At 49.3% G+C, this 143,741-nt stretch overlaps 1 protein-coding gene across 2 annotated transcripts; it reads right to left on the reverse strand.

Annotated features, from left to right (window-relative positions):
* Positions 1–12,477: 12,477 nt before the first annotated feature.
* Positions 12,478–93,098, reverse strand: FAM222A (family with sequence similarity 222 member A). 2 transcript variants are annotated; one of them, XM_035135391.3, is made up of 3 exons: positions 92,223–93,098; positions 46,115–46,242; positions 12,478–15,686 (listed from the first exon to the last, which is right to left on the reverse strand). In XM_035135391.3, exons 2-3 carry the CDS (start codon positions 46,194–46,196, stop codon positions 14,401–14,403), a joined length of 1,368 nt encoding a protein of 455 aa, XP_034991282.3. In that variant the 5' UTR covers positions 46,197–46,242; positions 92,223–93,098; the 3' UTR covers positions 12,478–14,400. The 2 variants fall into 2 exon arrangements, with proteins under 2 accessions (XP_034991282.3, XP_088512233.1); XM_088656107.1 differs by lacking the exon at positions 46,115–46,242.
* Between the last annotated feature and the right edge of the window lie 50,643 nt (positions 93,099–143,741).

The raw sequence follows: 143,741 nt of genomic DNA on the forward strand, positions 1-143,741 counted from the left end.
CAAACTCTCATGTCTTTTCCAGAGCTGTGCCATATGCCGGGAGATGCTCTGAGAATTCTCATTGGTTGCTCCCCACTTCAAAGGGGCAGATTAATGGAGGAAGAGACTCTGTGATGAAACCGTCAGCTGGGGCTGGGACTGGGGAGAGATCAAAGAGAATTGGCATTAGACACACAGGCAGGGAGAAGTCAAGCTAGCCCAAGCTCAGGGGCTCCTCCGGCATCCGACTCCTTCCAATATCCGGTCATACCTTTCAGGCCAGGGATTCAGCTGTGTAGAAAGAGCTTGTAGCCCTGGCCTGGCCTGGCAGGAACCAGGCTGCCCTTCCCACTGCCAACCAGGCTGGAATGGTGCATATGGCAGAGCCCTAGGAAGTCACCTGCTGAATTTCCACCTGTCACTGCAAAGATAAGGCCAAACAATTTTGATTTTTGGTCAAAATAAATATACATAATAGGAGTCTCAGGAGGTGCCTCATGCCGAGTCAGACCCATTGTCCCATCTGGCTCAATATTGTCAACACTGAGTGGAACAGCTCTCCAGGGCTTCCAGTCACTCCCAGCAGGGGTTGAAAGTGGGACCTTCTGCATGCCAAGCAGGTGCTCTGCTGTTGAGCTACGGCCCTCCCCAATAAAGTTATAACCCTGCAAACCAAAGGAGAGCAGCTGTGTTCCTGATGCAGCGCCTCAGCTGCAGCCAGTGGGGGCACAATCCTTGCTCTGCCCCCCCCCCACCAGAGTGGCTCTGAGATATAGGCCAGCAGCTCTGCAAAGTTCAAAGGAGTCTGCAAAGCCAGCTTGCTTATAGCTTTCCTGCCAGTAACTCTCCTAATGCAGGTAATGAGATTTCTGCGTATGCAATGCAGCCTAAAGGCCTCAACTCTGGCAGAGGAGTAGAGTCCCATCTGTGGGGCCAAGGGCAAGGAGGGAGGGCAGCCCCCCACCCGCTGCCTTTGCCCCTGCCCTGGGTGTGCAAGAGGAGAGCACCAGCCTCTCGTGAATGCCAGGGAACGTAATGCCAGCAAAGACACACCCAGACACACTTCTCCACTGGCTGGCTGGCTGGCAAGCAGGAGAGGTAGGGCGAGTTTCAGGGCTTGGGCTGAAATGCCCCGTGAGCAGCAGGCATCTAAGCGGGGTGACGTTAGTTTAACAGGATTTGCAGCATAATGTGCTTAGGAAGGAGGGCATGTTTGCGCAGCTCGGCGGGGGGGGGGATATGTCGAATGTCATCAGAAGCTGCCTGGAAAGGTGGGAAAGGAGGCCATGGCAGCAGTAGTGGGAGAGGCAGAAAGCAGGGGGCATCTCACCCGCTCTGCCGGAAGACCAGCTTCATCCAGGCCCAGAACAGCCTCCATAACAGCTGACCATCAGCAGAGCGACTAGTTCACTTGTTAGAACTGGTGCCTGAGTTTGCTTGCTTCATCTTCCCTCCTTCTCTGCTTTTCCTTTTGTGTCTCTGAGGTTGCAGGTCTGTGGGCAGGGACTGCCTTGTGTGTGTTCATATGTAAGCCACACCAGAAGCCCTGATACCTGAAGAGCAAGCTGGCCTGTGGGATTCAAGATGCTGCTGAACTATAGTTCCCACAATTCCTGGCCACTGGCCACGCTTGCTGGGGCTGAAGGGAGCTGCAGTTCAGCAGATACCTGGAGGGCCAAACATTCTGCCTGCCTGCTGTAGGTAAAGAATTGACCAGGCAATAATAGGAAATCCTGGGATCCCAACAGAGGTGGGTTTATATGCAAGGAAGACCCTCAGATTTGAACCATTAGTTTTTTAAAAGAAAAGTAAGTCTCCAGTTATGAAGCAAAATCTGCAAACCATCTTGTACTCTGGGGGGGGGGGGCAACCCAAGGCAAGTCAAGGCAGGAGTCAAGTGCTTCTCCCGCACAGAGCACTTGACGGAGCTGGCCCACCCACTTCCGGCACTGGTTCTGCTTGTCTTGGTAGACAAAACATAATTGTCTTTGTTGTTTAGTCGTTTAGTCGTGTCCGACTCTTCATGACCCCATGGACCATAGCACGCCAGGCACTCCTGTCTTCCACTGCCTCCTGCAGTTTGGTCAGACTCATGTCCGCAGCTTCGAGAACACTGTCCAACCATCTCATCCTCTGTCGTTCCCTTCTCCTTGTGCCCTTCATCTTTCCTAACATCAGGGTCTTTTCCAAGGATTCTTCTCTTCTCATGAGGTGGCCAAAGTATTGGAGCCTCAACTTCACAATCTGTCCTTCCAGTGAGCGCTCAGGGCTGATTTCCTCCAGAATGGATAGGTTTGATCTTCTTGCAGTCCATGGGACTCTCAAGAGTCTCCTCCAGCACCATAATTCAAAAGCATCAATTCTTCGGCGATCAGCCTTCTTTATGGTCCAGCTCTCACTTCCATACATCACTACTGGGAAAACCATAGCTTTAACTATACGGACCTTTGTCGGCAAGGTGATGTCTCTGCTTTTTAAGATGCTGTTTAGGTTTGTCATTGCTTTTTTCTCAAGAAGCAGGCGTCTTTTAATTTCAGGACTGCTGTCACCATCTGCAGTGATCAAAGAGCCCAAGAAAGTAAAACCTCTCACTGCCTCCATTTCTTCCCCTTCTATTTGCCAGGAGGTGATGGGACCAGTGGCCATGATCTTGGTTTTTTTGATGTTGAGCTTCAGACCATATTTTGCGCTCTCCTCTGTCACCCTCATTAAAAGGTTCTTTAATTCCTCCTCACTTTCTGCCATCGAGGTTGTGTCATCAGCATATCTGAGGTTGTTGATATTCTTCCGGCAATTGTCTTTAAAGTTTGTAAAATACAAAACAACGACTCCTCCTCTTCTTTCCGGAGGGAAGGATTTGCCTGGTCCGTCATTGTCACTGTTATTTCTAAGAACCAAAGAAGCGTGCAGAGCATTGCAGGGAGTTGGATCCTTCCAGCTCTACTACCCGTCTAGGATTCCAGGTAGGATCAGACCAAAGGAGCCCATCTAGTCCCCAGTGGCCAACCAGAGGCTTCTTCTGGGAAGCCCGCAAGCAGGACCCAAGCACAACGGGGCACCCAGGGATTCAGAGGAGGGAAGCGTGGTTTGCATCATCAAAACATTGGGGTGGCGTAAAAAGGGCATATGGCAATTTACATGCCTCCTTTTCTTCAGGGTTCCTTATTGGGCTGGACAGCCCTTCAAAGACAGGGCTGCCCTCTGGTGGCCTTCCCAAAAAGAGGCGCGTTCCCTGCAGTCACTGTGGGGTTGGACAAGGCAAGGGGGAGTAATGTTTGGGTGCACTGAGGATGAGTGCCAAAGTGGAACCCAGCCCACAATAACATACCTTCCAAAATAGGGACATTGCTCACTCCCCCGCAACTGACCCTCCTTGACCCCCTCATTTTTGCCCCCTGGCATTTCCTATCAAAAAGAAGGGCGAGTGTCAGCACCACGGCACCAACCTGCTCTCCGCCATCCTGAGAAAACATCTTAATTCTGATTTTATTTTATTCTTTGGTAGATTTGCAAAAATAAAAACACACTCCAATAAATGCACTTTATAAAGGGATAAGATTAGATGTAGATGCACAATGCTTTTTTCTTTCTTCAGAACCAAGCCTTCTCCATTTCTTCCCATCCAGGGCAGCCCTGCCCTCTGCCTGCCCCTCAGAGCTGCCACATCATGCAGGGCTGGGTCTTGGCAGGGCAGCCTCTCCTCCTCCTCCTCGCTTGCTCTCCATTGGCTGCTATCAGCTGCCCAGGAAGGAGGCTGGCAGTGGCGACCAGGGAGAGGCACCAGGATGCTGAGGACAAGCACCAGCTCATCCTCCTCCCCAAGCTTGGCAGCGGCACTGGCAGGGGAAATAGGGACATTCCAGGATCAATTCAGAATCTGGGATGGATTTTGTAATTGCTGGACTGTCCCTGAGAAATAGGGACACTTGGAGGGTATGCAATAAAGTTGGTTAAGGTGCCACAGCAGGACTCTGCTGCTTTTGCTGCAACAGACCAATGCTGTCCCCCTTCTGGAAGTTGTTAGCATGCAAACAAGTTGCTCAGCCTGTTCCTTTGATTGCTAGCCCTGGCATGACCAGTGCAATTCGAAAAGGTACCCAAAGGTTGGGTTTTTGTTTGATTATTTTTATTTTATTTTATTGCATTTACACCCTACCTTTTCCTTCAAGGAGCTCAAGGTGGCATGTGTGGCTCCCCCCCCCCCATTTAATCCCCACAACAACCCTGTGCAAGTAACTCAGGGTGATAGGCAGTGACTGGCACCCGAGGTCACCCAGGGAGCTTCATGGCCGAGGGAGGATTTGAACCCTGGTCCCTGCCAGGTTCTAGTCTGACACTACTAACCACTACAAGCACTGGCTCATGTGCTTACAGACTGTGGTGAGGAGAGACAGGGGAGCAGGAAAGAGAGGCTAATCTGTGCAGGTGACTCTGCTCTTGTAGATTAATTAACCTAAAAGCCCAAGGCTAAGACCTTGTGCCGGCAGCATTAACCTGGATCCAGACAGGCATGCCCTCCTTCCTTCCTTCCTTCCTTCCTTCCTTCCTTCCTTCCTTCCTTCCTTCCTTCCTTCCTTCCTTCCTTCCTTCCTTCCTTCCTTCCTTCCTTCCTTCCTTCCTTCCTCCCTCCCTCCCTCCCTCCCTCCCTCCCTCCCTCCCTCCCTCCCTCCCTCCCTCCCTCCCTCCCTCCCTCCCTCTTTAGTTTTTCTTGCCAGAAGGATGAAACGCAGTGCCTGGCAGAATTTACAGTATAGGGTCAGAGGACAGTCCATCATACCTTACCTCCGTTGCCTCTTCTAAGGAGATTCATCACAGCCGTATGTCCCCAGGGCCCCCTCCAGACCAAGGCACCAAAGGAATGGACCCAGCTCAGAGGCTGATCCCACAGTAAATCAGATGTCATTCTGCAAATGTAACTGCAGAAAAGTGTTTTCTGTTTTATTTTCTGTAGGATCAGAAAAGCCCAGTCTTCCCATTGCAGGGGCAGACCTGCTTTCCTGTATGAGAAAGAGAAAAGGCCTTTCATTCACAGAGCTGGTCTCGTGGGCTGGCCAAACCCTTAAGAGCCCAGAGTCGCCTTAGAGAATGGCTGCTGCTTCCTTCTGTCTCAGAACCAGATAAACACCACTGGAAGGAAGGGCCCCTTGCAAAATCCTTTTTCTCTTAGTGTGACAGGTGGGTGTACCGAGTCTGTTCCTTTCTTGGTTTGCACCATGCAGGTTCACCGGAAGAGAGCATTTATTTGCACCCCGTGGAGTCAATCGGGGATAGTGCTTTGCTTGCAGCCTGCTGACTGGAGGAACAGTGTAATTCTGCTGCCTGTATGAGGCAAAATTGGAAGCCCCATTCTCTGCACTTGGCCATCTGTTGGGAAGCTGTGGGAAGAAGCATTTAGCAAGACCGGGGGCGGGGGGGGGGGCATTGCTAGCACCAGATATTGTTCAGAAATGCATAAGGATACAGTTTATTTTTCAACAACGTAAATAACGAAACAGCCGCCCAGAGTGGCTGGGGCAACCCAGTTAGATAGGTGGGGTACAAATAATAATAATAATAATAATAATAATAATAGAATCATAGAGTTGGAAGAGACCACAAGGGCCATCCAGTCCAACCCCCTGCCAAGCAGGAAACACCATCAAAGCATTCTTGACATATGCCTGTCAAGCCTCTGCTTAAAGACCTCCAAAGGAGACTCCACCACACTCCTTGGTAGCAAATTCCACTGCCGAACAGCTCTTACTGTCATGAAGTTCTTCCTAAAGTTTAGGTGGAATCTTCTTTCTTGTCGTTTGAATCCATTGCTCCGTGTCCGCTTCTCTGGAGCAGCAGAAAACAACCTTTCACCCTCTTCCATATGACATCCTTTTATATATTTGAACATGGCTATCATATCACCCCTCAACCTTCTCTTCTCCAGGCTAAACATACCCAGCTCCCTAAGCCGTTCCTCATAAGGCATCGTTTCCAGGCCTTTGACCATTTTGGTTGCCCTCCTCTGGACACGTTCCAGCTTGTCTGTATCCTTCTTGAACTGTGGTGCCCAGAACTGGACACAGTACTCCAGGTGAGGTCTGACCAGAGCAGAATACAGTGGTACTATTACTTCCCTTGATCTAGATGCTATACTCCTATTGATGCAGCCCAGAATTGCATTGGCTTTTTTAGCTGCTGCATCACGCTGTTGACTCAGGTCAAGTTTGTGGTCTACCAAGACTTATAGATCCTTTTCACATGTACTGCTCTCAAGCCAGGTGTCTCCCATCCTGTATTTGTGCCTTATTATTATTATTACTAGTCTCATCCAGCCCGTTAAGAAAACAGGCGCTAGAGGTGCGACGGGGATGCGGCCTTCCCTCCCTTTCTGCGCTCGGCCGCGGGGCGCGCCGGGAACGCAATTAAACAAAGCGCTCTCCCGTCGTGTCCCGCGGCCGAGCGCAGAGAGGGAGGGAAGGCCGCGGCCCTGCCGCTCCTCCCACGGGCCAGGTAGGGTTGTCAGGGGGAGATGGCGGCGGACCAAGATGGCGGCATCGGGCGCCGGGGCCGCGGCGGTGGGGGAAGCTGGACCGGGCTCCCGCTGCCGCCGCCACCCCAGAGCCCGATGCTGCCATCTTGGTCCGCCGCCGCAGGGGAACGGGAGGCAGAGGGTTGGGGGGGGAGAGTGCGCGCGTCTATGTCCCGCCTCTTCGTCCAGTCCCTGTGTCCATGGGGCACATGTGCATTAGCGCAAACCCAGGGACACAGGGAATACTGGACGCAGAGACATAGGGACTTGCTGCTGGAATGTTCTATGATGCTATATAGGGCACCAGGCGTTTGGGAGCAATGTGACACCAGGATGCCGATGTTGAGGCAGCTTTGCTTGTCCATAACATCTGAATCAGGAGAGGCTGTAAAACTTTCTTATTTCTCCGATGCAGGCTATTAAGAGTACATTCCCCACAATGGTCTACTGAAGTTTGCTTTTAACTTCTTTTTAACTTTTTGTGATTTTATTGTTTGGTTTTATGCTTTTATACTGTTGCAAATAGCTCTGCTATATTCTTATGATACAGAGGTATATAAATATTTCCATTTAAAAATGAAATTGGGAAGTTCATAGAATAACAGAATTGTAGAGCTGGAAGGGGTCCCAAGGGTCATCTAGTCCAACCTCCTGCAATGCACCATTGGTCCGTGTAGCTCAGTATTGTCTTCACTGATTGGCAGTGGCTCTCCAGGATTGCAGACAGGGGTCTCTCGCAGCGCTACCTGGAAATGCTGAGGATCGACTTCGTCGACTGGGGGACCTTCTGCATGCGAAGCAGCTGTTCCCCCAAAGGAGTTGCCTTATGCAGCTCCGCAGTGTCTTCACGGACTGGCAGCGGCTCTCCAGGACTGCAGACAAAGAGCCTTCCCCAGCTCTACTTGGAGACACCTGGGACTGAAGGGGGTGGAGGGCTCTTTGCATGCCCAGCAGCAGCCCCCCCCCGGCCAGCTGTTCTTACTGCCCGATTGTGCCGTCTTTCCAGCTTGGGCCAAGCGAGCGCGGCTTTGGCTTGCAGCGCTTGATGTGGCAACGCTGAACCGAGTGGTTGTCTCTTGCCGTGAGAAACTCCTCCAGCCTCCATTTCCTCCGTAGAATTCAGCACCTCCACGTGTCTTTTATTCGCCTTTCTCCCACTGACATTTTTTTTAAAAGATCTAAGCAAATATTTTTCCTGAAGACAATTTAATTTGAACGTGCCACGAGGCAGTCAGATCTCTTGCGCTGATTTCTCTTCCCCAGCCCCCTCCTCCCCGGTACGCAGGAGCCTCAGTGAAATTCCCTCCTTTGTGCCAATCCTTCTTTGTTCCCTTGATTGGCTGTCATGGTGGTTACAGTGCCATTGAGCGAGCGCTTCCTTCCCAGCTTGCCATAAATATCCAGAGAAACACTGGGAGCCGGAGTTACAGGAGGCGGGGGGGGGGGAAGAGAGGCAATAATCCATCTGTCTCCTGCGTCCTCCCTTGTCCCCAACAGAAGGGCTAGCCCGGGTCCCACACCTCCTCCTCCTCCTCACCTGGGGAGCATTCCCACCCGCCTTCTGCTGGGCCACCTGAACACGCCACGTCTTGCATGGAGTTGGAAGGAACCTTAAGGTCATCTGGTCCAACCCCCTGCAAGGCAGGAATCACAGCGAATAAGAAAGTAAAAGAAGCTGGGGAACTGAATGCAGAGATGTGGGAAAGTCATGGGCAAATTCTCCACTCTACAAGCAAAGTCAGAGCACGTGTGACATCAGCATGTTGCATGATGTGCGCACATGGCATGCCCATGTCGCCTGGCAGCGACCCCACAATTGCAGGGGCAAGGTGGTGCGCTTGCTTCATTGGGTGTCCTTTGCTGGATGTCCATGCTGCTTCTCAACTCAGCCACCACAGCAGGAACAAACCTTTCCCTGCCACAACTCTTGGCCTGGCATCCAAGTGCAGCAGTTAAAGGAAAGGGCTGACCTTTCTTCCATGTTTAGGCTGCAAGAGGGGGAATGGAAGGGGTCCTGTCCTGTGTCCTCCCGGTGTGAGGGAGGAAGCCTTTGGCCCCCCTATGGGCCGCATGAAAAGCAGCTGCTGAAATGAGAGACTTCCCCATTGCACCCCTGCTAGTGAGATCCGCAGGCCCTCCAACAAGGCTTAGCCATTTCCCCCAAGCTGGCCTTGAAATGTTGTTACTTAGTAAGGGGGAGGAGGAACGGGCTGCTTGATGCATCTGGGAGGAACAAGGGCAGGAAGAGAATCAGATTTCCCTGCTGAGAGATTGTCCTTGGAGGGGACCCTCTTCTAGAGGATAGGAAGTCTGGCCAAATTGCAGCCCTGGGATCCAGGGACATTTCCCATAGTGGAGGCAAGGGTTAATCACGGCAATGGAAAACCTTCCCTTAACCCTGGGATCAGAGGTGGATTTAGCAGAGTTCAGTCCACTGGGCAAAGAGCCGGGGGGGGGGTAAGGTCTGCCACTGCTGGGATGGTGTGCATGTGGACTGTACTCAGCATGCACCTAGAGCAAGTGTCACATCAGGCTTCTGGCATGCATGGTCTGTATTCTACATGCCCCAACTGCACAGTGCACGGTGCATAGAGGGTAAGACAGATTCGCAAAGGGCAAGGCTACCAATGTCAATGAGCCGTGATGGCTCTATGCCTCTAGCATCAGCCTCTGAATGCCTGTCATTGGGCATCATGATAAGACTATTGCCCAAACAAAACCTACATAAAATATACAGATTTATCAAAATAGAGTTGAAAAATCTAGTTGGCCACTGTGAAAAAGATCATATGGGACTAGATCAGCCTGTCTCAACCTTGGGTTGCCTGATGTTCTTCAACTACAGCTCCCATCATCCCTGGCCAATGGCCATGCTGGCTAAGAATGATGGGAGCTGTAGTCCAACCGCATCTGGCAAAGGTTGAGAAAGGCTGAACTAGATAGACCTTTGGCCTGAACCACTGCTAACTGGTACTTTCAGCACCCATCCTTTGTATAGTTGGGAAGGGCCACACATCTGCTCTGCATGCAAAAGGTCCCTGCCTCCACCCCCTGCAGCATCTCCAGGCAGGGCTTTCTAAAACCAGGTTCCACAGAGCCAGGGTCTGACTTGGCGCAAGGCACTTTCCTGTGCTCCTCCTGCAATTACCTCTGCCATCTCCAGTGGGGAAGTTGGCAATAGCCAGGGCAGATTATCCTGGTAGGAGAGACATGCCGTCCTGTGTGACTGTTGAAATGGACATCTTCTCTGCTGCTTTCCCCTCTCTCTCTTATCCATCGATCATCTTTTACATTTATAGCCCACCTTCCTTCTGTCATGGAACCCGAAGCAGTTCCCACCCAGGCACTGACCAGACCCCTGACAGTAAGAGCTGTTTGGCAGTGGAATTTGCTCCCAAGGAGTGTGGTGGAGTCTCCTTCTTTGGAGGTCTTTAAGCAGAGGCTTGACAGCCATATGTCAAGAATGCTTTGATGGTGTTTCCTGCTTGGCAGGGGGTTGGACTGGATGGCCCTTGTGGTCTCTTCCAACTCTATGATTCTATGGTAAGTACACATGATGCTCTTACAGCATCTAACTAGATGCCTGTGAAAAGCTGCCCTGGCAACTCCGACTGCAGCCAAGTGGCGCCCATATGCATGCACTGTTTTCCTGGGCTGTGTTCTGGCCCTCTTTCCAAGAAGTCTGAAGCTGTTTTCTGCCAGCAGAGGGACACCCAGACGCTACCTTTCTCAGGATTCCTGGCTCATCTGCCTTCCCCTCTCCATGCAGAGCATGAAATGTGAAGACAGGTCGTTGTGTGTGCAAGAAGAGACAAATGGAGGCAATTTTGAGGAGCATCCCACAGGCACAGCCGTTGCCCAGATATAGAATAACCTTCGTGTGAGCCGTCAAACTGCCAGCAGCGCCACGCCTCTTCCAAGAAAGGGGAGCGCTTGGGAATTGGGAGGCTCATGTGGGGAGAGGAGAAGACATCACACCAACCCCCCTCTCATGGGAACAAGCACATATTTTCATCCCTGCCTGGTCTCTCCCCTTCAAGGCCACGGCATAAAAACAAGTAAACAGAAATGAATAGAGTGCACCAGACCTCCTCCTCAAGGGTCAGCCACAGAAGCCCTGATTCAACAAAATTACCTCTGGGGCTTTTGTGCATCATTTCAGCCAGGGGCCCATTTTTTCAGTTTAAAAGCCCATGAAGCCCCCCTCTTTTTTTTAGGTGCTGCCACATTTCCATCTGAGGTCTTTATTTGGAAGAGGTGCCGTTTTCTTCCTCTCTGGGTAAAAAAGCGAGAGGCAGTATGGGAAAGTCCTGCCAGCCTCTTCCTGCGAGGCCAGAGGCCCACATAATGGCGCACCATCTGCCGCATCAGGGGGAAGACAAGGGCGTGAGTGATAGCAGCCCTGCACCGAAACCTCTTTGGCATTTAATACTATTATCCCCAATGCAAGGAGCTCATTGTTTGGGGCAGTAATCTGCCCCCTCGCCCACAGCGGATGGGGTCATGGCAGGGAGAAGAGAAGGCGCTGCTTCAGCTGCCTGGGAACCCCAGAGGACAGGCCCTGCAGGGATGCATGAAGGAAGGAGCCTGCTGGCCAATCCCTCCCTCCCCAAAAAGACCAAAAAAATAACATTCCTCCATCACAGCTTTTCCTGGCAGGAGATAAATTCACCTCAGAGAGAAAGTGTGGGGAGGAAGCTTGTGGTCTTTGTCTTAAGAAAAGGAGCACAAGGGTTTTTTAAGAGGACGGCATGGCTGTGTGTCTTGGGGGGGGGCATATCCAGACCACCAGCTGGATCTGAAAACCCACTTCAAGAGCCGGCATAGAGAGCCCTGCTGTTTGGCAAAAAGCTCCACTTCTTATGCATCATATAAATTATCTATTGACCTTTGCGGTTGCCAAGGAAATGCCCTGGACTCTTAATCCTTTCAGAAGATAAATAAAAGCCCCCCTATATACCAAAGTCACCGGAAAAAGGGGTTTGGGGGATCATTTTCTACAGGGAAAGAACACCACAAGGGGGGGGGGAAGCTGTTTTGTAATGATTCCGCCATTGTAAAATTTTCCTTGGTGTGGTAAAACTGTGGTAGAGAGACATCTATCATTGAAGAATTCACCATCTATTTTCTGTTTTTTTCATATAACAATGAATAGGGGTGGGAGCACTAGCAGGGGTCGCTCAGCATCCAGTGTTGACACTTTCCTCTAATTTACACATTATTCTGAGGAGTACAATGCAAGCTTATCTGGTGCAAAACATGAGGGAAATCAGTGTTTTAATTATGGGGTCAACGCTGAATCTAGCAAGGCACAGCTAAGAGAAGCAAAATCTCACAAAGAGAGAGAAGAGGATTAGCAAATGTTGAAGAAAATATGGCTTCCCAATTGTGTGGTAATATTTTGCATGCCCAGAGGGAACATGAGGGGAACAGCAAAACTAACAAATGAGGGGTGACGTCTTATGCCATGCGAATCTTCAGAATGTGAATAAAGTTATAGGAAAACCCCACAAAAGTTCAACACTTCCTTATGAAGACTCATTTCCAAATAAAATGATACACTGGGGGAAATCTGACACACCTGAAGTTTGACAGAGGACCAATCCTCAACCTCTGGGGACCCACACGTGTTTCGGTGAGGGTGTGGGGGCTCCCCAATGCTTCCCCAAGCACCAAGTGGGTCTAGGGAGACCCGGGCAGGCCTGTTTCTTCAGCTGAAATGGGTGGGAAACTTCCTTTGTGGATGGAGGAACTTCACGTGGTCCAGGGCGCTCCCACCACGGAGGGGCTATGGGGGTCCTCCCCCTATGTGTGACTGGCCCTGCTTCTCCCCCCCCCCCCCACTGAAGAACAGGAAGGGAGAGCAAAAGGTATACAAGCAAATTCCAGAACCAGACAGCCAGTGAAAGCCCAGGTTTAATTTTCTTTTTGGTGGTGGGTGGGGGTGGGGGGTAGGGGGGGTAGAGAAAAAAGAAAGACAACATCCAGAGACATCGTTTGCTGTTTTTTTTCCAACTTTTTGTTTTCTCTCATTTTTAAAACAATATAGTGCACAATGCACTTCTCACAGTAGAATATAATGGTCGCTTATTCATATAAAAACACATTCTCAGAGATTTGTAAATGCACTTAGTGCTGGAACAGGTGGTTAAGGACACAGTACCTCTATATTCAGAGCACAAACCCTTTTGTGCCACTCTTATTTTTTCCTTCTTTTAAGCAGTGGGGAGGGTGGACACTCCTCTGTGATTCCCGCAAAGCAGGTCCCTTGAATCAAACTTATTAAAACATAAATTACATGGGTTGAATGACAAGAACAGAAGGAATGTTTTTGGAGAGTTCTTTTTTTTAAAGGAAACTAAAGTATGCAAATTATAATATGCTGGAAAGAAAAACTAAACACAATACACTGGATGCATTCAATGGGATTAGTCCTACTCCTCTCAGCCGCAACCTGCCTCTCTAACAGGACACACAGCCAACAACAGAGCAGGTGGAGGCAAGGACTTGTGTAATGGACACGGCACTGGCTGGGCTGAGGGGAAATCTATGCTCGCCTCCAATTCTTCTGAAATCATTTCACGAACCCCACTTATCCCACCGCCCAGCCATGCTTCTGACCTGATTTAGACCCGGGTCCAGCCTAATGCAAAAATCACGAGCGGCAACCCAAGCTGCAGGGGGGGCAGGGGGACATATTGCATGATGTCACATGGGCCCTTGTGGGTCCAATTCCATTAACTTTTGGGGAGAAACAAAAATGGAGCAAGTCTTCTGCTCGTGACATTTTAGAGGTAAATTAGCTTCTTTTCTGCACTCTGCCCTTTCAAATTGAGCGTCCACAAGGAGGTGCAACAGAGGTGGGCTTGAAAGAGACAGAAACAGTCAAAATGAAGGGCCTACCGGGGGGGGGGCTGGGGGGCTGGGAGGAAAACCAATCCTTCCAATATGGCCTCTCATTCTTTCTAGCACAACTTCCTGGCTGAATAGGCTGGCTTCCCAGACAAAAAGAGGCAATGCAATATTACCGTTCAAAATAATATTAATATTAATAACAATAACAATAAAATGTAAGGTTTTAATTTTTAAAAATCACCTAGGGCTATGCTGACATAGGGCAGAGGGACTCCGTTGTGTAGCAGCCAAACGCAGAAATGTACAGTAGATTCAACTAAAACAAAACAAAAAAGTCGCTTCAAGTTTTTTTCAAGTGTTTTCTTCTTTCTTCCTTAAATAGGCTTCACACCTTTCCCCAATTATTAGCTTTAAATCGAAACAGTGCAAGTTACAGACTTCAACTAGAAAGTAGGCAAAGCTACACAACTAAGCCACCTGGATTCCTAGGAGCAGGCTGGGGAAGGGGGTCGATGCACTCCTGCCCACCCCCTCACCGTGATGCACGTAAAGCTCCCCACTTGAACTCAGCACGGGACAGAAACTTCTTTCTGGGAGAGGGGAAAGGGACCCCTCCACAGGCAAATCCATCTGGTCACAGACGCATACTCGCACGCCCCTTCTCTCTCTCTCTCTCTCTCTCTCTCTCTCTCTCTCTCTCTCTCTCACACACACACACACACACACACACACACACACACACACACACAACGAAGCCTTCTCTCCCTGGATTAGCAGCAAAATTGGACAGCATCTCCCTGTTCACATTCTTAAGAAATAGAAACAAAAACTTCTGAGCTATATAGACAAGCAATTTCCTCCATCCCAGGGCAGCCGGTTCTATGATCCCAGCGAGTCTCTGGGTGGTGCTGCCTGCCTCTGCCTGCGTTCCTCGGGGCCCCTGCTTGCCGCGGCCGTCTGGGCCCTGGCAGTGCCGGGGAGGGCAAAGCAGGGGGCACCGGGGGTGTGTCCGTGGTAGAAGTGGTTTGCCCTCCAGGTTCAGAGCAGAGTGCCGGCGGCTCTTATCTGTAGACGGGCAGGCGGATGTGGGCGTGCTGGTGGTCCAGGAGCCGCGGCACGGAGACCGTCTCGTACCCCTTGCCCAACATCTGCTCCTTGATGCACGGAGGGTGGATGTCGTTGATGAGATACTCCAGCGACTGCAGGCTGCTGCTGAGGACAGAGGTATTGCAGAGCGTCTTGCTGGGCAAGCTGGGCAGCCCATCCGAGGGCTGGACGCCCAGCTCGCGGTGCCCGTTGGCCAGCTCCGGGGGGTTGTAGCAGTCGCTGTTGGGGGTGACCAGGATGCTGTTCCAGGGGGGAGCAAAGTACTGCCCTACAGAGAAGTTCCCGTGCATGCCCACGCAGTTCAATGGGGATGAGCTCACCTTGTCAGCTGTGCCCGTCATGGGGTAGGCACGCAAGATCCCAGCGCACACCTCCGGAGACTTGCTGACGGCGCCCCCGCCCCCGCTGCCTGCACTGTACATGCGCAGCTGCTGCTGCTGCTGCTGCTGCGGCTTCTGCTGTTGCCAGAGCAGGTAGTCCATGCTGTCGGGGTAGAGGGTGGCCTTGGCTCCAAGGTGCCCACCACCCGGGTGGGAGCCCGCCACCAGCTCGGCCCCCTTGCGGCAGTCGGGCAGCATGGCACCCGCGTACGCCACAGCCGCGCCCACTGTCGCCATGGTGGCAAATCCGCCGGCGCTGTGCTTGGCAGGGCTGGGGTTGGCTACCACTACCCCTTGGCACAGCGGTTGGCCGGCCTGCGCCTGGCATTGCTGATTGATCTGGAAGATGATGTTCTGGATTGAGGGCAGGTTGGACTGGGGCAGCGCCAGGCTCCTGCCAGCGTGCGGGATCGTTGAGGTGGCTACCGTGACGTTGGGGGCCGCGGGGGCCTCCATCTGCTTCTGGCTGCTGTGGTAGCCCAACTGCGCTGGGCAGGAGGGGCCTGGGGCTAAAGTGCTCGTCACAGGGTAGGGGGCAACAGCCACATGGGCAGGGGACATCTTAGTCCGCTTGCCCTCCGCGCTCTTCACCACGCCTTTGCTGGAGGAGGAGGAGGAGGAAGCCTTCACGATGGCCAGCAGTCCCTGGTAGCCGCTGGCGTGGACAGGGTAGGGGCTGTAGCGCTGCCCCGTTGTGTCGTACCCGTTCACTGTCCGGTTAAGGTGCTTGTGCTGTGGGACCCTGATGTTGGCGGGGAAGATCTTGATGGTGAGGGGGCTGTTGGCCACTTTCTGCGCGTAGGCGTCCAGTTCAGCGGGGCTGGGGTATCGCGGGGAATTCAGGGGAGCCATGACTTCACCTAGGACACAAAAAGGCAGGCGGCAGTGTTAAGTGGGCATTCGCCTATTTATTTCACAAATAAATTGCTTTTTAAAAAAAACCTTCAAAATTGCTTTATTCTCTCCATAACCAACTATTGCTTTCCCATAATTAAGGTTGCCAAATATTTTCAGATGATACCAATGTCAACATATTGTCAAAAGAATCAGCTCAAATAGTTATTGCAACTCAGCTGGAAACAGCCCAAAATCTTACGCTGGATGCTTGGTGCCCCTCACTCTGGAATAATGGAGAAGATTGTGCCTAATTTGTGATTTCAGGAAGGACCGACACCTCCAGATACTTTTAAGGTGCTTTGCCCTTTTTGTATTACATATATGGAAGATCCGTCCTTCTGAAGACCACTCCAGCCTGGCTAATGGTCCAGGGGGTTGGAAGAGATGAACCTCCAGGGTCCCTTCCAACTCCACATTTCTATGAATATCTGGAATACACCAGACTGTGAAAAGGCCCACTCTTCTTAATTGGATCACAGCAACCAAAAGAAACACACAACTCCCCCCCCCCCGCTTTCCTTCATTCTCCAAGCAGCCTAAATAAACTTGGTGTGGAGAGAGGAAACATCTCCTTAGCCAAGGAGGGTGGAGGGAGGGAATCTCTCTCGGAGATTGGATTTAAACTACATTATACAAGCAATTTCATGGGTGCTTTACGCTACTATGAGAGCTCCACACACACACAAAAGGGGGGGGGATTCCATTTACCAGCTATAAATCAGCACTTCTTATAATGAGCACAAAAATGTCACTTTTATGCAATTTTACAGATGAACAAAACTGGCGAAATTAACTGTGGTAACCTACTGTAGTCAGCAAAAGGCAGCGCCAAGAAGGGGGGGGGGCGGAAGGAGAAATTACAGTATATGTATTTTGCTCTTCTCCAACTCCCTTCTTGAGCACGTTTCTGCTATTTCTGGTGCAAAAACTCATTTGTCGTTCCCATTATACTTTCATTTGGAGTTTATCTTGAGTATCCAATGAGCCACCAACTGTGAAAATGATTAAATCTACAAAATCTATCTAATAGATGGAATAAATTAGGTGTTTGAAAAGGCTGCCTCTGAGAGAGGGCGGAAAAAAGGGGAGAGCTGCTACCAAGTCATTTAAAAACAACATGCAAAGTCTTTCTAGGGGCTTAGACAGTTTTCCGCTCGCCAAGGGAGGGAGGCAGACCTGAGGGACACACCGGCCTCTTGGCTTGTGTTGCTGCTCTGCGTAGGCACCCTGCTCCCTCCCATAGGCACAAGACAAGACAATCTTCTGCAGCTGGACAATCTCAGCCTGAGGTTTTTAAAAGCAGGTTTGTATTCCGCTATCCATGTGTTCAAATCCTTGCTTGGCCTCTTCACCTAACCAACCTCACGGGGCCGTTGTGGGGATGAATTGAGGAGGGGAGAGCTCCTTGGATAAAAAGGTGCAATATATGTGCAATAAATAACAGTAGTAATAATAATAATAATGAAAATGAAAAATTGGTTCCCAAGAATGGAGAGGCGTATCTCCAAAGACGGATGTGAGACATGACACAGAAAGAAAGAAAGAAAGAAAGAAAGAAAGAAAGAAAGAAAGAAAGAAAGAAAGAAAGAAAGAAAGAGGAATTTGTCCTGAAAGTCTATTAAATGGATCTGGTATGGACAGTCAACCCTCGGCCTAATCCTGACAGAACTTCCATTGCACTCCTTTAAAGGAACAGAAATTCTGAAGATAGTGCCGTATTCGTCAGAATACTTTTTAGAATTCCACAGGGCAACAGGCTCTGCCCCCCCCTCCCCAGTACATTTTCTGTCTTCTTCGGCGGCACAGGAGCAGAAAGAAACTATTTTTGAAAACCCTTGCTCTGCTTGAAAACCCTTGACCCTCTCTGAGAGTGGAAATGGCCGACTGCTCCTTATACCATGGCAGGAAACCAAAAATACCTCTACCCCCTCCCGCCCGCCATCTCTCCCAGTGGCTACATTAAATCCAGCTCAAAGGACTGGGTTTTAATTGACTTAATAGACTCGTTAATAACAATGTCTATTTAAGACACCTGTAAAAAGCCCATAACATTAACGTAATGGGGAAATGGCCAGTGGACCCATCCGCCTTGCTTTTTAAACGACCTGCTGCGGTGGGTTTTAATGGAAGCCTGCGATTAATGGACTGGGGGAGGGGGGGGCAGCTGCTCCAGTGGAGCTCACTTGGATAAACACACATTTTGCATGCAGGGTGATGCCATGTCCTGCTGTTGTTCTGAGAACGGCAGATCCGCCCTAGCTCTGTCCTGCCGCCACAGCCAGGAAAACCAGGAAGCCCAAATAGGTGAGGTGAGGGGGGTGTGTGTGTCCATATGCTCACCCATTTTCACCTGGAGAGCTAACAATGCTAGATCCAGGGCTGCATTTGAACCAGGAGTCGTTCCCCCCCCCCGTGCTTCTGATTCCATAAACCCCTCCCCAGCATCCCCTACCCTACAAAAAGCCCCTGTTCAGAACAGTGGTCTGCACAACCCGCTAAGGATTTGCCGAAAATCCAATGGAAACTAAATCAAGAAAACTGATGAACTTGATCCAGGGACGGCAACTTTTCCAAGCCTGACAGCCATTTACACCTCCAGTGCCCTCTACCACCCTCTTGCCTTTTAGCACACAACTGGGAACAACTATCCAAAGTGGTGCCACCCATCCCTAGTTCAGAGAGTCGCTCCAGAAGGATGCCATGGTTGATGGTATCAAAAGCTCCCGAGAGGTTGAGAAGAATTAACAGGGACACATTTCCACTGTCTTTCTCCTGGCAAATGTCATCATGCAGGGCAACCCAATGCCCCTTTGCAGGATCTATTTTATTATTAAGTGTCCTGAACCTTCTGTTCATTTCCCCCCAACTTCTATAATGTGTTCCACACAGTCCTTGTCCTCTGCTTCTTTGTTATTGTTTGTTGCCATTTATTAGAAGAAAAAACTTCCAATAGAACACAACTGAACAACTGAGGGTCTGACTCAGAACCAGCGACTTCCTTTGTCTCTTGGCAGCTCTTTGCATGGAATGACAGGCTAAGGTCCTGTCTGTGTACAACAGCTGCACTCACGAGAGCTGGACTGGTTGCCAGTGTCCCCTGGGGAGAAGTTTACCTGCAAGATTGCCTTACCCCAAATATGCCCCCTTTGATACACTTTGATCTGAGGTGCCACATAACACGTATTCCGAATTTGTTAGAAACCAATCTTCTAGTGTGGCAGCAGCCACACACTTTGGAACGCCCTGCCTTCGCTGTCCTCTTTTCGGAGCCTGCTAAATAACATCCTTGTTTAGGTAAACCCACCCAGACATGTAGAATGTTGATGTATGTTTTAATCTATTTTTAGTTTATTGCTGATTCCATCTTTCAAATGTTTTGTTTTTACTGCCAATTTTCTTGTTTTATTCTCTTTGGAAATGGCTTTAAGTTTTTTTGACAATCAAGTGGTGCATTAATCTTCCGAAATAGATAAATAAATAAGAGCACCAGGTTCAGGGAGGCAATAACAAGGAAGGTTTGATGACCATACAACTTGCTTGTAAGCAGAGGCACCCAGTGGCCCCTCTCAAAAGAGGGGAGGCAGACCTCATTCTTGGGAGGAGGGGTCTGTCATTAACCGTGATAAGTGAACGTTGCCCATATTCAGAGACAGCCTTCCTCATTATCAGTGCCTTATGCTCCCTTCCAACTCCACAGGTCTATCTATGATTATATGATTTTGTGGGAGAGCTGCTGAGGGGCCCACCTTGCAGGGCTGGCGCCAAGGGTTGGCATGACCAGGCATCTGCTGCAGAGAGGAGGCTGAGCATTTTGCTCAAGGGCCCCTCCAAAGCCTGGAGCTGACACCCTGGATTTGGCCTGGCCCAGCAGCCCCTGCCTTTGGGAACGGAGCCGGTTATCCTCAGAGCCTTTGGAGGCCAAGGCAAGACCTGTCTTGGTGTCTTCACCCTGACCGCTCTCTGCGAGGATTACGGCCGCATCACATGCCAGCAAGACAAATATAGCCCAGGACATCCAGCTGCCACTTGATCCTTGGCTGCCAATATCTCATCAATAGTCTACCCCAAAGGCCCAGCTAAGCCTATCACTTAGGGAGGAAAATAGCCAGTCTGCCTGTCTAAGCTGGACAGGCTCTGTGGCTGCAGTCACAACGCAGGCCGATGGGGAAAGGAGGCCCTCCCAGAGGAGCCCCACAGAGGCAGGTCACTTTGTCCCCCCCCCCCAAAAGCAATATTTGTTTCTTAATTGCTTCCAAGAAGCTCAGGGTGCTCTATGCACATGGTTCTCCTCCCCATTTTCTCTGCACAACAACCCTCGGAGGTAGCTCAGGCTGAGGGAGGCCCAGTGGGCGCTGAGGGCGGATTTGAACCCTGGCCTTTCCCAGGACTGTACCACACCAGCCCATGTGCTTATGGACTGTGGTAGGGAGGCCCAGGGAGCAGGAAAGAGAGGCTGATCTGATCACAGAGATGATGGCTGGCCAATTCCACCTCCCTCTCATCCTCCAAAGCCACCTTTTCCTTGAAGTCTTTGGGCACACACAGGGGTGCCAACTTGAATAAAATATTGGGGGGGGGGGTGTTCAGGTAAGCCCTAACCCACATAATCACTCATATGACATAGCACACACACCATTTGAATGGCAATGCCTATTAACTGGGGGGCTGGCCCCCTCAAATATTTGTTTTGGGGGGCAAAGGGACCTCAGCCCCTAGGAGTTAGCTCCTATGGGCACATGCCAAAGTCCTCATGGTGGGAGCATGGTCAGGCTGGCTAGGGCTGACATCTGGGGGGCACCTGGTTGAAGAAGGTTGCCATCTTGCATGCCTTCTTTGCAAATAATCTTCAGCATGCACCACTGAGCTGAACTCGAACCCTCCTTCTGACCTCGTCTCCTCCCACCTCTCGACTGCTTTTCCAATGTCAAAATCCAAACACAGAAACCTCCTTGAGCTCTTCTCGTCACAATGCACATTAAGGGTGCAAAGATAATTGCAAGCAACAATTAGCAGTAGCAGGTTGCCGCTGCCTCCGCTGCCGCCATCCCATGGGAGGAGGAATGCAGGGCAGTGAAGTCTCACCCCTTGACTCAGCCTGCCTTGTCAGAGTTCAGCAGGTATTGCCCACAGGCATCCAAGCAAACCCCTAAAAGGACAAGAACTGTGTTCTCTTCAGATAAGGCAAGGGGAGATTCTCAGGCAATTGCATTCTGCACTTCCCCGACACGTACCCGGTGCTTGTTTGGATTCTTGGCTACTAGCCACAATGGCTATGTCCTGCCTCCATCGTCAGAGGCAGCAATGCCTGTGAAGATCAGTTGCCAGAAACTGCAGGAGGGGAGAGGGCTCTTGTGCTCGGGTCCTGTTTGCAGGCTTCCCTCAGGCACCTGTGAGGACAGAATGCTGGAGTTGGTGGGCCACAGGCCTGATCCAGCACAAGAACATCAGAAGAGCACCTGCTGGATGAGGCCAGCGGCCCATCCTGTTCTCTCAGTGGCTGACCAGATGCCTCCATGGGAATCCTGCAAGCAGGATGCGAGCACAAGAGCAACACTCTCCCCTCCCGTGGCTTTCAGCAACTGCCTCGGACCCTGGAAGCAAACCATGATCACCATGGCTAATAAGTCTTCCAGAGCCCCCCCCCCCTCCATGATTGTTGCCCAATCCTCTTTCAAAGCCAGCCAAGTTGGTGGCCATCCCCACTTCCTGTGGGAGGGAGTTCCATAGTCTAATGATGTGTTGTGTGAAGAAGTTGTTATACCTCAGTATCCCTGCTCTGTTGGGCAGAGGAAACAACACGAAAGAGACATTGCCTAGAGCCCCAGTAGCCCTAAACATCTTCCAGAGGAGCCAAGCTCTCTGTATGATCTCTCCCAAGAGCTCACCCTGCAGGAATGCCCTGCCACACTGTGGACTACCCAAGGGCAGTGCTTGGATGGGGGTCTGCCCTGTGGTCTGGCTGCTGCCGAGACCCAGGGCTAGCGGAGAACAAGGTCAGCTGCCACCCCAACCACCCTCCGGATGACACATCTGCATTCCCCTCCATGCTAGCGCGGCCGTCCTTGGAGGATGAAGCATGGCAAATACTCAATTAACATGACACTAATTAACTGGTGGCACTCGCAGAATCCCTAATGAAAATGGCTCCCAGTGAGAGGGCTGGCGGGAAAGGTTCCCGTCTGGCGGAAGCAGGAGGTGGGAGCAGCAGGGCAAGCGCCCGCAAGGTCAAAGCTCTGTGGTGCCCTATAGGATCCAGCTGTGCTGTTCCAGTGCTTCTGAGACCCACAGCCAGAGGAGGGCAGGCAGACCTCCCCAGCATGGAGGAGGAGAGATAAGCTGCAGCCATTGTGACCTGCCCATTGCAGGGGCAGGAATTGCACAAACTGCACTCCTGTTCCATGTCACAATGCCAGTGAGCAACAGCTCCAGAGCCACACCAGTTGCTCTGTACGGGCGATGTCCTGAACCACGGAGGTGCCTGGCCTCCCCAAACAAGCGGCTTGGCTTCATTTGGTCTGCAGGCATCATTCACTGGGGGGCACTGACTGGCTCCCTGTTTGTGGCCCAGATTGTGAAGATTATTCTGTGTGTGTTTCAGAGCAGACTAGATGGTCCCCCTCTCTCTCCTCCCTCTTAGGAGTCTGTGAACGATGCAAACTCTTCTGTGCACTTATTCCCTCTTTTCAAATCCCTGTTGACTTCAATGGGATTTCAAGCTGGGGCCGTGAGTTGCCCAGGCTAAAAGCTATTAACATTCTACTCCCAGGCTATCCAAATCCTGGGTCAAGAAGAGCTGAACTCTGTGACCCTGAATAATTATGTCTTTAATTCCTCTTATTTTGCGTAATTTATTCCATAGTTCTTTACTGATTTGCATAATTTACCTTGCTTTCCCCTAGCCTTCGGGGGGGGGGGATACAGTACTGAGAAGGGCACTGAAGGTCTGCCCCTCTGACCATCAGAAATCAATGGCTACCTGGCCTGCTCTCCCCACACATGCACAAGGGGCTCTCCACCTGCTCATGATTCCTTAAACCAGGGGTCAGCAAACTTTTTCAGCAGGGGTCCGGTCCACTGTCCCTCAGACCTTGCGGGGGGCCGGACTATATTGCCACTGCGAGTAAAGTACAGGAAAGGCACCAAGCAGCCCCTGGAAGATCCCTCCCAGATCAAGGGAGAGAGGCTGTGTCACTGCCTGAACACCAGTTGGGCTCGCTGTGACAAGCTGCAAATTCCATGTGTTGTCACATCTCAGGGTGACGCAGCGAACCCCCACTGGGAAAATTATAGAGCTACCAATTTCCGAGAGGGTTCCTGGCGCACTCCTGCACTCCACTGGCAAGTGCTTCTCCCTCCCTGCAGTAATTACTGCTTTCTAACGGGCCGTAATTACTCTCCCCAATCACCCCGTCACCCGTCATGCAAAAGCAGCCTCGCCTTGACATGCAGCCGCGGTTGCCAGCACCAACGGCCTGCCCTTTCCCTCACCCCTTCTCCCCTTGCAAGCGGAGCTGTCAGCGGCTGCGGCAGCAAAACCCTTCTCTGGCCCAGGCCCCAGGTGCTCCTCCGGTGGAGGCTGCTGCCATCTGCTCCAGCTGAGCGTTGGGTGACTAAAGCCACGGCTGCCTTCGCACAGCTCGGCTAGGGCAAGGTGCGTCCAGGCAGAGGGGCTTCAGAAATGCCATGGCAGGAGATGGCTAGGTGACTCTACAATCTTATGGCCCTGGGGGAAGAAATCTGGATTGGGCAGGGCAGGGCAGGGCTGAGCCCACTTCTGTCTTGCCAGATCCCAAAATCTACTGATCACAGACCAGTGAGAAGGGAAGAAAAGGCTGCCTCGGAGAACAATTTTGAACAGAGCAACAGGTTTGCAAGACTGGGACTGAACTGAGCTCAGAGCCCTTTCATACCAAAACCTGCACCTGGTTTGCCTTCTTTGTTTCAGCAGCCAAATTTAGGCAGAGAAGTCATTTTGCTGGTGCCATTTGTTCAGCAGTCACTGAACCTCTCTTCTGAAGCCCCCCAAGGCTGTGCTCCCTCACCCGTTTACTGGGCACCCGCTGCGTTTCCAGTGCAGGGCTCTGAACCTGAGTTCAAACGACTTTGACATGCACACAAATCCTGTTCTTTTATTTAATAAAACTCTGGTGCTGGACAGGGTCACCAGCCAAGTTGCGAAGATCTTTGTGAAAACCTTCTGTGGGGCTGAGGGTTTCGGCAGTGCGCTCCTACCTGAGTGTGTGCATAATGGGAGGCGCCCCCCCTTTCTTGCAGCCCTTCTTTCGGGGCTTGGCCTCTTCTCTCCCTTGAGCCACTCAACGTCACACTCCTCCCAGCCTGGACGTACGAGGGATCAAGAGATCTCTTGGGTGTTTGGGGAGAGGCGAAGGTGCATTTGGGCATCATGTGTTTATGATGGCGACAAACAGGCCTGGAGCAGAGTCAGCCCTGCTGATGTGAGGAGCTGTGGGGGAGCACTGTGAAATGGCCCCCAAGCCACATACAACTTCACTGTGAACACACCCAACGCTAACAGCCACCACAATATGTGGCTGCAGATTTATTCAGCAAGACATTTATATTCCGTCCTTTCTTCCAAGGAGCTCAAGGTGGCATACATAGTTCTTTTCCTTCCTTATTTTATCCTCAAAACAATCCTGTGAGGTAGGTTAATCAGAGAGGCAGTGACCGGCCCAAGGTGGCTTAGGGAGTTTCATGGCTGAGTGGGGGGTTGAACCCTGGTCTCCCTGACCCAAGTCCAGCACCCTTAACTGCTGCACCGCACGGGTCCCATGTTTTGTAGAGTTGGAATTGGAGGGTCAGAAGGGACCCAAAGGGTCGTCTAGACCAGGCGTCGGCAACGTTTTCCAGTTGTGGGCCGGAGGATTCCCATGGGCTGGACGTGCGCAGAAGCTATTTCCGGCGCCGTGCTGCCCATGTCCGGGATGCCGGAAATGGGTTCTGCGCATGTCCGCAGCGCTGGAAATCGCTTCTGCGGCTGCGAAGGTGCAGGCACTATTTTCAGCACCACTCGACGAGTCCCCGAGCTGCACTGCGCCGGTTTAGCACAGCACGCGGGGGACTTGCCGAGCGGGCGGCTCGGTGACCGGGCGGCTCGTGGGCTGGATAAACGGCCTTTGTGGGCTGTATCCGGCCCACGGGCTGGAGGTTGCTGATGTATGGTCTAGACCAACCCCCTGCAATGTTACGTGAGCCCCACAAAGGAGTCCTTCCTGTTGTCTGTCCAGAGCCCACGGCCAATCGCTGGGCGGCTCTGAATTCTAACATTCTGCAGGTGGGCAAAACCTCTCTCACTACCCACTGGCATTGGTCTGAGAGCCAGTGGTGGTGTGATAGTCAGACTAGGGCCTGGGTTCAAATCCCCACTCAGCTTTGAAGCTCACTGGGTGAACTTGGCCAGTCACTATCTCTCTCAGCCTAACCTACCTCACAGGATTGTTGTGGGGATTAAATAGAAGGAAGAGAACCATGCACGCCACCTTGAGCTCCTCAGAGAAAAAGGGTAGAAATCCAATGAATGAATGAATGAATGAATGAATGGATAAAGGAAATTGGGTGTAGAGGCCTGCAGCTCTTGTGGACTACAACTCTCATTAGCCGCAGACAGCACAACCGACGGGAGATGTAGTGCCAAAGAGCAGGAGAGCGCCATTGTTGGGGAAAGCTGTTCTTTTGTTTCTCCAGAAGAGGTTAAAGCAGGCATCCCCAAACTTCGGCCCTTCAGATGTTTTGGACTACAATTCATATCTTCCCTGACCACTGGTCCTGTTAGCTAGGGATCTTGGGAGTTGTAGGCCAAAACATCTGGAGGGCCACAGTTTGGGGATGCCAGGGTTAAAGCCTCAAAATGCTCTGACCTTTCCTTGCAGAAAAGCCAATGACACACCTTTGTGGCCTCTCCCCCGCCTCCCATGATGCTCACCTCTCATGGCTGGCTGGCTGCTGGCTCCCTGGCCTGATCTTGCTTTTTAATTGGCACAGAGGACACTGCCCAGGACAAGAAACCCCAAACCAGCAGTCCTCCCTCCTGTCTCCCAACCCCACAACCTGTTCCCTTTCCTCCATCTTTGCATTCAATAACAGCTAAATAATTGAATCATCTCAGCTGCTGAAGATTTGCTTTGAATTTTATTAGAATTTTAAATTGTTTTGTTTCTTCAGTATTTTATTACTGTAAATGGAAAACCTATCGCCTGCAGTAATAATCCGATGGCTTTTTATATTACTCTGAGCGTCTATACTGGAGGGAGAAGGGTTGCAGGCAGGCAGGAGAAGCCATTAGGAGGGCAGCAGAGGCTTATGAGATTATGCCTGCAGCAAGGCAAGGATTTTGCTCCCTGCAAATTGTCCAACAGGCTGGCTCGGAGGCAGATTTAGGCCCAGATCTGGGAATATTGCAATGGGAAATAAATCTTAGGACTTGATTAGGGGGTGAAGGAAGTTCTGGGGGTGGGGAGAGCTGATGGATGCCAAGCCAGCCCATGGCACGCCCACGACTAATTTGGTACATCTATTCTGAACTACACACGGCATGGACTGTGAGTTTATTTGATGTCACCGAGTGCAACCATCATTCGACACCCCGGGCTGTATGAAGGGTGGCAAAGTCAAGGTTAAATGTGGGAGAAGGCCAAGCCCCATTGCACACACCCAAAGCGCACCAAGGTCAACTCTACATTCACACAAGTGTACGACTGCATCTCACACCATTCTGGTAACTCTAGGAAATGGAGACCCAGCAATGGGAGAGGCCTGTGGCTGTCACGGCCCCCTCATCTGGCTGGCTCTCCGTGGAGGCCAAATGCTGGTCTGTACGCGAGATCCCTCTTTGGATCCAGCCAAGCAACTCTACATACGTTGGAATGGAGGGGCAAAATATGAAAAGCAAATGCCCCGCCCCACAAAACCTGGAACCCTCTCACACTGTACAGCGCAAGCAGCAACACAGCAGCAACACGGAGAACGTGAGAAGTGTCTGGTGGATGAGGCCCAAGGGGGCCCATTTTGCACAGCACCCTGTTTTCACAATGGCCACAATGTTTTCTTCTGTGGGAAACCAGCAAGCAAGACCTGGGCACAAGAGCAGTCTCCTGCACTATGGGTTCTGGCAACCGGCATTCAAAAGCATTGCTGCGCCCTCAATACTCCTGTGTTAAGGACTGTGGCCCAACCATCACAAGGGAAGTCGGCCATGGATTGAGCAAACAACTTGCGATGTTTCCTGGACAGGTTGACCAGCATATGCACTGCCACAGAACAGATTGGCATGGAAGTCCTGAAGCCTACAGCATCCTCCTCCCCTGGGATGAATGCTCAGGTGCCACAGAGGGATGCTTGGGAGCTCCCTGGAAAAGACCCAGCCTAGGAGGTTTGCAGCAAGAACAAGGGCTGAGCTAACAAGGACTCACTACTTTCCAGAAACATTTCCAGCAATGTCTAAAACTATTCTCCCAACCAAAAAACGTTTCAGTGATTGCTTTGGAAGTGATTCAGAAAGTGTCGCTGAGTTGACTACATCTGTCCTCAGTGACATGGACAAATACGGCCAGCTATTTATCGTTATGACCGACTGGTGGGCTTCACCCGCGTGAAGGAGAAAAGGAGCCCCATCCAGGGGAAAAGCAGCTGCTGCTGTGGGAACTAATGGCATTGAGCGGAATTGAGGGGAAACAAAATTATTGCAAGGAGAGCATCTATCAGGAGCGACCATTTACGCAGAGAAAGCACTTGGCCCAAAACAGAAAGAGGAGTCTATTTGGGCCACGTAATAAAAGGTTAACACTACACAGACCAGCAGCCAAGACGCACATTACTTGGAATCAAGAGGCTCCCGGCTCCCACCTCCAAAACCTTCCATCTCTCCACCTCCCCCCAGAGCCCTTGCCTTTGAGTAACATTCTGCAAGCTCTGCTTCCACGAGGGGCGGCCAGGAAAGCTTTGCCAACAGCAGTGAACATGCCGTGACATCACAGGAGTCAGGGCTAATGAGGACGGCTCCCAGGAGACGCACCAATTTCAGCCCATTGTATATATCAGATTAACTGGCACAGGGCTGGAGGAGAGGCATCCCGCAGGGGGCTCAACAGAAGCATTCTTACTGTCGGGAGAGAAGGGGGAAGCCCCTAATTGGGAAGCTGGCTAGGCCTGTGTGAGGCAGCAGTCGGCCTGCCCAGACTCACAACAGTTACCAATTAAAGCAGACTACACTGTGAAACCAGTTCCGGTTAAATTCAGGCACACAATGGCCTCCGCCAAGGCCCAGCTGCCAGAGCGCCTAATTAACCCTGGTTTTTAACCGTACACTTTTTTAAAAAAATGTGCCAAAAATCAGTTACAAAGTGGAGAACAAGGCAGGGTTAATAGCGGAGCCCCTTCGATTGCAGAGGCCCTTGTGGAGGGGGTGGGAATGGGTCTGTCCCCCCATTGCTCAGCTGTCTGCCTGTCTTGCGATTTGGCTCCCAAGGAGCTCAAGCTACAGCGAAGGAGCAAGGGCTCATTTGGATACTGACAGCTAAGAGCTGCGAGGCTCAAGGCAGAGATGGCAAATAGAGGGAGGTGGCAATCACCCACCCTCCCTCCTCCTCCTCCTCCTCCCAGGACCAGAGTGGGCACCAGAGCCACAAGCTGGCATGGGGGCCTCCAAAGAAGGGCTGCTTCTTCACTCTCTCCCACAACTTCCCAAACCTCCTGAGAACACACAAAGTCACATGGCTCCATCTCAGCCCAGCCTCACACTGACAACCTTGCTTTGACAGCAATTAAAACTCTGGGAGATTCTGCATGCTCAACGACCAGAGCAATTGGGTTACTGCCAGAGTAAACAGAGAAGCACCTTGCCCGTTGGGGCTCAGGGGGTTGTTAGAAGCAGGGGGCTTGTTCTCATGAGCCGAGGGAACACCAAGAGAGGAACTAGCTCCCTTCATTCTAGGGGCACCAGTCTCTGTTCCTCGACTCCTCCTCACATACCTGGCTGCTGAGTTTACCCCCATGGCTGATTGGAGCAATGGGAAAGGTGCTCCTTTTGGATTCTCGGTTCAATCTGTTCCCTGTCCTTCCTTGGTTAGGGTCTCAGGGCAGCTTACAAAACGACAGTTAATAAATTCCAAGAAGTCATCGGCTTCTTCTTTTTCTTTGTTGTTGTTATATCAAATTTGTATACCACCTTTATCCAAAGATCCCAGGGTAGTTTACAACAGAAAAACACAAAATGAGAACAGATAAAACATAATAAAACAAAACCAAAACCACACCAACAACTCCCTTCCCGCAAAAACATTTTTAAAAACCATAGAATGTTAATCAGTTGAATGCCTAAAACAGGGGTCAGCAACCTTTTCCAGCCGTGGGCCGGTCCACCATCCCTCAGACCATGTGGTGTGCCAGACTATATTTTGCAAGTGGGGGGAATGAACAAATTCCTATGCCCCACAAATACCCCAGAGATGCATTTTAAATAAAAGGACACATTCTACTCATGTAAAAACACGCTGATTCCAGGACCGTCCGCGGGCCGGATTTAGAAGGAGATGGGACCGCATCTGGCCCACGGGCCTTTGGTTGCCTACCCCTGGCCTAAAATAATGCCTATCTAGGGAAGGCACCAGGCAAACTTCCCTGGGAAGAGCATTCCACCACTGGCGAACCACTGCCAAAAAGGCCCTTTCTCATGTTGCCACCCTTTGGACCTTTCATGGAGGCGGCACATGAAGGAGGGCCTCAGATGATGGTTGCAGAGCCCGGGTTGGTTTCTATGGGGAGAGGCAGTCCTTGAGGTATTGCAGTCCTGAGCCGTTTAAGGCGTTATAGGTCAAAACCAGCATTTTGAATTGGGCCCGGAAACTAACTGGTAGCCGGTGCAGTTGGACCAAGATCAGTGTAATATGCTCAAACTGTCTTGCTCTGGTGAGCAACCTGGCCGCCAAATTTATGCACCAGCTGAAGTTTCCGAACCATCTTCAGAGGCAGCCCTACTTATAACGCATTGCAGTAATCTAACCTTGGGGTTAGCAGAACATAGACAACAGTAGTTAGGCTGTCCCTGTCCAGATAGGGGCACAGCTGGGCCACCAGCCGAAGCTGATGGAAGGCACTCTGGGCCACTGAGGCCACCTGAGCCTCGAGGATCCAGGAGGACCCCCAAGCTAGGAACCTGCTCCTTCAGAGGACGTGTAACCCCATCAAGAGCAAGCGATCTCCCACCCATTTGGTCTAGGGAACCACCCACTAACAAGTGCCTCCGTCTTGTCTGGATTGAGCTTCACTTTGTTGGCTCTCATCCAGTCCATGACTGAGGCAAGACACTCCCACTGCCTCACCTGCAGATGTAAAGGAGAAATAGAGCTGAGTGTCAGCAGTATGTTGATGACAACGTACTCCAAAACTCAGCAGTTTAATGTAGATGTCAAACAGCATGGAGGATAAAATCAAACTCTGATCTTTGATTGATGTTTTAAAATAATAATCCTTCCAACACCTTCACGGAGGCCGAAAACAGGAGCGATGCCTCTGATGCAGAAGGAGATGCCTGTGTGCGGAAAAGTATCTTATGGCCCCACACAGAACAAGGGGAAGCACAAGGCACCCTGTTGCTTTAATGCACTATTGACACCCCTTTAAATAGCCTTGGCTTCCCCTGAAGAATCCTGGGAAGTGGCTTTTGGGAGGCATCCTATACCTCTCACAGATCTGCAATTCCCAGAGTTCCATGTGCAGAGGGATTGATGGTTAAACCTCTCCGGGGTGTGGAGCTGGGCATGGAAGTCTGGGAGAGTGTAGACGGAGGCCCAAGGGGTTGCATCCAGTTACTGTTGTGGGCAGTCAGCTTTAGCCCTCAGGTTGGCCAGCTGCTGACCCCCAACCCATACAAGCTGCATAGCCCCTGTAATCGCAAAGGTGTATTTGCTTCGCAAAACCCAGCAGGGCAGAGTGAACAGGAGGTCCCCTGCTCAGGTGGAGCTAAATGCTCCCTCCCCATTTCTCTCGTGACTTTGTGTGTTGCTTGCCTGAAACAGAACAAAGGTCCTGGTGCCAAATGCCGGGGGGGGGGAGGGAGAGAGAGCAGAGGTTCTAATTAAGCTGGTCAGGCCACTGGGCCTTTGGGTGAGGCTGCCTGCTGAAATACAATCAATGCTCCCCGCATTCTCCTCCAGGCGGAAATGTTACAAATTAAGGCAAACAGAGCTTCAAGGTCCAATCTCTCAGCAGAGGAGAGGTTTTCCATTTGGGGAGAGGAAGTGTGTGTGTAGTTGTCATGATGGTGGCAAAGGGTGATGCTGGATGGGCACTGAAGCAGCAGGAGAGGGAGGGCATCTGTGCCACGACACCAGCGTCAAGAACAAACTGGCTGGCTCTCCTCACTGCCCCACCTCAGAAGGCAGCAGCACGGCAGGCCTGGGGACTATTCCTGCTGGTCTGCAGCAAAGGAGATGCCGTGCACAGCCAGCTGACTGCGTTGCCAGGGTCCTTCCATAAGGGTCTCAGCACTGCTCATTTCTGAAAGCAGCAGCAGCTACAGCAACATCTTGCCTTGGTGAAATAGGAAAGTGGTCAGGATGCAGGCTGGATGCAGGCAGGATGCAGGCTGAGGAATCATGTGCAATGGCAGCATATGCTGAAGTTAGGGGGGTGGGGCTTAAGGCCCATCTTAACCACTGAGCTCTAATGGGTGGGGCCACAGCTCTATAGCTGAGGAAGGGATTGGCAGAAAGAAAGTTTCAGGTTTGTTTGATGGCTGACCAACATTGCCTTAAAAAAAAACAAAAAACCCAGATCTTAAGACTAGGAAAGATCCACCCCCCCCCTCCCTGAAGTTCCGGAGAGCTGCTGTTGACCAGAACATACAATACTGGGTTAAGACAGAGCAAAGATCTGACTTTGTATAAGCCTGCTTGGTATATTAGGGGAGAACAGTCCCCAGTCCCCAGTGGCATCTCCAAGTAAGGCTAGCGAAGATGCCCTGTCTCAAACCCCAGAGAGCCACAACTGCTTGTTACTGTGGAGCAGACTGAGACCGAGGAGGTACAGGATGGACTAAGGAAGCACCCCATGCTGGGACGGCTGAAAGGATGAAGCGCTCCTTGCGGATGGAAGACCTTGGAAGGTGGTGGACTCTCCTTCCTGGGCGGTTGTTGAGCAGAGGTTGGGTGGCCATTCATCAGGGGTTATTTAGCTGGGACTCCTGCACTGCAAAGGGTTGGGCTAATGTCTCTTCCAGTTATGTGATTCTATGATTCTAAGTGCTTCAAAACAACAGTGTTCACAGCTCCACCCACCCAGCCCTCTTTTCTCAAGCCAAGCGATCCCAGAAACTTTCTCAGAGTTGTCCTCCCAATTTTCTCCTTGCAGAGCCCAGAAAACAAGGCCCTGCTACACTTACCCCGTGTGACGAGACACAAAGGAACAGATGAGGCGACTCCACTGCTGCCACCCCAACAAGCCCGTCCGTTAACACACTGGCTTTCTACCTCTGCCCTGTCAGAGAGGCTTTTCATGACACCAGGGCCAGATCCACTCACCTCAGGGCAAGCTCTTTATTATCTGCCGCCAAAGTGGAACCACAGATACTGCTACACACACGTGTCATGTTGCATTTGTCTCCTCATGAGGAATTGGCGCTGTTGACGCCACACACTGTGCCACTTAGGATCAGCGCGAAAACAAACTGTGTGTGTTTGTGTGTCTGGGGGGTTCAGAATAAGAGAGTGTTTTTCTCCTGGGTGGCCTTGTCGCCTTAAAACAGGCATCTCCAAACTTCGGCCCTCCAGATGTTTTGGACTGCAATTCCCATCATCCCTGACCACTGGTCCTGTTAGCTAGGGATCATGGGAGTTGTAGGCCAAAACATCTGGAGGGCTGCAGTTTGGAGATGCCTGCCTTAAAACAACCTCCAGCTGGGTGTCTCCATCAGGTCTTGAAAAGTGTTGGGGGGGGGGCAGCAGCTTCCTGGAATAAGGATGGAAGGAACCCTCTTGGGCTCAGTAATCTAGCAGGCCACAGATTGGCAGGCCCCATTAGGACAAAACCAGGTGACTGCAAGCCCAGAGGCTGTAAACTGGAGCAAACTGGCATAAATTAAGAGGTGTTTGCACCAGCTTATTCTGCGTAACCCTTGGGAACCTAAATCTCAGAGGAAGAGCAAAACCAGCACCAAGAGAGGGCCTGCAAGCCAGCTTCTCCTAGAGGCTGAGGCTGGAGAATTGCTTGAGCTCAGGAGTTGGGGGCTGCTGTGCCAGCCACAAAACAGATCACCGCCCAGGTTGCACCAGCCGGTCTTGTCAAAAGCTCCTTATGTGGCTCCTGTGCCCACAAACAGGGAGGGAAGAATTTCTCTGAGTCCCACCCAGCAGGAGAATAGGATACAAGGAACCTCTCAAGATCCTGCAACAAACAGCCACCTGGAAGTGCCCTGCCTCTTCAGTTAGCTTAAGAGTTGAAAGGTTGAGCTGGGGAGAAGAAGCTGGGTGGGCGGGGACAGAAAACGTTGGAAGCTGCCTTATACCACGATTGGTCCATCTAGCTCAGTCTTGTCTACACTGACTGGCAGCAGCTCTCTAAGGTTTCAGGCAAGAGTCTCTCCCAACCCTTCCTGGAGATGCCACTGGGGCCTTCTGCTTGCAAGAGAGAGATGCTCTTCCCTTCCCCAAGCCCTGGCATGTGGGCTGCTGTGCCTGCAGGATATCTGAGGACATCTCTCTACAGACTTTGCATGGGACAAAAGTTACTTCGGACCTTCAGCCGTCTGCTTTAAAGACCAGCACTTGTGCGTGAAATCCCTCTAAATCTATAAAAGGAAGAAGCAAAGTCTCTGTATGCAAAGGAGTTGCAAACACATTGATTGTTCCTCCATTCTTTCTCGCAGTCCTGTGAGGCAGCCCAGTCGTCACCGTGGTTCAGCTAAGGCACTGCGACAGAGAGAGAGACACCTGCCCAAGCACCTTGCAGTCCATGGCAGAGCCCATCTATTCCACCAACCAGAGGTCTCTTTTGGAAAACCCGCAAGCAGGATCCTTGCACAAGAGCAACTCTTCCCTCCTGTGGTTTCCACCAACTGGTACTCAGAAGCATTGCTGTCTCTGTGAGATCTGAACCAGGGCCTCTCTGGGAATGCCCTTCCTCCTAGGCCATGCTGCCCTACATGAGGCAGAAATCAAAATCCCCACAGAACTTTGCACAAAGAGGCAGCCCTTTTGTGGAAGGGCTTAGGGATCTAAGCAGCTGCAGAAGCAGCAACACTTTGCCCTCGTGAAACTGCTGGCCTTCTCTGCCGCCCAGTGAGGGAAGCGGGGGAAGGAAGCAGCAGGCGCAGAGATGTCAGGACGACGGGAGAGGCTGCACAGAGGATGGCGCATAAACGCAACTGAAGGGCCCTGCAGGATGCCGGAGGCGCTTCCCAGCCTCTCTGTTCTGCCATTTAAGCAACATCCTCCTTGAATGGCTGGAGATTAATATTTGATTCGTGGGAAGAGAAGGGGCTTCCTTTGCGCTGACGGACCCCACTGGTCAGGCAGAGAGACCTCTCGGAGACGCTCAACACTCCGGCACAAACGGCGGCAGCAGCGGCACCTGAGTTGGGATCACTGAAGCTTTTGACTGGAGGCTCCTTTCACTCGCGAGGGGGTGGCCATACCAAGAGCAGAGCCTTCAGCGCAGAAATGCTCTCCCTGCATTTAGACTCCCCCCCTCTTTCTCCAAGGAGCTCAGGGGTGGCAAATAGGGTTTCCCTCCTCCTCACTTAACCCCCACAACCTACCTATGAGGTAGGTTAGGCTGAGAGAGGGTGACTGGCCCAAGGTCAGCTTGTGAAACTAAGGGGAAGAGAAAGGCAAAGGGGGGCAGGGGTATTAAACATGTTTTATGGCCAAGGATATGGGCATATAAAACAGGACAGCAAAAGAGGACAGGCACATTGCAAAACAGACCTGTAACAATGCACAGTGTCTTGTTTTTTACAAGTTTACTCCCCTCCCCCACTTGTGGCTTTGGCTGCGGGTGCAGCGGGTACAGCCCCCCCCGCCTGCCACCCCCACTAAGCTTGATAAAATGAAGAATAAGGAAACCCAAAAACAGCATCTCTGATACCACCTGCCACGCAATAGTGGAGAAGGTCCATCTGCCCACCTGTTCCCGGCATGGGCAACACAACTCCTACAGGGCTGCAAGCAGAGTGAAAGGGGCCAGAATTTGCAAGCCAAAGCAAGCCAAGCTGCAGGAAAGGGAGATTAGGAAGAGAGAGGGAGAGAATGACCTATGTATTTGCTTATTTGATTTGCATCAATTACGGATTTCAAAATCTAAAGCAAAGGAAATGCTTTTAAATAAAAATTAAAATAAAATGAATTGAGATTGTAGGTTGGTTCACAACAATAAACCAGATCAACGACAATCATCAAAATGCCTATATATTTTTAATCGTTTTTTATTGAGTTTCCAACATAAAACACAACAAAAGCCAAACTAACCTACCGGTAAGAGAGATAAAGGTAAAGGGACCCCTGACCATTAGGTCCAGTTGTGACCGACTCTGGGGTTGGTCATCTCACATTATTGGCCAAGGGAGCCGGCGTATAGCTTCCAGGTCATGTGGCCAGCATGACAAAGCCGCTTCTGGCAAACCAGAGCAGCACATGGAAACACCGTTTACCTTCCTGCTGTAGCGGTTCCTATTTATCTACTTGCATTTTTGACATGCTTTCGAACTGCTAGGTTGGCAGGAGCAGGGACCGAGCAATGGGAGCTCACCCCGTCACAGGGATTCGAACTGCCGACCTTCTGATCAGCAAGCCCTAGGCTCAGTGGTTTAACCACAGCGCCACCTGGGTCCCTATAAGAGAGATAAAATGCCTAAATAAATCAAACCCCAGACAATGCATGAGTCTTCACATAAGTGAGGTAGCAGATAGACCAGCACACACAACCGCAAGCCTGGGTGGATAAAGCCAAGTACAGTGGAACCTCGGTTTATGAACACCTCGGTTTATGAATTTTCGGTTTATGAACGCCGCGGACCCATCTGGAACGGATTAATTCACTTTCCATTACTTTTAATGGGAAAGTTCGCTTCAGTTTATGAACGCTTCAGTTTATGAACAGACTTCCGGAACCAATTACACCCATGTTTCAGTTTATGAACGCTTCAGTTTAAGTACTTCGCGGACCCGTCTGGAACGGAATAATCCACTTTCCATTACTTTCAATGGAAAAGTTCGCTTCAGTTTATGAACGGTTACTCCGCAGACCGTCTGGAACGGATTAATCCACTTTCCATTACTTTCAATGGGAAAGTTCGCTTCAGTTTATGAACGCTTCAGTTTATGAACAGACTTCTGGAACCAATTGTGTTCATAAACCGAGGTACCACTGTATGAGGATGACAGTTGTACCTCCAAAGGCGCAAGGAGTTCCACAAGTGGATTGCCACCACAGAGAAAGCCCTGACCCTCTCACTGAAAAACAGCAATGCCCATCTACGATTCTATGATTCTATACAGTTAGAAGATTGGGTAAATTTTACCGCATGCAGTTCACGTAAAGAAAACATAATGAAAACGATGTATAGATGGTATCTAACACCAGTGGAATTAGCAAAAATGTATAGAACAAATCATCAATGTTGGAAATGTAAAGGGAAAAAAGGGTACTTTTTATCATATGTGGTGGAGCTGTAAGGAGGTGAAGGCCTGGAAGTGTTTACTTCCGGGTTCCGCCCCGAGCGCATGCAAAGAAGCACTCTATCGGCACTTTGTGCACGTGTGCTATCACCGCTCGAGTTGAGTACTTTTTGGGGTGCAAATGGCACCCCAGAACGGATTGGGTACTCAACCCGAGGTACCACTGTATAATGAAATTTTAAAAATGTTGACATATACATTTATAAAAAAAACCAGAAGCCTTCCTATGGTATTAGGTACAGTAGGCTGAGAAATACATAAACAGGATAAAACATTGTTTTTATATGCAACAACTGCAGTGAGAATGTTATTAGCCCAAAGATGGAAACAAGAAGATTTACCAACGAAGGAAGAGTGGCAGATGAAATTACTGTACTATGCCAAATTGGCAAAACTGACGGGAAAAATCTGGAACCAGCAGGATCAGACTTTTCTGAAAGACTGGAATAAATTTGTGTTATATTTGAAGGACAACTGTAAACAACTAACATCACTAGTAGGGCTACAAGATGTTTTGTAAGGTCAAACTTATTACAGTTAACTTATATTATATCCTATATTATGTATAAGAAAATGCAGTACATAGAGAATAGGTTTGAAAACCATCCATCGGGCAGGGGGAAAGTTGTAGGCCCATGAAGCCAAATGTTTTATTTACTTTGGTACACTATGATGTTATGTAAGAAAGTATATGTAAAAACCAATAAAAATCATTATTATAAAAAAGAAATAGTATAATATATTAATTAGGAAGCTATTAAAAGAGGTGTTGTTGCTGTTTAAAAAATGCAGATGCAATTAAAACAGTTTTTATCACTCAACAGAGGGAATTTCCACAAGCGCAACACCCTCGTGGTGCCTCTGCAGACAGACCCCCATAAAAAGAAGCCAGGCTCCATTGCTATGCAACAAACTTAAGACTGTTTCCTAGAAAGACCGTGGGAATTGTTCCCTTAATGAATCACCCACAAGCTAGGCCAGAGCAAATGAAAGAGATTAAGAATCCACAGCTCCCTGCAATTTTATGCAGAAAGAAATATTAGAGTGTTTCTAAAAAGGATGAGAGGAGATGGAAACTCTGAGGACCTGGCTGGTCTGCTACAGGTGGACAATTTGGGGCAAAATCAGATGCAAAAGGCATGGATTTTGTAAACAGGCTTGCATGTGTAAAATCACACATGAAGGTAGCACAGAAAATGCAATGCCACAAACTCCACAGGCTTGCCTCATGAACCCCCCCACACTTTGCCCCAATACGAAATGGGGTTGAAGGAGAATAAATTGCCTATTAGGGGGACTGGAGGGAAGCCCAACTCAAGCAATTGTTGGAGAGGCCCACTGTGCACAATATTTTTAAGCCAAGGCAATTACACGGGAAGGACGATCTCCCCGCACATTGTTTTTCACACAAAGAGGTGGCCCCCTTTTGCAAAAGCACCATTTCTCAGGTCACGATGGGAGAGAGGGAACACTTGCTTTGGAAAGGGGGGGTTCTGCAGAGCCTGTGTCCTGAAGCCACGCCCGGGGCTCTGAGGTGCACCAGGCACATTCCCAGATTTGCTGGGTGTTTCTCATCACACCTGGAAGCAGAGCAGAAAACAACAGAGCTCTTGAAGAGTGAGGAGGTGGGGGTTTATCACCTTATTTTCCACCTCTGGCACAGTGGAGCTTTAAACTGTTATAACCCAACAGAAAGAATTAAAAATATCCTACAATCTAACAACAGGGCAGGATTCTTTGCATGCAGCTGTTAAAATCCAGAGGGCCAAGGCAGCTTTCACCATAGAACCACAGAGCTGGAAGGGACCCTAAGGGGAACCTTGGCCAACCCCCTGCAATCCAACCTCCTCCAACTTGCCTAGGAGTGGGGGTCCTCAGGCAGAGGTCCCAATTCTCCATCCATCTGGCCCACCAGACTCTGCCCAGGTTCCCTCCCCTTGCTCCAAGCAAATGCCACTGAGCTATGCCAATTCCACTTTCTCAGCTAGAGGGTAGACAGATGGGGGGGGCATGTAGAAACTTCTGCTCTTTTGCACAGCTGTGCAAGAGTAAGAGTAGAACTGGTGGCTCCGCTTACTTTGTTCCTGGGGCATTTCTGTCTGAGCCCAAGAATTGGCCAGTTTCTGGCAGGGTGTGCCACAGGAAAATAGACTACGCAAAGCAGCAGCCGCACCCCCCCCCGCACCCCCCAACCCTCTGTATCCACAACACACACAAAATGGTTTCTGCAGATTAGGCTAACGGTATCGTTTACATGCGATAGCCTAGATTTTTGTACAGAAACCTCATTTGTTGATTTTGTTGCCTTTATATATTTAACACAACTATCTATGATTAATGAATAACTGACCCGCCCTCTCTCTTTTTACCCTGCAGAGGAGGGGACCCTGGGGAAGGGAACATGGGAGACACAGAGCATCTTGCGCTGGAACAACTTGCGAGTGCAGTGCCTGCCACATTTAGGAAAATATTCCTATTTCTGGTTGGGCACAAAATCCAATCATGCTCAAAAGCAGAGTTTTCACTGCAAGAGGTGGCATTTGAAGCGCAACGCCAAAGCCCTTTTGTTCATTGGCAGGCTCTGGTAAACAAGCAGCTCTTGTTATCTCCCCTTTCAGAGACCTGAGATGGGAGGAAACACCAGGGCAGCAGCGCACTGGAAGCACACAAAGCGAGAGGTTTGCTGCCCCCAGAGGCACCAGGAAAGAGTTTGTGAAGATCCAAGGACTTGCCAGATCTCACGGGCCATGACTGGCCCACCAAGGCACTGCCTCCTCTTCCGGCCCTTTTTAGCAGCCCCTAGATACTTCTTTTGTTGCTCTAATGCAATGGCTCCCTACTGGTGGTCCACAGAACCCAGGGGGTCCACGTGATCCACCCAGGGGGTCCGTGGCACCATTTGCATAACAAAACCTACCATGGAGATATCAACATTTTCCAAAGTAGAGGGTTCATGGCAGGCTTCCTCAAACTCGGCCCTCCAGATGTTTTGAGACTACAATCCCCATCATCCCTAACCACTGGTCCTGCTAGCTAGGGATCATGGGAGTTGTAGGCCAAAAACATCTGGAGGGCCGAGGTTGAGGAAGCCTGGTCCATGGTTTGGCTTTGGAAAAACAGGGTCTGCAGTACTTAGCTAATTGGGAACCCCTGCTCTAATTATTTTGACTTGTTAGCTCCCCCTCCCCCTAAGAGCAGCCAGTATGGCATGAATGATAGATGAAAATAAATAGAGGTAAACTCCTGAATCTTCCAACATCCGGCTTCACTCGATGTCCACAAGCTCCAGGGTTATGAGAGGAAGAAAAACTTTTCTCTTTCCTCTTTCTCCAGGCCCCACCTAATTTTATACATTTTGCAGGATTCTGAGTTTTTCTGCATAGGAATTAAGCAAAGTAGATGCAAGTTAGCCGAGATTCCTGCATTGCAGGGGGCTGGACTAGAGGACCCTTTCAGTCCCTTCCAACTCTACAATTCTATGATCCTATCCTGCCACCTCTTACTTGGCTTTTCACTAAACTGAAAAGTCTCTGCCACTTTGAGATTGAGATTGGACTCACGTCACATGACGTGGTTCAACCGAGGCAACATTTGCACAACCGCGTTCTGTAAGAAGTCTCTCGGACCCCCTTATGTCCAAGGAAGCTTTGTGTGTGCCCTGGGGAAGAACGCAGAGCACAACCCCAATTCAGAAAAGGGCACCATTCATGCACGTGCAACGAATTAGTGTGCCTCTGAATGCCCATGAGAGCTTTCGTTGGTCTTTGGTGCATAGAGGCAGGGGCCCTTAAGTTCTAGTCTTCGAAAACGGGATCTCAAAGTACCCAAAGGGTCTCTCACTCAAGAGTCGGCAGCAGCAGCAGCAGCAACAAAAGATGCCTCAAAGGCACCCCTGAACCTCCCACTTGAGCATTTCAGACAAGAGGCTGAAAACCTTTGGCAGATAAGCTGCCAAAATCCTTTCAGGCAACACAAAAGGACACTATGTAATGGGGCCTTGGAAGATGACTTCTGAAAAGACTTGTCAAGGCTACTTTTCTTTCCCTCTCATCTTTCTCTTCGTCCTCCTCCACCTCCTTTCACCCTTCTCTGCATCCATGGGGGACCATCTCTCAGCCCTGGATCAGCCTCCATCCAAGGGGGGTGGGCAAAGAGATGGAAACAGAGAAGACTGCGCAGGATAACACTCTCTGATTATATTTGGGGGAACTGGGGGGGACCAAACATCTGTGGTTGGGGGTTGCAGATTTCCCATCATGGGCATCTGGTTGGCCCCCGATGGCCTAAACCCCCTCTTCCCTCCACCTCTCATGAGCCTAGGCTGTGTCTGGGTGCCAGGTCGCCTCCTTTGCATGCATGCAGAAGCTCCCAGGTTGAAAACCTGGCATCTCCCGGCTGAAGCTCAGAAGAGCTTACAACACTCCATGTAGGGCAGGCCATACTGAGCGAGATGGACCAATGGGACAAGACAGCTTCCTGGGCTCCTGCCATTTGCTACAAAGCCCAGCACAACTGCCAGGGGCCAACCCTGCCAGCCTCCCCCAGCTCTGGAGCAGGCCATCCCTGAAACTAATAACCCCTAAAGATGATGCGTTGGAGGGGACAACTTTGGCCAGGAGGCAGCGAGGGCCACCAACTTTGTTTCACAGTTTCGTTCCAAGGAAAACTAAAGTTGAGCCTTGCCAAAGAAGAGAGCAGAGGAGCCTCATCCAAGAGTGCCTGGCACTTAATAATAATAATAATAATAATAATAATAATAATAATAATAATAATAATAATTGTACCCTGCCCATCTGGCTGGGTTTCCCCAGCCACTCTGGGCAGCTTCCAACCAAATATTAAAAACAATACAGCATCATCAAACATTAAAAACTTCCCTAAACAGGGCCACCTTCAGTTGTCTTTTAAAAGTAAAATAGCTTATTGCCTTGACATCTGCTGGGAGGGCGTTCTGCTTTGTGATCAGTGGCAGGGAGAGAGGCCGCAAGTTCGAGGAGAGGCACCAGGACCCGGGACAGGAGATGCACGTCCCAGACGCAATATGCCCCATTGAGACCCCTCCAAGAGGTATTTTTTAATTGCTCGTGGAAGAAGACGCCAGGCAGCTCAGGAGAAGAATATTGATCTCCAGCCGTTACAGCAGCAGTGCAGACTTCCTGTGTTTGTAGCAGAAACAGCAGCCGGGGTTCCAGCGGCAGCAGATACAGGCATAGACAAAGTGCAAAGGCAGAGCCATGTGGAAAGTGACATTTAATTAAAATATAAGCCAGGGCTCTGCAGCTGCAGGGAGACAGCAGAGGAGTGAGAGGGGGTTTGATTTATAATTTAAAGTAAAGCCCCATGCTCCTAAAAACGCAGAAGTGGGGGGAGAGAAATTGAAGCTAAAAAGACCATCACCTGACACAGCTAAGGAGAGGGCATAGATTCAGTCTGGTCACGATCCCTTTAGTGGTCTGCCTTGCTTTGCTGACGGCACGGAAGGATGGGCAGAGTTGTTCTGTCCAAGAAAACATTCCCAGGCTACAAATCCAGGCTGTGTCAAACCAGGATGGGCAACTAGCAGCCAAAATGGTGCAGGGGTCAGTCAGAGTGTCGGACTAGGACCCCACTCTGCCATGGAGTTCACTGGGTGACCTTGAGCCAGTCCCTGCCTCTCTGCCTAACAGGATATAACCTTGCAGGGTCGTTGTGGGGATTAAAGGAGGAGGGAAAGAACCACATAGAGAAAAGGGTGGGATATAACTTGAAGTCAAGCCATTGTGTGAGCAGCACTGAAGTGACCCCCCCTCCCCTGGGCACAAGCCTAGGCAGTGTATATAGAGGTCCTGGGCAGCCCAAGAGCCTCGCTGGTGGGGTCCAAAGGAAAGCCGAGCCAGACATTTGACACCAGCTTGGCTGCAGGAGTTGCTGGAAAGAGGCATACAAGGTGCCACCCAACCACCTTAGGGACTGCGCTCCAGATTTGTGGAGGGTTTCCTCCTGAGCCTTTTCTTCTCCTGAAGATGTCCTGCAAGGCAGTGGAGGTTTAGGATCAGAGTTTTTCTTCTCCTAGATGGGCTCCCTTCCCAGGCAGACAAGCCCCATCTACGGCATGGGCAGAAACCGCTTTCTTGACCGTTGGACTCACCCACTCTTGGTCTCATCCGCTCAATCCACTGGAGCCTGTCTTCACATGCAGGGGACGTCCCTAACTCACGAAGGGTTTGAGACCCACTGGCTACCCTCCCCTGGTTTAGCTGGCCAGTCAAGGCTGTTTCCTGGGATTGTGGCCGCTGTTGCATGCGGACAGCTTCTAGGAGTCACAGGTGAGGGCTGAGTGCAGGGTGGGGAATAAAGGTGGACAAATGACCCCACCAGAGGTACTACCCCTCCCCTAGCACCCCATACACCACAGGATATAAATACAATGACTAAAACCAAAGCACAGGCCAAATGCCGCTGGGGAATGACTTCAGCTAGGTAGGTCTACCCAACAGCACCACATTCAGGTCTCCCTTGCCTCAAGTTTCACTGCTTTGTTTGTTTTTAATTAAAAAACTCAAATATTTAATAGGATTTATGATCTGATCGCAGATTTCCCAATGTCTTGATTAACCTGGCCTGAAGGTTAACAAGAAGGAAGCTTTTCCAAAGTGAAAAGCCCCCAGAGTTTTATACAAGAACAAAATGTTTCTTCGTTTTCCTTTACTCCTTTTAAAGGGAGATATTTAAAAACCTCCTTTCGCAGGACCAGCTACGGTAGTCCCCAAATCAGAGTTGGATTAGCTCAGGGATATTGATTGCTCCTAAAACTTCTCTGCTTTGCACACTAATACTGCCTGGTATGAAAAATATATAAAACCATACATTAAAGGGGAAGGGAGAAATCCATTACTAAATTAATCAGCAGAGTGAGAGAAGCGCTTTCCCCGCAGAGACGGAGAGGGCAGGCTGCTTTCTGCCCCGATCTTTAGCAAGGTGGGAGCAGAGAGAGGAGGATCCAGCTCTGTGGAGGATGCAAGGGGGGGAGGGGGAGAGACAGGTGCAAGGCCAGCTATCTCTTTAAAAATAAACCAGGAGTCTGCAGCTGGAGAACTGGCTCTGAGCAAAACATCTTCACCACCACCACCACCACCATTGTTGTTGTTATTAGAATTCATATATCATTCTATACCCACCAGTCTCAAATGGACAATGGAGGCCCACAAACAGCCCTGGCTCCTTGGCCCTCCCTCCTTCCTTGAGGCTGCCCCCTCGCCCGGTAGCAGGGACCACAGAAGCCACAACCATGAGCAGGACCTCACTGCCAAGCTTCCAGACCCACCCGGGGCGCAGCACTGGTTGCATTGGGGCACATGTGGGGCGCATAATGATAATGATAACTTATGGAGGGCAACAAGCTCACCCTTCCTGCTGTAAACCCACCACTATGCGAGACGAAGGAAGCCCAGGAGAAAAGGCAGAAGGCGGCAAAGAGAAGGAAAACTGGGAAGAGAGAGGGGTGGTTGTCCCAGGGAAGCCAGCCAGCCAGCCAGCCAGCCAGTGTGTCCACAGCAGGAGAAGAAAGGCAGAAGAAGAGCCTCAGAAATGCCAACATCCCCTGTGCCTTCCAGCACAGCGGGAGGCCAGCATTAGCAGGCTCACCTTTGATGTGAAATTAATACAAAAATTATTCAGCAGCACAGGCAGGATAATAGGATTCTGTGGTGGTGGCAGGCCCAGCTGCTGCCACGCTGCGAAGTGGGCTCATTTAATATCGACGGAAACGACGCCAGAGGACAAGAAATAAGGCCCATAAAGATAATTGCCGAGATACTCAGGAGCAAATTAAGTAATCAGAGTCGCTTCTAAATCGTGCCTAGTTCTAAAAAGAGCCATCTTTTCCGATTACACCAACAACTGTTCATCAGAGGACGGGGAGGAAGGACTGCAAGTCCAGTTCCTCAAATGCTATGCAGAACACCATTCGATCAGCTTCTCCGCAATAATATCCTGGGGGACTTTGTCAATGCCTTAGTGAAATCAAGATACATGACATCACATCATTCCCCTGATCCACCAAGGTTGTAACTCTGTCAAAAAAAAGAAATGAGATTTGTCTGGCATGATGTGTTTTTGAGAAACCCATCCTGGGTCTTAGTGATCAAAGAAGCAGAGATGTTCATCTCCAGGCCTGGAACACTGCAAACATTGGAAGGCAGAAGAGGAGAGAGTGCTCTTGATGCAAGACAGGGGGGGGGACCCCCAACACCCAGCCCTCTGGTTTAAAAACACACATTCATCACTTGAGACTCTTAATGCACCTTTGCAGCCAGAGAGGTCACCACCGCAGCTGCCTCAACCGGGCTCATTAAATAGACCTTTAATCACAGCTTTGGATGGAGAGACAAAGACTGCAAGGAACAGGTGCTTTGATGAGTGACCTTTCGGAACCTGTTTTAATGTAACTAGTTTACAGCTTATCCGAAAGGCCAACTCATCAGGAGCCGCAGAGTCACAGCAAAACCCAGAGAAATAATTACAGGGGCCTGAGGAGGGAATAAAAAGGGGAGGCAGGAAGCAATTCCTCGGAAGCAGGTGACCAGGGCATTGGCTGCGTGGGGCCCTGGCTGGCGAGCACCCAAGTCACAGGCACGGCAGCAAAGGGTGCTCCCCAAGCCAGCCACGAGGCACTGCCCAGCCACAGTAACCCACTTTTAAAGTGTCACTTATCCAGGCTTCCTCCACCCATCCAAGCCCAGCCCCTGTCTCCGCTTCCCACCTGCCCTTCCCCTCTTCTTCTTATTTGCTAAATAAATATACTTTTCAATATGGCCAGAGAGCATCAAGGGGAAGCAGGAAGAGCCAGCTGTTCTCCCTTCTCAGAGAAAGGGGTGACCTGAGCCCAGGCGCTCTCTCCCTCCCTCTCCCCCTCTCTCTCTCTCTCCTTCTGACTACCACCCTTGCATTTGCTCTCACACCAAGGATCCTTCTCCACGCCAAACCCTGGTCAAGCTCACTCAGGGAGCAGAGTTTCTCCACGTGGAATGACTCAGAAGAGCGTGGCCCCCGCCCCACCCACCCCAGTCAAACGGTTCCCCGCTCCCAGCACCCACCAACCAGCATGGCCCTGGATCCTCGTGGGATGGAGAGCTGCTCCCATGCCACCAATGGCTGCACTTTTCCTGGGGGAGGAAACTAGGCCAATTGCCATGGCCCCCAGACTGCAGGCTACCCCTGAGCACCCACCCACTTACCACTATCCTCCGCTCTAGGCACCTAGATCTCCCCCTTTATCCCTGACCATTCCTTGGCCACACAGGCTGAGCTCCCTTCAAACCATACATTTGAAACATTACAACGCCACTTTAAGCTTCCCCCAAAGAATTCTGGAAGGTGTAGTTTGTTAAAGGTGGTGGGAGTTGTTAGGGGATAACTGTCCCAGCAATTTCCCTCCCAGAACTACAATTCCCAGAGTGGCTTCACAATCAATCTCTGTTAAGAGTGGGGGGGGGTGTTGCACACTCCTAACAACTCTTGGCACCCCCCAACAAACCACAGCTCCAAAACTCTTGGGGGGAAGCTGTAGCTGTTGGAAGTGGCCCCACAACGATTTAACCCATATGGTGCAGATGTGGCCCCAGAGTTCCCGCAATGGGAATCGTTATGACCAACACCAGCTTTGGTTTGTGTGAAGGCAGTTGTGAGTAAAGTCCGCAGAAGAACCAGCGAGGGGGTCTACTCACACTTGCGTGGTTCCAGGGCCTTGTTTGGGCAGGTGAGGTGCTGGCTGGGCGGGTTCTGTGTCCTCTGCAGGCAGGCCAACATGACTGGTGGCAGGGAAAAGGCTCCAGTGGCGTCAATCCAGAGTGCACTGTGGGGGACCCAAAAAGACGGAAGAGCGTCAGTCGGCAAAACTGGAGGGAGTCACAGCATCATGGAGTCATCTAGTCCAACCCCCTGCAATGTGGGAATCTCAACTAAAGCATCCCTGACAGATGGCCACCGACCCTCCAAGGAAGGAGAGTCCGGCACTCCCAAAGTAAGCCCATTCCACTGTTGAACGGCTTCTACCCTCAGAAAGTTTTTCCTGACGTTGAGTCAGAATCTCCTTTCTCGTAACTTGTAGTCATTGGTTCTAGTCCTGCCCTCCAGAGCAGGAGAAAACAAGCTTGCTACATCTTCCATGGGACAACCCTTTAGAGATCTCCCCTCAGTCTTTCCAGGCTAAACATACCCAGCTCCCACAACCATTCCTCCTAAGGCTTGGTTTCCAGACCCTTGATCATCCTGGTTGCCCTCCTCTGCTCACATTCCAGCTTGTCAACATCCTTCTTAAATTGTGGCACCCAGAATTGGACAACGTATTCCAGGTGTGCTTTGCCCAAGGCAGAAGAGAGTGGGACTATTACTTCCCTTGATCAGGATGCTAGACATTTGTTGATGCAGGCTAGAATTAGCTTTTTTTGCTGCTGCATCACACTACTGCCTCATGTTCAGCTTGTGGTCTACTAAGATCCCTAGAACAGGCACCCCCAAACTGCGCCCCTCCAGATGTTTTGGCCTACAACTCCATGATCCCTAGCTAACAGGACCAGTGGTCGGGGAAGATGGGAATTGTAGTCCAAAACATCTGGAGGGCTGAAGTTTGGGGGTGCCTGCCCTAGAACCTCACTAGTCATTAATAACAGACATCACAGACAGCCTAGGAAAAATGCAGATTGCATCCACACAACAGTTTATTTCCACTTTCATGTTTCCCTAGCTATTACCTTCCACGTGATATTTGAGCTTCCAAACAATGTAAAAGCTACTTTCAGAAATATAGTATAATATAGTGCAAGTTTAGCACTCATTCCCATGTAATTTGTTTCCAGTAAAAAAAATCTGTTGGAAATAACACTGAAATGAGCACTAAACTTGCACTATGTTCTGCTAAATTTATGGAAGTGGCTTTTAAGTTGCATGAAAGTTCAAATACAATGCAGAAAATAACAGGGAATGTTGTGGAATAAACTGCTGTGCGAATGCAGACTAAGTTGTGTGATTCTCCCACTTCAGAGGACCTTGCAAACTGAGTCAATAAGAAGAATGCTAAACAGAATAGCTCAGAGTCCAACACCAGGCAGCTGAATTCAAGGCAAACGAAGGACAGGTTTCTAGGTCTTATGGTGGTGAAGATGTGCTTGAAAGGACGAGGGCGAGCCTCAAAACAACATAAGTTGCTGAATGATATTTCTAGGGAATTTCTGAGGCCCTACCCATGACTAACAAAGCCAGAATAATGTATGCAGAATGGCAGAGAGGAAAATAAATTACACCAAATAAGACATATTGCGCATAGTTGCCTAATTTGCTTAATGCACACAGTTTGCAGAATCCAGCTTTATTATTGTTTTTCTTGGTGCAGAATCTGGGCAGCCTTGGCAACATTATTTAAATTACTTATGCTTAATCATCCCACCCCACTGCCTTCTGCCCTAGCCCTGAGTGACTTCCAGAATGGTCTGATCATTATAATTCAAATGTGTGCACCAAGGAGTCCTCAGATCCAAGGACATGACAGAAAGTAAACCATGGAAGTTTTCTGAAAGTGGTTTTCTATCACTTCTTTTCCTTCTGGGTGGGTAGAAACACCAAATCCCCCCCCCCAAACCCAGAAGCATCAATAAAAGCTGAAGGGGCACAAGTGTGGGCTCTTTTCTCAGCAGATGATAGAATCCTAGAACTGTCCACTTGGAAGGGACCCAAGAGTCCAACCCCTTGCAATGCAGAAATCACAACTAAAGAATCCTTGTATTTGTTTGATAGGACAGTCCTCCCAACAGGGCAAGTTTTACCAGCAACACCTGACTGGAACAAACAAAACACGAAGCTTTCCCCAAGTTTTAGAAAACACTCAGCTCACACTGGATGTCCCCCCTCCACCTGAAAAGTAGCAAATGATTACCCCCCCCCCCAGGACGCAGCACTCGCTCCACCCTCCCTCTGGCAAAAGGGGAATGTGGAAAGCCCAGCTCCATTTGGCTCAGGAGCTTCCAGCTGCCACATCTCAGGCTGCCTGATGACAAAAGTCAAGGCCAAAGCCACCGATTTGCTCCTTCGGAGCTCAGCACACAGCAGCACTATCCTTTGGGAACTGCAGCGCGTGGCATAAATTACGCTTTGTTCCTCTCCCCCCTGAGTGATGTCTGGAATGGCAGCCGGGAGCAGGAAAAGGGTTGGCTGGCAATGTACAAGGAGCAGACAGTGTCCTTCCGAGTGGAGGTTTCTGTTCCATTATGCTTCCATGTTGAAATTCACTGACAGCTGCTTGTCAGGATGCTGGAGGGAAAGACTGGCCTACCCAGGGAACAAAAAGCAAATGTGGGGAGAAGAAAGAAGAGGAGGTCGGCTTAAACCACCAGGGAGCTTGCAAGAACTCAGCATATGCCTGGAAGGACAGGTTCTCTGATCAGGTTCTCTTGGTCTCAGGAGTGCCGGAACATGGCTGTCACTGAGGAACTTCTGGATTCCAACTTCCAGATTCATACAAGTCACCCAAGAGGCATGCATACTTGTTGCTTGCTGCAAGAATTAAGACACCTGGTTTGTTGCTCCAGAAAGCCTCAATGCTATCCAGGAGCAGCCAGAGCCGGATTTTCCATGGCCCAGAAAGTAAATGCCTCGGGGGGTTAAATGGGGGGCTAAATTAGGGATTGAGCAACGTGTGACTTTCTAGACGCTCCTGGATGCACCATTTCTGACCATTTGGCATGTTGGCTCAGGGGGGTGGGATATGGGGAGCAACTGGATCTGGTTTGTGTGTCACAGGTTCCCCCATCTTGGTCTAAATATTAACCAGTGCAACAAACATACAAAATATAGATGTACAGTTAACCTCAAAAAAGTCACACTACTTCTTTTAAATGGAAAAACGGACTTTTATCTAGATAGCTTAGATAAAAATTCATGGATTTTATTTTAAGATATTATGACTGAAAATGTTTGGACTGTATCATATTCAGATTGCATTTTAAAAGGTTGTTCCTAAGGGACATTTTTGAAATATGAGGTTTTGTGTTTTTTAATTGGCCTTTGATCTAGATAGCCTTTTATCTATGTGATCTTCCCTAACACATCCCTAGTCTAAGCCCAGGCATCATAAATAGGTTTGGAGGAGATTTTCCTCTCTTTAGAACAATTGTGTGCTATTTCTTGGAACTTTACTACCATGTTTGTGGATGGCTACAGCCTTCCTCCCTTGGCTGCTTATTTCTAAATGCAGGGATGCTGTCTCTCTCCGTGCATGTTTTCTTTAAGCACCAAGAACACAAGACAGCTCAAAACATTTTAGTGCCCAACTAAAAAGACAAAATAAATGGTCCCCCCCCCCCCGCAGATAACCAAATGCTTGGGGCCATTTTACAAAAAATGCAGCCTGCTAATCTGCAAGCAGTGAAGTCCCAAATATCAGGGGGTCCTACAAGATTGCTGTGCATGTGAAGATCAGCTCTTTGTCCTGGGCTCAGATTAAACCCTGCAGCGGATCCCCACCCCTCTCTTCCTGATCCTTCAGCCTGGATTCCCACCCTTGCTGCTTTCTAGCTCCCTCAACATGGCAGGCGCAGGAGCAACTTGTGTGCAAATCCCCTTTCCTCACCATCAATTATGACTGCAGAGGGAACTGGAAGAAACCAGTCAACAAATTATTTTCCCCCTACTGTCCTGCTCTGCTCCAGGTGACTTTCAAACAATTCATGGTAACCTTTTGGGGCTGCTAATTAGAAGCAGCCTCCTGAGAAATGCTGGAGGGATGGGCGGAGCGGAATAGGGACGAAGCCAGAAGAACAGGTGCAAGACCTGCAGCTACTCCTTTCCCTCTGCCCCGCACCAAATCTCCTCCTTCGGATATGCCAAATGGAAGCAGGCACCATTTCCCCAAGGCTGCGAGCAAAACATCCCCAGGAGAAATTATACAGGTGGAACTAAGGCAGGCCCTTAAAATCTCAGAACAGTGGTAAGGGAAAGAAAAAGAAAACCTAAATTGTGTGGGATGTAACATCACAGAAAGCAGTCAAATACAACATTTCCTGTTTGTCTAGAGTCGACCCATTAGGGGATGTTACTCCAGCCAGGAGGACTTTCTGTCACACCTGTCTAGAGCATCCTCCTCCTCCATGTGACCAGGTAGATGGCCACGCAGCCATCTTCCCTTCTTCTTCGCTTTATTCCATCCTGATGCCTTTTGATGAACCCACACTCTCTTCTGTAACTACAAGCTAAAGCCTGCTTTCAGGATCCTACTGTGAACTGAATATAAGTAAACTTCTGGTTACTTTTAAAAGAAGATTGTTGTGTCTTTATTTTTAAGAGAGAACAAAGGGGATTTACCAGAAACAATCCAATCTGGACAAGCGAGACTGGAATGCTTATCTCAAAAGATTCTCAAGAATTCATCAACTACCGGTAGTTTCCTGCAATATACAGGGGAATGTGCTCTGCTACTAGCTTACTAGCGTGAGTAAGGATAATATTTAATCAATATATCCTCTCCTACTATCCACAACATTCCCACAAATTGCAAGGAGGACATCATGAAAAGAAGGGGAAAACTTCATAGAAAGTGGAAGTTTTGCCTCCTGATTGCTTTCAACAGTTTGGCTCTCAATGCTGGTTAGATGCTTTGCTTTGCATTAGAAACTTGCATTAGAAACTAACCCAAAGACATGAGCCAGTTAATTCTGTTCAACTCAATGCCATTCTCCCTGCGCTCCTTTGCTCAGCATCTGGCTGCACATGCCAGTTTCTGGCTGCATTAGTAACCAGTTAGCCAGTGATCTCCACATGGGGTGGGAACAAGGTGGGTTGGAGATGAGGAAGAGGAAGAGGAAGGAAATGGTAAAAAAAAACACAAAAGTCCCTCCCCCCCCGCAAAACTCCATATGAAAGTCTGCAGCGATATACAGCTTTGCTCCATATGACCCCATAGCTCAAGCCACACAGGGTGCAGTAAGTACTGAGCGAGATGCTTTCATTAAGATTCCTGCAAAGCAGGGGGTTGGACTAGATGACCCTCAAGATCCTGTCCAACTCTACAATTCTATGACTCTATACCTCCAAGGTCACCATCGCCCAGGCTGATGGGGAAGAACTTCACCAATAAAACCTCACCATCAACCTCACATGCAGAGAACAGAGGCCCCAAAGGGTCGTCAAACTGTTCCCCCTTTGAGGGCTCTGGTTATCTCCTCTGGTTGTTAGAAGTCTTGGTCAAGCTGGTTCCCTCATGGCCACCAATGGCTCCTAGCCCCCTGGCTGTGCTCTCCCTCCACTTGCTGGAAGGCGCAGGAGAGCAGAGATGCTCTTGCGCTCCGCTGCTGCTGCTAGCGGGCTTCCCATTGGGGGCATCCTGGTGGCCACTGTGAGAACAGGACGAGATTGGCGGCACCAGCAAGGGCTTCCATTCTGTTTTGGACTCTACCGACTCCCACCAGTCCCAATCTGCACAGCTGCATGATGCTGGGGCTGGGGGGCACTGCAACACCCAACCTGCAAGGCACCAGGTTGGCAAGGACTGAAAGTCCCTCTGAAGCTCGCCTGAGTGGAGCACCAGGCTCTGTCTTCAGGCAAACACCACCGGCCTCTTGGGACGGCCTGTCAAGCCAACCTTGTCCCATACTACTTTTGAATGGAAGGAAAAGCTTATTTTCTTAAAGAAGTTGTCCAGGCAAACAGTAGCATCCGAATCCAAAGAGCTAGGACAGGGGTCCCCAAACTACGGCCCCCGGGCCGGATGCGGCCCAATCGGCCTTCCAATCCGGCCCGCGACGACCCCCGCCGCCCGCTGCCGCCGCCCGCTCTCACGGCGCGCGGCGCAGCGGCGATCTGAAAAATCGGCAAAAAATCGCCGAAAATCCTTTGTGCGCATGCGTACGGGCCTCTCCCGACCCGGAAGAGGTCATTTCTGGTGCACTTCCGGGTCGGGGGAGGCCCATACGCATGCGCACAAGCGATTTTCGCCGATTTTTTTTCTGCCCGTGTGCGTGTGCGCATGCGCACGGGCGAGCACTCCCCCGCCCTCCGGCCCGCTGCGCGCGCACTCCCCTGCAGTCCGGCCCACCGCGCGGTCGGCGCGGCGGGCACCGGCCCGCCGCTCCGTAAGTCTGGGGACCCCTGAGCTAGGAGATAATGATTAGGAATGATTTATTAAAATTTCCTATAGTGACACCGATGCACTTTAAATTAAGTAAGAGAGAGAGAGAGAGAGAGAGAGAGAGAGAGAGAGAGAGAGAGAGCGCAACCCACTGCTCTAATTTAAATTTCAACAATAAAGAAAAACCAAGGAAGGAAGAAAAATACATTTTCAAAGCACCCCACCCACCCAGATCTCATAATGGAATGAAACAACACCTGAAGGGGTCCCTGCACACACGTTCAGAGGCAGCACTTTAAGGGCACCCACAGAGCTCATTGCCAGACAGGTCTCTGGCTTGCTGCTGTAACGGAGAGCAGCCAGCCCAGCACAGGCATGGGCTCAAATGGGTTATTATGCTGCCTGCAACCTTTGCTGCTTCTTGCTGTTTATTCTGCCCTCTGTCCCTCCTGCATTCCTCTACGGGAAGTCCAGAATGGGCCTTCTCCGTGATGGCTCCCCACTTGTGAAATGCTCTCCCTAGAGAGGCCCTCCTGGCACCATCATTACGCATCTTTCGGCACCAGGCAAAAAACGTTTCATTTTCACCAGGGCTTTGGTATTTTAACTACCTGTGGCCCCTTGAGTGGGTAGGATATTTTAATCCTGCCTTTTAAAACCATGAATACGTTTTTGATTTTTCTACACTTTTGTTTTGTGATGGTTTTAATGTATGTTATCTACATATTGTTGCCAGTTGCTTTGTATTGCAATGGCAAAAAAGGTAGCTAGTTTGTTTAAAAATTATTATAATAAAAGTATTTATTTTTAATGACTGTATATATGCAGGCTTTAAAATAGTTTTTAAAAACTCAGTTGCTGCACAGCAGTAGGCACTTAGACACTTTGCAATTTATTACAAGAACAACAGGGAGGCAAGCTTTTGTTTCTCAACACAAATCCTGCTTGTGGGTTCTTGTCCTGTGGGGAGGGAGGTTCAAGTCCCTACATCAAAACCAGGTCACCCTGATGCCACTTATAAATGTGTGCATGTGTGTATATTATATCTTGAAAAAGTAAAAAAGAATGAGTATTTAAAAACTGAAGCTAGTGGAGAAACAGCAAGATGTAGAAAACCAAATTTAAAAATATTGAAAAGCAAAACTCACAAAAAGGAGAAATCAAACCAGGTCCAAAATGTACCGTACATTTTTTTTTATTCCTAAACAGTTTTCACAAGTATACATCCCCCCCCCGCTCGTTCTTGAAAGCAATCAAGGCACACAGCACATGTGGTGTGCCAAAGTTTGCACAACTGTTCCTTGTGCGCAGGGAGACCTGACTTGATTTCTGGTATTTTTCAAAAACCACAGAAGTGTTTGCACCTTTCTGAAGCCATTCCCACAGGGCCAGTTGGGCTACAGAGGTTCCTTCCGCCGTCCCTTTCAGGACCATCTCAAAGGATCCATTTCTCCTTCAGCCAAAAAGTTCGGCAAAAACATGCTACACTTGCGAGAGAAAGGTGTGCCGAGAGAAAAGTTATTTAATCCTGAACAGGTGCCTGGAGTTGCCAAATTGGTCCACTTTCCTCCTAGTAATGAAGTATTCATGAATAAAAGCCTTTTTCACTATTTTTCTTAAGATGCTAATTTCACAACAAGAGTTCGTTACCATGTAATTATCCCAATCTTGTCTTTCCCCATCTGTAGCAGACACTCTCTAAAAGCAGAAGACAATCACACAACCACCTTTCATCACTGACTATTTTACTTTCTGCAAAGGTACCTTGAAAGAAGTGATTTTCCTCTGAAAGGGACTTTTATTCTGTTTCAAAACCAATTTTCTCCTATTACTGTCTTTAAGAAAAGGAGCGAGACACAGAGAAAGGAGCATTCGTTATATGTCCCTCGTTAATGCAGCTCGTGGTAAAAAGCAGCAATATCCATTTCCCGGCTTTGATTTCTGGTAATTTTAAAATATGATATCACAATCAGTCAGAAATTATGTAGTTGGAGAGAAGAAAATACATACACGCACACACATCTGAGAACAGAGCAGGGCTTATTTGGGAATTGAATACACTTGACTGATAAGCCAACCAGCTGCTCACCTCCACAATGCCAGGATTACAACCTTGGCCTGGTCATACAGGGAGCCAGCAAGCCGCTAGAGCGCTGGGAAGCAGCTAAACTCCACAACAACAAAAGCAACAAGGCAGGCATACAGAAAGAGGCAGGAGGTGGGGTTTTAGGGTGCAATCAGATGCAATTCATGCAAGGTGCAAAAAATCAGCCAGAGGGATGCATGTGCTGCAGATTTTGCAGGAAGGGGCCTATGTTCCTCTCACTTAAGGATCCTGACACTCCCAGTTTGCACATCACGCTAGGCCAAGTCATGGCTTAGCTCACATAAGTGAGTTCCCAGAGTGAAGACCAAGGCCACACAAGGCTCCTCATGGCTCCTGCTGCCACTACCCAGGCAGGGCTGAGCCACGGTGTGGCTGTGCCATGGGGCTGGACCTGGATTAGGTCCATAGTTTCCAATACTCAGATGGTTCCTGTGTCCTGAACACAGCCAGCCCCTCCCAGCAGAACGAGGAGCCAGTGGTCCACTGAAGCATTTCCAAGGTCCTAAATTCAATCCCTGGCTGCTCCCAAAGGATGGGGAGGCCAATGCGCTCTGTGTGGGGCTACCCTTGCAGACAACTCAGGAACTTTCATGGGTCCAAAATGCAGCCATCAGATTACTAGCTGGTGTTGTTTAGATCCACATAACCCCCGATTTAAACGAGCTGCACTGGTTGCCAGTTCATTTCTGGGCCCAATTCAAGGTGCTCATGTTAGCTTCCAAAGCCCTAAACAACTCAGGCCCCCAATATCTGAAAGACCCCCTTCTTCCCTAAAGACCCACTTGGGTGCTGCCATCGACAGAGGGGGGCCTCCTAGTACCTCCTCCACTCTGAGACATGGCAGGGAGTAGTGGCCTGGGAGTGGACAGCCTTCTCTGTGGTGGCCCCTCAGCTGAAGAACTTCTGCCCCCCCCCCCCAGAGGTGCACTGTCATTATGCAGTTCCTGGAAAATGTGCCTCTTTACCCTGGCATTGGACATTTGGAGATACAGATTTTCACAATCCAGCCTATTTCTGTGACTGTAGGCAGCTTTAAACTGCTTTTATTACTGTCTTTTAAGGTGTGTAAAAATAAAAACTTTTTAAAATATTGTTTTAATTGCTTTTTAAAAATGATTTTCCTTTTTATGTTTTTAGCTCTCCCAGTTTTCTCTCCGTTTTTGTATTTTTATCCATAAGCTTCCTGGAGTCCCAGTCTGGGGAAAAGGCAGAATGTAAATAAATAGCAATAACAGCAATAGCCCTGGAGTAGACAGATACAGCGTTCTTTATTTGCAGAGCTGAGGTGCTCCCTGAAATAAAGGCGCCTGCCCGTCCCCTTTCCGCAGCGCTTCTTCTGCATAGCCATGGCCCTGCTCCAATCCCTCGCCTGCCCTCCTTGTCCTAAGCCTCATCCCACCTGCCGTCTCCTCCAGCTCTTGATGACCAGCCAACAGGTACTCGCCATCTGGGTCTCTCGCAGGAGGGGGCTGCTGCTGGCCCTCCCTGCCCGCCTGGCGCTTTGTGTTAATCCTCCTGGTAAATCCACAGGCAGCCCTCCTCTCCTCGGAGACCAATGCTCGGCTTTGGAGGGCACGCCACCTGGAAAAGCGGCTGAGGAAGAAACCCTGGGAAGTGAAAACTCTTAGAACTGCAGCTTCCTATTTTCCTCATCACACAAAGTGACGTACATTATGACAGACCTCGAACCTGGGAGGTGACCCACTCCTGGAACCGAAGACAGGGCACAGGTGAACGCAAAAGCAGTTGCCTCTTATATCCGTATGGTAACAAGGTCAAGCTGGTTTTCCACCGGTGCCTGCCAGGCTCCCCGGCGGATTGGCTCATCTGTGATACTGACAAGCTGGAACGTGTCCAGAGGAGGGCAACCAAAATGGTCAAAGGCCTGGAAACGATGCCTTATGAGGAACGGCTTAGGGAGCTGGGTATGTTTAGCCTGGAGAAGGTTAAGGGGTGATATGATAGCCATGTTCAAATATATAAAATGATGTCATATAGAGGAGGGAGAAAGGTTGTTTTCTGCTGCTCCAGAGAAGCGGACACGGAGCAATGGATTCAAGCTACAAGAAAGAAGATTCCACCTAAACATTAGGAAGAACTTCCTGACAGTAAGAGCTGTTTGACAGTGGAATTTGCTGCCAAGGAGTGTGGTGGAGTCTCCTTCTTTGGAGGTCTTTAAGCAGAGGCTTGACAGGCATATGTCAAGAATGCTTTGATGATGTTTCCTGCTCGGCAGGGGGTTGGACTGGATGGCCCTTGTGGTCTCTTCCAACTCTTTGATTCTATGATTCTAAGGAAGCGTCAGGGTCTCTCTCCCTGGAGACCAACAGGGACCCTATTCCAGACCAAGGGTACATATGGGAAGCCTTCCAGGAGCCCCATGCCAGAGAAAAAGGGGGCAAAGCAACAAATGCAAATTTTAGCTTTGCACGGCTCTGCCCTGCCTCCCCTGCCAGAGGCAGCAACACTTCTGAATGCCAGTTCCCCCCCCCCAACCAGGACTCAAGGTGGCTTACATCGGTTAAAGCAACACAGATAAAATCCAGAAATCTAAGAACACATAAGAACACATCTTCAAATATCTGAAGTGCTGTCACATGGACCAAGCTTGTTTTCTGCCACTCCGGAGGGGAAGACGCGAAGCAATGGAGCCAAGTTATAAGAAAGGCGATTCCAGCTAAACATCAGGAAGAACTTTCTGAGGGTAAGAGCTGTTTGACAGTGGAATGGACTCCCTCGGAGGTTGAATGGCACCTGTCACATTCCTCCATTTCTGGAGGTAGGACAAGATGTCCCAAATGCACAGACATTAATTCTGCAAAACTGTAACCTTCTGCATCCCTAATTCCTACAGGAGTTCCAGCATGAGAACCCCGCCCCCCCCAAAAAAAAACCATCAGCCTAACATGGTCTGTACATGGGAGGGCTGAGATGGGGCACAGAAGCCAGCTGTCCTGATTGACTGTCATCTGAGGAGGACTGTTCGGAAGGGAAGGGGGCACCATGCAAGGCCCTGAATTAGCTGATGAGACTTTGAGGCTGAGCTGTTCAAATGCTTAACATTAGCTTAGTTAGCTTCATCTGCATCTGAACTAATTCCCAATCACCCCAGATTGCGTTCCAAGCTGGCTCTGGCCAGAGACAGCACACATTTCTCTTCCTGCCCACTTTAGCCAGTGTTTGCTGCCTGGGCTTTAGAATATGGACGCTGAAAGTGGAGGAGGGGGGTTGGAGACCCATTTGCAACCCCTCCAGCTGCTGCTGACTCCGCCTCCCACCAGTTCCCTCATCCAGCAAACCACTGGGGCACAAAACAGTCCAAGAGAGCGGAATTCGGAACAGAGAAAAGGAATTCTTTACACAGCACATAGTTAAACTAAGGAACTCCCTGCTACAGGAGGCCGGGGTGGCCACGAAGCATGGATGGCTTTAGAAGAGGACTGAACAGTTTCTTAAAGGATAAGGCTACAGATGGCCACTAGCCACAAGGGCTATGCTCTGGAGCCCCCCCCCAAGCTCCCACAACTCTTTGCACCAGGCTCCAGTTGGGTCTATTTGGGGTACTAGCAAAGAACAGTCAGCGCAGCTCAGATGGGAAAGGACTGCTGGCCTTCTGTTTTCACCTGAAATAGAGAACCGCACAACAGCAGAGGGTCACCCTTACAATGGAAGGAAGAGAGCCTGCTGGACCAGGCTGACAGGGACTCCAGCGTCCTGTTCTCACCGTGGTCGGCCACATGCTCATTCTGGGAAACCTGCAAGCAGGAGCCAATCAGAAGAGCAGCTCTCCTTTCCTGCAGTTCCCGCAATGGCTTCTCAGAAGCATTTACTGCCTCCGATGAAACTTTGAAAGCAGAGATGCAGCGAATGTGAGGGAGGTGCTCTCTAGGTGCAGAAATACAGCCTCCGTCCTCGTAGCCGCCTGGGGGTCCTCATGATCCCACAAGGCCAGGTCTCCCAGGGAGGAAGGAAGACTTCTCTCCAAGGAGCCACAAATTACAGCTGCATTGGGGAGCCACTGTTTGTTTTCACTAGTCAGAAAAAGAGCTTTCTGCTCCACACAGGCAAAGTTTAAGTGTATCGGGTGTTTTTCAAAAGCCTCCACCCTACATGACGCTGATCCTAGCACAAGACACTGCCTGGGGCCATTTTGAGAGTCTTCCCAGAAGCTTTACCAGAACAAAATTTAATTTCTAGCCATCATCATTTGTTAGCAACTGTGTTTGTGGATCCCCATTTCCTTCTCTGGGTCATTAAACTCACATGGCGAGGCAAAGAGGCAAAGGGTGCTGCGGGCGCCAACATCCTTCTCATGCCCCCCCCCAAAATAAGTTCTGCTGACAGGTTCTCCTAGAAAAGGTCACATCACTCTTAATTAGCCACAAAACCTCAAATCACCTGAACCTGGAGTGATGCTTTGGTGCCACTTGTCTCCTAGAGCGTCTTCTGCCCACCTCAAAAAGAGGCAGTTCTACAGGTACAAGATCTCCGTTGCACCCTGGCGAGGCCGGAGCCACCACTGGGCCACACTAAGGCATGCTGACCATCAGCACCAATGCCCACAGCTCCTTCTGGTTTTGTTTTAAAGAGGGAGAGAGAAGGGGGAGGCAGGCATATTGAGAAATGGGGGCCCCCTGCCCTGCAAGCTGCAGCTCAGAAAAGGCTGAGGAGGACCCCCCCTCTTGCAATGAGCCTGCAAACACGGCTCAGGAACTCCAGGAAACAAAAACAAACAAACTATGCCGTTTTGACATCAATTGTTAAAATCCATGTTGTTTTCAAAGGTTCAGCCTTGATTTAAAATGGTGTCCAATCTTATCTGAGCACAAATGAAAACCTGCCCCTTGATCTCAGGAACCACCATGCCAAATTTGATTATGGTAACTTAAGAGTTGTCCAAATGCACAGAGAACAGGCAAACAAACAGCTTCCTGAAATACAGTGGTAACTCGGGTTACAAACGCTTCAGGTTACAAACGCTTCAGATTAGACTCTGCTAACCCAGAAATAGGACCTCGGGTCAAGAACTTTGCTTCAGGATGAGAACAGAAATCGTGCTCTGGCGGCGCGGCGGCAGCGAGAGGCCCCATTAGCTAAAGTGGTGCTTCAGGTTAAGAACAGTTTCAGGTTAAGAACGGACCTCCAGAACGAATTAAGTTCATAACCAGAGGTACCACTGTATATCGGAAGTGCTGAATCTGGGCTGAATATAGCAGGTCACCTCCAGAAATGGGCAAGGTGGTGGCTGGGGAGAGAAAAACACCCTCCCAGGACTCAAGGGCAAGGGAAACTGTGCATTGCAGGAGGGCTGGATCAGGCCATGTCCTGCCTCCTCCCACAGTCATCAGCTAAGTGCCCCTAGGAAGCCACACAGGAAACGGGGCTCCTCTGGGGTTCATCCCCAGGAGCTGATATTCACAGGTATACAGATTCTGAAGGGATGCAGGTGGCGCTCTGGGTTAAACCACAGAGCCTAGGACTTGCTGATCAGAAGGTCGGCGGTTCGAATCCCCACAACGGAGTGAGCGCCCAGTGTTTGGTCCCAGCTCCTGCCCACCTAGCAGTTCAAAAGCACAAAGTGCAAGGTACTGCTCCGATGGGAAGGTAAACAGCGTTTCCGTGCGCTGCTCTGGTTTGCCAAAAGCGGCTTAGTCATGCTGGCCACATGACCCGGAAGCTGTACACCGGCTCCCTCGGCCAATAAAGCAGGATGAGCGCCCCAACCCCAGAGTTGTCTGTGACTGGACCTAATGGTCAGGGGTCCCTTTACCTTTACTGATTCTGAACATGGAGGTTCCACAAAAGGACATTAGACCAAAGGCCCCTGCTGGGCACCCTTCTAGGCCCTCGCCCTCTGGCCAGCCACTGCCGCCACTTGCTCTGGCTCCCCTCAGGTAGGGAGGCAGGGCCCAATTGTCCTCCCCGCACGGCACGCCCTCCCTGTTATGCAATTTCACTTATGTGCGCAGGGGCCCAGAATGCAACCCCTGCATAAGGGGGGGGGACACACTTGAACACGGCAAGTCCCTGCTGACAGAAGTTTCCTTCCTCCTCTTCCAGAGATCTGTGTGCTTTACAGCTCTCTGGGCAAGGCCCTGTCACCAAGCAGCTTGTGGCCCTGGATTTCATAAACTTATTATGGGATGTGAGCAAGGAGCCAAGGATCCAAGGAGGCAGAAAGGGAGGGGAGGGGAGGTCTACGCCAGGTTCTCTGGACAAGAAGAGGCATTTTCTGTTGACCATCAATGGTCAGAGGGTCTGAAGCACACCCGCCAACTCAAAACAGATCAGCTGCACCTTTTTGCCTTCAGGCTTCCCGTAATAGCAATGATACAACACAATACATTCAATATCTGCCACTCTCCGGTTTTTAAAAATAGCTGCCTTTCTAAAAGTTACCCTATGGCAACCAACTGTTTTTTTCAGCTCCCATTTCACAGTCTTTTCTCTTAACGCCTGCTAATTTTGAAAGCCTATCGTTAAAATCGAGGCTATTTATAAGTCCAAGGTCTTTGTGACTTTTTTAATAAAAGAAAAAAGCCCAGCCGACATCTAATGCGCCAATGATAGAACTCTTTGGCACTTTTTCTGACATCCGCAGGGGGTACGATGGGCCTTATCTCCAGAGCTGAAGGTCCCCGTGGCAAGATAAGGTGCCGCACAGCTGTCCATGCCCTTCTCTCCCCCCTCACCCAGCAAGGCTGAGATAAGAGGAAAAGGGGATGGAGGCCAGAGCAGAGGAGAGAGACATGTTCAGAGCCAGAGGCGCCTGCTGGAGAAACACTAACCAACCCAAACACGATTTCTGAAGATTTGGGAACTGCCACAATTTCAACAGGCCAAACAGGTGGCTCCGTGGCACAATGGATAGCGAGCCCACTGGACCTCTAGGGATCAAGGGATCAAAGTCAGGGCTGCAGAAAGAGATGTGTTCAGGACACCCACGGGCCCCTGGGCAAGTGAGCAGGGCTATCCGCCTGCCAGTCACACGAGGACAGGTGGTTTAAGACAGTGCTCCCAATTCATCTTCTCAATCCAAGATGTGCATCATGGGCAAATGTTCCGAATGTGGCGCCCTTCCCCTACGGATATGCTCAGGAGTTTCCCAAACCCCATCAAAAGCAGAGAGACATAGCAAGGTGCCCAATTCAGACAGCACCAAGTTTCTCTCAGGGCTACAACAGAACTTGGCAAACAAAAAGGAAAATGGTAGTACCAGAGCATTCACTGACACAGGAGCCAAATCCCCTCTTTGGGATGTTCTCCTGCACAACCTTCTGCACTTCTATCCTCTTGCACATCTCCTGGCAGGGCTGGTGCAGGAGAAAATCCCAAAAGGTTCTCCCAGCAGGTCAAAAGCTGGGCATCCTGCTCTGGCACAATCCATGGCAGCCCCAAGGCCAGGCCATTTGGGCTGCCTCTGTTTACCTCACAGGAAGGCAGATCTCTTTTCTCCAAGCTCTGTCCCTTTTTGGAATGATGCCTTCTCCCTCCTCAGGATCGGTCCTCAGACCATTCAAACATCTCCACCGATACTCAACATTTCCCCTGCCTGTTTTTTTCTTTTTTTAAAATTCTTAGTCATAATCTTAAATCCATCTGGCAGAAGGACCCATAAACTTCCACGGAATCACAAAATTGTAGTTGGAATGGACAGCAAAGGGCCATCCAGCCCAACCCCCTGCAATGCATAAATCACAGCTAAAGCATCCTCAAAAGATGGCCATCTAAATTCTATTTATAAACTCCAAAGGATGAGACTCCACCACCACCCGAGGGAGTCTGTCCCACTGGCAGTTCTTACTGCCAGAAATTTCTTCCTAATGTTTAGTCATAATCTCCTTTCTTGCCATTTCAATCCACTGGTTTGGGTCCTGGAGCTTGCTCCATCTTCCATGTGACAAGCTGGCGATCCTGTCACCGTTCAGTCTTCTCTCCTCTGGGCTAAATATCTCCAACTCCCTCAACCGTTCCTCATAAGACTTGGTTTCCAGATCACTGATCCTCCTGGCAGCCTTCCTCTGCACACCTTCCAGCTGGTCCGTATCCTTCTTCCAAGTTGGGAGCCCAGAAGTGGACACAGGAGTCCAGGAGGACTCTGACCGAGGCAGAAGAGAGAAGGACTATGATCTCCCCTGACCTGGACCCAAAGTTCCCTTATTTGCACAGCACTAGCACAGTGATGGTGCACAGACAGGTCATTACAAATAGCAGCCAAGAAGTTTAACACCATTTCCCATTTCCCACAATGGTTATTTCACAAGTTCCTGTTAGTCCCCAGTAACCCTGTGAGGTAGACAGGCTCCATGTCCCCTGGTAAGCAGAATGGCCAAGGGCTGAATCTGGACCCCAGACAAGAGCCAGTGTGGTGTCACAATCAGAGCATTTGTAGTGGGGCAGGGAAGTACAGGGTTCAAACCTCCACTCCACCACGGAGTGTGCTGGGGGACAGCCCCCCCCCCCTCAGAGCTTATCCTACCCAGCAAGGTTCTTGTGAGGATGCCACTTGGAGGGTAAAACCTCAACACAGAAAATAGTTCTGGTCTGTTTTAAGCCTCATCAGATCTAGCTTTTACCATCAGCCGAGTGTTAAAGCTTCACATTTGGTAGAATCCCATCTGGCAGGCTCAGCAACTCACCAAACTCGGCATGACCCGAATTCTAGGGATCTGCCCCGTCTTCTCAAAATGTTCTTTTTAGTTTGATCAGGAAAACTTTTCAAGAGCCATTTGCAAGGAAACAAATGTCAGCACAAACAAATAGTTTGTAGGCTCCTCACCCGATTGTTAAACTCGACCTGTAACAACTTCCCTAAGCCAGGCTGTTCTAGCCTTCCTAAGCAGGGGGTTGGATTAGATGACCACTGGGGTCCCTTACAGCTCTACATTGTGATGATCCTAAGGGCACCAACTGTTCAGCTCCTCACGTCCTCTTCAAAAAACCCAACAACATCCCAAGGGGCTTGAGGATTCAAGACCACATGAGGCAACTCTACCTGAGCCCACTCCAAGCTGCAGCACTGGGAAAGGATAGTAATGCACTCTGCACATGTTCAGAAGGACCCTCTGTTCCTTCCTCACATGTTCCAAGGCTAGTCACTGCTGAATTACTGTGCGTGTTTGCGGGTGTGTGTGTGTGTGTGTGTGTGTGTCTGTCTGTCTGTCTCCTCCCCCCAGGTTGCTATGCTGGAAACCATGGCGTAATTTATGCTCAACCTTGAAAAGGAAAATGAGTGGCGACTCAATTAGCAAAGCTGACAGTTTGGGTGGTGGAATGAGTTAATCTGGGGAAAGGTCACCCCTCTGTAAATTATGGGAAATATAAAATAAAAAACCCAAAAGGGAAAGTTCACTAGCACCTTGCCAACGGCTTGCAATAAAGCACGGGGGGGGGGGGGGGCAGTCGGAGGCACGGCTGACCTTCCTCCCTGCTACCCTCCTTCCCCCCCCCTTCACTTGAAAATGTCTCCATCAGACTTGCCTAACATATTTGGCAAGGGCGGGGGAGCAGCCTGCTTGGAGAGAGAGAGAGAGAGAGAGAGAGAGAGAGAGAGAGAGAGAGAGACCTGTTAATAATTAAATGTTAATCTAAAAAGCAATTTTAGCTGCCGTCTGAAGATGTGGTTCAAGATTATATTAGCATGTTAAGAGTCAAGGGTAGTTTTCCTCTAACCCCTTGTGTGATCTTTAAAAGCCTGGTGATCTTAAAGAGACAAAGACACTGCTGATTAAAATAGGGGGCTTCTCCACAGATAATGCCTGGTGGGGGGCTGGGGGCATCCTCTCCTCCCTTCCCTGCTCCGCTAAGAGGTGTTTGTTAATTTAAAGAAGCTGGGTTGTCTCCTTCACAACAATATTGGAGCGTTGGCGGCAGGGGGGGAATCACTCAACCCCTACCCTGCAAAATTTGGATTTTCCTTGAGTTTTCCTCCCCTGTGCCCCAGTGACAACTATGGGGTAGCCCTCTATCTGCTACAAGGTTAGAGATCAGCTCCCATCATCTTCCTAGGAGGCTTTTAAGCAGAGTTTGGGTGGCCATCTGCCAGTGATTCCTGCATTGCAAGGGGTTGGACTAGATGACTCCTGGGTGTGCCTTTCAACTCTACCATTCTATGGTCCCGACTTTCCTTCAAGGAGCTCAAGGCAGCCTGCACACTCCTCACAGGACTGCTAATTTTATTACTTCATGTATACAATATGGGAGGCCTCCCCAAATCCTTCCTGCTCCAACAGTGGATTTTCATAATACTGCCAGTAAATCTCTTCTTCTGCCTCATTTGCATTAAAAATGCTGCCTCAGGACCTCTTTTCTGCTGAAGGTGGGCCTGTGACTATTGTAAAGCTCAGCCCATGACAAGTGAGAGGGAGGGAGGGAGGGACAAAGTGGAACAGCAAAGGCATTAAAAGCTGCCATCTCATGTGCTTGTCCTAGGGAACTCAATGGGACTTACTTCCAAGTAGACATGCCTAAGATTGCTCTGCAAGTAAGAGAGCCCCTATGCATTTATTTATTTATTTAAGGTTTCACCTTCAAAGGTAGCCCCACATAGAGCGTGTTGCAGTAGTCCAAGCGGGAGATAACCAGAGCATGCACCACTCTGGCGAGACAGTCCGCGGGCAGGTAGGGTCTCAGCCTGCGTACCAGATGGAGCTGATAAACAGCTGCCCTGGACACAGAATTGACCTGCGCCTCCATGGACAGCTGTGAGTCCAAAATGACTCCCAGGCTGCACACCTGGACCTTCAGGGGCACAGTTATTCAGGAGCAGGGAGTCCTCCACACCTGCCCGCCTCCTGTCCCCCACGAACAGTACTTCTGTCTTGTCAGGATTCAACCTCAATCTGTTAGCCGCCATCCATCCTCCAACTGGCTTCCAGACACTCACACAGGGCCTTCACTGGTTCTGCCTGCAGACTGTCTCGCCAGAGTGGTGCATGCTCTAGTTACCTCCCACTTGGGCTACTGCAATGTGCTCTACGTGGGGCTACCTTTGAAGGCGATCCGGAAACTAGACAGCTAGACTGGTGACTGGGAGCGGCCGCCGAGACCACATAACACCAGTCTTGAAAAATCTACATTGGATCCCAGTATGTTTCCGAGCAAAATTCAAAGTGTTGGTGCTGACCTTTAAAGCCCTAAATGGCCTCGGTCCAGTATACCTGAAGGAGTGTCTCCACCCCCATCGTTCTGCCCGGACACTGAGGTCCAGCGCCGAGGGCCTTCTAGCGGTTCCCTCATTGCGAGAAGCCAAGTTGCAGGGAACCAGGCAGAGGGCCTTCTCGGTAGTGGCGCCCACCCTGTGGAACGCCCTCCCATCAGATGTCAAAGAGAAAAACAGCTACCAGATTTTTAGAAGACATCTGAAGGCAGCCCTGTTTAGGGAGGCTTTTAATGTTTAATAGATTATTTTATTTTATTTTTCTGTTGAAAGCCGCCCAGAGTGGCTGGGGAAAATTATTATTATTATTATTATTATTATTATTATTATTATTAGAAAGAGAGGTAGAGCTGGTAGAGCAATGTATTATTTATTTATTTAGGAGAGGGGGGGTAGATGTTATGTCTGAATTCTTACATTTCAATATGAAAAAGAAAAGCCGCACAAGAGGATCAGAAGGCAAAGCATGGCAAAATGAAGGAAGACCAGGCTTTGGAATGGAGAAGCCAGAGAGTGGGAAATGGTTGGCACACAGGGCCAGCAGCTGTAGATTCCTTACACTGGCATTTTCCCCAAGCAAGTGTTGTGTGTGATAGCAGGCATGGAATTCGACCTTACAAATTTCTCTTTGTCTCTCTTAAAAGGAAGTTCCTTTTTCTCATGGATTATGGGGAAAACTTGAGAAAAATGTGTGGTCTGGAGTAGAAACAAAATTAAAAAATTCCTTCCAGTAGCACCTTAAAGGTAAAGGGACCCCTGACCATTAGGTCCAGTTGTGACCGACTCTGGGGTTGCGGTGCTCATCTCAGGTTACTGGCCGAGGGAGCCGGCGTACAACTTCCAGGTCATGTGGCCAGCATGACAAAGCTGCTTCTGGTGAACCAGAGCAGCGCACGGAAACGCTGTTTACCTTCCTGCTGTAGCGGTACCTATTTATCTGCTTGCACTTTGACGTGCTTTCAAACTGCTAGGTTGGCAGGAGCTGGGACCAAGCAACGGGAGCTCACCCCGTTGCAGGGATTCAAACCACCGACCTTCTGATCAGCAAGCCCTAGGCTCTATGGTTTAACCCACAGCACCAACTAAGTTTGTCATTGGTATGAGCTTTCGTGTGCATGCACACTTCTTCAGATATGTATGTGGTCTGGAGTGTTCATGACAGTCCCCATTGGAGGAATTGGTGTGCCTCAACACTAGCAAAATTCCAGCTTAAACTGAAGAAAGTAGGAAAAACCACTGGGCCAGTAAGATACAATCTAAATCAAATCCCTTATGAATACACAGTGGAAGTGAAGAACAGGTTTAAGGATTTAGATTTGGTGGACAGAGTGCCTGAAGAACTATGGATGGAGGCTCGTAACATTATACAGGAGGCAGCAACGAAAACCATCCCAAGGAAAAGGAAATGCAAGAAAGCAAAATGGCTGTCCAACGAGGCCTTACAAATAGAGGAGGAGAGGAGGCAAGCAAAATGCAAGGGAGATAGTGGAAGATACAGGAAATTGGAGCTGAGGCTCCAATACTTTGGCCACCTCATGAGAAGAGAAGACTCCCTGGAAAAGACCTTGATGCTGGGAAAGATGGAGGGCACAAGGAGAAGGGGACGACAGAGGACAAGATGGCTGGACAGTGTTCTCGAAGCTACGAACATGAGTCTGACCAAACTGTGGGAGGCAGTGGAAGACAGGAGTGCCTGGCGTGCTCTGGTCCATGGGGTCACAAAGAGTCGGACACGACTAAACAACAACAACAATCACTGCGTCACAAACAATCACTGCGTCACAATCCTGGATTTGCATGAAGTGAAGGCAGCTTTGAATAAAGCAGGAAGCTGTGAGGATAGAGGAAGGTTGGGGGGAGCTGTGAAGGGACTTGGGGGGTTTGGGGGAGGTGTAAAGAGAAGGCTGCTGGTGGGTAGGCAAGGGGAGTGTGGAGCTGGTGGGGTTTGAGAGAAAGCCACATGAGCAGCAACAGTGGCTTCTAGTGTGTGTGTGTCTCCAACACAATCGTACACACTCAGGATTCTGAATCTGCCCATATGAACACAGAACAAAGACAGCCAAGCCAACCCCTCCATGTACTTCAGGCTCCCAACCACTCTTATCTCTTCCATCCACAAAGCATACTTTCCCCTCCATCCCCCAGCAAAAGAAAAGGGGGGGAAACCACAGTTTTAAAAAGAGAGAGAGCAAAACTAAGCAAAGTAAATCATTATCTGCAAATTGATTTAGTTTGCATACATTTAGCCCAGGCCAGCGTCCCATTCAAACCTGATCTTTATCAGCACACAAGGAAAGTCTAAAGCAGGAGAGGCACAAAAGCTGAAGGAAGCTGCAGCTGGCCTGTGCAGGATGTGACCCAAGCAAGGCAAACAACACCCACTGGCCTCATTCTGCAGCCTGCCAGAGAACAGATAAAAATCCCACTTCAAACATACTTTATTTTCATTACAGGTAGGTAGCCGTGTTGGTCTGAGTCGAAGCAAAATAAAAAAATTCCTTCAGTAGCACCTTAAAGACCAACTAAGTTTATATTTTGGTATGAGCTTTCGTGTGCATGCACACTTCTTCAGATACACTAGAAACAGAAGTTGCTACTGAAGGAATTTTTTTTATTTTATTTTCATTGTTCAAATATATTAAATGCCCCTTTAAGCCCGGTTTAAAGTAAAACAAATTCAACACAAACACCAGCAAGCTGGAACTCTGCACTTGCCCCCTAAAAACTGAATCATGACCTGCCCAACTGACTGGCCCAGGGCAGCCAAAATGCAAACCAGAGCTTGGAGCAACCCGAAGAAGCCTTATGTTTCCACATTCATGAGCTGGTGCGCTCCGGTTTATGTGTGCAGCAACTCTCTCTTTGCAGAATTGAAAAGGATTTCAAGGGTCATCTAGTCCAACCCCCTGAAATGGAGGCATCTCAGACAGTGCCGTCTTAAGCGCTCCCGGCGCTGTGGTGTGCCGGATCCTCCGGCGCCCTCCCGCCCCGTTCCGGCGCCCTCCCGCCCCGTTCCCCAGCGCGGTGGGCGGGTGGGCGCCGCGCGCAGCGCGGGATGCAACAGGCGCTGCTGCGCGGCGGGCGGGCAGGCGCAGCTGCGCGGCGGACCGGTCGGCCAGCGGGTGGGCGCAGCTCGCGGCGCCCTCCTGGTGGGCCGGCGCCATGGTGCCCTGCGCCACCCAGCCTGCATGTAGAGCCAGGCCTGATCTCAGCTGAAGAATCCTGTTGCTTCTAGTTTGAAGCAAAGCCAAGGCTAAACTCACACAGCAGTTTGCTCCATTCCCCTGATGTTTCCCCTCACTGTTAATTTCCGCATAGCACTTGAGTTTTCGCCTAACATAAAAGCCATTCTGGAAAACTAGTGGAATAGAGGACACGTTTAGTGCTCATATCTATGTTGTTTGATTCCAGCAAAGATCCGCTTAAAGTCTCTTTAACCTGGAAGATTCACTCCTTGGGGGAGCTATCTCTGCAACAGAAGCATGGCTGTGTGGAAAACAGGGGTGGGGGTGGGGGTGGGGGTGTTGTTGTTATGGGGGAAAGGTATGTATTGTCACATTCCAGCACATCACTCAAAAAGTCACAGTTCCAACACACAAGAGGTAGAAAACGGGGACGAAGAAGTGCTGGCTTCATCATCAGGAAAGCTCAGTGTTTCCTACGTCTGAATGAACCCACTGCCGCTTGCCCGTTTGTCCACATGGGCAAATCACACTTTGAATGGGAAACCTAGCGATGGTTTGCCTCAAAAAAAAGCAAGAAAAAGCAGGGAGAAGAACCATGAAGCGCTTGGGACCCAGGTATGGCTATGAGACTCGCTGTAAAAGAGGACTGGGCAAATTCCTGGAGGAGATGGCGATGGATGGCTCTGCCTTCACAGTCAGAGGCACAGACGCTTCTGAATGTCAGGAGGGGAGAGTGGCTCTCACACTCAGGTCCTGCCTACTGGTTTCCCACAGGCATCTCATGGTGGACATGTGGGCTCCGGATGCTGGACAAGGAGGGCCATTGGCCTGATCCAGCAGGCTCTGCTCATGTTCTTCTACAGCAGGGGTAGTCAACCTGTTTATACCTTCCGCCCACCAATGCATCTTTCTTGATGGTAAAATTTCCTTACTGCCCAGCAGCGCTCGATGGAAGGAGGATTCAGCTTGTGCCATAGAACCCCCTACCGCCCACCTAGAATCCTGAAATGCCCACTACTGGGCGGTAGGGACCAGGTTGACAATCCCTGTTCTACATCCTACCATCTTCCAGATCTCAGGGTGTTTTACAGGTGATCAAGGATCTCTAAATCCCCACCATGCCGTATAAAAGCAGCAGCGAAAGTCCCACCCACCCCTTTTGAAATTACAGTGTTGAAATATAGAAAGCTGTGGATAACATAGTAGTACCAAGTTCAGTTCTGGTACTCAAAAACTATTTCCTGCGCACAGAATACTTTCATTCCAAGTGTGTGCCTTTTGCCTTTTGGATCAGGCTCCAATTAATGGATCTTCCAGTTGAGGGGGGGCAACATTGAGTAGACCCTGCAAGCCTGAAGTCTCCCCCACCCCCAGCTCCCAGGCTCTGTTCTGTAGGGTCACAGAAGCTCAATCAATCAGAGCCAGAGGCTTCATTGCCCCAAGCTCAACATCATGTCAAGTTCAGGGATCTGCAAGATTGCAGAATTCTGTTCTTTTAAAGATTGTGGTCCTCCAGGGCTGGGTGGGGGCTTTTCTAAGGCACATAGTGCATACCGTTCTGGTTATAAATCAGCATTTAGGATTGGGGGAAAGTGCGTCCACCCTGATGGCGACAGACGCCAGAGATCCAGCTAAGCTACAGGGGGGGGGAGTCACCCCACACTGCTGGAACAGAGCCAGTTGGGTAAAGTTGCACAGATCTATGTTGACTTACAAGGAACCGAGACAGATGTCTGATGGAAAATTACAAATAGGATTACAAATTATGCCACTGTCAGCAGCCTATTGATTGGGCAAAGTCGCTTCCAGAGGCACTCTTGATTATTATTTTAATTAAGAAAAGCAGAATTAGCACTATATATAATCTAATCTCTAGCAAAGAGATCCAAGATCTACCGTAGACAAATAAAAAGGTCATTTGCATTTAGCCACTTCTGGAAGAAAAATGAGGCAAATCCCCCTACTGAGAACTCCTGCAAGGGACAGGAGAAAATGATGGCAAGCTTTGCCGACCTGGTGCCCTCCAGGTGTTCTGCACAACAATGCTCCTTAGTCCCAGGCAGCACAAACTGGTGGGAGTTGTATTGGAGTACCTGGCTTGAACGTCTGGAGAACAGCTGAAAAGGCTGAGTGATGCACTGATCGGGTCATAGCGGAGGAAGTGTCCTGACCTCCTGCAACAGAGACGGGCACCTTGGAAGTCTGCACCTGTGTGTCACAGCAGAAACCTGTTTTGCACCTGTGTGTTGCAGCAGAAGCAGCCAGTGCACAATTTCAGCCTCAGTCCCTTGCCTGGAGCAAGATGGGCAGCTGCCTGATAATCAGGTCAGGCCAGCAGCCCATTTCACCGAGTACTTACTCTGACAGGCAGCGACTTTCAACGATCTCAGGCAGAGAAGGGTCCTGCCCAACCTTGCTACCTAAAATCCTTGTGTGGCACCACCAGGGGCCGCCTGGGTGGTGCTGGCCTGTGCCAGGGCCTTTTCAGTGGTGGCTCCCCGGTTGTGAAGTGCCCTTCCTGGTGATCTGTGCCTGTCTCTCCATCATTATTCACTTTCAGGAGGGAATTGGGGGGGGGGGAGACGACGACCACAGGCCAATCTGGTTCAGCATTCTCAGAGGCTGACAAGGGGCAGTTGATAAGCAGGATGTGAGCACAATTGCATCACTCACTCCGCTTCTGATTCTCAGGAATGTGGCTCACAGCCATGATGCATGAAGGGGCATTCCTGCCGGGTGCACAGTTCAGTGGCGGGGGGTGAAACTCCATGCAAGTGGAGAAGGCACCTCGTATCCCATCTGCCCCCCCCTTTTGCCTGGAAACCACTGCGGTTTCTCCTGGCCCTCCTTCCCACTGGCTGCACCTCTTCCCGGCGGCTTCATGCTTGGGCTTCCTTGCCTCGCCTTTGTGCCCGCAGCCCGACTTCCTGACCTTTTGCCCCTGGAGCCACCTGCAAAAAGGAGCTGTCGTGGCTGAATGGAAGGGCCCATTATTCACTCCCTCCCACTGTCTGGGGTGTTTAGGACTCGCCCCATCTCCCTGGTGCAGGGCAAACACACACAATAGGATCTCTGCAACGCACCCACCACTCGCGCTCTCCCCTCCTGGGACGGGCCTGCCAGCGCGGCTTCAGGAAGCATCCAACTCTTGCATGGGAGGAGAGGGGCTCTTTTGAAGGCAGCCCCCATTATCAGAGGCACACAGCAGGAGCAGAGAAAGGATTTACCAGTCGACAGATGGGGTTCCCATTCAGGGGCTCCTGGGGAAGAATGTCCTTAAGCACCATTGGCTCCCAACCTCTGCTGTGGCCCTCCCCTGCCTAATCGGGTTACGGTTTGATGGGACGTCCATCACCCCCAACACTGTTTTGCAACACAAAGCTCTAGGACGGCCGGATCCCTAACCCTTCTACAATGGATGCAATTCTTTAAATGAGACAGTTCAGCTGGAGGTGGGGGGGGGGTGGGGGCGAGAGAGATTCAAGGGGTTGCTGTAGGGTTTTCTGGAGCAAATAAAATGGTAGCTTTTGCCAGGAACAATGAAATATTAAAAAACATCAGAACAGAGAGAGCCATGCTGAACTCTTTTGCCCAGACTCGAAACGGGAACCCTACTTGCAAGATTGGTGTGGTTCGTTTCTGTCGGGAAATATTCAATCATTAAATCATTACTTGCTGCAAAAGAAAGACCAAAGGATGCCAAGAAATGAACTTGTAGGACAGGTTCACTGGACACCAACATAAAGTCATTGTCCAAGGCAACCACTGCAGTCACTGGGCACTGCAGACTTATGTGTTTGCAAGGTTGGAAAGAGGAGTCGGGGGGGGGGGAGTACAAGGAGGTTAGAATACAATTGTTTGCAGATAAACAAGAAAGAGGAATTCCCCCTACCCCGTCTCTCACAATACTAGAACTTAGGGGTCACCCAATGGAAATCAGAAGGCAGCAGATTCAGAACGGACAATACTAATCTGATAATTCACACAACATCTCATGTGCCACAAGATGCATGGCCAACAGCTTCCAAAGGCAATCGAGTCCAGGGTATGTGTGTGCGGGGGTGCACTTCAAGACCCCTTGAGGGACCTGGGTTTTCTTTCTTACTCTAGATCCCCGAGGCCCATGGATGACTACTGCAAGCAAAGCAGGATTCAGAAATCCTTGGTAATCTACTGAAAGTCCTGATCTACCACCCACCTATTAGGGCTGGGCAATACTGTATTGGCTTTTCAACATCGTGGTGTATTGCCAGCCAAACATAGCAGCTTGGCAATATACCATGATGTTGAAAAAATCAAGCTGCATTGGCCTCTGCCTGTGAGACACCAGGTGAAACTGCCCAGCTCTCACCTGGGGAACTCACCAGCTTGTTTGTGCAGCTCAGCTTGGAATCGGGAAGGTTCCCTCTCCCCAGGCGAGACAGCCCCAACTGGGCTGGGCAGAGCGGGGAGCTCCTTTGACTGCTCAGCTGAGGCAAGGGCAGCGGCACACGGAGTGGGGTGGCAGTTTCACTCCGCCGACATCATGGTCTGCTCCTCATACTGGTCCTGGGTGATATATCAGTACTGCTTGAGAAAATCTACTTTGGGTGTCCCTTTAACATATTTCCTCACTTTTTTTAAAAAAAAGACTAAAATTGCTAGGATGAAGTGAGATTAAATTTCAGGGTGCTTTTGTTAGGACTGTGAAGTTTGAACTATTCTTTGGTCAGATCAAGCCATTTTCGCTGGCTGCAAAGCTGGCAGCCTGGTGCTGAAACGGGTCAATCTGGGAGGTGGGGAGGGGTCTATGAGCCCCTTCTAGATAAAGGCAGGAGCAGCCTGCGCCCAAGTTCCATGGGGCTGGCTATGAAGAGGGACTGAGGGTAGCTGTGGGAAACAGGACACTCTTCCTACAGAGCTGCCCCAGAAGCTGCGTGGAATCCGGGACTCCAAGACCAGGGAGCCCTCATCACAGAAGCACAGAAGGGACCCCAAGGGTCATACAACCCCTGCCGTGCAGGATTCACAGTGCACTGTCCAGGAGTGTGGCTGGTTTGCAAAGCGGCATCAAGACACGCCTAGGCCAACCTGGTGCCCGCCAGGTATTCTGGGCTCCATCCCCCATTAGCCCCAGCACACAAACACCTGGAGGCACCAGGCTGGTGAAGGTGGGTCGTGGGGGAGGGCTAGCCAGGTGTCTCCTGAGAAGCCTTTTCCTTCAACTATGTGGAAGCTGCACCGAACCAACGCTTAAAGGTAACGGGACCCCTGACCATTAGGTCCAGTCGTGACCAACTCTGGGGTTGCGGTGCTCATCTCGTGTTATTGGCCGAGGGAGCCAGCGTACAGCTTCCAGGTCATGTGGCAAACCCACTTCTGGCAAACCAGAGCAGCGCACGGAAACGCTGTTTACCTTCCCACTGTAGCGGTACCTATTTATCTACTTGCACTTTGACGTTCTTTCAAACTGCTAGGTGGGCAGGAGCTGGGACCGAGCAACGGGAGCTCACCCCATTGCGGGGATTTGAACTGCCGACCTTCTGATCAGCAAGCCCTAGGCTCAGTGGTTAACCCACAGCGATCCAACGCTTAAGCAGGTCCAATCAACCCCCCCAAAATAAAAAATCCACTTCTTCTTTTGCTAACCTCATGCAATTTATTATTATTTTTAGGTTAACAGAGCAGTGCCGCGACCCTGTCAAACCGTCTCTGATTTTGCACTTCTCTCCTCACACATAAACAACTTCCTTTAAAACATTAAAAGAAAAATATATGCAGACTGAGCCCCACCCCACCCACCCCTAAGCTTTAGTAAAACATCTGCTACATTCAGAGCAAAGCGAGTGGCTCGTTGCAGAAAAGAGGAATTTAAACAAGCCTTTCCTATTTAGCTGCAGATAATCTTGCACAGCCACCAGATCAGAAAATGAGGCGTCTATCAAGATCTATGTATTTGTTTTACAAAGGCCCACTTTCTTCTTCTCCCACTCGAGGACCAGATGACAGGCAGAGAAATACAAAATGATTAAAATGAACATACAGAACAATGGTGAATGCTCACTTGGAAAGGGGGGTGGAGAAGAGAGAGAATGAGGCACTCCCCCCCCCAGCTCCCCTTCTATGTTTATAGCAATTGTATGAAAATGTACAACACAGAACGGCAACAGCTGACAAATGAGATCAAACAGACGCGATTTCAAGTTGGCTCCTTCCTGGCTCCTGATTGGCATTAATTGTGAGCGTTTGCAAAGCAGAACAGAGAGAGGCTGACATTAGCTTCAAGCGAACATTTCCCTTCTAATAGTTTTAATGATTACAACGGGAGCCCATGATCAGCGTCGTGCATTAATAACCCAGGAACAGCTGGGCGGGCAAGGAAGCGGGCAGGCCTGTGGCGGGGAGCAGGGGCCCCCTCCACCGGGGTGGGGGTGGGGGGTGGGGTAGAGGGTGCATGCATGTGCAAAGGGGGTGCACATTTTACATATCTCCACACACAGAGACAAGGTAAATCGGCTGCACTGAGTCCACCTCCTGCTGGACAGGGGACCTTTCTGTTCCTGTTCCTTTTTTTTGCAAACCCAGAGAAGTTGGGCAGAGGGGACCTCACCCAGGCCCCCAATTTTTTTTAAAAATATATACTGATATTTATAGTCTGCCTCTGTTTCACAATTAGCACACATAATTGAGGGGGCTGTCTGGGACTGCACGGACTTCTCATGACAAAAGCACCTTGCTTTTTCATTGCATACATCTCCCACCTTTCCTTCAAGGAGCTCAAGGCAGTAGGCAGCAGTCTCCTGCCCCATGAGGTAGGTTAGGCAGAAGGGATGTGACACTCAGCCTGGCAGCCTCACGCCCAAGTGAGGATTCAAACCCTGGTCTCCCAGGCCCTAGTCTGACACTGACCACTGGCTCTCAAGCAAGCAAAGAGTCCTTCACTGAAGAACCAGTGACTTGTCCCCCTGTTGCATTAAAAGAGGGACAGAAAGCCCTTTTCGTCGGAAGGGCCACATTTCCTTGTGGGCAGCTTCCAGCAGCCATGTGGCACAAGTGGCACCAGGCACTAAATGTGCCCCTTCCTTTTGCAAAGACTTCACTCCAGAAAGCTACATTCCAGCTACATTCCAGTTGCATAAAAAGTCAGAGGCTTCAACATCCTCCAAGGGCATCACTGCCGCCCAAGGACACATCCCAGCAGGCAAAAATACTCCTGGGGGCCTGATAAGGTGGTGGCGCCCAGACTGCCACCCCCCCCCCCACAGCAGTGGGGCTGTTTCATCCAGGTCTCAAACTTCAAAAAACACCCCTTTTCCCCGCTGCCTACTTAGGGTGGGAAGAGGAAGAGAAAGGGAGGCAGGGAGGTGGCATATGCTCTGGTGATGGCTGCCAGAGGAAAAAACTGGGAGAGCCAAGAAAAGGGTGCCAGCCAACCCGGGGAGTTTTCTGCCAAGAAACCAGTCAGAGACTCCCACTGCTTGTGGGTAGGAACAAAACCAGCAGAGACAACACTTCCCCGCCCCCCAATCTTACAAGCAACAGATCTTGCCATAGAAAAGAAGTGCAAAGACTTGCAGGAAAAGGCATCTCTCCCCCACCCCAGGCTCCTGAAACCCCAGAAAGCATTGCACACAGGCACTTTCCAAGCATGCTTTCACAGTCATGAGGACTAGAGACTTGGCCTTTTTTGACAAGTAAAACAGCAAACAAGAAAGCGGGAGTTTCTTAGGAAGCAGAAGTCTGCAGCTGACAGCCTAATTTTCTACGTTCCCTTGGACTCCTGGCCCATGTTGGTTTGAGCTGGTGTGTACATGTGACTCTTCTTCTCTGGGGGGCAGTTGATGTTTTGAGTAAAGGACAAAAGAGTGGGAGGAAGAAAACCGGAACACACACAAAATAAAGAGTTACTGAGTAAGCTGCATAAATCCAGCAAAGAGGCAATTAAACCAAGATTTCGTACAATCTAAAGCTTCGACAGGGAACTTTTAGTATGCAGTTTATATCCCTGACATCCTTTAACAACCTCTCGGCTTTATTGCAGTAACAAATTTTGGAGCAGGAACAGGATGAGGGTCAGTGCCTCCCTAAAAGCAGCAACAACGGACATTGTAAGGGGGGGGGGTGAGGTGGGAGGTGGACATATGTTCAGCCAGGAGGGGAAAGAGGAAAGAGTCCAGAACGAAAGAAAACCAAAAGACACAATTTCACGTAGCATCCTTGTGTTGCCTTGAGTGGCTCTGATTTTCAGAGAAGGATCAATTGACCATCGATCAGAGATTTTAAGTGGGAGCTGAAACACTGTCAGGTTGGCAGCCAGCCAGCTCCACTCATAGTGTCATAAGAACAGGCTGCTGGATCAGGCCAATGGCCCATCTAATCTAGGATCCTGTTCTTACAGTGGCCAGCCAGGTGCCCCAATCCCAAATGAGAAGCCCGCAAGCAGGACCTGAGCACAAGAGTCCACCCCTCCGACTGTGGAGGCAGGAAAGAGCCATCGTGGCCAGGATCCACAAAGAGCTTTGTCCTCCACAAATTGGTTTGATGATCCAAAGAGGAGGCCTGGCTTTTATGAGCCAGAGTGGGCAAGGGTCAAGAAGACAGGGGGGCCGTTTCACTAGTCCAGGCAGCCTGTCCACATCCTCAAAGGTAACAAGCTGAAACTGACCCCATACAACTTGACTAGACAGAGCTCTGGGAATCTCCCGCCCTGGCCCTGCTCTCATGGTAGAGTCTATCTCCTTCCAAATTCGAGTCATTTTATCCACAAAAAACTTGTTGCAGGAGATCTTGGGAGTTCTTACTGGACCCCGATGGTGAAGGTGTTTCTATCACCCTACGGACCACCTGAAAGAGTCCCTGCAACTGTTTTCTGCAGATGCAATAGAGGCGGCAAAGAACATCTTCAGCATCACCACTTGGTAGGCTCAATGTTGAGCTCTAATCCATGTTTAGCCCAATTTGGAATGATTTTTTTGGCCACCGACGTTCTAGCCATTTCAACGCCCTCAGCACCAGGGAAAACCATGGAGCCATCTGAACTCCAAGCAATCGGAGAGGGCACTTCAGAGCCAGACAGTCGATAGCCCTGGTTAACTCTGCAAGTTGGACCTGAGCACCAGAACCCTCTCCCCTGGTAGCTGGAAACATTACTGGAGGCAGAGCCTAACGATTGTGGCTAGTAGTCCTTGTGGCTAGTAGCCCTGATAGCTCCCTCCTCCATGAATGTGTCTAATTCTCTTTTAAAGCCACCCAAGTTGGTGGCCCTCCCAGAGCCAGGCCAAACTTTCCTTCCCTGATACAGAAAGAGGTGCTATCTTTAGAGTCGAGACACTCTTTCAGAGCTGGGGGCTGGGGGCTGGCAGGGGCTGACCCATCCACTGCCTCCAGTGGGAGTCATAGTTTAACTTACATAATTTCATGCACTGCCATCATGTTTCCCCTTGAAAGAAGTGTGAAACCTGGTATGGTTGTGCTGTGAAGATGGACAAAGAAGACAAGAAGAAGAAGACACCAATGACAAGAAGAGCTTCTTTGGGCAGCAAATCCATTCCCAGGGGCAACATGTACCAATGGCTGACAACTTCATGGGCCTTCAATGGGGTTTGTACAAACTCATGGAGGATGGGGTCATCAATGGCTCCTAGCTCCACTGTCAGAGGCAGGATGGTTGGTGATCACAAGGAATCATAGAGTTGAAAAACACTGAGGGTCATCTAGTCCAACCCCCTGCGTTGCAGGCATCGCAGCTGAAGTATCCCTGCCAAGATGGCCACCCAACCTCTGCTTGGAAGCCTCCAATGAAGCCCACCATCTTCCAAGGGAGTCCATTCCCCTGTGCAATGGCTCTTACCCTCAGAAAGGTCTTCCCATTGGTTTGGGTCCCACCCTGAGGGAGAAGAGGGTGCTGCTTCTGCACTCAGCTTCCACTGCTGGAAGCAGGATGAACATGGCAGGCTTGAGTCGGACCCAGCAGCAGCAGCACTGCTTTGACAGGATGCTGAACCCAAGGCGCCAGGGGCAACTCACCTGCTTCCTTGCTGGGGGTTCCCCCAAAACAACTGGCCATTCAGTATGGCAAGCAAAACTTCCAGTCCAAACCAGGAGGGCCCTCATTGGTCTGGGGTGACTCCCTGAGGCCAGAAGCAGTTTTACTGATTTACAACAAATTGTAAACAAATTGTCACCTTTTCAGTTAACAATTTTTATCTTGTTCATAGGAAACCACACAGATCTCTCCAACTCTGAGGAATAAAGACCCCTAAACAATTCATCTTTTCCTCCTCCCACTCTTTTACCCCCCCCCTATTTCTGGACCAGAGAAACAGCCTCTTATCTGCTGGGATGTACCCACTAATTGGGTCGAGCAGCCTTGTCTTGTTCAGCTCGAGGAAGCTAAATCAAGGAAGTACAGTGGCTGCAAACTAATTATATCTCCGGACTGCAGACTCCGTCTTGTCTTGCCAGTTACTGAGTTAGAAAAATGGTCCCCAGCCTCAATCTTCTCTATCCCTCTCTCCCAGCACCCAACTGCCCAGGCAACTGGAGGTGCAGAAAGCCAGCAGCTTCTGGTCCGCCCCCCCCCCTCCGGAGCCGGGGCTTGGGGCACACCCATCAAGGGTGCAGAGGGCACAGTTAGGGAGGGGTCCATGCAAGAATCCAGCAAAGCAATCAGCTCACCCCGCCACCCCCAGCTGATTACTCCAGCCACATTTCACAGAACTGGAAGGGGCCCCTGAGAGTCCTCTAGTCCAACCCCCTGCAATGACAAACATCAGGCTGCAGCCTAAATGCACAACTAATTCTACCGAATGAATGCTTTTCTACCCTGGTTCCATGGGGGATCATTGAGTCATGATGGACAGGCAAACCAATCTATCATTTGTTGTGGGAAGAGCTGCTTTGTAATATATTCATGGCAATTCAACCTAATCCAGTCAGGTGCACCAGACATCAAAAGCTACAGACCACTCTCACCACCTCTGCAGTGTGTTCAACTCGTTATTCGCAACATGTGAATGGAGTTTAGCTACAGTTGCTGCAAATATAATTCTTTCTAAGCCACTGATTTGTTAGCATCATTCAGCAAGAGGCTTACAGACCTTGCTGGTCGCCTGGCTATTCCACTCACTGCACTGGACTGGACTGGGGGCAGGCTTCATACCTGGGGCAGAAGAAGCAATCGTTCCTTCTTTGGGATGGAACTGTTCCGCCATGGACAGAACTCTCCGTTTTGTATACCATCAGCAGGGCCTCAATATTTAAAATGATCCGGATTCTTAATCAACATTCCGCGTCCAAGAGAACGCATGAAAAAATTAACTGGCAATACATATTTCGGCTTTCTTTGCCTATTTTACTCTAGCAGTGGTGGAACAGGGCAAAGAGCCGTCTAGGCTGCCTGGAGCACACACACCCCATCCCAACATTTCTCAGATACCTGATATTTCACCTGCAATTGCCGACATCTTGTTCTGTAATATCTCTGGTCCCATGTGGTCTAGAAGCATGCTTTTGTTTAATTGGTCTTCTAAAACATAAAGTCACTCTCGGATGAGTAACTGCACACTCAATAACCTGTCTGGGGTCATAGATTAAAGAAGGGCACTGACACAGCTGACAATTTTGGCATAAGAGTAGGAGGGCCACATCTTGCTCGTCCTGTCAGGTCCTGGGTATCCTGCAAATTGCAACAGGGCCTGGATGTGTGGGGCAGATGAAGCCCCTGATGTGTAAGGTTTACGGCTCTATTGGGGTTTGCTTACCAACGACAAAGGCAGCTTTGCTCCCAGCTCCCTCCCCCCCCCTGCACCCCATGGCATTCTCCTCCTGCTGCTAAAAGAAAAATGGCCTGCAGAAGTCAACAAGGTGCAACAAAAGGCTTCTTTTTTAAAAGGAGAAGCAGCTGGAAGGCAGAGCAGCGCAAGGACGGAAGGCCTTTCCCAGGCAACACCTAGAGGGGCAGGGATATCTTATGGAAAGTTTTTATCCTCACATACTTCACTGCGACCGACCTCATATGAAAGACCTATTCAGATATTTCAAGGGCTGCTGCATGGAGGGTGGAGCCACCTTGTTTTCTTCTGCTCTGGAGAATAGAACCCAAACCAATGGATTCAAGTTGCAAGAAAGGAGATCCCAATTAAGTATCAGGAAGAACTTTCTGATGGTAAAAGCTGTTTGATAGTAGAACAGACTCCATCCTTGGAGGTTTCTAAGCAGAGGCCAGATGGCCCTCTGTCATGGCCGCTTTAGTAGAGATCCCTGCATTGCAGGGGGTTGGACTAGATGACCCTCAGGGTCCCTTCCAACTCTACCATTTTATGATGCTATGAGTCCACAAGACAGTCTAGTGGCTAGTAGACATGGACCAGACCCACTTTTACCCCCACTAACATATATACACAATGGGACAGTGAACTGCCACCAAGTGACATTGGGCAAGTTTAAGAACGCAAGAAGAGACCTGTGCTCTGCTGGATCAGGCTGGGGGGGGAGGGGGAGGGCATCTACCCCAGCATCCTGGTCCCACAGTTGCTCTTGCTCACCAGGTGCCTGCAGGAAACTGGCAAGCAGAACCCAGGCTCACTCGCTCCCGTCACTTGGGATCCCTTCCAACTCTACCATTCTATTACTCTATGAACCTGTGTTTAAAAAACTCCAAGGAAGGAGAGTCCAGCACCTTCCAAAGGCGTCCGTTCCATTGTCGAACAGCTCTTACTGCCTGGAAGTTCCTCCTGATATTTAGTCGGACTCCCACCCTCCAGAGCAGGAGGTGGGGTCACCATGGCGGCTGGTGGCCACTGACGGTCCCCTCCTCCGCCATGGATTTGTCTCATCCCTGTTCCAAGCTGTCCAAGTTGGTGGCCGTCACTGTATCTCACGTGGCTGAAATCCCATCCCTTATCTTTGCACCGCCTGTGTGACAACAGACACCCTTCCTTCTGCCTACCCTGAATCTTCCAGGATTCAGTTTCATTAGTTGATCCCAAGAGAGAAATGTGTCTCTCTGCGCCACATGGTTTTATACCTCCTCCATGTCTCACCCTTGCTTGTCTTTTCTCTCCGCTAAAAATCCCCAAAAGTTGCTCCGGCCCCTCAGTTACTTTGGTTGCCCTTTTCTGCAGCTTTTATTGAACTACAATGCCCAAGGAAGGCCAGAATCAGCCTTCCCCGGGGCAGGCAAAACACTTGAGGTGGCCCCTGCAGAGATCACCAGAAATCACCTGGCCTTTCTGTGGGGGTGGGAGGAGGCTGGGGCGCCAGGTGGGGGTGGCATGACAGCCCTGCTGCTCCCGTCTCCTCGTTGGCAAGAGGAGTCTCCAGGGCAATAAAATATCCCCAGCAGGCTCTTGTCGGTTTCAGGTCATTAACTTGTTTTTATTGGAAGCTTGTTTACAGCCAGCCATAAAGAGATGCGTTTGTGCGCCTCTCCAGGAAAAAGCCACCATGAGACCCTGAAATGGAGGGAGGGGGGGGAGAAGAAAGAAGCAGGCAGAGGGGGGGGGCAGGATGGGACTGAGCTGCTGCATTCATGGCTTCCGGAGCCCAGCCCAAGGCTGTGTTTTCCCCTCCACACGGATTCCCCACAGACCCCACAAGCCCTGGTTTTGCATTTGCATTAAACGCAAAGGGAAGCAAAGGGGGGCACAAAGGCACCTGCCCATTGAAGACAAGGCAGAAGAAGAGGGTTAAATAAAAGCCCCAGGGAACAGTCAGAATCACCTCCAGGTGACAAATAGGGGCAGGTATTTGCAAGGCTTGTTTTAGGGACACCCACCAGCTCACAGAACTGGAGTTGTGCTGCAATCCTCCCACAGCATTTACTGCAAGGGGGCGGTTAAGTGCTGGGGCTCAAAACCTCTAGGAGGAAGGGAGCATTTCCATTACAGTTACAAAATCAATGCAATGCACAAAACAGCAAAAACCCACAGCTCTAGAATCAGGGCAGGACAACAGCACATGTACAGAGACACCCTTTTAATCTTCCCATGTGTCCCACCACAGCCCTCTAGGACAGGCGTAACAGGAGGAGATAATGGAAGCAACCAAGCTAAGAGGATGGGCGAAAGCTGGGCAAATGTGCCCCTGGCTTAATTCCAGCAGTCGATGTGGACCAAGGACTTTCAAACTGGGGCTCCTGATGCTCATTATTTGGCTGCTTCTTACCAGAAATGGCTCCCGGGCAGTTCAGTGGCCCCTGGGGTTCTGCGTCCTTCCCCCGCAGGAGCCAGGCACCCTCTGGGCAGCTCCCAGAGAATCCAATCTGGCCTCCCAACCAGAGGCTTCTGCAAACTTCTGGCAGCTGGAGGAAGCTTTCATTCCAGATCCAAAGAAGGAACCTGTAACTTGCTCTCAAGGACAGAGGCTGCTGCAACGGCCTCCCAGCGCCTTCCTTGGACCCTTAAAAGGAGGATCTGCTGCTTCAAGTCCTCCCTGTGGCTCTCTCTTTCTTTTCATGTTTTTGTGGCGGACAATCTGCTGTCTTTTTGGCAGGAAATTGAATGCCCTCAAATACTTTGGGTGCTGCATTTGCACAGCTCCGTGTCTATCTGCATTTGCATTGCTTGTGAGGCGCCTTGGGGTCTCTCCTTTGGGCAGAAAGACAGCATATCAAGAAATCATAACTTAACTATGGCACAGCAGAAAAAGGAAAAGGAAAGGTAGCCCTTCTGGGTTGTGGGGGCTCCTTGCACATGGAGTTGACACCCCACCTGACCTGCCCCATTGGCTGGCTGCATGCTTAGGGAGTGTCCAAGTGGCTCCATGGCATGGCGTCGTGAGGATGCACAAGGCAGGATTTTCCACCTGCTTTGGGAGGAGGTGAGGACATTCACTCAGACAGGGTCACAACAGGCACTCACCCTGGGTGGAGCCTTCAAAATTATTCAGGCCCCCACAGTACTGAAAGTCAGGAGACACATCCAGCAAGTTAAACGGGTTTTTTTTTGTGTGTGTATTTTTGTATTTTGAAATGTTTGAAAATCAATAAATATTATTTGAAAACAAGAAAGGCATTTGATAACAGAGCTCCGACTGAATGCAGCCCGCCCCCCCCCCAGCTATTAACAGTGGGGGTAGGGCTGCCCCAAGGTGGTGCCTAGGCTTTGCAACAGCCCCCCCCAAACCACATTACACCTGTCCCATGCACTTTCCCCCTTTACCTGGAGACTCCTGGGACGCGTGAATCAAAAAGACCACCGGATCTTTCATACTTTCTTTTTTAAGGGCTTTTGTGGAAGGCCTTCTCGGTGGTGGCGCCCTCCCTTCAGATGTCAAGGAGATACATAACTTTTAGAAGACACCTTAAGGAAGCCCTGTATTGGGAAGTTTTTTATGCTTGATATTTTAATGTTTTATATATGCTGGAAGTCACCCAGAGTGACTGGAGAATCCCACCCAGATGGGCAGGGTATAAATAATAAAAAGTATGTATGTATATATGTATTAATTCTCAGTCAAAACAACAAGCGCTTTCTTCAGCCTGGAGTACTGTACTTTCAACCCAACATCTTCCTTCATTTTCTCCAAACTGGAGGTCTATCTAAGCGCAGCATCATTTTACTTAAATCCCCAGAGAATCAGCTGAGGGGAAAGGAACCACCATGATTTTTACATTTTGGGGGTTCAGTTATTTAACATCCAGCTCGTGTGGCAAAGGGATTAAATGTTGCACAGGACACAGGACAGCTCAGATCCTGGGCCAGGTACTTGCTCGCACACTGGATGGCCCACCTCAGAGGGCTGTTGTGAGGATACACCAGAAAAGCATCAGGCTCACTGTCCTGAGCTTTTTCAACAAGAAATGAGGGCAGGAGGGACACATCCAACTGGAGGCCCTCAACTCAGCAAACATCTGCTTTGCACACATAAGGTCTCTGGGTGGGCACATCCAGCTAAAAATATTTTCAGACAGCAAAGGCAAGAAGAATTGGGGGGGGGGGATTCCTCTCTGTCCAAGAACTTAAGACACTCCAGCTCCGACTGGACTCGGTTAATAATAATAATAATAATAATAATGTTATTTTATTTATTTTTTGATTTTTATTTATGCATTTTCAGAGACTTATATTACACATCTTACATTTTCATTCTCTATTTTCTTATCAAAAGACTTCCACCTCCACCCCTCCATGGTTCCTTTTTGTTTGTTTGTTTGTTTGTTTCTGCATATCTTTTATACCACCCACTTCATTTTATATGTTTGGAAATTTTATTATTTATACCCCATCCATTTGACTGGGTTTCCCCAGCTAGGCTAATGATCTGAGAAAGGGCGTAACTCAGTGATAAGCAGTTGCCTTGCATGCAGAAGTTTCCCCATCTGAAACTCTGGGGAGCTGCTGCCAATCAGTGTAGGCAATACTGAGCTAGAAGGACCATTGGTCTGACTCTGTGTCAGACACTACAAAACCAGAGGGGGGGGGAGAGGGAGAGAGACAGAGACTTAGATGCAGTTAGGGATGCAGCCTCCAGCAGCCTTGGTAGCATCTACAGTAGCTGCAGGCTAAAACATTTAGGGGCACCAGGTGAGCAAAGGTTGCACAACCAAAGTAGAAATAGCATCCCTGCCGCAAACACTACAAAAACTCAAAGAGATGCACTTTTTAGGAGACACCATTAGGCAGCAGGTTGATCATTATTGCGGACCCCTCTTTGGGGTTTGAGCAATTATAGGAGACGCAAGCAAGTGGAGCTCTCCCCCCCCCCCCCCCAGTGCCAGGCACTGACCAGCTGGCCATTTCTCCTCCTCTTCTCCCCTTCCCTCGCCCTTTTCTTTGCAGTGCCAAGCAAACACAAACAGAGATACTGAGTGGCACAATAGCTCTTGACACACAAATAGGTTAACATAATAAAGCCAGCTTTAGCCAGCTCACTCGAGGGAGAAAAGCAATTCTCGAGCAAGCAGGAGATAATAAAAGCAGGGGCTTTTGTAAGCCTGCCTCTCTGCTGCATTTGCAGACAGGAATCGTTGTTTGATTGAATTACCTTGCAGGAATATTAGCCTTTTCCAAAGAATGCACCAGCCAAGAGAAAAAGGAGAGAAATGTCCTTCCTTTCTCACTCCTTCACTTGCCTGGAAAGTCCTGAATACAATTTGTCATTTATATTTGTCATAGCAGCTTGTCCAGAGAGTCACATATTTTCTCAAGGCATTAGCAGCAGGCCAGCTCTTTCCCCCTTTACAGGGATCAAAGCAGAGTTTTTGACCTAATCAGGACCTGCCCCTTAAGTACTACTGCAGTTGCTACGAGAAAGAAGGCCAACTGGAGGAAGAAGGCACTCTGCGTGTGGGCAGGAGGACAGAGGGGAGGCAGAGAGCCTCACACACCACCTTTTGCTCCTCAAAGGGAAGCTGGGAGAAGCATAATAAAATAAATGTCAGAATGGCAGGTTCAATCCAAGAGGCCATTGGGGGAATTAGCAAACTTTGGGACATGATCACTTTTGCAAGACGTCCAAGCAAGAACAAATGTGTTTGCCTGATGTAAACAGATGCAGGAAGGGCCCCAACTCAGAGGTTATGCCCAGTAAAGCAACTTCCACATACAAAGGACTCAGGAAAGTCTCCAGCAGGCACAGCTCAGTCCCAATTGCAACAGAGTCTAAGTCTATGCAACTGAAAGAGCCCCATATAAAGAATCTCTGTTTACAGACCTCCACTTTCTCCCCTTTCTCCATTTTAGACTGTTAAGTATCGCCCTGTACCCTAAAGTGCTGTAATAAGCTCAAGATAATTATTTTCAAATAAAACAAACAAACCCATATATGCAACCTGGAGAAATATGCAAAAATGGGCTGCAACCAATTGTAACACGTTTTAAATTATTCTTAAAATGACATTAGCTGTGTTTTCTTTTCAATACAGAAAAAAGTTAAGCATGTTTTCATGGTGGATGGCAAAAATCTAGCTTCTCCACTTACTCAGGGGCTTAGTAAGGGCAGCTGCCAAGGCAGGCAGCAGTTAATGGCCCCCACCCCTGCAGCCTTTACACACAGCAAAGGACACGACTCTCTGAAATGGCCCTCCGCTGCCTCTCCACTCCAGGGAGGAGTAGCAGGTTCAGAGCAGGGGGCCCCATACTTTTTCCAGCCACACCCCCCCCAGCGCCCCTCCCCTGCCCTATAAAAAGCATTATTCAGAATAGTGGTCTGCAGGACCCATCAAGGAAGATAAAGGTAAAGGTAAAGGGACCCCTGACCATCAAGGAAGATAATAACACAATAAAATTCAAAACTGCAACAAGGCATTACACCTTTATTGCAAAATCTAATTAAAACTACTTAGTTTAATTAATACAATGAAACTGATGAATGTGATCTGGTGATACCAGCTTTTCAAAGTTGGAAAGCCATTTATGCTGTCAGCAGCCCCCTCCCCCAAGGGCCAGGAGTAGTCACTTTGGCAGCCACTGTCTTAGCAACTGGGTGCAGGATCAGGACTCTTCCAAAGTGAAAGGCCGTCAAATTCCCAACAAGTTGTGAGTGGCACTCTCAACTGAAATCCACTTTGTAAAGAAATATTTCCTTATCCTCACACATGGAAAGAGGAGGTGGTCCCAGGGAACAAGGAAGGTGGGCCACTGAAGTGCAATTTCACTACTTAAGCACCCAGTCAACATCTTTTTAAAAACTATATATTTTTATTAAAGATTTTTTGGTTTACAAAGGTATGTGCATCAAGTTACATTTTCTACAGATCAGTTTCATCTGTTGAGACCATTAGTGGTGCATTAGGAAGAAAAGGGGGAAAGGTGGGGTTTTGCCTTCCTGCAGCCCCAGATCACTAACCAGGGCTCAGAGCCTTGCATTTTTAATGGCCCCCCCTCTTCAGCCTCGAAATATCTTGCAGCATGAAACTGAGAGGTGGGACTTGGAAGCGGAGATTGATGGATGCAGAGATTGATGGATGCAGCACAGTGAGAGAAAACAGTCTGTAGTAAAAAGGTAAAATGCACATTTGTTGCTGTGCCCACTTTTGCATGTGGCCCTGGAAGGCCACCCAGGAGGGAATGTGGCCCTCAGACCACAGGTTCCTCACCCCACAGCTACCATCTTTCACTCAAGTGACTTAAGTCGGATTAAAAAGTACGCAAGCTTTAAAAGTTCACAAGGGCTGGGCTATTTGGAAAGCAGGTTTTTCCTTGCGAAAATGTATTCAGCCACTAGCGACTCGAGCCAACCTGTTCCATCTGCGCCAGAAATGTTGCTCCCTTCACATTTCACCTAGCAAAGCACCCTACAAAGCCTGAAAGCTTACATACTTTTGTTCCAACCTAAGTTTCTAAAAAAATGAACAATAATTACGGTACTTTACATATGGTTTATATCTGCCAACTAAGGTCTGCAATTAGCCCATGGTGGAAAATTCCAGACACCAGCTTAAAAAATAAAATTTTAAATCTGGCTTTGGCATCCAAGAACCATAGACGCCAATAGAACAAGGTGGTGGTCTTTCCCATCCCTCAATTTAGCTAGTCTTAAACTACAAAGCAAGGAGCATGGGTCTGCACAAAGGCCAGAATATTTGCAAACCACAGCTTCCTACTCTGCTGCCACACCACATCCATGTGGATCCACAGCATGGGAGCACATTGCAGAAAATGATCGTGGCAGGATCATTTAATTTAATCCAGGCTTCGCCAACCTGGTGCCCTCCAGACGTTTTGAAGTGCAGCTCCCAACAGCGCCCCAGCCAGCCCAGAAAAGCACCCTGGCCTTGTGTAGCAGGCATAAGTCCATCTCCTAGAACCTGCAACTGGGCAGGTGCTTCTCCCTGGGAGCTCCAAAGTTCCTCACTGCAACAGACATCATCTCAAGACCAGCTGGGGGATGCAGGAAGCCGCCTTGGCCCACCTGGCTCAGTGCTCCAGGGTTCCAGGCAGGGTAGCTCTCTTACTGAGCCATGGGGAGAGGAGGCGGCTGGGGTCACAGTTTGCTACTAAGGGAACCAGCAGCCAGGAACGCTGCTCTCCAGTGAAAACCACTTTACTGGCATCTGATCTGATCCCAGGCACAATTCCAAGTGCTGATGATGACCAGTAAATCTACGGCCTGACCCTGCCTGGGTGCAAAGATCTTCAGGGGAGCCCCTTCTCTCGGTCCCATCAGCACCAGACGCTGGTGGGGATGCAAGAGCAAGCCTTTTCTACGGCTGCTCCCAGAAGGTGGGATTCCCTCCCAAGAGAGGCCAGACGGGCTCCCTCTTTCGTGCCTTCCTGGAGCAGGCCTCTGGAAACGGAGGTGCAGGCAGTGCTGACCACTGGGCAGCTGTCAGGGCAAACTGCTGGCTCTAAACGGGGTCTGGTGTATTACAACTGTTGGTTTTTTGAACTAGTTTCCCCCCACTACTTTGTATTTTATAAGGTAAGAATGTACTGGCCACAGGCCACTAACTTTGCTGACATTGGGTGGGTAATTAGACCCTTGGAAGGAGACCCTTGCTCTCTGCAGGAACCTGGAGAAGGGCTTTTAGTGTGGCTGCCCCTGTTCTGTGGAAGAGCTTCTCTGCCCACTGACACCCCCTGGAAAAGGGGTCTTTGCCACTGGTCAGGGCACCAGTCTTGTTTTTAAAGGTATTGGTTGTTTTTATGCTTTTAACTGTTTGTAATTATTTTATGGGTAAATCGCCTCGAGACAATGGCATAGAAGGTGATTAATAAATACAGCAAGTGCCACTAATAATAAATAACAATAATAATAATAATAATGGTGCTGTTTTTAAACGTTGGAAGCCACCTTGAATGACAATTTGGGGGAAAGGAAGGGATATAAATAAATTAAATACAAACAACAGTCACATCTGACACAGCTCCCCTTAGCTCCATTCACAGGCACCCCTCTCCGGCTTCGGCCCCTTTAAGACCCCTTGTCTAAGTTTCTGCCCTTAATTCGCCAGATGCCTCCGATCTCGGGATTACGAGATGCTCTTTGGCTGAACAGCCTCTTTGTAAGAGACACTAAAGGGAGCTCTTCTGCTCCTGCTCAGCCAGAGAGAAGGAGGTTAGTGCGCTCATCCATCGCTGGTCATGTGAAAGGAAGGAAGGAGATCAGCTTAAAAGGGATGGGGGGGGCAGAGACACACAGCCTCACTGCAATTTAACTCTTGCACAGCCTCTGCCTCTTCAGACCCACAACTATTGTGTGCAGTCCAACCCATCAGGCAGTATGCAGAGACTGCACTTTTTTAAAAAAAAATAGGGGGTGGGGAAATACACACATTTTCTGTAAGCTCCTTTCATGGAAAGATAAGGGCCAGCTGGAAGGTGAGCTGTATTGCAAGAGGAGGGGGGAGATAATGTTTGCTGCATTTGTTTGTGCCTCTCACAACACAGCCAAGCAAACTCCTACTTCTCAGAGCTTGTTCTTTCTTAAAAGATTCTGGATTCAAGGACAGGCATGATCTTAGCCGGAAATTAGCTATTGTTTCCTGATGTGGGCACAACAAATGAAAAGGCAAGTTCTGGAAAGCCTTCACCTTCTCCAGCAAAATGGGATTTCTCTTAATCTACAGACTTAATAAACAGAGGGACATCAAGAAGATCATCTCCAGCCGACTCAGTTCGCAGGACTTGCCAGCCAGGTGCCCCCAAGCTCTGCCTCTACCTCCTCGCCACCTCCCCACCATCAAACACCTGCTCTGCATGGCAGACTGCCCCTGCACATGGAGGTTTCCTTCTCAGCAGCCAAGGGAACTGCCCCCCAAGGGCATTTTATCTAAGGTTCCAAAGACAGAATTGCTTTGGTGGACCAGACCTGCAACCAGCTGCAAGCCAGGCAAAAGCCTTTTGCCCACCCACCCCCTCTGCTCACAAGAGGCTCAGGCAAACCATCTTTGTACATGGTGGTTCCACAGCAGGGGTGGGCAAATGTGTGGCCCTCCAGAGGCCGCTGAAGCATCAGCTCCAGCCTATGCGCCCAATAGTTAGGGGAATAGGCATTCAGGAACACAGCGGCATGCAAGTTTGTGAAGCGTTTCATAATTTAATTTTAATGGGGGTCCAGCTACATCTGCAGCCCCCCCCCAGGTTACACATGTCCATGAAGGAGGCCAACAGTCTACTTGTCAACCCTCCACTCAGTTCAAAAAAATATTGTATTATTCAAGACAGCAGATTTCCTCTCGCTACCAAAACCCCCCCTCCATTTACATGTAATGCCAAGAATTCCAAACAGCAGCCTAAAAAGAAAAACAATGTACTGCGGAGGTGGGTTGGTTGAGATCCCCCTTGCTCTCCATCCCACTGTTGCCATGAGGGTGTGTGTCAGCAATATTTACCCTTTTCATTAAAAGCCCCCCTGTGCTCCTTTAGAAATTAAAAACCACAGATACAGGCCCACCTCCTGCTCCTGTCCCAAGGAGGACGCAGGGGGGTGAGGCACCTTCCTCTATTCATGGGTAGACCAACCTATCCATATAGATCACAGACTTGTGGAGTTGGAAGCTACATCCAATACACACACCCCCACCCCCCACAGATGTTCCCAGAGCAGGTGATTTCAAACACACACAAGCCTTGCCAGGTAATCAAACGAAAACACCCCTCTCTTGTCAGTTCCGAGAAAGCTTCACTACACTTTCACGGGCCTAAGCAGAAGCAATTCTGCAGCTCATTCCAATTTTAGGGGGAGGGGAGCAGATTAATCATCCAAAGGAAAGATTTCCAGCCATTTACCCCAAAGTGAGAGATTCCCTAGCATGCAATAAGAGGCCACCTGGGTAGTCTCAGGAAAAATAAGTAGCCGAATTGCAGAGCCTCTTTGGGAGATTCCCACGGTACAGTACCTTGGCCAAAGCACCCTTCTCAGGCGCCCACAGAGGCACCCAGACCTTGTTGGACTCCAGTCGTTGGGCTGGCAGGGCGACAGGTGCCTTTTCGCTGGGGTGACCTTGGGCCAGTCACTTAACATTTCTTAGCTCAACCCACCTCGCAGGGCTGTCGTGAGCACAAAAAATGTATGTAAACTAACAGGCTGCTTGATGGCAAAAATAGAACAAGACAAAACGCTCAAAGTGGTGAACAAAAGGAGAGAGGGAAACCCACACGTCCCACCGGGAGCAGCTTGGGAGACGGGAGAGCGCCATGAAGGAGACGAGCAAGGAAGAGAGGAGGGTGTCAGGGTGAGTCCCCCCCTCCCGCCCAGCTTTGCCAGGAGAGCCGACTGACTGCTCGCCTCCGGGAAGGATCGGCCAGCAGCAGCCTCCGGAGGCAGGCAGGCAGGCAGGCGCCCGCCTCTCTCCCGGACCGAGGCCGGAGCCCCGCGTCGCCCCGCGTCGCCCCGCGGCCCTTACCCGGCAAGCGCTGCCGCTCCTCGCGCGCTCCTCTTCAGGCCGCCCCCGGCGGGAGCAGCCGGCGCGTCCTTGGAGCCATGGAGCCGCGGCGGAGAGAAGGTGGTCCTGGCCGGAGAAAGAGCGAGAGGCGGAGATCCAGGGCGGCCGAGGCGCCCGCCGAGCCGAGTCCGCGCGGGGTCAGGCGACGCGCAGCAGCCGCCACAGGCGCCGCGGGCCGGGCCGCCGCCCCCGGGTTCGCCGCGGGCCGGGCATGGGCCGCTTCACGGGCAGCGAGGGCCGGGCCGCGGCACGGCGGGCCGGGGGAGCCAGCAGCCCGCCGCACTCCTCTCCCGCCGGGGCCGCGCGCCGCCGAGCCGAGGCGACATGGAGGGCGAGCAAGCGAGCGAGCGAGGACGAGCGGCGGCGGCAGCAGCAGCAGCGGGGGACGCCGCCGGGCGGCTGCTCCCTTTGTGTGCGCCCGACGACCCCCGCCCGCCCGCCCGCCCGCCCGCCGGGGCGCAGGAAGGGCGCCGAGGAGACGAGTCGGGTTGTCGCGCCCCAAAGGCGGCCAAGGGCGCTCCGAGGCTCCGCCGGCAGAAGAAGGGGCGGCGGCGGCCAAGGGCTTCTCCGGCGCCCAGGAAGGCTCGCCCTGTCTCCCACGGAAGAGGCGAGCGGCGCCCCAGCTGCCCCGGCGCGGAGCAAACGGAGGACGAGGCGGCGGCGGCGGCTTCGCGTTCCCTAGAAGCGGCGAGAGCGAGAGGGAGCCCAAATCCGGTTTTCGGCGAGGCTACGCAGCAGCCGGGTCCTGGCGGCTCCGCATCCTCGGAGGCGGCTCCACGGCCCGGGCCTCCGGCCTCCGGCTGGCGGCCTCGGCGGCGCTGCTGCTGCTGCGGCTTATTCCTAGCCCGCTCCGTCCGCGGCGGTGGCTCCGGCGACACTGAGCGCAGCCAAGCCCGGCGAAGGCGGCCAGGCGCAGGGCGCGCGCGCTCCTCCCCGGCGCAAGGCGCACGCGGCTCGGCCACGCCCCCGTCTCCCCGGGCAGCCGTTGCCCCGGCGACGCCACGAAGCGTCTGTCGCGCTCTGTTCCGCCCCCCGCCGGCAATGCACGTGGCCTCTTTCGCGGGAAAATTCGAGAGCGGGACCCGCCGAGGCAGGAGGCGAATCAGAGGATCCAGGACTACGGGGTATATACTGATGCGCCTATTATACAGACGCATGAAGGGCACATATACGTGCATTAGGTATGAGATAGAACAGGAGATAGAAATGTTCACAGGGCTTTTGATTTATTTCAAAACATTTACACACTGCTTGATTGACTTTTTAAAAAAAGAACTCTCAAAGCGGTTTACAAAAAAGATTAGGAGAGGCTTTGGAACAGGCATCCCCAAACTTTGGCCCTCCAGATGTTTTGGACTACAATTCCCATCATCCCTGACCTCTGGTCCTGTTAGCTAGGGATCATGGGAGTTGTAGGCCAAAACATCTGGAGGGTTGCAGTTAGGGGATGCCTGCTTTCGAGTGTTAAAACAGCAACTGCAAACTAAAAACCCGCATCTTCCTTCTAAACACACACACATATTTCTGTTTTACAATTTAGAATATTCATTTAAGCAACCTTAAAATATCAATGACTTCTCTTTCCATGGTTCATTTTGCATATAATAAATCCCTGCATATTTTACATAAACTAAACCATTCAGTATTCCCTTATTACATCCATCAAGACTTATTTACACTGTTGAATTTATCTTAATGCTGGCAACGTTTTCAAGTGTACACAAAATAAAACATTACAAAGGAGGTCAACTACAGAATACACGTTTAACATGGGTTGAGTCTGGGCCCCATCCCCTAGGCCAGGTGGAAAGGGCCTTGTAGGGTGAATTTTAGATTGTACATTTTAGATAAAAGTTTTTCTTTGTTTTGTAGAAGTTCTTTTTCAATACGTGAGCTTTGGTCTGAAAAACCATTTCCCCTGTCTATTTTAAACATTTCATGTAACATGATATTGTAACCAGTCTAACATGGCTCCTTACACTTTCCATTTTCAGTTTAGGTTCCCTCTCTGTAAAGGGCAGCAATTCCCTGTAAGATGCCCACTGTCTATCCATATTGACTCTCTTAATTGTAATAGCCTCGATAGGAGATAGCCATAAAGGTGTTTTTCTTTCCAGCAGATTTTTATATTTCTCCCAAACTCTATACAAATTCTTCCTTAGAATATGATTCATAAAACTTTTTTAAATTTTCACCTTCCCATACCAGAGGTATGCATGACAGTCGAATTTTAAATAATGACCTTCTAAATCCAGGATGTCTGCATTACCCAATGTAATCCATTGTTTTAACCCACACAGGCAGACGGCATCATAGTACATTTGCAGGTCTGGCAGGGCAAAGCCTCCTCTTTCTTTTATATCTATCATAATTTTATGTTTAATTCTTGGCTTTCCCCCCTGCCAGATGAATTTAGAAATATCCTTCTTCCATTCTTTGAAGCAGCCTGAATTATTTACAATTTAAATTGATTGGAATAAAAACAGCATCCTGGGCAGTAGATTCATTTTGATAGCTGAGATTCTGCCAAACAGGGAGAGCTTCACTCTCTCCCACATCTAAATCTAATTGGAGATCTAAAGACCTTTTTAACACCAAATATCATTGCTTTTAATTGAACCTGACATGCCATTAGAGATTGCTGCAGTGCAAAAGAAGACTGGGCAAATTTGCAGATGAGAAGGCTGCCCGTCTGCAGCTCTTAGCTCTGCCTCTGTGTCCTGAGGCAGCAATGCTTCTGAGTTCCAGCTCCTGCGAATCACAAGTGAGGAAAATCCATGTTGCGCTCAAGTTCTGCTTGTAGGCTCTGCAGGCATCTGGTTAACCACTGTTAGAAGAGGATGCTGGACTCTTTTTCAGAGTGGTTCTTTCTGACTGAATGCTTCTTATTTTGGCTGCATTGGGAATTTCATCCAGTTTCACATGTGCTCAATCACAAGTCCATTTCTTTGTAAATTAAAAAAAAACTCATGTAAATTCGACACACATTTTTTCATTTTGAAAAATTAATCCCTAAAAATCTGCATTCTGTATGCAGAAAAATACTACATTTCCCAATAAAATACATGTATTTTGCACACAATTTTGAAACTAAAACTGCATCACAAAATTCCCATTCAATGGTTTGCTGTCTTTCAATCTGCATGTAAATCTGGGACCAGCGAATGAGGCTGAGTTACTTTAAAATGTGGATGGAACAAATTTCACTTTCATCCTTACTAAGCAAATATGTATATTTACTTTATTGTAGGTATAGGATCAGAGGAAGCTGCTGTATACAAGTCAGATGGTGTGACTTTGTACAGTAGTTCAGTATTGGCTACACTGATTGGCAGAAGCTCTCCAGACTCCATTTGAAGATCTCTCCCTCATCACAGTTGATCAGGAATATGAAGACGAGCAGCAAAGTCAGTCCTCTGGGAAAATGCAGGTAACCTTGGAAGGGACAGCACATGGAAGAATCCCGACCAAGCCTACGAAGAGGCGTGTAGTGGTGATAGGGGATTCCCTACTGAGGGTTGCAGAAGCAGTGATCTGTGGGCCTGACAAGATGTCTCGAGAGGTGTGCTGTCTCCCCAGGGCCAAGATCAAAGAACGGCTGCAAGGAATCATAAAACCCACCGACAAATACCCCTTCCTTTTGGTGCATGTGGGAACCAATGACACTGCAAGCCATAGCCTACAGAAGATCAAAAGTGATTATAAGGCTCTGGGCAGGAAGTTGAAGCAATTAAATACACAAATTGTCATCTCATCTGTCCTCCCAGTTGAACGATGTGGCCCAGGGAGAGAGGGAAAAATAGGGGAAGTGAACAACTGGCTTTGCAAATGGTGCAAACAGGAACGGTTTGGATTCTTAGATCACGGTCTGCAGTTTCTTGAAGATGGACTTCTGGCAAGTGATGGGATGCACCTCACAAGGGTTGGGAGGAATGTTTTTGCCATGAATCTCAAAAACTTCATCAGGAGGGCTTTAAACTGACTTATGTGGGGGAGGGAGACAGTGGTCCTGAAGGTAGGAGTCTATCAAGTTCTGAAGATGATCATCCAAATGTCAAGGACCAAATGGAGCAAACAGCACGCAGACTCAGTGGTGGGAGGAAAATATCCTTAAATAAGAGACATGGGGAAATGATCAATGGTCTTCGATGTCTTTATACTAAAGCACAGAGCATGGGAAATAAACAAGATGAACTTGAGTTCTTGGTACAGCAAACTAAATACGACATAATAGGCATCACTGAAACCTGGTGGGACGAGTCTCATGATTGGAATGTAGTAATAGAAGGATACAATCTATTTCAGAGAAATAGACCAAGCAGGAAAGGAGGAGGAGTAGCGTTATATGTCAGGGATGTGTATACCTGTGAAGAGATCCAGGATTTAAAACTTCAAAGCCAAATTGAGAGTATCTGGGTCAAAATTAAGGGAGAGAAAAATAACAGTGATCTCATTGTGTGAGTTTACTGTAGATCCCCAAGCTAAACTGAGGACACAGATTATCCCTTCCTGGAACAGATGACCAGGCATTCAAAAGGAAGTGAGATAGTAGTAATGGGGGGTTTCAACTATCCTGATATTTGTTGGATGTCAAACTCAGCCAAGAGCATAAGGTCAAACAGATTCCTCACTGGCCTTGCAGACAATTTCATTGTCCAGAAAGTGGGAGAAGCAACAAGAGGATCAGCCATTTTAGATCTGGTCCTATCCAATAGTGATGACCCGGTTAGTGGGGTAGAAGTGGCAGGATCATTAGGTGGGAGTGATCATGCTCTTCTGGAGTTTATTATTCAGCAGAAAGGAGCAACCAAGCATACTAAGACTCAAATCCTAGAATTTAAGAAAGCTGACTTCAGAAAACTTAGGGAAACACTGGGTGAGATCCCATGGACAGAATTACTAAAAGGGAAGGGAGTTCATGGTGGTTGGGAGTTTGTTAAAAGGGAGATATTAAAAGCACAACTTCAGACAATACCAATGAGACGGAAACATGGAAGGTGCCTAAAGAAGCCAGGGTGGCTATCTAAAGAACTTTTGACTGAGTTAAGATTTAAAAGGGATATGTACAAAAAATGGAAAAAGGGGGAAACCACCAGAGAGGAATTCAAACAAATAGCCAGCATGTGTAGAGACAAAGTCAGATCCAGCAGGCTCTTTTTCTTCTCTTATCCCCAGCTTGCCTGGAATTGACTCTGTGACCTTCTGCATAGCAAGCATGTAATCTGCCCCAAAGCTATAGAGGACAGTTACTTACTTATAGGACATTTCTATACCACTTAATATAGAAAATATCTCTGAAGTGTGCCGCAAATTAAAACAACAACATAAATATAAAAAACTCAACACTAAAAGCATCAATGCAAACACAAATCAATACAATACTAATTAATAGATACTGCTAGTGGTCCCATCACTGAGTACTGATGGTAGTCCTTCCCCCCCCCTCTTTCTTGCACAGCTCCCATCAGCCTCCTGGCTCTCACCCAGGGCCCAGACTAATTCACGGGTGGTTCCCAAATCTCCCACAACCTGATCACCTCACCCTCATGTCTCCCTTTCCACTCCCTCTGGCTGCCTACCGTGGGTCCCCTGCCACAGCCCCTCAGACTGTTCATGGGACAATAACAGGCAAGCACAACCTGTTCTCTCCTGCCAGGGCCCTCTTTGCTTTTGGCAAAGGTCAATCCTCCTGCCACTGATGCCGTTTGGGGCCATAGCTGTCAACTTTCGGATTTGAAAATAAGGGATCAGCAGCCTCACCTGTCCCGGGGACAGTCTACGGTATATCTAACAATCCAAGAAAGCAGCGGGAAACGGCGCTGGAATAAGGGAATTTTCAGCAAAAAAGGGGAGGGTTGGCAGCTATGCTTGGGGCCTCTGTCCTCCCTCCACCCTTGTCTCCCTCTGCTGCAGTTGGAAAACGGAGAGTGGAGGCCTCTTCCTCCAACGCTCCACCCCACACATCTGCCTCCATCACTCTCCAGCTTTACTGCCTTTCATACCAAGCAGGAAAGATATAAAATAAACTAAAACCCCGCATCCTTTGTGGATTCAAAAACAGGCCGCGTCTTGGTGTTCAAAATGTCAGCCTTTTTTCATTTCAAATGGCTTTCAGTGGTCTGAGGACGGAGTGATTTCCTGGGAATTAAAAAGGGGGGTAGGGGGTGGGAAGCTTTCAATGCATTCAAAGCCCTATCAGCTTCTACTCCCTTTTGTACAAAGTTATTGACTTATCAAGGTTAAAATACATTCAGTGCAGTCCAAGGAAAGAGGGAGAACTCGGCATTACGCTGTCATCCAGAGATCTGTTTTCATGGCAACAGGCCTCCTTTTCTGCACATTAAACGGTTGAGTTGTGCAAAGTTCAGACATTACATAAACAGAGAGGTACCAGCAACAACAAAAATCAATGGGCACCTAGGCATGGAACAGGGAGATAGCATTGATTGGCTTGGCCATCAATACATGGGGATCATTGCTTCTTACCCTCTGCAAAACCCTCCCCATATCGGCAGAGAAGACAATAGGCTGAAGGACGTGCCAAGAGGAACCACATCCCTGCATCGCAACCTGCCCTTCCAGCACTCAGGTTTTAATTAATAGCAGTTCCTCACCCAGAACAGCATCTGGGAAGGATTCAGCAGCCTCATGATATTTTAACCATTTCACCCACAACCCCAGCCATCTCCATGCTTGCAAGCTAAAGAAGCACAAAAAGAAAGGGAGAGGAGTGGGTGGCTTGCTCTTTGTAAAACCTTAAAGACTACAAAACCCATGGTGCAATGCAATGACCTACACATGTTAAAGAACACCATAGGCCTTCCACTGAAATGAGAACTGGCAGTACTGACAAAATAAAGACAATACAAAAGAAAAATAGCCCCAGATTTGGAAAGGCGGTCAATTTTTCTGGAGAAATCTACTGAAATTCTGGTTACAGTCTGTGCAGCTCTGCACACTGTCAACATTTCTTCAGGGCAGAGAACCTTTGCTTGCATCGCCCTCTAAAATGCTGTGAACACTGAGCACCCTGCAGTAATGCTATTCATGCCCCTTTCCACCCAGATACCTGAATGTAGGCGATTTTTCCTTATCCTGGAAAAGAAGGGACCTTGCCTGCTGGTTCTAGCCCAAAACGGTCAAAGGCTTGGAAACTATGCCTTATATGAGGAACAGCTTAGGGAGCTGGGTATGTTTAGCCTGGTGAATAGAAGGTTAAGGGGTGATATGATAGCCATGTTCAAATATATAAAAGGATGTCATATAGAGGAGGGAGAAAGGTTGTTTTCTGCTGCTCCAGAGAAACGGACACGGAGCAATGGATTCAAACTACAAGAAAGAAGATTCCACCTAAATATTAGGAAGAATTTCCTGACAGTAAGAGCTGTTCGACAGTGGAATTTGCTGCCAAGGAGTGTGGTGGAGTCTCCTTCTTTGGAGGTCTTTAAGCAGAGGCTTGACAGGCATATGTCAGGAATGCTTTGATGGTGTTTCCTGCTTGGCAGGGGGTTGGACTGGATGGCCCTTGTGGTCTCTTTCACAGGGGCAGAGCAAGCAGGGGGCGGGAGGGCGTCCCGCCCCGGGCACCGCCCTGGAGGGGGTGTCACCCAGGGCTGCACCCCCGCCCCTTGCCTCTACATGGCAGCCTCGGGGGGGGGACAAAAAGCTGCAGGCGCACTGGCCGAGCCTTTGGGCGCCACACGGGTACTTGCTGGAGGGGGGTGGCACTCGGGGGCCGCACCCCCGCCCCGCGATCGGCGCCTGAGCCTGGATGCTCCGTTTAGGCTCCGTTTAGAAGTCGCGGGGGCGCGATCCCCCTCTACCTAGCATGCATGTGCAGCGGGATGCGTACAACGTAGAGGGGATTGCACCCCCCGCGACTTCTAAACGGAGCCCAAAGGGAGCGCACAGGCTCCAGGCAGATAGCCCACTGGTGCGGCGGGCGTGCCACGCCAGTGGGCTATCTACCTGGAGCCTGGACGCTCCGTTTAGGCTCCATTTAGAAGTCGTGGGGGGCACGACCCCCCTCTACCTAGCACGCATGCGCAGCATCCCGCTGTACATGCGTGCTAGGTAGAGGGGGATCACACACCCCGACTTCTAAACGGAGCGTCCAGGCTCCGTTTTGAATTCGCAGGGGGGTTGCAATCCCCCTCTACGTAGCGACGCATGCGTCATTACATAGCGACGCTGCATCCCCTGGAGGCATGGCAATTTGCTGCCCCGGGTGTCGCGGCACCTCGCTATGCCCCTGCTCTTCCAACTCTATGATTCTATGATTCTAAGGAAGAGTGACCAGGTGACAGTTTTTGCAGAATAAAGTGCACTGCAGGATAAATGTGTAGGCCACATGCAGTTGCAGTATTTTTACATCAGTGCTGAATTTAGGATCAGTTCCCACATGCAGGGATGCCAAGGTCAATAAGTCAGCTGCTTATTTGCTGTGCTGATTCCCCCCCCCCATTTATTTGTTTAGGAAGGCTTTTAATGTTTAATAGGTTATTTTATTTCATTTTTCTGTTGGAAGCCGCCCAGAGTGGCTGGGGAAACCCAGCCAGATGGGCGAGACATAAATATATTATTATTATTATTATTATTATTATTATTATTATTATTATTATCATCATCCAAGAGTTATTCAGCCACAGCAAACCTCTTACAGTCAAATCCTGGCATAGGAGACAGTCTGTGCTTTCTGTATAGCCTCCTCTAGTCCACAGGAAGTCATTCAGGGATGCGGGGTTTGGGGGGATGAACAGCTGAGGTTGCAGGAGACAGGTTCACCAGTAAGGCTTTGGATGAGGACTTTGGATGAGAGAGCCAGTGTGGTGCAATGGTTAAGAGCGGTAGACTGGTAGACTCGTAATCTGGGGGACTGGGTTCGCGTCTCCGCTCTTCCACATGCAGCTGCTGGGTGACCTTAGGCTAGTCACACTTCTTTGAAGCCTCTCAGCCCCACCCACCTCACAGAGTGTTTGTTGTGGGGGAGGAAGGGAAAGGAGAATGTTAGCCGCTTTGAGACTCCTTCAGGTAGTGAAAAAGCGGGATATCACATCCAAACTCCTCCTCCTCCTCCTTCTTTGGTCATCTAGTCCAACCCTCTGTAATGCAGGAATCGCAGCAGGTGGCCACTGTTGTGACGTGGGGTTCAGGGGCGTAGCCAGGATCAAAACTAGGGGGGGGGCAAGCCATGGTTGTTCAGGGGCGGGGGCAAGGCACGGAAGGGGAGGGGCCACGAAGTGGGCAGGGCTAAAGGGCCAGCGGGCCTGATGACATCGTGGCGGTGGCAGCAGCGGCCACCTTGTGCTTCTGGGGCTGGTAGCGTTGGCGGCTACCCTGCTTGGCTGGAGAGGACGGGAGGGTCGGGCGGGCGAGAGGGGGTGACAGGGCGGGCGAGGGCGAGGCAAGGCACGGCCGCAGCCACGACGGCTCCGAGGCGTTGCTGCATATCAGCATAATATTTCAACCATGGTTCAAGCCCCACCTTAGGAAAAAAATCCTGCATTGCAGGGGGTTGGACTAGATGACCCTTGTGGTCCCTTCCGACTACAATTCTATGATTCTATTGATATATTACCATAGCATATGCATCATTCTGCTTTCTTGAATTGTCCTACTCCTAGGCATAGCATCCAACTCCTAGAGGCCTAGGTGCCCCCCCCAATTACTGGTAAATACCGTATTTGAAAGAGTCATCCCCCCATGTTGATGGGCTTTCTATGTGGGGCTTATCTGCCCCCCCCATATTTTATTAAGGATGGAAGAGGGAGGGAAGGAAGGAAGAAATAGAGAGAGAGATAACTCATATTTGTGGGTGTCTCTGGATGACGCTGTGATGCTGGAACTCTGCAGCAAGAGGACAGGAGGGTCGGGCAGGCGAGAGGGGGTGGCAGCGCGGGCGAGGGCGAGGCAAGGCATGGCCGCAGCCACGACGGCTCCGAGGCGTTGCTGCATATCAGCATAATATTTCAACCATGGTTCAAGCCCCACCTTAGGGAAAAAATCCTGCATTGCAGCGGGTTGGACTAGATGACCCTTGTGGTCCCTTCCGACTACAATTCTACGATTCTATTGATATATTACCATACCATATGCATCGTTCTGCTTTCTTGAATTGTCCTACTCCTAGGCATAGCAGCCAACTCCTAGAGGCCTAGGTGCCTCTCCCCCCCCAATTACTGGTAAATACCGTATTTGAAAGAGTCATCCCCCCATGTTGATGGGCTTTCTATGTGGGGCTTATCTGCCCCCCCCGTATTTTATTAAGGATGGAAGAGGGAGGGAAGGAAGGAAGAAATAGAGAGAGGGATAACTCATATTTGTGGGTGCCTCTGGGTGACGCTGTGATGCTGGAACTCTGCATGTACAGGAGCCTTGTAAGCAGCTTTCTCTCTGCTTGATTTACAGCAGGCACGTCCAACAGGTAGATTGTGATCTACCAGTAGATCACTGGATGTCTGTGGTAGATCACTGGTACCCCTAAAAAAAGCTCACCCAAAATTTTCCTCCTCCCTCAAAAAAGTTGAACTATGACCTGAAGCCCTAAACAAAAATGGGCCTCCCTCCTAAAAGAAGCTCAACAAGTTTGACCTAAACCCCCCAAAACAGGGCTTCCCTTCCTTTAAAAAAACCTCAACAGCTTTGACCTGAACCCCCAAAAAGGGGGTAGATCACCCCCAGTTTTAAACTCTGAGTAGATCAGAGTCTCTTGGGAGGTGGCCACCCCTGATTTACAGTATACAGATGCAGGAGGAGGGGCAGACTGGAACACCAATGCTTTTTATAAACATCACTGTGTCTGTCAAAGCTACAGCCTCCCCCCTTTCTTATTCACTTCTTTTTAGCCTGGCAGAGCCACCTTAGTCAAATTGAATCCTCTGAGTCTGCACCCTCATTAAATCGCCAATAGAACTCTTAATGCTCCTGAATGCTCATTAACAACTCCCACTTAAGAACAATAGGGTGAAAAGGTCAGCTATCGAATCTTGCCTGGGGATATATGCTCCATTGTCTTAACTGCTTAACTACTGGTAGCCACTTTGCTTTATTTATTTGATGTGTTTTTGTTACTGCTGTGTTCCCCCCCCCAGCAACCGGAGACTTAGCTGCTCTTGCTAAAGCAAAGCCCTTTCCACTTCAGTTTTTGGAGGGGAAAAGTGCTGGTTATGGTCTGTAAAATACATTAATTTTTTTACTTCTAGGGGGGGGCAGCTGCCCCCTCCTGCCCCCCTGCCTACGCCCATGGTGGGGTTTGTGATTTCAGCTCTCTTGACAAACATGCTGGAGACAGTTCTCTAGTAACAGCTCTTTATTAAAGTGAACAAGACTGACTGTGAGGGCAGGAAGGCTACATTTATAGGGACAGGGAACTAGCTAGAAGGGGATACATTTTGGAGGGAACAATATCAGGCAATCACAGTGCTGCCTTTTGGAGGGAACCAATGAGACAGAGGATCCAAATACAGCAGCTTAAATGAACCAATAGTAGCTGTACCCTCTGGAACCAAAAGGCAGTTACTTTATCCTAATGCAAATACAGACAATAATAATACAGAGATAAAATCCTTTGACTCAATACACAACACCCCTCCCCCCCTAGTGAGCACAGCAGACGTAATCCCTCAGGTACTGTGGGGTCCTACAACTTCTACTTGATCTCCTGACAACAGGTGTTGCAGGTTCTGGATTGGGTGTTACCTGTGGTGGAGGGGCTGCTATAGGGGTTTCGTCAGGAACAGATGGAGTCCCAGACATCTCAGGGTCCCCTACCTGTACCTCGTCATCCTGAGGACTAGCAGACCCTGGTTCATTTGCGGAAGCCCCTGGTGACTGCACCTCTGGGCCATCTTCACTCTGGTCTCGCAGCTGTGTGTCATTAGCCAGGGATGAATTATCTGACTCCTCCCTGCTGAGCGCCCGGCGCCTCAGCTGATCTATATGTCTCTTCCAAACTTGCCCATTTTCCAAGGTCACATAATAGGACACAGGTCCACTAGCCCGGGTGATCTCACCGGCCACCCACCGCGGACCTCGTGAATAGTTCCTCACCCAGACCAGATCTTCAGGGGCGAGATACCTTGTTGTGTCAGTCTCAGCCTGGGGGGTTGCTCTTGAATTACGGTTTGGCATTTTATCTGGGTGGACATAATCCAGCACCGTTACCAGTCTTCTACCTAAGAGCAGCTCAGCTGGCGACTTGCCCGTCGCAGTACACGGCGTCGCATGCTGCAAAAATAACATTCGCGCAATGCGAGCCGACCAGTTACCCTCCATTAAGCGCGCAATGGATTCTTTGGCTGTTCTTACCATGCGCTCAGCCTGCCCATTGGAGGATGGGTGAAAGGGCGCGGATGTGACCCCTCTTATGAAGTTATCAGCCAAGAATGCCCTGAATTCTTGGGATACAAAAGCTGCCCCATTATCTGATACAATGGTCTCAGGTAACCCATGGGTTGCAAACAGCTGCCTCAACACCTTGATTACGGCAGCTGATGCCATGCTAGGGACCATCGCCACTTCTAACCATTTGGAATATGCATCAACGATAACCAAAAAGACCTTCCCTTGGAATGGCCCAGCAAAATCTATGTGCAGCCGGCTCCAGGGAGTCCTGGACTGCTCCCACCAGTGGACTGGTGCTCTGGCCACTTCTGGCCGCACCTCTTGGCATGCCTTGCATGTTCGTACCCATTGTTCTATGTTCTGGTCCATTCCAGGCCACCACACATAACATCGGGCTAGCGACTTCATCCTGACCATTCCCGGGTGTCCCATGTGAAGCGTCTCAAGAACCCTGTTTCTCAGTGGTGCTGGGATGATCACCCTATCTCCCCATAGGAGACAACCCTTATGCATGGACAATTCGTGCTGCCTTTTTTTTAAAAAAAATAATTTTTATTAATTTTACACACAAAACTAAACTACACAAACATACAATATAACATACAATATAACACAGTCCCTTCGTCTTCCCTCCACCCACTGGTTCACCTCTGCCACCAGTGAAACCCGTGTGCTTTGAGAATCAAAGGGGTCCATTGTAAGTTGGGTTTGGCCTCCCCCGTGCTGCCTTGTCGCATAAGGCCTGAATTTTTCTTCATGCGGACCACCTGGCCACCCCCTCCCCACCCAAGTGAGCACACGGGAGAGAACAGCATCTTTCCTCGTTTTCTCAGCTATATCAGTAGCTGTTACAGGAGCCCCCGGAAGTGTTTCTAGCATCATAATGTGCTCCGCCGGAGCAGGATCCTCATTGCTCCCGCCAGGAAGGGGCAATCGACTCAGCGCATCAGCGTGGCACAACTGTTTCCCCGGCACATGGGTCAAGGTGTACTGGAACCCATTCAGGAATATTGACCAACGCAACATTCTGGGGGAGAGAATTTGTGGTGTTTGTTTGTTTGGGTTGAACAACCCTAACAGTGGTTTGTGGTCCGTTTCAATGGAGAAATGGCGACCGTACAAATAATCATAGAACCTTTTGATTCCTGACACAATTGCTAGTGCCTCTTTATCAATTTGAGCATAGTTGCGCTCCGTGGGTGACAACGTACGGGAATAGAAAGAGATGGGCTTTTCCGACCCATCCGGTTCCCTATGACTCAGCACAGCCCCCAGGCCGTATTGAGAGGCATCACATGCCAAGACAAGCGGCTTCGACTCATAATGAGCAAGGACGCTCCTGCTACTCAGCATTTCTCGCAAGGAGTCAAAAGCCTTCTGCTGCTCCCGCCCCCACCGCCACACATTCTTTTTCTGCAAAAGTCTATGTAATGGTTCAGCTACCGAAGCTTTCTGGGGTAAGAATGAATGATAAAAGTTAATAAGTCCCAGGAATGACTGCAACTCCGTCTTGTTCTGTGGTCGTGGTGCCTCGATGATGGCCTTAATCTTAGCATCTGTGGGGTGGATGCCTGATGCATCAATTTTAAACCCAAGAAATCCACAGTTGGCACCCCAAAACTGCATTTTTCTTTTTTCAGTTGCAACCCCACCTCCTTGAACTTGAGCAACACTGCACGGACACGCGCAACCAGTTCCTGTGGGTCTTTTCCAGCAATCAAAACGTCATCAAAAAATGGCAAGACCCCCGGCAGACCCCTTAACAGGCGTTCCATGAGCCCTTGAAAAATCCCTGGGGCCACACAACTCCGAACTGTAATCTGTTAACTCTGAACGCCCCTTTATGTGTGACAATAGTCTGTGCTTCCGCTGATTGTGGGGTTACTGGCAGCTGTTGGTAAGCTTGTGCCAGGTCAATTTTGGCGAACACCTTGCCCCCAGCCAGTTTAGCCAACAGATGTGATACGACTGGAATGGGGTATGAGTTTCCCCTGAGTGCCTTATTGATAGTACATTTGTAATCTGCACATATCCTGACTTCCCCATTTGCTTTAAGGGGCGTGACGATTGGAGTCTCCCACTTAGCAGAGTCCACGGGTGAGAGAACTCCCTGCTTGACCAATTTATCCAGCTCTGCCTCGATCTTGGGTTGCAGTGCAAATGGCACTCGCCTTGGTTTGAGTCGGATTGGGGCCACCCCGGGGTCCAACTCGAAGTCAACTGGGGGCCCTTTATAACAACCCAGTTTTCCATTAAAGAGACCAGCAAATTCCTTGCATAATGCCTCGCTCATCTCAGGGCAGGTTTGGATTGAATTAAGCCCTGAGATACTCAGTCCCAGGGCGGGGAACCAGTCAGTGCCCAGGAGACTGGGGCGACTGCCCTTCGCAATCACCAGTTTGAGTACAGCCTGTTTGTCCCGGAACTGTACTCTCACGGCACACATTCCCATAACATGGATGCGGCCTGCTGAGTATGACTGCAAGGTTGCCGGGAAGGGCTCCAGAGGGGGCAACTTACCCCTGGGGAAGAATGTCTTCGCGGTCTGGTCCGACACAATGGTGAATGCAGATCCAGAGTCCACCTCCATGTCGCACTGCTGACCCTCAATCTTCACCTTGACGTTTGCCTTGCCTTGCGCTGGAAACTGCACGGCCCTCCCGTTGATCTCCGTTATGTAGTGGCAGTCCTTTCAAAAATGAGTTGCTGTGGGCGGTCTGCGATGCTCCAGTCTAGGTGCTCCTGTTGCTCCTGACGCCGCCGATCTACAGACCCTGGCGATGTGACCTGTCTTCCCGCACATCCGGCACATAGCATCCCTGAAACGACAACTCTTCCGCCCATGGTTTCCGCCACAACCTGGGCAACTGCCTTGGTGATCTTTGTGCACTGTGCAGGCCTGACGCACCAACTCGACCCCACAGACTGGGCTCTGGCTCGGAGTAGCCTCTAGCTCGTCCATGGCATGCGCAACTTCTATCTGTGGCTTAGTGGCCTTGCGACTGGCATCAAGCTCCTCTCTTTCATAATTCTCCGTGGCGGTGGCCTCCTTCAAGGCTGAAGCAAGGGTAACCTCTTCTTTAGCCACGATGCGTCTTCTGGCTTTCTTGCTGCTCAGACCACCAATAAACCGATCCAGGAGAGTCTCTTCCAGATTTTGGAAGCCGCAGTGCTGAGCGAGCTTCCGGAGTTCAGCCAGAAATGCGGATACAGACTCCCCAGCATGCTGCTGCCTCTTATGGAACTCCATCTGCCGGGCCATCTTGGTCTCAGTAGGCGCCAAGTGGCTTGTTAGGCAGGCAAGAATATCTTGGAGAGATGTCTCACTCAGCTTCGCTGGAGCAAGTAATGCCTTGGCTAGCTTGAAGGTCTCGGGCCCACAGTAGCTCAGGAATGTGGCCCTTCTTTTGCTGGCATTGGTGATCCCTTGAGCCACTGCGAAGAACTCGAAGCGTTCGACGTAGTCTTCCCAGGTGTGGGGCTCTGATGGCTGGAAGGGCTCCAATACCCTTGGACTCTCCATTGTCCTAGCGGGCAGGGTCGTCTTCTCAGCTGGCCAGTGAGTCTTGTTCTCAGCTGCAATCCGGACTCTGAGGCAGGGTTGTGTTTAACCGCTCCTCAGCATTCCGGATCCCACCTTCGTCGCCAGTTGTTGTGACGTGGGGTTTGTGATTTCAGCTCTCTTGACAAACATGCTGGAGACAGTTCTCTAGTAACAGCTCTTTATTAAAGTGAACAAGACTGACTGTGAGGGCAGGAAGGCTACATTTATAGGGACAGGGAACTAGCTAGAAGGGGATACATTTTGGAGGGAACAATATCAGGCAATCACAGTGCTGCCTTTTGGAGGGAACCAATGAGTCAGAGGATCCAAATACAGCAGCTTAAATGAACCAATAGTAGCTGTACCCTCTGGAACCAAAAGGCAGTTACTTTATCCTAATGCAAATACAGACAATAATAATACAGAGATAAAATCCTTTGACTCAATACACAACAGCCACCACCTAACCTCTGCTTAAAAGCCTCCAACAAAAGGAGGGTCCACCACCTTTCGACAAAGTCTGTTACCCTGTCAAACTGCACGTGGTTCTGGTCCCAATCCTCCCAGGACTCCCACCGCAGCATCTCTCTCTTCTCTTCATTTCCCTTCCGCACATTATGAGGCTACAAGCAGCCTGATGGAAGAGCCTTTATTCTGGTTTTATTCCTCCATGAACAACACTTGGGAAGAGGGGGGTGGAAGCCGAGAAAAGAGAGGAGGCGAAAGAGCCCGGCGTCAGTCCAAGCTGGCGGTGTGCTTTTGGCTCTGGCTCGTCACGCGCCTGTTGATGCCACCAGAGATACAGGATGACTGACGGGCGATGGCGGCTTATCTGCCTGGGATGCATTTCATATCCTGTGTAGGCCCTGTCATAAGGGGCTCTTTGTTATTGCCAGGTCTCTCCTGAGCAAGATGTAATGCCAGAGGAAGGAGGCAAGGAAGGCAGAGGGAGGAGGGAGGAGGCCTGCTGCTGCCTTGCCTGCAAGATGGAGCTCAGAGATGGCAAAGGGGGGGAATGGGTGTGTGTGGGAGAGAGTGAAGGGGAAGTCTCTGCAAGGCGTGTGGGCAGCCCAGCCCAGAAGCTTTTCTTTCTCTTTGACAGTTGAGCAGCTCTGGAGTGGGAATCATGGAATGGTCGAGTTTGAAGATACACTCAAAGGCCATCTGGTCCAACCCCCTGCAATGCAGGAATGGCCTCCCATCAGATGTCAAGGAGATAGAGAACTACAGTCGTGTCTTGGAAGTCAAACAGAATCTGTTCCGGAAGTCTGTTCAACTTCCGAAACGTTCGACTTCCAAAACGTGGCTTCGGATTGGCTGCAGGAGCTTCCTGCAGCCAATCAGAAGCCACAGAAGCCCCATTGGACGTTCAGCTCCCAAAAGAACATTCAAAACTGAGAACACTCACTTCCCGTTTTTGATTGTTCAGGAGCCAGAACGTTTGACTCCCAAGGTGTTTGGGAGCCAAGGTATGACTATACACAACTTTCAGAAGACATCTGAAGGCAGCCCTATACCAGGAGTTTTTAATGTTTGGTGTTTTGTTATGTTTTATACATGCTAGAAGCTGCTCAGAGTGGCTGGGGAAGCCCAGTCAGATGGGCGGGGTATAAATAATAAAATTGTTGTTGTTGTTACAGATAAAAAAATCCCTGACAGACGGCCATCCAATCTCTGCTTAAAACCTCCAAGGAAGGAGAGTTGACCACCTCCTGTTCCACTGTCAGAATCCCCTCTCTTGTAACTTGAATCGTTCAGTTGGGTCCTACCTTCCGGAGAGGGAGAAAACAAGCTTGCTCCCTCTTCCATGTGACAGCCCTCAACATATTGGAAGATGGCTATAATATCTCCTCTCAGTTTCCTCTTTTCCAGGCTAAACTTAGTCTGCTCCTTCAACTGCTCCTCATAAGGCTTGGTTGCACACCTTCCAGCTTGTCAATGTCCTTCTTCAACGGTGGTGCCAAGCTGGACACAGGACTGGCAGGCAGGGCTGGCATCAGCAACTCTTGGGGCCCTGTGAGGAAGCACAGCCGACCCCTGCCCTGGGCCCCCTCTCACCCACCTTTGCCCCAGTCTAGTTCTCTGAGCAGCACCTGTTCAGTGAATCTAGCTAAGACTTCAATTGCTCTCCACCCAGTATGGTGTAGTGGTTAAGAGCAGTAGACTCGTAATCTGGTGAACTGGGTTCGCATCTCTTCTCCTCCACATGCAGCTGCTGGGTGACCTTGGGCTAGTCACACTTCTCTGAAGTCTCTCAGCCCCACTCACCTTACAGAGTGTTTGTTGTGGGGGAGGAAGGGAAAGGAGAATGTTAGCCGCTTTGAGACTCCTTCGGGTAGTGATAAAGCGGGATATCACATCCAAATTACTTCTACTACTTCTTCTTCGTCATCTTCTTCTTTTTCCCCAATCCTAAAAAAAACATATTGTATCCCATTGTGAGAAATGTAAATAGGGGCCCGGGGCCCCTGGTCACCTGCATCCAGTCACTGCTGCTGCTTCTCACCTCACACATTGCCCAGTAGGCTACAGGCAAAAACAAACAGAATATGGAGCTTTCACAACCGGGGGGGGGGGGGTCACAGGGATGAGGCACAACAAAGGGATGGGGGGAAAACACATAGCCATGGGGAGGGAGGGAGGACCCTGAGTCAGCCAAAGCAGTGGGGGTGGGGAGATTTTCAAGAACATGTGTGGGTGGGGGAGTCTTATTTTTGAAACTTACAGTAGGGGAGTCAGGGTTGGGACAGGGCAGGTGAGGGGACTCTAAAGGGAGACTCCGAAGGTCCATTTAACAGAAAAGGGTCCATTTAACACAAAAACCCACAGCAACACGTGACCGGGCCAGCTAGTCTATTTATAAAATGTGTAGACCTGGTTTTCACCAAGATGTGGTCCCAAAACAAGACACCATTTAAAACAAAACATCACTTTAAGGTAGTGCAATTTTTATAGAAAAAGAGGTGCCACAACTCAGCATGAACTCACCTTGTTCTCTTAGAATGGCACTGCCATGCACCTGAGAGGGGCCAGAACTGTGTTCCAGCGAGTTCTGGTTGGAAAAAGCCCTGGTTAAAGGACAAATCTGTGGCAGGGCAGCACCTTCCAAGAGAAACTGTCCTAAAACTCCCGAGGAGACAAGAGGGCTGGTCAACTCCACATGCTGCACTGAAGCCAACCAAGAGCCTGAAAGATCAGCAGGTTTTGGATGGTAGAAGGTTTGGGGGGCACCTGAGAAAGTGGTACTCCAGGCCACGGAGTTTGCCATAAGACTCCGTGGGGGCTTTTTTGGTAATAAACTCCCCACTCTCAGGGCAGGTCCCACATTTACGTTTCAGCAGGACCCCTGCCCAAGATCTTTGAGGGATCCTTCTCAGCAAGGGAAGAGGAGACCATTGTCCGTCCCCATTTTCAGGATTACACTGGGGGTGGGGAGGCTTTGCCCTCCCAGCCGGTATGAAGCCATCTTCCCCCATAGCAGTTACACAAATAGATCACAGCCTGGCTCTTTGCCAGCCCATTTCCTCATTATTAATGATAATTATGGTTCTGCTCTACATAAGAGTCCCTCTAGGCAAGGGAGTAATTGCCCTTTAAGAGTGGGGGGAGGGGTTCAGTCTAGCAGAAGGACCTATCAGAAGTGATGTGGCCCAGAGGCCAAGCAGGGGTGGGGGGAGAGGCTGGGTGGCCCCACAGAAGACAGGGATCCCGACCCCTTTCCCTGGTAAAGTCAAGAATACTGATTTTGGAACAAAGGATGGATACGAACAACATGGATACGATCTGCCCCCCCAAAAAAAGACCTGCCACGTCCAGCAATTCTGTTGCCCAGGGGCTGAAACAGCTTGAAGGAAGGAAGTTGGACCTTCCTTTGCTTCTGAGCACAGGCTGCTAGGAACGGCAGCCACCCTTCCCACAAGTGTTTTACCAAAGTGCATAGAGCTTTTTGCATTAAGGAAGCATGTCTTGTTAAAATAAAATGGGGGAAATCAACATTGACTTTTTCTAATTTGCAATCTCCTCAGTCCCCCAGCAGCATCACATCGGCCCCCACTGATGAAACTCCTGTGTCTCTTTCTTCCTTCTCCTATGCTGCAATTCTAGAAAAGGAACGTCTGTATAAAAATAAAAACAGAGAGCAATCTGGAGGGAGCACAAGGTAAGCTGAGTTTGGGGGACATTCTGTAGGTTTTGTGGGTTTTTCTTTTGGGGGCTGTGTGTGATAAAGTTTGTGTGATTATTTGTTTCCTTATTTGTTTGTGTGCTTGTGCTTGTTTTCCAGGGCTTCTGCCTCTTGGATATGTGTGACTGTCCAGGCTTGTGTGTGTGTTTGTTTCTGGCCATGTGCACATGGTCTGAGGGGGCGGGGCTTCTGTGGAGTCAGGTGAGTCAGGTGACTAGCTGTGGGTGGAGCTAGTCAGTGCCTGGAGTCCAGCGGCGCACGTCAGTTTCACCCATCTTTTAGATTTAGGGGAGCTAGTCTCAAACGTTTATTGGGGGAGACCTAGGCCGCTGCAGCAGCTTCTTCTTCTTCTTCTTCTTCTTCTTCTTCTTCTTCTTCTTCTTCTTCTTCTTCTTCTCCTCCTCCTCCTCCTCCTCCTCCTCCTCCTCCCTGACTTCAGGCATTTCAAGATGGAAGGTAAGGGAACAACTGCAGCAACCTGCAATTCCTGCAACATGTTTGTATTCTTGCCAAAGGATGTAGGCAGCTACACCTGCAGCAATTGCAAGTTGATTGCTCTACGAGAAAACAAGGTCCAGCAACTTCAGGCCCGTGTATCTACGCTCCAGAGAATAAAAGAGCTGGAGCTTTTCTTGGATGCAGCAGAGCGCACTGTCTGCACCAAAGAGGAGACAGGGGACATCCCTGAGGAGGAGGTCAGTTCCCCAACACAGGAGCCAGATGTATGGAGGAACGTGACTCATAGAAGTTGAAGCCCAGGGATTGCTCTGAGTGTTTAGAACTACACAATCGATTTGAAGTACTCTCCCCTAACATGGAAGACATAGAACAGACTCCATTTGAAGATCTCTCCCTCATCACAGTTGATCAGAAATATGAAGACGAGCAGCAAAGTCAGTCCTCCGGGAATATGCAGGTGACCTTGGAAGGGTACAGAACTGAGGGGTACAGAACTGAGGGGTACAGAAGCAGTGATCTGTGGTCCTGATAAGACGTCTCGAGAGGTGTGCTGTCTCCCTGGGGCCAAGATCCAAGATGTAACAGAACGGCTGCAAGGAATCATAAAACCCACTGACAAATACCCCTTCCTTTTGGTGCATGTGGGAACCAATGACACTGCAAGCCATAGCCTCCAGAAGATGAAAAGTGATTATGAGGCTCTGGGAAGGAAGTTGAAGCAATTAAATGCACAAATTGTCATCTCATCTGTCCTACCAGTTGAACGACGTGGCCCAGGGAGAGAAGGAAAAATAGGGGAAGTGAACAACTGGCTTCGCAAATGGTGCAAACAGGAACAGTTTGGATTCTTAGATCACGGTCTGCAGTTTTTGAAGATGGACTTCTGGCGAGTTATGGGCTGCACCTCACAAGGGTTGGGAGGAATGTTTTTGCCATGAAACTCAAAAACCTCATCAGGAGGCCTTTAAACTGACTTATGTGGGGGAGGGAGACAGTGGTCCTGAAGGTAGGAGTCTATCAAGTTCTGAAGATGATCATCCAAATGTCAAGGACCAAATGGAGCAAACAGCACGCAGACTCAGTGGTGGGAGGGAAAAATCCTTAAATAAGAGACATGGGGGAATGATCAATGGTCTTCAATGTCTTTATACTAAAGCACAGAGCATGGGAAATAAACAAGATGAACTTGAGCTCTTGGTACAGCAAACTAAATATGACATAATAGGCATCACTGAAACCTGGTGGGATGAGTCTCATGATTGGAATGTAGAAATAGAGGGATACAATCTATTTCAGAGGATTAGACCAAACAGGAAAGGAGGAGGAGTGGCGTTATACGTCAGGGATGTGTATACCTGTGAAGAGATCCAGGATTTAAAAATTCAAAGCCATATTGAGAGTATCTGGGTCAAAATTAAGGGAGAGAGAAAGATCTCATTGTGGGAGTTTACTATAGATCCCCAAGCCAAACTGAGGACACAGGTGATGCCTTCCTGGAACAGATGACCAAGCATTCAAAAGGAAGTGAGATAGTAATGGGGGGATTTCAATTATCCTGATATTTGTTGGATGTCAAACTCAGCCAAGAGCATAAGGTCGAACAGATTCTTCACTGGCCTTGCAGACAATTTCATTGTCCAGAAAGTGGGAGAAGCAACAAGAGGATCAGCCATTTTAGATCTGATCCTAACCAATAGTGATGACCTGGTTAGTGGGGTAGAAGTGGCAGGATCATTAGGTGGGAGCGATCATGCTCTTCTGGAGTTTATTATACAGCGGAAAGGAGTAACCAAGCATACTAAGACTCAAATTCTAGACTTTAAGAAAGCTGGCTTCAGAAAACTTAGGGAAACGCTGGGTGAGATCCCATGGACAGAATTACTAAAAGGGAAGGGAGTTCATGATGGTTGGGAGTTTGTTAAACGGGAGATATTAAAAGCACAACTTCAGGCAATACCAATGAGACGGAAACATGGAAGGTGCCTAAAGAAGCCAGGGTGGCTATCTAAAGAACTTTTAACTGAGTTAAGATTTAAAAGGTATATGTACAAAAAATGGAAAAAGGGGGAAATCACCAGAGAGGAATTCAAACAAATAGCCAGCATGTGTAGAGACAAAGTCAGAAAAACTAAAGCACATTTAATAATCCCCATTTAATTTAATGTCCGTAGCAAAAGGAAGAACAAGGAAACAGTGGGGTCACTTAGAGGAGAAGATGGTGAAATGCGAACAGGGGACAGAGAAAGGGCAGAACTCCTCAATGCCTTCTTTGCCTCAGTCTTCTCCAAAAAAGAAAACAATGCCCGACCTGAAGAATATGGAGCAGATGATTCAGCAGGGGAAACACAGCCCAGAACAAGTAAGGAGGTAGTACAATAATACTTGGCTAGTTTAGATGTATTCAAGTCTCCAGGGCCAGATGAACTCCCTCCAAGAGTATTAAAAGAACTGGCAGAAGTGATTTCAGAACCACTGGCAGTTATTTTTGAGAATTCCTGGAGAACAGGCGAAGTCCCAGCAGACTGGAGGAGGGCAAATGTTATCCCTATTTTCAAAAAGGGGGAAAGAGAGGACCCAAACAATTACCGCCCAGTCAGCCTGACATCAATACCAGGAAAGATTCTAGAGCAGATCATTAAGCAAACGGTCTGTGAGCACCTAGAAAGAAACACTGTCATCACTAAAAGTCAGCATGGGTTTCTGAAAAATAAGTCATGTCAGACTAATCTGATCTCATTTTTTGACAGAATTACAAGCCTGGTAGATGAAGGGAATGCTGTCGATATAGCCTATCTTGATTTCAGCAAGGCCTTTGACAAGGTGCCCCATGATATTCTTGTAAAGAAGCTGGTAAAATGTGGGCTAGACAATGCTACCATTCAGTGGATTTGTAACTGGCTGACTGACCGAACCCAAAGGGCTCCTCTTCATCCTGGAGTGAAGTGACTAGTGGGGTGCCATAGGGTTCTGTCTTGGGCCCAGTCTTATTCAACATCTTTATTAATGACTTGGATGATGGGCTTGAGGGCATCCTGAGCAAGTTTGCAGATGACACCAAATGGGGAGGGGTGGCTAATACCCCAGAGGACAGGATCACACTTCAAAATGACCTTAACAGATTAGACAACTGGGCCAAAGCAAACAAGATGAATTTTATCAGGGAGAAATGTAAAGTACTACACTTGGGGGGGGGGATGAAAGGCACAAATACAGGATGGGTGACACCTGGCTTGAGAGCAGTACATGTGAAAAGGATCTAGGAGTCTTGGTAGACCACAAACTTGACGTGTGTCAACAGTGTGATGCAACAGCTAAAAAAGCCCATGGAATTCTGGGCTGCATCAATTAGGAGTATAGCATATAGATCAAGGGAAGTAATAGTACCACTGTATTCTGCTCTGGTCAGACCTCACCTGGAATACTGTGTCCAGTTCTGGGCACCACAGTTCAAGAAGGATACTGACAAGCTGGAACGTGTCCAGAGGAGGGCAACCAAAATGGTCAAAGGCCTGGAAACGATGCCTTATGAGGAACGGCTTAGGGAGCTGGGTATGTTTAGCCTGGAGAAGAGAAGGTTAAGGGGTGATATGATAGCCATGTTCAAATATATAAAAGGATGTCATATAGAAGAGGGTGAAAGGTTGTTTTCTGCTGCTCCAGAGAAGCGGACACGGAGCAATGGATTCAAACTACAAGAAAGAAGATTCCACCTAAACATTAGGAAGAACTTCCTGACGGTAAGAGATGTTCGACAGTGGAATTTGCTGCCAAGGAGTGTGGTGGAGTATCCTTCTTTGGAGGTCTTTAAGCGGAGGCTTGACAGCCATCTGTCGGGAATGCTTTGATGGTGTTTCCTGCTTGGCAGGGGGTTGGACTGGATGGCCCTTGTGGTCTCTTCCAACTCTATGATTCTATGATTCAATCTCCAGCTCACCCAACTTGCTGTCTTTCCTGTGTTTCAGGAGAAGACATGGGGGGGGGGAGAGATCTACAACCACAGAGATAGGGGAAGGTCCTCCTACGACACCAATGTACTGTTGTTGAAGTCATAGTATTCCTCTATTCTGCCTTGGCCAGACCACACCTGTAGTACTGTGTCCCCATTCTGGGTGCTGCAATTTAAGAAGGATATCGACAAGCTGGAACATGTGCAGAGGAGGGCAACCAAGATGATCAAACCTGGAAACCAAGCCTTATGAGGAATGGTTGAAGGAGCTGGGGATGTTTGGCCTGGAGAAGAGAAGATTGAGATGTGATATGAGCTGGGGCTTTGGTCTTTTGAATTTTAGTGGTGCCCTGTTCAAGGCCAAAATCTGGCACACATACCCCAGCCTTCTGTACTGCGCATGCACTACGCCATATTTGCAACACCTGGGGCACCGCCTTTGGCTCAGCGTCCCATGCGGGGGAAAGGTTGCACTGCCCTAAATCCACCTTTGATATGAGAGCCATCTTCACATATCTGAATGCATGGGCAGAGTCCCCCCCCCCTAAATTAAAATCAATAAAAATTCATAGCAAACCGAGGTCATCCCTCCCCCCAATATAAAGCCTTCCCCCTCAACAAAAGGCCTGCTCCCCTAACAAAAATCCCATGTCTGAAGGGGGGCAACATGGAGAGCGGAGTCAAACCAATGGCTTCAAATGACAAGAAAGGCAATTCTGACTAAACATCAGGCAGGGCAGGAAGAGCTGCTTGAGAGTGAGATGGGCTGCCTTGGAAAGTGGCGGACTCTCCTTCCTTGGAGGCTTTTCAGCAGAGGTTGTTTTCCAGACTCTTTGCACTGTAAATAGAATGCACAATAAAAACACCTTAAAGACAAGCAGGTGTGGAGCATCGTTACTCAAGAGTACCCACAAGAACCTCTGACAGGTCCAGCCGTGACCGACTCTGGGGTTGCGGCGTTCATCTCACGTTATTAGCCGAGGGAACCGGCGTACAGCTTCCAGGTCATGTGGCTAGCATGACAAAGCCGCTTCTGGTAAACCAGAGCAGCACACTGAAACGCCTTTTACCTTCCCGCTGTATTTATCTACTTGCACTTTGACGTGCTTTCGAACTGCTAGGTTGGCAGGAGCTGCGAATCACCTTGCCCAAAAATGGAAGATTTGAGACTGGGCAATATTTGGCCGTATTGGCCGGGTCCAAAGATGCTTTTTAAAGAAGTGGTTTAATGACCGCCTCTTTCAGCGGGTCTGGGAAGCATTCACCACCCCACGGAGCCCATCACCCAGCCCTTCCCAGCTTGCTTTCATGAGCCAGGATGGGCAAGGATCAAGGTGGTCAGTTTCACTCGTCCAAGCAGCCTGTCCACATCCTCGGAGGTAACAGATTGGAATTGATCCCATGCACTCAGCCCATTTGCTGTCCAAAATCAATGGTACTGAATATTTTTGATGATGCAAATATAGAAATATTGTCAAAAGAATTGGTCTAATATATTATCTTGACAGCAGCCATCTTTTTGAAGATGGCCCTTGTCGCAAGCGTGGCAAATATGGAACTAAACTTGACACTCAAATAACACGAATATTATTTCTTTACGCAAAGACAACCTCTTTGGCATTATAAAATTAAATAAATAAATCTTCAGCACAAGGATGACAACTCAGCAATGAAACTCTTTAGGTGACTTTGGGTTAATCGCTCTCTCTTGCCCGTATCTACTTCACAGGGCTGTTTTGAGGGAAAATATAGGGACGGAAGCGGAATAGTGTATGCTGCCTTGACTTTCTCGGAGGACAGGTGAGATATGCAGGCCATAAATAACCACTTAGCCAAGACAGCCTTCCCCAGGCTGGTGTCCTCCTCCCATTGCAGTCCTAATCACCCCCGGGGGACAAGGCTGGGCAAGGCTGAGATAGGCCCAAGATATCAGAAAGTCACACCCTGCCTTCCTTTAGGCGATAGATGAAGCAAGTGGCATTTGGAGTCCAGGAACGCCCCTCTGCCCCTCAGCACATCTCTCTCTCGCTTGGCAGTGTGTACTTTGGGTTTAATGGATACTAATGGGCAGAGTCCCTTTCCTCATCAGGAGTGCATGGTTCCGTTTCCAAGGAATTGTCCCCAGTGACCTGGAGCACACGGGGAAGATTAATGAAGATGTATCCCGTCTATGAATGGCTGTGTGGCCCTGTGATGGATGCCCGCTCTCCCTTATAAATCCTGCGGTGGAAGAGCAGTCTTATGATGAAGGGTGCGCCAGCAATGTTCCTAATGCGGGAAGGGTCAGCAGGAAAAAGAAGGGCTGGCCGCAATGAAGATGGATTTCGTTTGATTCACAGCCAAGCGGTGCTTCCCCCCCCCCATGCGCATCATGTTGATTATGAGCCTCCAACAAATAGGAAACATTTATGGCCTGAATATAAGGAGAAGGTGATGGCAGGAGAAAAAGCACTTCCATTTGAGACTCCAAATCACCATGTCCGGAGTTATCTGAAATAAATAGGTACCACTCCGGCGGGAAGGTAACGCCGTTTCCGTGCACTGCTCTGGTTCGCCAGAAGCAGCTTAGTCATGCTGGCCACATGACCCGGAAGCTATCTGCGGACAAACACCGGGTCCCTAGGCCTATAGAGCGAGATGAGCGCCGCAACCCCAGAGTCGTCTGTGACTGGACCTAATGATCGGGGGTACCTTTAACTTTAGCTTTAGTGGGACAAAGTCCAGGGAGAAGCTCATAAAAAAGACAGCGATAAAAGCTGAGGAAGAACAAATACACTTGAAGCCAAGTAGATAAAATTCATTTGTTTAAAGCAGTCAAGTCACAGCAAATCGTAACATAATTATGGTGTGAATCAAAATGAAGCTAAGGCCAAATGCAGAATATAGGCGTATATTGAAAGTGCTTGGAGGTAAGCATCGGACACTGAAGGCGAGAGGACGAGGGAGGCCACTGGGAAGAACCTTCTGGCCTGGCGCTCTGACTTGATGGTGCTGAGAAGAGAGCAAGAGGCGACACTTGGGTGAGGCCACAAAGGGACAAAACTCAGACAGTGTGGGGGCCATTTGGGGAGATCTGAGAGGAGGGGAAGGAAATCCGACATCCAATAGAGAGCAACAGGCCAGCCCAGGAGTGCCTTGGAGAGGGGAGCTGTGGTTCAAAGGGCCCCTCCTGCCCCTCACTTCTGATTTTAATGGTTCTTTTAATGACCAGGATAATAAAACACTTTCCCCTGTCTGCTGCTGAGAGCCGCCTGCAGTTCCAGAGCCACATGGCCCCTTTCCATCACATGCTCCCTTCCATCCCTTTCCTGGGGGTGGGGTGGGGGGCTACACAGACACACGGAACACCTCTTAGGACGGTTGGAAGGAGGTTTGTGGATCCTAGGGAGGTGAGATCTTGCAGAAGTCCCTCTCCACTGGAAAGCTGACTGGTGACCCAAAGGGTCCATTGGAGGCATCAGGCCTTCCTGCTCATGACGGTCCTCCTGAGCTAATACTGTACAGTGGTACCTCGGTTTATGAACACAATTGGTTCTGGAAGTCTGTTCATAAACTGAAGCGAACTTTCCCATTGAAAGTAATGGAAAGTGGATTAATCTGTTCCAGACGGTCCGTGGAGTACTTAAACTGAAGCGTTCATAAACTGAAGCGAACTTTCCCATTGAAAGTAATGGAAAGTGGATTAATCCGTTCCAGATGGGTCCGTGGCGTTCATAAACCGAAAATTCATAAACCGAGGTGTTCGTAAACCAAGGTTCCACTGTATTATAATATGTGCAATATTCACACTTTACTCAGAGCAGATTGGTTCCTGGGGTGCTGGAGATGTAGGTTGAACTGGGCTTGGTTCTGCTCACCTGGCTCCTCCCACACCTGCTTGTGGATTCCAAAGAGACTTTGTGTTGGAGCTGATTCTATGCACTTCCCAAACTGCAGTGTCCGAGGACACGGAAGGGTCCTGCCTTTGGGCACAGGTCCCCACCCCCCAAAAACCTGCCACACATTGCCAGTGGGTGGGGGGCATACTGGAAGTTGCACTGGGGTGCGGGGAGGTAGACTCTGCAGGGAAGAGCAGGGCCAGAAATCTAAGGGCATGTGTAATTTGGCTCTTGAATGAACTTCCGCAAGTCAACTCATCTTTCTCCATCTGATCGCAAGAGGCATTCACAAGCTCTGTCTGATCCGAAACGATGCCTTATGAGGAACGGCTCAGGGAGCTGGTTATGTTTAGCCTGGAGAAGAGAAGGTTAAGGGGTGATATGATAGCCATGTTCAAATATATTAAATGATGCCATATAGAGGAGGGAGAAAGGTTGTTTTCTGCTGCTCCAGAGAAGCGGACACGGAGCAATGGATTGAAACTACAAGAAAGAAGATTTCACCTAAACATTAGGAAGAACTTCCTGATGGTAAGAGCTGTTCGACAGTGGAATTTGCTGCCAAGGAGTGTGGTGGAGTCTCCTTCTTTGGAGGTCTTTAAGCGGAGGCTTGACAGGCATATGTCAGGAATGCTTTGATGGTGTTTCCTGCTTGGCAGGGGGTTGGACAGGATGGCCCTTGTGGTCTCTTCCAACTCTGTGATTCTATGATTCTACTTCCTTCTGTCCTATCAGGCTGGTGACAAACCTTTCATGGAAACCTCATGGTTGTGTTACAAGAATTCTAAGGTCCCAAATATAAAACAAACATTGATAAATGTACAAGGCAAACACATACATGTATATAAACCCCCGTGTCTGAAATAGTACAGGAGAGCAATCCTGAAACTATTTTGACTCTCCCAAATTGACCTCAAATATTTCTCTGCAAGGAAGAAGGAACTGGGAAAGCCTCTCCATTGTCTTTTGATTACATGTCTTAAGGGCGTATTTGTGTATGAATAGGGTGAGCCTGTGACCTGGATTCAGGAATTAAAATATTTACCATCACTAAAGAATGGCCAGGCTGCTCAGCTAAAGCAATCAGTGACCATTATCAGATATCCTGGAAAACAGGATTTCTGCTGTAGACCGCCTCCTGTGATGTATTTCTGCTGTAGACCACCTCCTTCTGTCTTCTTCTTCTTCTTCTTCTTCTTCTTCTTCTTCTTCTTCTTCTTCTTCTTCTTCTTCTTCTTCTTCTTCTTCGGCGATCACTCGTATCCGAGTAAGATTGTCTTCCATAAACACGGTTTTAACAATGGGTCCGTAAGTGACGGTGGAGGCCAATTCTGGACACACACGTCCTTCCACAGTGGGGACATTAGTTTCCAGGCAGGAGTTGATCATGGTGTGGATTTGCCAAGCGTGCAAGAACGTTTCTCCCTTGCGTCCTGAGATCGAGTTTCTTCAAAGCCCATGACACCTTTGGTAAAGGCTGTTCTCCAACTGAAGCGCTCACAGGCCAGTGTTTCCCAGTTGTCAGTGTCTATACTACATTTTTAAAGATTTGCCTTGAGACAGTCTTTAAACCTCTTTTCTTGACCACCAGCATTATGCTTACCATTTTCAAGTTCGGAATAGAGTAGTTGCTTTGGGAGACGATCATCAGCACAACATGACCAGTCCAACGAAGTTGATGTTGAAGAATCATTGCTTCAACATTAGTGATCTTTGCTTCTTCCAGTACACTGATATTAGTTCGCCTGTCTTCCCAAGTGATGTGTATAATTTTTCGGAGACATTGTTGATGGAATCTTTCGAGCAGTTGGAGATGGCGTTTACAAGTGGTCAATGTTTCACAAGCATATAGTAAGGTTGGTAGTACAATAGCTTTGTAAACAAGCACTTTGGTTTCCCTGCGAAAGTCCCGGTCCTCAAACACCCTCACTTAAATCGGGAGAAAGCTGCACTTGCAGAGCTCAGACTGTATGTATGATGTGATGTATGTATGATGTGTGTTGTTGTTGTTTTTGGGGGGTCTTGCGCTACAGGGTGGGTAATTTCAAAAGTCTATATAAGAGCTTGCGCACCATTGTTCTGGGTTCCTCCTCCCTCCTGCGTGTGGTGAGTGGGGACCCTGTTGCAACAGTTTAATAAAGATCAGGTTTACTAGCTGCTTTGCTTCTCAATATTCTCTGGTTGGCCTGTTATTTTCTCCTACCAATAGGGAACACACTTAAAGACTCTATACGGGCTCTTGGATACCCCATAAGGGAAAAGGAGCAGGTTTTTTCTTATAACAGTTGTCAGAGGTATCTTTAGGGGCCCCTGGCTGGGTGTTATGCAATGGGCTCCCCATAATTCCTCTTCCTTCAACCCCCCCATCTCTCTCTCTCCTTTTCCTGCGCTTCACCTTTGGAAGATCTGCATCTATATGTATGTATACATTATTAGCACCTGTGATTTTTTTGCAAACCTGTGTCACAGGCCTGTGCAAGGGGTTTTCCTCGCAGAAAAAGTATATTGAGCACTGAGAGGAAAGGCTAAGTCCATTTGAAATTTTTGGAAAGTTGAAATGGCCTCTGATGCTCTACTTTTGTGCTTGAGCAAGATTTATTTAAGAAAAGAAGATACCACAACAGCTGGCACATTTTTTTCCTTTTCTTCATCATAATCACATCACCTAGAAACTTCATTTAAAAGAAAGAATGTTAACTGCCTCCCCTTCCTGAGAATGCTACAAAAATAATACATATTGACATCTTTTAGGGGGGGGATGGGGCATGGGGCAACTCAAGGAGAGAGTAATTGATCTCTGAGGCTGTCCGTGTATACTGAAGGCTCCTTGAGGTGCTCAATTATCTCGTTGCAACTAGCACAATGCCCTTGTGCACAGTCCCAATTAAACTTTGCCTTGAAAACAATTTAGACACCATTATAGCATTTCCCCCTTTGGATGGTGTTCTCTGCATTGATCACCTAGGGACTGATTTCCATCAGGTCAGGCGGCAGTAATTAGACAGAGATGCATCCAGGGCCTCGTGGTGCAAGGTTACCAAGATGCATCTCTAGCAGAGGAACATCTCAATCCTGGCCCCAGGTGCACGGCTCTTTTGGCAAAAGGGGGCCCTGCCTGGCTAGTACAGACACAAGCAACACTCATCCGGGAGCCATCATAGGCTGGGAAGGCAAGCTGGATTTGCCATGGCCCTACCACTGCCCAGTGGGGCAGCTGTCTCGGGTGGCAGATGCTGCCTTCCACCCCCTGGGCTGCCTTCCACCTCCAAAATGAGCTGGTTCTGCTGCCCTCAGCTACCACAGAAAATGCCATCCTGGTGCCAGAGCAGACATAAGGTTAAATGTGCCCGTCAGCTTTCGTACATGCATTGAACAAAGGTTGCAGCATTTGGGCCTGTTTAGTTTAGAGAAAAGGTGAGTAAGAGCACCAGTATAGGAAGGGGGGTACGGTGGGTGTGGGCCGCCCTGGGTGTCATCACTGAGAGGGGTGACAAAAATGACAAAAATATGTGTTTTTAAAATAGAGTAAAAATTTGGGGCTCATGACACTTTTTTTTGAAAATAATAATATTAAAAACGAGTTTCATAACTTCGTCTGGCAATTAATTAACCTCAACAAGTCAACATAATACGTATTGAAACTTTTTAGTTCAGTCAACAAATGCAACGAAATGCAGGTGCAAGTGGGCGGCAGCTCTGCTGCCCACCTTCCTTGGCCGCGGCACCCTTCACGCCTGGCGGCAGCAACTTCTCTAGCCCAGTAGCAGAGAGCAGCCCTCCTCAGCCATGGCGAGGCACACCCGGCCGCCGCGGCTCCATTGCCGGGTCAGGTCTGACCCAGTGGCAGAGAGCAGGAGAGTCGGCAGCTATGCTGGTGTGTACACTCCTTGGCGTTGGCACCTCACATCCGGCTGCAGCAGCTCCACCACTTGGTCATGTCTGACCTGGCGGCAGAGAGCAGGAGGAGAGTGAGCAGCAGCTTCCCTGCCCCTCTCCTACCCTGAACTGTGGCGCGTGGGAGGGCACCGTTTGCCCCCCTCGGGGGCACGCCGCATGCACCCACCCTTGGCAGTGTGGGCATATGCTCCACCGCTGAGTAAGAGGTGACATTATAGAAGTTATGAAACTGCATATCATGGAGGAATTTGGTTGAAAGATGTTTTTCTTCCTCTCTCATAATGCTGGAGCTTGTGGAAATCCAGTGAAGCTGAATGTTGGAAGATTCAGGACAGATGAAAGTCCTTTTTCAAGCAGTGCAGAGTTATACTATGGAGCTCCTTTGTGCAGGAGGCAGAGATGGCCACCAACTTGGATGGCTTTAAACGATTAGACAAATTCATAGAAGATGAGGCTACTAGCCATGCAACTAGCCATAATGGCTGTGCTTCACCTCCTTATTTATTAATTCAATTTGAATACCGCCTTTCAGCTGAAGATCTCAGGGCACTTCACTCACACCCCATAAAACCAAGAACAAAACAAAACAAATGAATAATACCCCCCCCCACACACACACAAAAGGACATTGAATGCTAATTAGTCAAAGGCCTGGTTGAAGAGGATCTATAACAGGGTCTCCAAACTAAGGCCCAGGGGCCAGATGCGGCCCAATTGCCTTCTAAATCCGGCCCGCGGACGGTCCGGGAATCAGCATGAGTAGAATGTGTCCTTTTATTTAAAATGCATCTCTGGGTTATTTGTGGGGCATAGGAATTAATTCATTATTTTTTTTTGAAAATATAGTCCGGCCCTCTACAAGGTCTGAGGGACAGTGGACTGGCCCCCTGCTGAAAAAGTTTGCTGACCCCTGATATAAGGATAGGTCATGAAGGCACAAAGCCAGCCTCCCTTGAGCTCTTTTGCTCAAAACCTCCCACAGGCATCTGGTTGGCCACTGTGAGAGCAGGAGGCTGGCCTAGATGGGCCTCCATTGGCCTGATCCAGCGGGCTCTTCTGATGCACCATGTTGGAGGGTGGTGCAAAAGTGGCTGTCCTTCTTGGCCCCCTTACCCTTTCCCTTGTTTCATCAAGGATCCAGTGAGGCTGGGCTCTTTGCAGGGTGGTTTGCAAGCCTTTACTTGGCCTGACAGAGGGGGCCACACATATTTTCGGCTCCTGCAAGAAGCCTGTGGCTCAGAGGACAACTGCTGCATTTTATGGAAAAGATCTGGATCCCTCCTCCATCCGTTGAAAGCAGCAGACCCCCAGCCTGTAAAAAGGTTCAATCCCTGGCACCTTCTCTCAAATTGCAGGGCCATCAAAGTTGCCTAGTAGACAACCAGCCGGTCCCTGCAGTGCCACAGACCCCAAGCAGGCCACAGACCCCAGGGTTTCCAAATGTGTGCCATTTGGTAGCCCTTCTGTTTTAAGGGTGGGAGGAAAAGCCCCCTGTTTTAGGGCATCCGGCTTTCACAAGTTCTCCGAGCACTGAAGCAATCACTTGCTCCTGCAAGACTTTGATCCTTAATGGGGAGCGGAACTCTGCGAGATGCTTTGACTGCTGCTTGGTGGAGATGAGGGTGAGAGGGCTTTGAAGTTTCAGCCATTAAACAAGGGGGAGTCCCACCCACACTTTGAAGGTGGCGCTTTTGTTATTGTGTGTGCAGAGTTCCCGGAAGAGCCAGCCTGCCACCCTGAGCAACAAAATCTGCCTCCTTTTGCCTCCTCTGCCATGAATGCTTACTAGGAAAGGCTAAGAACTGATGGACACTCACCTAGTTTGGATTAACAAAGAGAGGGCAAGAATCAAGATGTGCCTATTTTTCTTTTAAACTATGCATACCCCATCTCTCCGTTAAAAACGACAAAAGGGGACACTTAAGGTGGCATAGAGCATTTCAAAACAGCAGGCCTATTTCAGCAGCCACATTTCAACAACATCAAGAACAAGGAAAACTATAGAACAAGAGACAAGTCACAAGGGATAAAATAAAATAAAATACAACTAAAATAAAATAAAATACAACTGGCCAATGGAAATCCACAATGGAGAAGGACAATAACTTATTTTAAATACTGGCAATACCTCACATCTTCCTGATCATGGCACTGAGTGCTGCCAGGCACAATCCTCTCTACATGTCTACTCAGAAGGGCTCTCTACTAGGCTCAGCGGGTCTGGCTCTCAGGGAAATGGATAGTTGTAGCCCCAGGCTAAGGGTGCCTATGCACACAACATTTTATTCCAGAAGCAATTGGTTTTTCTACGTTGCCCACACACAGCCTAGATCTACTGAATTTCTTTTGCCCTTGAAAAGCGCTTCTTGAGAAACTCTCTGGCCCTTTCTGTCTGAAATGAAGCTCACCCACCCTCACCCAGAGCAGCTTCATAGGGGTGGCTCAGAAAGCAGACACAGCCCAGGGCTGGCACAAAGATGTTGCAGCAGCTCCTAAGAAGAAAGGAAGAGCCTGGTTGCTGGATCTAGTCCAGCCCCTGTTCTCATAGTGGCCAACCAAATGCCCATGATGAGAAACCCACAAGCAGGATCCGTGCACAAGAGCCCACTCCCCTCCTGTGGTTTCCACAAATGTAGAGGCAAAGACAGTAATCCTCAATAGCCCTCTCCTCCTCCATGAATTTGTCCAATCCTCTTTTGCAGCCCTCCAGGTGAATGGCCATCACTGCCTCCTGTTAGAAGGATTTCCATGGTTCACCTATGCTGGGTTTTTGAGCCAGAACAAATGGACCTACAGTCTGATATCAGCTGACTACCAGTGTGCTTCATTCAGAGGTCTCCTCGAGAGGAGAGTCTCAAGCTCCCCCTGAATCCCAAGGCTCCTCAAAGTCAAAATTCCCCTGCATGGCACATTTGACCCAAATAGCACTAATGCCATTCTTGTGTTGCTTTTGTGGCATTTTCCCCTTCAATTGAATATTTATACAGAGCAGGAAGCCATGTATATTTTAACATGGGCATCCATGCACTGTTTGGCTGACTGAACTTTCTTCCTCCTGGGGAAGGCACCTTTGTTGAGGGGGGAGCTGGTGACAAAAGGAAAACCAGCAGGAAGGAAGGAAGGAGGGAGGGAGGGAGGGGGAGACCCTGGCGGGATTCCTGCTGGGATCTCGCCTGTTTCTGAGACAGCCATATTACTGCCTAAATTCCAGACGGCAATGGGAAAACATTGGCAGTTCTGGGGAAAAAAACGATTATTGGAAGAAGAAGTAATAAGGCCAAACAGCAGCTAATGAGCTACACACTTCAGGATTTCCTTGGCACAAAACGGTCGAAACGGTCAGGTTTTTACTTGCTGGCGCCTGAGTTTGAACACAGTTTCGACAATTGCTCGAATTCCCACAGAGCAGTGAGCTCCCATTGCTCTGTCCCAGCTCCTGCAAATAGCAGTTTGAAAGCATGCCAGTGCAAGTAGATAAATGGGTACCTTCCCTGTGGCGGAAAGGTAAACGGCATTTCTGTGCGCTCTAGTTTCTGTCACGGTGTTCAATTGCGCCAGAAGCGGTTTAGTCATGCTGGCCACATGACCCGGAAAGCTGTCTGTGGCCAAATGCTGGCTCCCTCGGCCTGAAGCAAGATGAGTGCCGCAACCCCATAGTTGCTTTGACTTTACTTAACCGTCCAGTGGTCCTTTACCTTTTACCTTTAAGGTGTTAGGAGGTACCCTCTTCCACCCACAGAGCTGCAATTTCCAGAATACCCTGGGAAGAAGGACCGATTCTCTGAGGGGAATAGGGGAATCTCCTAACAAATGGTAGGACCCTTAACAAACTACAGCTCCAGAATTCTTCAGGGGAAGCCATGGCTGCTTAAAGAGGCATCAGTGCTTAAAATGTGCAGTGTGAAGGTGGCCTGACAACAGCCATTGATAGCCCTCTCCTTCTCCATGTATTTGTCCGCTACTTTTTTAAAGCCATCCGAGTTGGTGGCCCTCATGTGCTGCGTGAGGAAGTCCTTCCCACATTCAGCTTCCTTGGAGGTCTATTATTATGAAAGATGTAGAAAAACGTTTATCTCGATGCCATAATAACTTTTATAAACTTCCATCATGCCACTTCTTACTTGCCTTTTCTCTAAAAAGTCCCCAATGCTGCCAGTCAGAGTTGGCAATACTCAGAGTTGGCTCAATGTACAAATAGCCTGACCTGGCAGAAATGGCCTAGTCAGTGCCTTGTCTCCTTGCTCTGTTTTGTTGCCTCCAATGCAGGGGACCAAGGTATCAAGAAGGCTGAGTTGGGGGCAGCTGGGCCTTCCCAGAAATTGCACTTCTGCCCACCTGGACTGGAATCCCACTGCCCCCCCCCCCCGTGTTGGAGCATCCCCCATCACAGGCTTGTGTTTCGGGGGGCGGGGAGAGCCAACATTAAGGAGAGGGCAAAATATTTAGCAGGAAAGCCTCCTTGACTTGTCACAGGTGAAAAGGGAATAGGGTTCGGAGCCCTCCCCTTGTCAAGCCTATGATTAACATGATTATATAGTCATTAACACAGCCCCTAATTTTCCCCACTTTTATCTCTTATTGCAGGCAAAGAGGATTGTGGGAGGCCCAGCCCCCATCTCTCCCCCCCCCCATTTTCAGTGCCCCCCACATTTTTGTTATCTGCCTCTGTGTGGAAATTCAGGGCAAAGAGAGGATTGCAACTAGCCGTGTTTATTTTATTTTTGCAAAAGGGGGGCAAAAAGGAAATGCATCTATTTTCATTTATCATTTCTGGGAAACAGAATAGCTGTAAGCCTCTCTCCCTCCCCCCCCCCACCTCACTGAAGCATCCATTATCCACGGCTGTGTAATTGAAGACTGTCGCCTGGGCTGCGGGAGTTAAAACAGCCTAAAAGCTCAGGCACACGGGAAGCCTCAGCGTTATAAATGGATTTGCTAGGAGGGAAGCCTTAATTACAGAGGCTTCTATGGGTACCCGGTTTTTATGGCACCCGGACCAGGATGTGGGCAATTCTGCCTAAAATGTGTTGATTAGGCTCCACTTTATGTCCCTGGGCATATTAAGAGGGCCCTGGAAAGCTATTAATGTTGCAGCACTATCAAGAATTGATGAGAGATGCAGAGAGAGAGAGAGAGAGAGAGAGAGAGGGGTGGTGGAAGGTAAGCCCATTAAAGACGGCCTCTGTTGGGAGATGTGCAGGCAAGGAGGGTTTAAATTTCTAAAATAATACTCACAATAACCCAGAGGGGGCAGAGGGGAGGAGAGGGGCTTTAGCCAAGCCAAGAGGTAGAGACTAGTCCCAGATTTGTATTTATTTGAGAGAGAGAGAGAGAGAGAGAGAGAGAGAGAGAGAGAGAGAGAGAGAGAGAGAGAGAGAGAGAGAACAAGGCGTCCAAGGCAATGCACATCCAGATTGGAAGACATGAGACTTGTGGGAACTACCTTGTGTTTAGACCCCAAGACTCACCAACCCAGTCTGGTGCAAAATACTAATGCTTTGAATTCTGAGCCAAGGAAGGGGTGTTCCTCGGAAGATGAGCAACCTTGATTTCTGCTGCTTCAGAGGGTAGGAACCAAACCAGTGGATTCAAGTTTCAAGAAAAGAAATTCTGACTAACATTCAGAAAAAACGTTCTGACAGGAAGAGCTGTTTGGCAGTGGAATGGTCTCCCTTGGGAGGTCATGGACTCTCCTTCCTTGGAGGTTTTCTAAGCTGAGGTTTGAAGGCCAGCTGAGATTCCTGCATTGCAGGGGGGGTGGACTAAATGACCCTCAGGGACCCTTCCAACTCCACAATTCTATGATTCTATAATAGAGCTCACATTTCTCACAGAAATATTCACTCCTAGGTTTCGGTTACTCCACACTTTCTTCATTTCCATGGCTTTTGTTTTTTTTGGGGGGGGGGAGTGGAATCTCACAATGTTTCTGTTATCAGAAATCCTTGAAAATCACTTGAAAATCAACCAGAGATCTTCTGGCAAATCCAGGTCTCCCTTCTATGCACCCCTATGGTTCCTCCTTCCATTTGTCCTCACAACAACCCTGTTGTGGGATGTAACATAAACAGTCAAATACAACATTTCCTGCTTGCCTAGAGTGAACACAGGCAGGGGATGTTACTCCAGCCTGTTGAACTTCCCGTTCCTCCTGGTCTGGAGCACCCTCCCCCTGCATGTGACCAGGTAGGTGGGCGTGACCCTTGCAGACCCTACAAAAGGTCTTTGTCTTTTTGACTCTCTTTTGATGCCATTTCTTCTCTTAGACTGCACTGCTGGCTCTCTGCCAGCAGCACATGGGACCATCCTTACAAGGATGTAAGCCACACTGTAAAGCCTGCCTTCAGGGATCCACCTGTGAACTGAATGTAAGTAAACTTTTCATTACTTATAAGGAAGACTCTTGTGTCTTTATTTCTTTTAAGAGGGAATCAAAGGGGTCTTACCAGGAATATACTCCAATCTGGGCATGCCAGATTGGATTACTTAAGTAAAGAGATTCAAACGAAGCTGCAAACTAGCTTCCTGTTATATATTGGGGAATGAACTCTGCTGTATGACTAGTGTGAGTTAGGAAGGATACGTAATCAATATATCCTCTCCTAGTATCTACAATATTCCCACACCTGTGAGGTTGGTTACTATTTTATTAAAGTATATACATTACTTACTGCAATTGTTCTCAAGGCGGTGTACAAGTTAAAACAATAAAACTATAACATCACAAGGCTACAAATAAAATGCAACTGATAATCCAAAGGACACCATCCATTCATCCATAGCATTGAAAACCAGAGGAAGCTTGTGTTTCGCAGGTATGTTTTAACAAGCCAAAGTAGCCCAACAATTATTGGGGAAGGCTGATCTCTTTCCACTTGAACATTTCAGCACTGAAGGACACTTGTGCAACAGAAACGTTGCGGCATTTGGGACATTTTCATCTAAAAAAAAAGGTGGGTAAAAAGAACATGATAAAAAATTACCAATTATCCATGCATGACATGGAGAAATTGGAGAGGGAGAAATTTGTCTCCCTCTCTCCTAACACCAAAACTTGTGGTCATCCAATGAAGCTGAATGAATAAATTATTACGGTCAGAGACCAGCTTTTAGAACACATTTGAGGGAAGGCTCCCAAAGGACAAAACATACATATAAAACTTTATACAACGATAAAAATTAATCTTTAAAAATACAGTGAACGTAAAGGTACTAAAACTTTAAAATAAGCTGCCGCAGAGATCTGGCCCTGGGTCACTCGGGGGGCCAGGTTTAAGGACTTTCAAATGAATTAGTTTGGCTCAGGAGAAGGTCTATGTCTGCAGATCTGAACACAGAATCTGGCAACCGTCCGGGTTGTCTTCTGATCTTTGCCTAACAGGAGCAGGATGTATATTTGCTTCTCTGTGAGGTCAGCTAGCCTCACCAGCGTGGAATCAAGAATCTCCCTGCAGGCCTCTTCAAAGAAGGGACATCTAAAAAATAGATGCTCTGGGCTTCCTATTTCCCTCAATGAACAGGCGCAGAGCCTTTGAGTGTATGGAACTTTTTTGGAGGAACCTTCCAGGACCGGAGAGGGCAGGACTGAGCTTCTGGCGAGTGTGAAAGCCCTTCTTGCGTTTTTAGCTAAGAGAAAGGAGAGGTAAGCTGCCGGGGCGGCTATATCTCTCTCTGATTCTCCTATGTTATAGTCGGGGCATCTTGAGCAGTCCTGTTGTCTTTCAATATCTGTGATTCTTTGTTTGACCATGGCTTTTGCTTGGTCCAACCCCAGTCTTAAGAGGGCTTGGGAAGCAAAACCCATTTTCTGGAGGGTGTTCAAGACTGCTGTCAGCCAGCCTGAGTGGAACTGGTCGCAGAGGATCAATGGAGCTGATCCTCGAGGGAACAGATTTAATGTCAGCCATTTGTAAATTGATATTAGGCAGACGTGAGCCTCCACTCTCATCGTCCCCGTTTCTAGTCTGACCCATGCATTTGGCACGCATCTGGGGACTTGTAGAAGCGCTCTAAGAAATTTGGATTGCACACACTCCAGGGGGGAGAAGGTAGAGGAAGGCGGACCCAGAAAGGCTCCATAAAGGAGCTGTGCCAGAGATTTGGCCTTGAATAGTTTAATGGCTGTGGGGACAAGAAATCCCCCTTGGGTTCTAAAGAATTTGAGGATGCAATTTTCAGTTTTTTCCACGGAGCTCCCGGTAGAATTTGTATGAAGTTTGTTGGATCCACCATTCCAAGATATTTGTAGTTTGTGACTTGTTCTAATTTGTGGCCTTGAAGTTCCCAGCTTCTAAGCTTTGGTTTTTTGATAGTTTATTTTGAGACATTCGGATTCACAGTATGTAGCGAGCTTTCTTAGTGCTTAGAACTTAGGGGTTCTAGATAGAATTACCGCATCATCGGCATATAACAAGACTGAAATGTGCCAGTTTGTGAGCTTCGGTGGATGGAATTCTAAGTCATTAAGTGCGGCTACTAAGTTATTTAAATATAAGTTAAATAGTGGGGGGGGGGCCAAAAGGCACCCTTGCCTGACTCCCTTGTAGGTTTTAATGGGGTCTGTTAGGTGTCCTAGGTGGCTGCACCTGACTCTGAGAGCCGTGTTTGTGTTCAGTGCCTGAATTAGTACCAGAAGCCGTCTATCAATTGTGGTGCCCTGTAGTCTGTCCCAAAGTCTGGATCTGGAAACTGTATTGAATGAAGCTGAATGTTCAGGTCCGGCTCGCCCATTGACTCCAGTGGCGCATTGCGCCAGGGCGCCTGGGTGATCAGGGGGCGCTGAGGGGTGCCCCAGCAAGTGGGGGAGCTGCGCGACGGCCTCCCTTTTCCCTCCACCAGCCGCGCCGGGAGAGCAGGGAGGTAGGCAAGTAGAACAGGGGCACTAGGACCCTGTTCCGCCTGCAGCGCCAGGATCATCCCTCACCCCAGTGCTGCGTTTCATTGGTAGAGGCAACGCCACATGGCCCGCTGGGAGAAGGGAGGAAGGCCAAGCGGAGCAGCGGCGCCCCCTCCCCCACTCAATCCGGCATCAGGCAGGCAGGCGGCCTCCGGCAAGCCCGGCCTCGCTGTGAGGCGCGGGGGCCGCCATGAGGCTCCCCCCACCCCCGCCGCCCGGCACGCCAGGTAAGAGCTTCACCAGGGCGCCCGATGACCTTAAGACGGCCCTGTGAATGTTGGAAGACTCGGGTCTGACAAAATGAAATACTAGTTAAACTATGGAACTCAGAAGGCAGGGATGGCCACCAACTTGCATGGCTTTAAAAGAGGACTGGGCAAATGCATGGAGGAGAAGAGGGCTAACAGGGACCACTGGCCACAATGGCTCTGCTTTGCCTCCACGGTCAGAGGCAGCATTGCTTCTGAATGCCAGTTGCTGGAAGCGAACAGGAGGGGAGAGTTGCTCTTGCACTCTGGACTTGCTTCCCACAAGGGCATCTGACTGGCCCCTGTGAGACCAGGATGCTGGAGCAGATGGGCCGTTGGCCTGATCCAGCAGGCACTGGCTATGTTCCTCCCAGCTCCATTCTTGCGACCACCTGCTGTAGGTTGTAATAATGTTCTCTGTGACTGGAAAACACCAGGTGAGACTTGTCATTTTTGGTTGACCTGGCCCAGACTTGCATACTCTGGCTGGCAGCAGACCTCAAGGGTACCACACAGAGAAAGGTTGGTGCCACCCCCCAGCTTCCTGGATCTTTTAGGAGGAACTCTTGGGGTCTGATCTGGGACTTCACTTGCCCTTTGGAGCCGGTCCCAGGACTGCTGCCTTTCCTTCCCCAGACTCCAAGTCCTCAGCAGTGCTCATTCCTCCACGTTAGCACTAGCATTAGCACTAGCTGGTATGAAGACTCATCTTCTTCCAGCAGATTGATGGGAAGGAAGGAAAGTGTGGGCGGGAGAGGGGCCATCCTGGAGATGGGCTCTCCCAAAAGAGCAGGGTTGTGGGGGAAAGATCCCACAGGTTCATCCCCCACCCACCTTTGGGGTTGAGTGGAAGCATCCCTGAATATGTGGAAATGCCTTCCAGTTATGAACACAAGAAGACCCTACTGGATCAGACCCCTGGCCTATCTAGAGATACAATTCCCAGAGTTCCCTGGGAAGAGGAACTGGTTGTTTAACCGTTCTGGGAACTGTAGCTCTGTGAGGGGAATGGGGGGGGGGTGTCTCCTAACAACTTTCCCTGTCCTTAACAGGCTCCAGTTCCTAGGATTCTTTGGGGCAAGCCATGAGCGTTTAAAGGGGTATTATGCAAGGTGCAGATGTGGCTTGAGAAATTACAACATTCCTGATGCAGAAGTCCACGTGAGTTAGTTCAGCTGCTTCCTGGACAACCAGAGTGTGCAAACCTTTTCCCTGCCAGATGAAACCCACCCAATTACCGTTTGAATGTACAGAATGCATGCCCGGCAACATTCCTCTGGTGAAAATAGGGGCATTTTTTATTCCCCACAACTGACCCTCCTTGACCCCCCCCCACCTCCTGCAGAGCATTTCCTATCAGAAGAAGGGTGAGCTCCAGCACCGCTACAGAACAGCACTGACACCCTCCACCATCCCAAGAAAACCCTTTAATCCCAATTTTATTTTATTTCATTCTTTGGTAGATTTACAAAAAGGAAAACACATAACAATAAATAAATTTTAGAAAGGGGCAAGATTAGACATGGACAAACAAATGTCTTTGTTTGTTAGTTTGTTTTAAAAATCAGGACTCCTTGTGCTCCCCTCCCCTCCCCCTTCCTTTCCTCTGCCTGCACCTCAGAGTTGGTGCATCTTGCAAGGCTGGGCCTTGGCAGCCTCTTTCCGCTCCTCACCTGCGGACCAGCAGCCACTACCAGCTGCCCAAGGGAGGAGGCCATGGAGAAGCAACAAGTTGCTCCCTTGTCAACAAGCGCCAACTCCTCATCTTCTCTGTGTTGGTGGGGGACATAGGGACATTACGAGATCAAATCAGAAGCCAAGCTGGCTTTCGTAATTCTAGGAATGTGCCTGGAAAAATAGGGACACTTGGAGGGTGTACAGAATGCCTATGTTGTACCTGCTTCCCAGCTTCTGAAATACGCAAAAAGAGGGGGAGGGGAGGGAAAAACCCATCCTGGAAAGGCAGTTGATGGCTAATCAATTTCCCGGAGTCAGAAAGAGACAAACTGTCCAAACGCATCAGCCTTTAAACACCACCTTCCCTAATGCAATTTTACAATTTCCTATAATTGAGTCGCTGTGTAACTTCCCCCGCGCTCTCCCTGGTAATTACATGGAACAAGATCAACTCTGTTCGGCACTGGCTTGGAGCTACTGGGGGGGGGAGGGAGAGAGAGAGAGAGAGAGAGAGAGAGAGAGAGAGAGAAGCTTGTGAATATAAAGGAGCCCACCCACCAATGCTGCCGCCACCACCCCAAATCTTCCCAGTGCATAAGAAGAATTCTGATGGGTCAGGCCAAAGGGTCAGGCCCATCTAGTCCAGCCTCCTTTTTTCACAGTGGCCAACCAGATGCCCCCGTGGGAAACCCACAAGCAGGACCTGAGCACAAGAGCAACTCTCCCCTTCCTGTGGTTTCCAGCAACAGGTATTCAGAACAGGGGCGCCAACTTTATGGGGGCTGAGCTCTTTTGGGCCCCCAATATCTTCTGGGAGGGGTTCATCTTTTCTCTAAACTGAACATCCCCAAATGCCACAGCTTTTCCTCACAGGGCAGACGCTCCACCCACTCAATCATCCTGGCTGCCCTTTCCTGAACCTTTTCCAACTTTACAGTATAGTATCCTTTTTGAGATGAGGTGACCAGAACTGCATACAGTATTCTAAATGTGACCACACCATATGTATAACATTATGACATTGCTGTTGTTTAGTCATTTAGCTGTGTCCGACTCTTTGTGACCCCATGGACCAGAGCACGCCAGGCACTCCTGTCTTCCACTGCCTCCCACAGTTTGGCTGGGGCTGGGTAGGTAGTGGAGCATAAAGAGTCTCCCCAATAATATTTCACACTGTTTGACGGTGACACAGTTCCTTTGAGAGAGAAACTCTTTGGAGGTTCTCCTTGATCCAGGTTTGGCACCCAGGGCAAAAGTCTCTTGCCTGGACAGAAGGAGCCTGGCCCCCGAGTCCCTGCTCTGCTAACCCCCAGTTAGACCCCAGAAATGCCCTGTCTGTGGAACTGCCTTTGAAGAGCATCCAGAAGTGCCGGTTAGTGTAGGTTGCAGCTGCCTGAAGCCCATCTGGTTCTGGACATCCCATTTCTGGGACCGGTTCAACATTCTAGTTTTTAGGGGCAAAACTAGGCTTTATTTCACCCAGGTCAGAGACCCGGTTTGGCACACTCTGCACATGCCTTTGTGTACATACACACACAATCTGGGAGCCTAAGTGGCACCCCTCTGAAGGCTTCACCTGGGGCAAAGAAACCGGCTTGCCCCCCCCCCATAGCTACCAGGGAGTTGGGCTAAATGCCCCTTGGAGTACCCTTCCTACAATTCTATGATTCTTTGATTCAGCTGGCTGGATGAGTGTAAATGAGCTTCACACACCTGCACACTGTTCTGAGCCAGGTGGAGAAAGGGAAAGATGTCAACATATTTAACAATTCCATGTTGAGAAAAAGGTCACTCTGTAAATGCTCAGTTACCCTCCTGTTTTACTAATTCCACACCTTCCAGGCTTTTTCTTGCCTTTCAGAACAGATTCTGCTGTTGAACCCTGACTCAAATTTAAGCCGTGTCTGCAGAATATAGTACTGGCCTCTTCTGCCTTGAAACCTAGCTTGCCTTCACCCAGCAGTTGAAGCTAGATTGGTCAGAAAGAACTAAGGGGGGGGGCTCTCCAGGTGTCCTTTCCTGTGGGTCATGCAAAGGAAACAGGCCCTTCCTCAGAAAGGAGGGGGGCATTACACATACCGTACTTTTGTAAACCAAGAAAATATTTAATAAAATACATTTTAAAAAAAGAAAGAGAAAAAGAAAGGCCTGCCCGAAGTGGGTGGCATCTGGGGCAGCCACACTCCTCAAGGTTAGAGCTGGCAATTAAGGGGCGGAAATTTGCATGCAGCAAACGGAGCTAGCTAATTACAGGTTGAAAAGGAAAATGATTTCAGATAGGATTGTTTCCAAGAATCAGGCCACAAAAGGGAGGACATTGCATTCAGCACAGCAGACACCTGCTGGGATTAACCCATTTGACGCTGGTGGCTAAACAGCCTCTGTCTCCGAATCATAGAACTGCCGATTTGGAAGGGACCCTGAGAGACATCTGGTCCAACCCCCGTGCAATGCAGGCATCACGATGGAGGACCGCCTTGCCTTCCATCTCAGGCAACAGGATGTCCTGGAGAGCCAAAGGCCAGCAGGGTGCATGGAAGCCCCATGGCACAGAGGGGAGCATGTAGGGGAGCCTGACCATGGGGATGCATCCTGATGTCTACCCATCCACCTCAGAGACTGGAATATCATCCTGATTGTTTTTCTGCTGCTTCAGAGGGTGGGACTTGAAGCAATGGACAGGGGATGGTGGAGAACAGGCGTGGGCATGGCTGGAGCACGTCCTGGGGGCATGACGTGGTGCCCAGCACGGGCGGGGAGGCAGCCGCGATGGCACCCCACCGGGATGACGCTGCCGGGGGCGGGGGGCGGTGTGCTCCTCTTTCCCGCACTCCTCTTCCTCTGCCAGTGGCAATGGATTCAAATTACAAGAAAGTACCGGTATATTCTGACTAAAATTCAGAAAGAACTTTCTGAGGGTAAGAGCTGGTTGGCAGAGCAATGGGCAGAAGGTGATGGACTCTCCTTCCTTGGAGGTTTTTAAAGAGAGGGTAAATGGTCATCTATCAGGGATTCTTCAGCTGTGAGTCCTGCATTGCAGGGGGTTGGACTACATGACCCTTGGGGACCCTTCACCCTTCACCCTAAGGTCCCAGGGCAGGTTACAACAGTTAAAACACAATATCAAAAATACAGTGGGACGGTACCTCAGGTTAAGTACTTAATTGGCTCCGGAAGTCCATACTTAACCTGAAGCGAACTTTCCCATTGAAAGTAATGGAAAGTGGATTAATCTGTTCCAGACGATGAAAAACACTCCCTAAAACAGCAATTTGACACGAATTTTACTGTCTAGCAAGACCATTGATCCATAAAATGAAGGCAATAATCAATGTACTGTACTATAAAAGAAATAAGACAGTATTGTAGATGGAGAAAACTAACATTTACAGTGGCACCTCGGGTTAAGTACTTCATTCGCACCCCAAAAAGTACTTAACCCGAGCGGTGATAGTGCATGTGCGCAAAGCGCCGATAGAGCGCTTCTGTGCATGTATGAAGCGTGCAGATCGTTTCTGCGCACGCGCACACGCAGGAACCCAGAAGCAAACACTTCTGGGTCTGCGGAGTACTTAACCTGAAAGTACTCAACCTGAAGCGTACTTAACCCGAGGTATGATTGTAGTTACCAGTTAAAATTGCAGAAGTAAGGTGGGCCTTAACTACATCCATCTCAAGGGCCAAAGGGCAGGCCCAGGAGGTGTGTTTTCAGCATTTGCAGGAAGCAGTACAGGGCAGGTGCCAGGCCACCTCTGTGGGGAGGGGCTTCCACTAGTGTGGGGCTGCCACAGAAAAGGTCCTCTCTTGGGCTGCCCACCCCACCAAACATCTGAGGGCAGGTGGAACAACCAAAAGGTCCCCTCTGCCCATCTCAGCACCCAAGAGGGTCTTCAGGGAAGGTTTCATGGACTGGTTGGTTGCAGAGTTGTGGTGGGAGGAACCAGCTGGGGACCCCGAAGGGAAGAAGGTTTGGGGCCTGGGGAGTGGGGGTGGGATGACAATGAGGGGTCAGAGGGAGAAGAGGGAGCAGACTGGCAGGCGGAGGTGCTGGAAGAGGCCACAGGGTTTGGTGAGCAGGCAGAGTCTGTGGCGGAGAGCGGTCCAGGCTCAGAGGCAGGAGAGGACGGGGCCCAGGAGACAGCGTTGAGACCGGCTGCCGGAGAGTCTCCCCCTCTTGCTGTGACAAGTTCCCCTTCGCCCTGGTCTAGAACACGCCGATTAAGGAAGAGAGCCGAAGAAAGAGAGAGAAGCAGACGGAGCCTTAAGCTGCTGGGGAAGGAATCGGGTGAGGAGCCTTGGAGAGCGGTGGAAAAGAGGGATCTTCAGCCCTTGCAAATGCCTCATGGGACCGCTGTGACCACTAGGCCTACGCTGCTTTGTTTCTTTGAACAAGTCACTGAAATCAGGTGTTTTATCATTGACCTACTCCTGAGTCTGGCTCCTGACAGTGGGGTGCCCCAGAGTGGGATTCAGCTGATCAGACCGGAACCTCAAGTGCTCATTCCCCTCCAACCAGATCCAAAATGGAGTGGATCTTGCCGTTTCAAAGTTATTAACGCAGCCAGAGGGGGGAGGGGGGAGGTGCAGGGTAACAGGCAGCTCCCTTTAATTTGCTCTCCTCATTTGATCAAGAGCAGGGTGACATTTGGCAAAAGTTGCTGATGAGGGATTGAATGATTAATTGCCATGGCAACTGTCCTCCACTTAATGATGGGGATGAGATGTTGCCTGAGTGCTAAGACAAAAGACCTGGCCTTGCGAAGAGCAAAAGGCTAAATAAGGGGGCCTGTCCACCATTTGCCCTCTTAGCTACATCTCAAGGAGGGGGGGCAGGAAAAGGTGGGGGAGAAAAGTCACCCCCCCCCCACACACAAAAAAGTAGCTGCGCGTTTGTAATGAGAGGTTAACAGCGTCCCCAAAGTAATTACAGACAATTGAAGAGGTAGTTCGTAATTCAAGGATTAAGCTTAACGAGACTCACCTGCGGCGTTGCCATGCCGACAAAAATTTAGAGAATTGACAAGCAAAGAGAGAGTGGGGGGGGGAGATGTTCCTCATGCCTGCTGCAGAGTGTTCAGAGTTTTTTCTTTTATATAAACATTAAGCATTTTTCTTGTTGACTTTCACTAGGCCTCCATGGGCCCTGCCTTCAGCTCCGTGTTGAAACAGAATCCATTTGTTACCGGTTTGCATTCACACATGAGGCTCTGTGTTTCCTTTGGTTGCTCCTCCGCTTCCTTCCAGTGAGGATTAAATGGAACCTCCTGTGTTTCAGGGGAAGAAACCAAGAATAAAATATAAACTACTACAGAAAGAGGTGGATTCTCTCTGCCAAACCTGAGATTATACTATGAAGCATCCTGTCTTTGCTGGTTAAAGGAATGGTTGACATTGAAGAATACTCAGGTGTCAGATTTAGAAGGACGTGATAATAAGTTCAGTTAGCAAACATACTGTGTTTCCCCAAAAATAAGACATACCCATAAGATAAGCCGCAGCAGGATTTCTAAGCATTTCCACAATATAAGCCATACCCCGAAAATAAGACATGGACATGACACCTCCTGACATCAGCTCGCTGCCCTCTGCCATGTGGAGCCCTTCCTACTGGAATAAGACACCCCTCGAAAATAAGCCATAGTGTGTCTTCTTGAGGAAAAATGAATTAGACAGTGTCTTATTTTCAGGAAAACATAGTGCTTATGGTATAGAAAAGTCAGAGCATATAAAGGTTTTATAAATCATAAAGAATTTATATATTGTTTGGGATAAATATAAAAAATTGTTGGAAAGAAAGACCACTGTGGCTCTCCCCACTCAAAGAATGGCTTTTCAAATTAAGCCTCAAATTTAAAAGAGACTTATGAGAAAACAATGACATGAGAAATTATACAATTTCTAAAATGTATAGAGTGTTATTAGAATGGGAACCAAAAGATGAACAGGTGAAATCAGTAATGATACATTGGGAAGAGATAGAGGTTATAACATTGAAATGCCTGCATGGGAGAGGTTGTGGAACGTAGATCTGAAATTCACAGCATGTTACACATGGAAAGAAAACTATATGAAAATGATGTATAAATGGTATTTTGATACCTAGTGAATTAGCAAAAATATATGTCGAAATCAAATACTGGTATATGCTGGAAATGTAAAGAGAAAGAAGGTACAGTACTTTTTATCATATGTGGTGGTCTTGTAATATAGCAAAAGCTTTCTGGGAAATGATTTATAATGAATTGAAGAAGATGTTTAAGATAGCTTTTACAAAAAAACAACAACCCAGAAGCTTTTCTTTTAGGGATAGTTGGCACAGAGTTACCAAAAGACCAAACCCCAACAACAACCACCTCTATTTATGTAAGATACAACTGTAACCAGAATAATTCATGCTCAGTGATGGAAAGAAGATTCTGTTCCAACCAAGGAAGAGTGGCAGATTAAATTAATGGACTATGAACAATAAGAAACCAAGAAGAATGGGCGGAAATTGAGGAATATCTGAAAAGCTTTTACATAGAAATTCATTAGCAGGATTAACGTAAAACAAGCATTTAAATGTAATACTGTATTAAAGAAAAAATCGGGAGTAATTAATAAATGGAATATTGCAGGAAATGCAGTGTTAAAAATTAAAACCATACGAAACTGCAAAAGGGGTGGAGGGAAGTCAAAATATGTATGTTTATTGGGAAATTATCTGATTTGTATGTCTGTAAAATTCTTAAAACTGAAAAATATAATTTTTTTAAATGAATACCAGAGGCTGGGAGCAAACAAGAGGGAAGGCTTGCTGCATTTCTGGGCCTCTCTGCTTGCCACTGTCCCCCTAGAAAGTAACCAAAGTTTGAAGGCTTCCCAAGGGTCATCTAGCCCAACCCCCTGCAATGCTGGACAAAAGAAGTCCTGGCAGATGGCCATCCAACCTCCTCCAAGGAGGGAGTCTGTTTCCACTGTTGAATGGCTCTTACCTTCATAAATTTCTTCCTAATGTTTAATTGGAATCTCCTTTTTTGTGGTTTGAATTCATTGGTTGGGGCCCTACTCTCTGGAACAGCAGAAAACAATGTAGCAGCCCTTGAGGTATTTGAAGAAGGCTGTCTTTTCCCTCTCAGCCTTCTCTTCTCCAGGCTGAACATCCCCAGCTCTCTCAACAATTCTTCACAAATGGCTCAGTTTCCAGACTCTTGATCATCTTGGGAGCCCTCCTCTTGCCACCTTCCAGCTTGCCAATATCCTTCTTAAACTGGGGTGCCCAGAACTGGACACAGTATTCCAGGTGGGGCCTGGCCAAGCCAGCATGGAGTGGCATTATAGATTGGTTGTGCCCAGCATGTTCTCTCCACAGGCAAAATGGGCTACGATTGACTGACCCAGATTGCAGCTTTCTCTGTTCTTCTTCCACGTAGTTCTTCTTCCACGTCGATTGCAATTTGCAGCCCTTTCTCTCTCACTCTCACTCTCTTAAAAAATATCAAATCTGTAAAGCCTCCAAGTACAGTATCTTTAATTATTCCATCCATAAATGATAAGTACCATTCATTTTGAGCCTCTCATTACAAATTTATATCGCTGTTTAATGTGTTCACTAACATCAAACGTCCTAGGGTGTTCTCCCTGAAATATTGAGCAGGACTTTCTGGGAAAGCTCAGGGGATGCGGAATGCATAGTGATGATTTCAACTTTTTTTTCCTGAAAAAGAGATGGGAGGAACTACTTTTCTGGGTGGGGGGAGGCTCTCACAAGCTGTTCCTTAAGAGGAAGACCACTTTCCTAAGAACTGGGATTGAAATGTCTGCTTCCTCAGCTGCTGTTTTATTTGTTAATTTATTCAATTTATAACTCACATTTCATCCAAGGAACTCAAGGTGGTATATATAGGTCTCCTCCTCCCATTTTATTCCCACAACAACCTTGTGAGGTTGGTCTGGTTGAGAGATATAGTGACTGGCCCAAGGTCACCCATTGAGCTTTGTGGCTGAGCAGGGATTTGAACCCTGGCCTCTCCCTGATCCTAGCCTGACGCTCCCTTCCCACTCTGCCACGCTGGCTCTCCAGTTATTTTATAATATTTACAGCAAGTGCAGATCCTAGCCTGATACTTTATATCACCACTAGCTCTCTGGGAAAAATCTTGCCACCTAAAAACCACAGTGGCATTTTCCCATCAAGGTCCCTTCCACACCTCACCTTTGTGCATCCTTTAATTCACCAGAAAGAGCGGCCGTCCCAAACTTTTTACTCTCTGCTACTTTGAGAATTTCCCCATCATTGGAAAATCCAAAAGGACATCTGCTCTGCTTTAAAACTACTCCTGCCAGCTTTCTGTGCATGCCTCTGCCTGGGATTTTTTATTTAAATGTGGGTGTTTTCAACGTGGCACAAAGAAGTATGACTGCTCTCCCA

This window comes from Zootoca vivipara, chromosome 12 (genome assembly GCF_965207765.1).
Source record: "Zootoca vivipara chromosome 12, rZooViv2.hap1.1, whole genome shotgun sequence".
Lineage (NCBI taxonomy): Eukaryota > Metazoa > Chordata > Lepidosauria > Squamata > Lacertidae > Zootoca > Zootoca vivipara.

What these genes read in the sequence shown, in the direction of transcription:
- FAM222A (XM_035135391.3), bottom strand. Translation starts at nt 46,196, where the DNA reads ATGTTGGCCTGCCTGCAGAGGACACAGAACCCGCCCAGCCAGCACCTC. An exon ending in GGCCCTGGAACCACGCAAGT is followed by an intron (nt 15,687 to 46,114) that starts GTGAGTAGACCC and finishes TTTGTGTCCTAG; the next exon opens with GTGAAGTCATGGCTCCCCTG.